This window comes from Notechis scutatus, chromosome 3, assembly GCF_049901735.1.
Source record: "Notechis scutatus isolate UNSWTSFEM ecotype Mainland chromosome 3, rNotScu1.2, whole genome shotgun sequence".
Classification (NCBI taxonomy): Eukaryota; Metazoa; Chordata; class Lepidosauria; order Squamata; family Elapidae; genus Notechis; species Notechis scutatus.
In genome coordinates, this window is record NC_142011.1 from 18,701,583 (window position 1) to 18,845,761 (window position 144,179).

At 37.1% G+C, this 144,179-nt stretch overlaps 1 long non-coding RNA gene across 1 annotated transcript; it reads right to left on the bottom strand.

Annotated features, from left to right (window-relative positions):
- Positions 1–52,737: 52,737 nt before the first annotated feature.
- Positions 52,738–104,726, bottom strand: LOC148131090 (uncharacterized). Its single transcript, XR_015748316.1, has 4 exons — positions 104,626–104,726; positions 54,089–54,160; positions 53,289–53,345; positions 52,738–53,206 (listed from the first exon to the last, which is right to left on the bottom strand). It is a non-coding gene; the product is annotated as an uncharacterized LOC148131090 (long non-coding RNA).
- Between the last annotated feature and the right edge of the window lie 39,453 nt (positions 104,727–144,179).

Below are 144,179 nucleotides of genomic sequence, written 5' to 3' on the forward strand. Positions count from 1 at the left end.
TAACTGTATTTTGGCTTCCTCCCAACTGTGGTTGCTCCGTTATCTGGTAGAAGCCTGCAATTAATCATCCTTGCCTGCCATAGTAATTCCTTCAGTGTGGTTTGTATTTTTTTTTTAATTAACTTTACTTTGGGTGCAGACTGCATTTACTCCCTCCGTAAATTGTTGTTTTTTTTTAAGAGTTTGATATCCAGCTGAGGATAATTGGACATTGGGGCCAAGTTGGAGGCATTAAAGGGACGTTCTTCTATTTTTGTGACTTGGTTATTTTTGTGTCACACCCCAGGTCATCACAAGTGCCCTCGCTAGTACTGACCTAAAGCAATGTCTCTGAAACAATGTTCAATTATCAGGCAAATGCTAATCAGCTTCTTAGTGTATGAAACATTGCTATAACACTGATTCTTAATAAAATATCTGTATTCAGCATGTTCAGGCTGTTAGTCTCATGGTAATCTATTAATCTATTTGAGGCCTATGGAAACTTTTTTTGGCATCCATGGCAAAAATTACATTGACCAACTGGAAAAGTACCCCCAATACCTAAGCTTATATGTATATGAAATTATTTTTTCCAGCATCAGACTGTTCTTTTATTGCAGGAATATGCTATTAGGTAGTCCTCAAGTGATGACTGGTTGCTTAGCAACTATTCTAAGTTATGACACACACACACACACACACACACACACACACACCCCAAACATTACCTACAACCTACTTTTAAAGTTGTGATGTCAAAGACACACACAGACTCACATGGCTGCATTTGGGGAGCTTTAGCAAGTGGCTCACATTTACAGTTATTTGCAGCGACTTGCAGTCATGTCACTGTGATTTACAACAGTTTTACCAATTTTACTTTACTTTTATAAAAACTGCTCAGGAAGATGGTTTAGTGGTTTTATTAATATTCTCGAGCAAGTCCCTTCACCCCAAACTCAGAACTGTCCCAATTACATCTGGCCAAAAGCAACTTAATGCTTGTCCACAGAGCAATGGCCAATAAGTCCACGAGGCACTTGAAATTTTTCCAAATGAGATAAGTCCACCAGGCAAAATTAAATCTTCAATGCAAGAGGATTCACAAAGTAAGAAAAGCCCAGAGCTCACAAGGCATGTTCCAAAGTCAAGGCACAGCATCAGTTTAAAGCAAGGCAGAAATCACAATGACCAAGAAACACCCAGCTAGGAAATGAACACATTGTTCCCAGCATTGTCTCCATCTGTCTGCTGTGCTAAATAGCCAGCCCATCAAGAGGGATGAGGCTGCCACCTCACAAGCAGTCAGGTTGATCTTCATTGTTCCTGCCTTTTCTCTTGCCTGCATGTTCTTGGATCAGGTGCAGCAGGCAGCTCCTCTTACTCATCAGTGATGGCTGAAGTTACGTGCTTTCCCCATCTGAGTACCTCAGTTGAATCACTCTCAGGTGGCTGCTCATCCAGTTGCTCTCCAATCAACTGCTCCCCCTCACTTGGACTTGCAGCTATTTCCTCAGAGTCATTAACCAGCTCTCCTCCTGATGTGTGACTGGCTCATCCTCCTCTGAACTAATATCTGGAGAGACATCTGGGAAAGTATAATGTAATGAGGTGAGCCTGGGAAAATCATGAAATATATGTCATTACGTAAGAGGAATTTTTTTAAAAAAAATATTGTACATTAAATTCTATCTGCAATAATTATATTAATTCAATTTAGTTCAATTGGTGTTCTCTCTCATTCCAGAGTGCTGCGTAGAAACAAAGACTTTAACTTAACAAGAGTGTAGATATCAAATAAACATTAGAAAATATTTGTGAACAGGAAGAGCATTTGACAACACCACCATAACTCAAAAGGGATGAAGGGCACCCATTTACCACAGAGGCTAGATAACTATTTGAATATCTACACTGAGCAGGAGACAATGGCCTACATAGTCTTGTGTAAAGTCTATAATTCCACATAAATTTGATTTTAAAGCAATTCAATTTATCTAATTCAATAAATAATTGTATAAATTGAAATTAAGTAATAAATAACTAGTATATATCATATATAATATATATACCTACACACACAAATACCACAACGGAGAAAGGAATTGTTTTTTAAGTGGACTGTTTACCACATTCTTTTTTCTTGAACAAATGACTTAGATTTTGTCTATTCTTTCAAAACGTTTTCTTTTCCTGTTCCTACTGTCTCAGTCATACAAAAAAAGTAACAGCTCTTTATGTAACCAAGCTGCAGGCTTCACAGACGTGCAATGACCTTCAGATCTCCACAGATATTATATTTATATTTTTTCATCCTAGATCTTTTCCCAAACTAGTTTTGTGTTCTCATATGATTCTTTCATGTTCACAGCATGGCCATACAGAGAGTGTTTTATTTCTTTCTTTCATGTTCACAACATGGCCATACAGAGAGTGTTTTATTTGGATTATGAAGAAGGACAGCTTTCAAGTTCACTTCTGAGGCATCAACAAGCAAGTGCCACTCATTTACATGTTGTTTATGCCCAAGAATCTCCGTAATCAAAAAAGCACCTATACTATAAGCTCTGGCACCAGACTGACAAAGAATTGTTCTCCACATGTCCAGACTTGATTTAAACTGCCCCTGTTCTTTTGTGATGACTTCTATCTTTACTCTTTATTTTTCTAGAAAACAATATCAATGAGATTTTACTCAATTATTCTAACAACTACACTACCATTTTTAAAATATAATATGGACTGAAATTTTTAATCGATCCTTGATACAATGCGTGGTTCCTGTTTGTCTCAAGGCTTCCACCATCGTTCCACTGCCTAAAAAGATGCCCACAAATGGTCCGAGCGACTATAGGCGGTGGCACTAACTTCTATCTTAATGAAGTGCTTTGAGCAGCTAGTTCAAAATTATATTATCTCATGCCTTCCCGATTCCTTTGATGGGCTTCAGTTTGCTTACAAAGAAAACAGATCAACCGAGGATGCAATTATTACTGTGCTTCACATGGCCTTATCCCATTTGGAACACCGGGGAATTATGTAAGAATGTTGTTCGCAGATTTTAGTTCTGCCTTCAATACCATCATACTGCACAGTTTAATAGCCAAGCTCAAAGATCTAGATCTTCCAGATTCTATTTGTTTATGGATATTGGATTTTTAACAAATCATCCACAAAGAGTTAAACTAAATGATTATATTTCTACTGTCAAGACACTTAGCATTGGCACTCCACAAGGTTGTGTCCTTAGTCCACTACTGTTCTCCATCTATTCATCTGATTGCACAAATACACATCCCGACAATAGGATAATGAAATTTGCAGACGATACTACGCTTGTAGGACTTATTTCTGGGGATGATGAGTCTGCATATTGGGATGAGGTACTACAGCTATCCGCTGGTGCAAGAATAATAATCTTCTATTTAATATTAAGAAGACCAAGGAGGTTATAGTGGACTATAGGAAAAAGCAGACATCCAGCCACTGTATATAGAGGGAGTTCGTGTGGAACAGGTGGTTGAATGTAAGTTTCTCAGGACCATCATTACAAATGACCTGACTTGGAGCGCAAACACCGCTGCTTTAATTAAGAAGGCACAACAACGGTTGTATTTACTAAGGATTCTTAGGAAACAACAACTGGCTGAGAGTCTACTGACTACCTTCTATCGGAGTTCAATTGAGAGTATATTATCCTACTGTCTCTGTGTATGGTTTTCGAGCTGCACAGTGGCAGAGAAAAGGCAATTCAGAGGGTGATCAAGACGGCCCAAAACATCATTGGCTACTCACTCCCCTCTTTGGAAGAACTGTATAGGAATAGATGTAAGAGGAAGATACTTAATATATTGAATGACTCCTCTCATCCGGGACATCAGCTCTTTGAACTATTACCATCGAGAAGGAGATTTAGGGTATTAAGAACAGGGACGACCAGATTTAAGAACAGTTTTTATCCAAGTGCAGTTTTGAGTTTGAATGCAGGGTCATAAGATTTTTGTGGAATTTAAATGGCTGAGAGTAATGGGGTATTTACATTTTTTAAATTGCATAGAGATTATTGCATGGTTGGCTGTGTTTAGTTCAATTTTTTTCTTTTAGTGGTGTTTGTCCAGTTTTACTTTGTGGAAGAGCACCTCATTTCGTTGCACCCGCTTGCGAGTGTAATGACAAATAAATTCTTATGTCTTATGTCTTAATGTCATTAATTCAACAAAATGAAGAAGATGGGGTCACAAGAAAACTAGAGAGCCAATTTAATCTAGTAATTAAAGTACCAGGCTAGAAACTACGAGGTGGTAAATTTTAATCTCACCAGACATGAAAAACTATTTTTATGCAATCTCTGCCAATGTCTTTGTCCTGGCTTTACCTGCTTTGGAGTATAACCCTCCAGGATTCTTTTCAAAGATGAAGTAGCCTACAGCCTAAACATTGGTATGTCCTTGCTGTGGTTGTCTATGGAGCTCAGTCCTCCAGGTCATGGTTGTCCTAAAAGTGCTTTTTAAAGAGGCAACTGGACTTTCTGGTTTTTTCTTTGACAATGTTTTGATTCTCATCCAAGAAGCTTCTTCAGCTCCTTGCTGTGGTTGAATTGAATGCATTAGTATTCAATCAATCTACAAATGCTCCAAAGAGATGGCGTCATGGAGGAAAGCTGCCTCCTGCCCATCCTGTTCTCCATTAGACTTTCACTGATCACATGTAATAATAGAACCTTATTATATGATGACCTCTAATGAAAGGAAACAATGATGCAGATGGATATAGACTAAAAAAGAGTGGAAAAGTAAAAGAACAGTGAAGAATTGAGGATTCATATTTGATTTTTCCAGCGAGATATGCTTCATTTCCACCTCATAAACTTCAGTCATTATTCTTTTCATTATTGTTATTGCATTACTATTATGGAATTCATTTTTATGCTTATGCCAATTAATGCTTACTTATGCAAACACTGCCAAATTAAATGAATCCTGAAGATTCAATAAAGGCTGTATTTTGAGTAGAGCAATTTGAATTGACAGAGCGGGGAGCATATTAGCATGACTTTACATTTCTAATAGATATACAGGAGGTAAATTAGTAGCTTCTGAGATGATGCCAAATAAATACTAGGTTGTCCAAAACAATAGCAAAAATAATATGCAGTTCCATAATACATTCAATCAAATATATAACATGCGGCATTCATGTATTTAGCTGTGGGAATTATTATTTGTGAATTGTTGCTTTCTCAGTGATGTATGGAAAGAGACAGGCCTGAGCATTGGGATGATGAAGCACAACTTGCAGGTTGCACAATTTTGGAATTCTTTCTTTTGTTTTCCCCTTACATGCACAATTAGCCTTACAAATGGAAAAGTCATTAGCGAGATTTTTATATATGGCTTTCATTTTGAACTAAAAGCAAAACTAGAATGAGATCTATATATTTTGGCAATCTAGTTGTTTTAAATGTAAAAAGATAAATATTGTAAAGTTTTTCATGCCAAAGAAGATTATGATATGCAAACTGACCAAATATACCAGGGGTGTCCAACCTTGGCAACTTTAAGACTTGTGGACTTCAACTCCCAGAATTCCTCAGCCAGCTTTGAAGTCCACAAGTCTTAAAGTTGCCAAGGTTGGACACCCCTGAAATATACCATTAGGTCACAAAACATATAAATAAATGAGAGAGAAAGAGAAAGAGAAAGAGAGAGAGAAAGAGAGAGAGAGAGATTTGTCCTCTTCCCTACAGTAAAACATTATCAGATTTTTTTTTCAATGTTCATCATAAAATCTATTTAAACCAAACAGCCCTTCATATAGACTCTTTGGGAAATATGCAGTTACATTAATGAAGGCAGAAACTTATGGTGACTGGAAGAAGTATGCAATAGATTCAGTTTTTTAAGATGATTAGGCCAACTCTATACATTTTCCCATAGTACACAAGGGAGGATATAATTAGGTTGCCTAGGGAACATTGAGTGCCTCAGTACACAAGGGAGTAGTAGTAGTGCCTTGAAGATAATAGTAATGCAACATTTCTTGGAAAACCCTTCCCTGGTTTCGGATACCTATCTGTTGCGAAAATTCCCTTCTCAGGCATCACGATAGAAAAGATGGTAGCCATCAGCTGTAAGCTTGTTTATAAGAAGTAACTTATCTAGATTCCTTTCAGCGTGACTTAAGATCAGATATAACACAGAAACTGACTAGATTGCCATTTCTAATAAAATTATAGGGACTGTTCATACATTGACTCTCCTGTATCTCTTAGTAGCTTTGATATTATTATATTGTATCACCTGCTGTCCGATCTAAGCATAGTTCACAAAATTGTCTGTTACAATGTCAATGACTTTTTCAGCCTCAATCACAATAATACACAGGCAAACAACGATACAAACTCAAAGTAAACTGCTCCAGACTCAATTGCAGAAAATATAACTTCAGCAACAGAGTGGTCAACGCCTGGAATGCCCTACCCAACTCCATTGTTACAGCTTCAAACCCTCACAGCTTCAATCTCAAACTGTCTGCCGTGGACCTCACCCCATTCCTAAGAGGTCCTTAAAGGGGGCATGTATAAGCACACCAGCATGTCTGCCGTCCCTGTCTTACTGTCCCCATTTATCTGTATTTACTCCCTTGTTCTTGTTTATGTTCATACTTATACTTGTTATCTTGTACATGTTTGACAAACAAATAAATATTGCTAGAAGAGCACAAGGCATTGGGAATTGGTCCCATGGTATCTCAGCTTGGAATCTCACAGAATTATTTTTTATTTTTTATTTTCCTGATCAATATCTATAGGAAACCATTTAGGAGAATGAACAGAAAATTGTTGGTTTCATGCTGAGCCTTGTCTGATTTTCCAGCTATAAGACCACAGTCATATCTGCTCCATTAATTTAGCAGTTTCACTATTGTAATGCGCTTTGTATGCAGCTACAATCCATGCATAAAATATTTGCTTTATATTTTCTGGGGCATGATTAAATAGGACCATGTGTTATTGACCTTGAAACAGAGGTGGTATTCAGCAGGTTCTGACCAGTTCTGGAGAACTGGTAGCGGAAATTTTGAGTAGTTCGGAGAACCAGCAAATACCACCTTTGACTGGCCCCACCCCCATCTATTCTCTGCCTCCTGAGTCCCAGCTGTATGGCTGGGTCTTCTTTTGTTGCCCTGCACAGGAGAATGGATCTGGAAAGTAGGTTAGTGGGGTGGGGAGGGAATGGAGATTTCTCAGTAACCTTCCTGTGGAGTGGGGTGGGAATGGAGATTTTACAGTATTCTCCCCTGCCACGTCCACCAAGCCATGCCCACAGAACCAGTAGTTAAAAAAATTGAATCCCACCACTGCCTTGAAAGTATAGCATTGGTTGCCTGTGAGACACCAGGCTAAATATAAGATGTTGGCATTAATTTGGAACTTGGTACTTAAAAAAAAAAGACTTCCACTAATATTGTTCAATGTGTGCATTAAGATGCTTATGCTCTCCTCGGTAAAGGCCAGGAGTACTGTAGTATCTACTCTGTGGTAATACTCCATTATGAATGTCTGTAGAGATTTTCAGTCATCTAAGTCATAATTGTCTCTAAGGTGCTTTTGCAAAAAGGAACTGGTCTGATATTTTTTCCTTAAGGAAGAAGAAGAAAATGTTTTGCTTTTCCATCCAAACTTTTTCAAAAGTTTATTTTTGAAAAAAACACCTTTGAGACTCCATTATGAAAACTTTACAAATGACCCACACATTCCTTACTTTCAGAAGACAACAGGTTTCTGGTTGTTGTTGTTTTTTTCAATTACCAATTTGTGTGTGTGTGTGTGTGTGTGTGTTTATTTTTAAGCATTGTTGGTTTCATTTGGATGGTTTTACATTGAAGCATTTTATGTAAAATATCCTGTAAGTGCCAGACTTCTCTGAGAAGAGAGTAATATTGTTTCTTTGTGAAAGTAGTTGCCCATCTCAGATTTTCTGAATTCAGAAAATATTGTGGGGAAAAACCGTGGAACTGAAGAACATAAATAAATAACAGCAGATATGTGCTGCTGCTCCTGCTTCTTCCCTTCTCCTATTTTATAATAACTGCAATGATAGAGATTAACAGAACATAATAGATAACATCTTCCTTAAAATGTGTGATTAGCCCAAAGCATGGATTATATCCTTTTTCTGAAAAAAGTACTTTGATTTAGTTCCACTGACTTTAGTTGAGTTAAAGGCAGAAATGTTGAGTCTGCCCAGGGAGATTCCAGATCAGGACCATCGCCTGGTCAATGAGCCATGAGATTCCCACCAGCCCATCTCACCCCAGCATATTAATAAATACAGTAATTATTCACATTCTATGCCTTCTCATACATGCTTTCAACATTATGGCTATACAACGTCACAGACATTGCAGCTAGTAAATGCTGCATGCACTCAGTCTTTGGAGTGCATTAAAAAGGCAATTCATGTTTCTGTGAACAAGCTGTAGTTTTGAAGAATCAAAAGCACATATGCAACTGCATCCAAAAGAGAAGGGTACAAAGTGAACCATTTCCACTTTGCTTTATTTTATGTACACTGAGAGCATTTGTACCAAGACAAATTCCTTGTGTATCCAATCACACTTGGCCGATAAAGAATTCTATTCTATTCTATGTATAAATCATGAAACTGAGGTGGCATCTGCCTTCCTAACATGGGGCAATGTTCAATAAGAGGAATTATTTGACAAGATGCTTTCGAATGGAGCAATGTAGGCCATTCCATGATTTTCTGCACCAGACTTATTTGCTCTTCTATCTATTCTCTATACCTATAGTTATTTTGTTTTTGTTTTCCAAGATGAAATATTATGTTATCCTTGTCTCCTGTTAAAGATGCGAATGTATATCCCTTCTCCTTAAAACAGCAACAGATTTTGGCATTCTTTCCTTGTAACATGGAAGAAAGGCTCTATTCCAGTCAAATCCTCTTTTGGGGGTATTATATCATTATCATTATAACTAGTAAAAGCAGGGATTAAGGCATTTCCTGATGGCTGTGTGTAGCTTATTTTGACATATAGATGGAAAAGATGTCCTTGTGACTGTATTCACATATTGCTAAAATGATAGGACGGGTGGGAATACAAATATCCCCACCCGTTGTGTGCATCTTTTCCCCCAAAGTAAACATAGGCTTAGAAAATCATTTAATACGTGCCTGTGCAAGACAGGCACAATTCATGTACTGTAACTCAGTGTGTATGATAGTATGCCAGTGTTAATGCAATTGTGTCTTTCCAGAAGAGCAGTCCTGCATAAAATGTTACATTGTATTAGTCTGATTTATAAAAGATTTCTGAAAAGAGTTACTTTAAGAGTCAGTTGCCTTTTGATATAGTTAGTTCCATATTAAGGATAAGGAAAGTGATAGGGGAAAAAAAAATCTAATGCTAGCCTGCAGTCTTGTGCAGATATGTTAAAGAATGGGCTAGCCAGCGTGGCAGAATTCTTTTGATGTGCATGCATCAACATTAGATTCAGATGTAACACTTGGATTTTCAAAGCAATGCTCCCTATTCTGGAGAAGGCTGGTCAAAACATGAAATAATCAATCTGAGTTCTAGAAATCAAAGGATGTTTTTATGAAACCATTACTTCTAAAGAAATGTTAAAATGAGCTTAAATCTAAGTTAAGTATGTGTAGTTTGTAAAAGGAGACAAGCTTTATCCCTTCGAGACATATTCTAATCCACGCAAGAATGGCTTCCCACATATCTTTTTTTCCCCTTGTACATTCACAATATTATCCTTTTAGGACGCCTCATTGTTTTGTAGCTTAAAGCCACTCAAGGTGTGTTTCTGTCTTTGTTTTCTATACTGCTAGTTCTACCACTGCAACTTGCCAAGACCAGCAACATAGCATTCACCTATCTACTCTGTTTCAGCTACTGTTTTCAAGCTCCAGAAACCAAGAAAGATATAGAATTACTTCTAAGCAGTTTCCTCTATTGTTTCTCACCTACAGACAGAATCTTACCAAACTAAAGCAATAATACTTAAACTTATATACCACTCCATACTGCTTTACAGCACTCTCTGGGTGGTTTATAAATTCAGCATATTGTCCCCAACATTCTGGGTCCTTATTTTACCCATCTTGGAAGAAGGTAGGGAATGCTGAATCAACCTTGAGATAGTCAGGATCGAACTCCTGTCTGTAGGTAAAGTTAGCTTGCAATACTGCATTCCAACCACCATGCCTCCATAGCTCCTAAGCAAAGTACTTGCCTTATTAAAAACATATTCTGAGAACTTCTAGAGAAGAGCTGACTTGATCCTCTTTCTCCCCACCAAACTATCTGAACTATGCTGACTAATGTCCCCTGGAATGCACTCCCTCCCTCCTGGGAATCAGGACTATCTGCCACATCCCTATATTCTTAGACAAAGCAAGGGAATCTTTCAGAGCCACAAATCATTCTTTGTTTCCCAATTTTTTATTTCTGTGAAAGAAAGAAAAAAGGGAGGGGGGTTGTGATGGTTTAGTTGACATGTTGTCCACCTGTCTTTGAATCATCAGAAAATTATACCAACATAAATTCTGCTGTTCCCATTGACAATTCCCCTCTTATTGCATATAATTACTTGACTGCCCTTCAAGGGCAAAACCTAATAGATTTTACACACCTTAAGGTTGTTGTTGGATGCTGCTGGAATAAAGTGGAAAATTGGATTTTTAACATCTGTAAAGCTAAGGAAGACATGAATCTGCCTCATTTGTAAACTGTTTATGTCAGGGTTCCAAGCAATAGATCCATAGCAAGAAAAACTCTGAGGCTGGTGAATTCCTCAAAGAATAGCTTTATTGGAAATATCATATTGGCAAAGATCTGGTGAAAACCGACTCTGAAGGTTCCCAAGGTTTCCACCTAATTAAAAGTTTGTTACTTTCTTAAAACAATCAGTCACTTTGTCCAATCAAGGCAGTGTCCATTGGTCTGATGACATCACTCCTTCTTCCTCCGGCCAGGTGTGAGAATGTCCTTAGTTCCCAAGAAAAAGTATTTTATTTTGACTATACAATATGTCTAATTCCCCCCTCCCTACCCCTCAGCACTGAAGCTCCAAGATGGCTTCAGCCAGCCCAGCTTCAAGGTTGATAGTTTTTTTGTATGGTTGTTTATTTACTTAACAAACCTCTATGTTGCTGCAGTCAAAATGACTCTTGGTGGTTTACAGTATATATAAAACAAGAATGAAAACTCCCATAGTCAAGGGAAAACAATCTCAATCACCATAATGATAACCACATACAGAGAGCAAAAAGAAAACAAGTCAGTATTTTGCATAAACTTAAGAAAAGGGTCTACAAAATAGAGTGACTCAGTTTTCAATTTTTTTTCTGGGAAGCCAATAAGAAGTAGCCCAGCATGATCTCTGTCAGGAGGCTGTTCTAAACCACTGGTGTTGCCACAGAAAAGGGATACCATCTTCGGTTTATCACCGAAGAGGCTGAAAATGTGGAACATTAACTAGTTTGTCCCTAGATATTCTAACGGTCAGGGTGATCCTAGTTGGTGCAGGAAGTTGTGTAGGCATGAAGAGATGAAGTCATGAGGATATAGCGAAAAAGAGAGATGTTGCCAGGCAATAGGTACAATAGATACAAAATTGGATTTAAAAAAACAAAACAAAACATTTGTTTGCTGTTTTTGCTATTCCCCAAAGAAATTACATGACTACTTCAATTATTCAAGTTTGGTGTGTATTAATAATTTTAAAAAGCCTTTTAATTGTGTGAGATTATTGAATATGGGAGTACCCTTCATAAAATGTACTTTGGCTACTGTTTTAAGATCTTTTACTGAGTATTCATTTAATATTTATTTATTTACTGCAATCCCAAAAGATCTCTGAGTGGTTTAAAAATGCTTTTACAACAAAAAGGCTAAAAAACAATCATGCCACATAATTATAACTAAATTGTAAATATGCATTAGGAGGTGATTTAAAATTTGAAGCATGTTTCTGAAACATATCTGTTAATAACAGCAAAACTTGGCAACATGATATTAGAAACAGGATTTCTGGTAAAAATGTTTATTCTTTTTCAAAGCTAGCATATTCATACCATTTAAAATTTAAAATGCTACCAGGATGGGGTGGGAAATCCAAATCATTTTGAAAATATGGTGACTTACATCTTTTTTTCTTTTCTTACTAAAATGTAGAATCATTTCCCACATGGTCATTCCATGAAGTGCTGCAAAGGAAAGGCAATGTCTGTAAATATGACATTTATCAATAGCAATAGCTGTCAACTCATAAAGTTTGGCTTGAGGCTCATGATTTGATTAGGGCTTTTGTCGGAACCCTGACAGCAGCATTTAGACTTGTATACAGCTCTCTAGTGTTTTATAGCCCTCTCTAAAGCAGTTTACAGAATCAGCGTATTGCCTCCAACAATCTGGATCCTCATTTTACTGACCTTGGAAGGATGGAAGGCTGATTCAACCTTGAATCGGGTGGATCGAACTCCAGGCTGTGTACAGAGTTAGCCTGAAATACTGCATTCTAACCACTGCACCACCTCAGCTCTTTACAGGCCCATCACTTGAACTGGACTTACTCAGATTAAGATGAAATATTATCTTCAAATTTAAGAATTAGATTATTTCCAAGTCAATCTATAAAGATTCCTGGTCCTTCAGCTCACCCTTTTAGCAAGTAGATACATTTGTACACATGTTGGTTAGAAAAGCAGTGGGTAATTTGAAGTCCCTTCTGAGGAATAAAAATTTATGGAATGAAACAAAAATGTCTGAGTAGAACAGTATGCTTCTCTTCACTCTGTTGTGTGGGAGTGAATTGGTTGGGTATGTGAGGGGAAATATTTTTTAAAAGTTGAATGTGGTCAGAATGGGATATTTTAAAAGTATCTGTGATCAAACAAAAAGAGACAGAGACAAAAATGAATATGGTTTGAATATAAAAGTGAGTGTTCAAGATGAAGTTTGTTAAGATGGTCACACAAAGGCAATGAATCAGACTGAAACACAAAACAATAAATGAAGAGTGAATGGATTGAGAGGAAGGAAGACTGAAAAGTCATAGTTGGATGGAACTGAAAAGAGATGGGTATGAAGCTTGAAGAACAAAAGACTTTGTCTGAGGTAGTATATAGGCATGATAGAAACAAGTTTAGTTTACAACTGTTTCTTTTTTCAAACTGCAACTTCTAGATGTATAGATTTCAACTCCCAAAATATTCCAGCAGAGTTTAGAATCTAAGAAACAGGAAATAAGAGTTTAGTTCAATGTATCTGTGTGAACTTGCTGAGTATGGAATGGAATGGCATTTTCCCAACGAGACTAAAATTTGAAATACCTATAGGCTGAATCCAGATTGGCCTATGGAGTCTTACGGGCTTGAAATAGAATGAAAATTTTGATAGGATTTAAAGCAATGTACCTTTAAAACAAAGGCATTCCTCATAGCTCAATCCTACCATCTTTCAAACCCAGTTCTTCAAACTTATAATAGAAAAAAAAAAAAAAAAACAAGAGAAAGGATAATAGAAAACATAGAAAATCTACTATCTTTGGTAACTATTAAATATGCCATCTCATACCACTCACTTTCCCTTCCTTTGACATTCCTTTATTTTGTGCATTCAATCATTCTAGTCCCCAGTAAAAGAGATATCAATGTAATTTACCGATACAGTAGTTTATACTTGCAGTTAAAAAGTACCAGACAACCTTGTGAGCCATTGGGTCACCCTTTGAGACAAAAGTAGTACAATCTGATGTGACCAGAATGAACACTAAATTTTAGACTGATCATATTTTTCTACCCAGTGCAAGATGGCCCCTGATCTTCCAAGAAGAATGTATATCATAAATAAAAAAATAATTATAGTGGCATATGAACTTCAGTAAGATATTTACTTACCTAAATTGATAAATAGAATGACCACAGGTGGGCAAAAAAACAGTGGGAGTGGAAGAAACTTCCAACTTTCTGGAAGTTTTTCTGACACAGTAGTTAGAATGCAGTATTGCAGGCCAACTCTGCTGACGGCCAGCAGTTCGATCCTGACTGGCTGAAGTTTGACTCAGCCGTCCATCTTTCCAAAGTCAGTAAAATGAGGACCCAGATTGTTGGGGGCAATATGCTGACTCTGTAAACCACTCAGAGAGGACTGGAAAACACTGTGAAGCGGTATATAAGTTTAAGTGCTTTGCTTGTGGGAAAGTTGTCAGGATTGTCAGAAATTATGATCATATGACTGTGGAGTTGCTGCAAAGGCTTCAACTTTATAAATAAAACTAGTCTGAATATCATGGAAATTTCAATTCCATGGGAGTAATGGGTCCCATATTTTTATGCATTCTTTAAGTTAGAGGATTTTAGTGCTTTAATTCAAAACCTGTTGATCTACAATGCACAGTTTGGGCTAGCTTTGAGGGTGCAAACAGACAGAAGGATAAATACAACCAGAGTTTTAGTAGTATATTCCATAGGTTAAAGCAATTACAAAAAGCGTGTTAAGCTATTTCACAAACAGAATGCACAATACAAACAAAATCTGGAAAAGAAATTATTAATAGAAAGTAAAAGAAGAAATATTTAACAATCACATCAAAATTAATCCCATAGAAAAGGTATAAATATATCAATTCCCTGGCTCTGAAAAGGCAATAAGGATTGTGTCAATCATACCACAATGAAGAAAGCATTTCAAACTTGAGAAACTACGGCTGGGATGGATAAACTATGCACTAGCAGTCAGGGATGGGATCCGACCAGTATAACTACCAGTTCTGTTGCTCTGTGTCACGCGCACATGTGCGAGTCGCGCAAGTCATGCAAGTGCAATTTACGACCTGCTGAGCTGCCCAGACAGCTGAGCAGCACTGCTTGCGAGTACGCAACTGTTGGAAAAGCCCTTTTTTCCTGCTTCTTCAACAGCAGCTGTGTTGCGAAAAGCAGCTGTGGTGGAAAAAGCAGGAAATAAAGGACAGGTAAGAGGCTGGGCAGGTGGGTGAGCTAAAACAGTAGCAGACACAGTTCTGTGTCTGCTGCTCTTCAGAGCTACCGGTTCTGTAGAGCTGGGCAGAACCGGTAGAATCCCACCCCTGCTAGCAGTGCTTCTGTCTTGTCCAGATTGATATTTTGTTTTTTTTAAACCCTCATTCAATCCCTCAACTGAATCAGATGCTATACCTTGCTGGGGAAAGGAACATTAACCATCAGACAGCACATATTTAGATCACCAAGTCCATTTTGTTGTTGTGGTGGTGGTTGTTTCTGGGGTGGACTTGCTGAAGCTTCCTTAAATGAGACTAAAACCACTTCTCAAAATAAGGAATTATCTTAAATCTTGCTGAACTCCTGCTTCCTATGTATAAAATGAGTCATAAAGGTTTGGGAAGCCCCCACCCCACCTCAGAAGAATGAAATATTTTGGGAAATATTAAAAAGGCAGAATATTATATTTCCCTAAAGGAGAAATGGAGAAACATGCTCTTAAAGACAGAAAGCAGTCCCCCACAAGTCTTCCTTAAGATGTCAGCACTTAAGAGATAAATACCTTATTGAAAGAGGAAGACAAGTATCTCGGTAGCTCTGTTCATAAGCAAAACAAACACTACAGGCAGAAATCCATTTAAGACAGGATATTTTGAAACTCCTTGGAAGAATGCTAGGATTAGAAAGCAGCCCCTCACCCAAGATCCAACACAGGGAAAAGCCATTAGCCACAATAGGAATTGCCCAATACCCTTTCAGAACACAAGCCCCTTCATTGCAACACCCCCAGAATAGTTAAAGTTGAAAGCCACAAAAACGTATAAAGATCCATCCACTCATTCAACCATTTGTTCAGCTGACCCAGAATTGCATACTGTCTTTGTAGTTCTGTTCAAAAAATCAACTTTCCAATCAGCCTCCATGTTGTTTCCAGCTTCTTTCCCCCAGCTTGGAGCTGAACCAGATGGATTTTCCTTCCAACAAGGTATAAAGGGCTAGCAATTAAGTGGTTGGGAAAATTCAGCCAAGCATCAAGTCTTAAATTTAGAAGTCATCTGAAAATCAGACTAGACCAGGTCCTGCAGACTCCTTCAGATTGAACTAACAAAACAGTAAAGTAAGTGGTTATGAATTTGATCAATGTGGCCTTCAGAATGTTTAGCCACATGCTTCAATGAGCTATTAAATGTAATATATGATTTCTAGCCAAGGAAGATCCCAGAAGGCCACTCGGCAAAACTCCACTGGTTGATGAGAGCAGAGGCAATGATAGAAGTGAAAAAAAATATTTTTGCCTCCATCACCTTCACAAACTAAGCTTATTAAAAAAACTCTCAGTAGACTTCAATCAAAGTTGAAATGAAACATCCCTCATCTGCATTCCAGTAATCTCTCAACTTGCTTCATAGCCTTTAACTGAATTGTCTATGAAAGATGTGCCAGTAATATTCACGAGAAAAGGCTGAGAAGCTCATTCAAAGCCATACCACAAATGGTTTGATTTGCCAGCCATTTACAACCCACTGTAAAACTGACCTTCCTTTCCTCCACTTTATCTTCTTTTAATTGAATTTGCAAACACTTTTCAAGAGTTTGGTACTGCTGGCTGGCTGAGTATGAAATGACAGCTGGAAGGTGATGGGGTATAACGGGTCTCTCCAATGCAACACAAAGCTCCAGTGAAACATACTGGACTGCCTTTTCCACCTGATACAGAGGCAGAGGAAAGCAGAAAAATTCTGGTCCACCAAATGCAGAGCAATAATTTTGGGGTCCTTGCATGACATCAATGATGTTTTGCATCTGCTGCCATAGAATTGATTTTCTAAATTCAATTTTATTATGCAAACTAATAAAGCAATATAATTTCAGCTGATGGAATTATATCCTGCAGCAAACATGAATTACAACCTTATGTAGTAGACTTCAGCATGAAACCCTGAGGAATTCTATCTATGTTTGCAGGGAAAGTTGCAATAGTAGCTCTTAGTAAGACAGGCTTCACATGAAAAAGAATGTCACATTCTACCCCAAGAAGAAGAAAAATCTTGGTAGACTGTAATACTGTAACAAGGCTTGCAAAGATCTCCTTGAGTTTCCAGAAATCTATTGTCTATAAGAGTAGAAACTAAAAATACTCAAGAAATCAATTGTCTGACTCAATGTAAGGTAGCTTAACGTAGGTAACTTGTACATCAGCAATCTCTCACATTAAATATGTGCTTTCCATAGCTACCAATTTCATGACCATCAAGAAGTTGGATGCTTTGGCCAAGCATTTGTGTTTTGATATTTCTAAAATGAAATTCCATTTCTGTCTCTGCAGGAATGTTTGCTGCAGTTCATTATCTTGAAGATTAACTCAGTCACTGAAATCTTAACTCACAAACACTTATTGTTACTTCAATAGCACTTAACTATCTACCTTTAGAAAAAAGTATAGAATATCTACAATTAGAATCTCTAATTGGGCAATTGTGTATTTATAAAAGTTGCCACTGGTAATACATAAACTACATTTTTGAGAAAAGCTGAACTATTTTCAGGATGAATACACTCAGCACACAATTGAATTCTTAGCACTATGTTTCCAACACACCTGTAAAAAATATCCATAAAATGTTAAACAAATGTTAATAGAAGGTCAAGGTTTTCTTAAGGCAATTGGTTATTCTCTGTGATTAATATTCCTCAAAGTAACCATCTGTGTCCATTCTGAAGAGCAGTTATCATGCTAATCTGATTTGTAATGGTCCACAGGCCTGATAACTTCATTATGATCAAAAAATAAATCATAGTCATTGCTACCAATTGAGACATATTCACCTAATAGTTCAAATCTTTTGAAGTACAAAAACCGTAAAGCTTTATTTTGGATAAAGATTTGCAATAGATTTACAAGTTCTTGCCATGCCCTCGGAGTCTGACACTATTGCAATGCAGGTTGCTCCAGGCATTCATTTGGGCCTCCAGCAATTTCTCCTGGGACCTCTGCACCTCACTGAAGTGTGTGACTCATGAGAAAGTAGCAAGCAATAATGTTTCACTCCAGCTGTGCATACTCAACACAGAGAGAGAATACTAGTCTCACAGGAAGATGGCTTCTGTGCTAAAAGCAATTCCAGCATTTGCCTTGTGATGCTTGGTGTCTAGTTATTTACAGTCCTGGATTGTGACAAACTATGACTTGTTTGGCATCATAAATCTTTGGTTTGTCTTTGGACTGCTTGACTTCAAAATTTGCCTTGTCCAGCTAAATTCTTTTCTACAATTAATTATTGTTTCCTGCTGCTTTGCAGAAGAAGAAAGGAATAGGATATGGCTAGTTTAGTGAAAAGAAGGACTGGGGTGACATGATAGCAGTGTTCCATATTTGAGGGTTTTATATTTGACCTTTAACTTTTCATTAACAGATTAACAGAGTTGGAAGGAGCCTTGCATCTAGTCCAACCACCTGCCCAAGCGGAGACCCTACATTATCTTTGACAAATGGCAGTCCAATTTCTTCTTGAAAGCTTCCATGAGGAAGCTCTCACAACTTCTGAGGGCAAGCTGTTCCATTGGTTGATTGTTCTCACTGTCAGAAAATTTCTCATTTCCAGGTTGAATCTCTCCTTATTCAGTTTCCATCTATTATTCCTTGTCTGGCCTACAGGCATTTTAGAAAATAGCTTGACCCCTTCCTCTCTGTGGCAGCCCCTCAAATATTAGAACACTGCTATCATGTCTCCCCTGGTCCTTTTCTTCACTAGACCAGCCATGCCCTGTTCCTGTAATTGTTCTTCGTATGTTTTAGCCTCGAGTCCCCTAATCATCGTGCTTGCTCTTCTCTGCACTTTTTCTAGAGTCTCAACATCTTTTTTATAGTGTGGTGACCAAAACTGGATGCAATATTCTAGGATGCAGTCTTACCAAGGCTTTATAGAGTGGTATTAGTTCCTCACTTGATCTTGATTTATTTGCAGAAAAGTGGGCAGGTAAATTAGTATCCACTAAACTCGTGGCACAGTAGCTACACTTTGCCTTCAAGCATCACCTTATCAGACTACCATATCAGGAACTGGTCTGGATATGACCTCTGCCATGGAAAATTAAGTCTTGCTAGAAAGCCCTTTTGCACATGTACAGAAGCTCCTTTCACTGCCTGGATCACAGTAGGGCAGCCCTTCTAATTCAGCACTTCAAAGGCAAACACTCCTTCAGTTTCAGGTGGCTATTCAGGAAAAGTGTTGCCAAAACTGTTGTGCTCCTTTGAAGCTCTGCATGATCCCTATATCTGCTCTGAATATATATGCAGCAATCAGCAAATATGTGTATCTTCACACTCCTTGAGAAATGCCACCACCCCCACACACACACACATGTAAAAGTCTTCAGAGCTTCAGCATTTGGCGTGATCTACCTAGGTGCTTCACAGAAAGTGCTAGAGACAATAGACTCTTCCTTGTGAAAACATCAAGGCATGGCAAGTGGTTTAAGTACATACACCGTGCCTACCCACAGATCACTGAAGCACAGAGAAGTAGCTGAAGCAAAGCAGCAAGACACTTGAGATATGCCATGTAAATACCCTGTGGTGCTTTTCCATGGGGTGATGCAATGAATCATCTCCAAATTAAATCGCCCCAGGAAAGCTTTGCACAGACCTCCTCCACAGGACATTTTTAACATTCTATTTGGAGGTTTCAAAGTCAAAAGCCTGTGCATATTGGAGCAGAGTGAAGGAGGAGAGGTGCACAAAAGCTTCTTTTAAAGCTGGGTGAGCTAGCAATGGGATTGAAAAATTGTGCAAACAATGTTCTTTCAGGTAGCTACTGAAATAGTACGAAGGCAATAGTAATTCAGGAACAATAGGTGTGAACAGACACTATTTTTTAAAATCTTATGCATCAGCTGAAAGCACCGAGTGTGACATTCTCCTCTATTGCACATATAAGCAAACATCACAAACATTTGGGAGTGAATATCAGTTAGCTTTTAGCTATTGTTGACAAAGTAACGCTTCCCAGAAATGTGATCCCAAATTCCCACATGCCAAAGGTAATTTTGGCTTGACATCATATATATTTTGGGAAAAAGAAAGAAACCAGTGGCCAAAAACCTTAATAGCAAACTTTGAGCCTTTCCTCAGGCATATGGTGCTATCAGCCATTCTCAAGTTGGCAAAAAGAAACAAAAAAAAACACACAACCTCTTCTTGCAAGATGTTTGTTCCCTGTTGACAGTCTATTACTCTGCACACACTGTTGCCTCTGTTTCAATGAGAAGGTCAACCTTTTCTTCAAAGCACCTGAAGGCAGTTCAGAAAGCAATGGATGGAAACTAATCAAGGCAAGAACTAACCTAGGACTTAAGAGAAATTTTCTGAAAGTTAGAACAATTAATCAGTAGAACAATTGCCTCCAGATGTTGTGGATGCTGCTCCATCACTGGAGACATTTAAGAAGACACTGGACAGCCACCTGTGAGAAATGGTATAGGGTATCCTGCTTGAGCACGGGGTTGGACTAGAAGAACTCCAAGGTCCCTTCCAGATCTTGTTTCTTTATGACTGTAACTTTGTTGCTTGTATCTTATGATTTATATTGACTGTTTCCTAGTATGATTTGAATGCTTATTTGTACCCTGTGACTATTATTAAGTGATGTACCTTATGATTCTTGATGAATGTATCTTTTCTTTTTGTGTACACTGAGAGCATATGCACCAAAACAACATTCCTTGTGTATCTAACCCAACCCAACTTGGCAAATTTAAGACATGTGAACTTCAACTCCCAGAATTAACATGACTGGAGGAGGAATTCTGGGAGTTGAAGTCCACAAGTCTTAAAACTGTTAATTTTGAAGAGCCCGAGTCTAATCACACTTGGCCAATAAAGAATTCATTCATTCATTCATTCATTCATTCATTCTGTTCTGTTAACTTGCTTTGCTATTCTTAAACAGTGTCAAGTGAAAAAAAAAGTACTTAAATTCCAGGATTTTCAATTATAATGTAAGGCTCTCATACTTGATGACTGAGGATGAGTTGAAAGCAATATCATAGGGCATGCTTGTGTTGTGGTTTGATTTGTTTAGTAAGCCTAAGTCTGTCAAAGAGTATGTTAAACTGAGTACAACCTTTCTCTTTCTTTTTATTTTCTCTCAATGAGCAAATCTAGTCTACTGTACAGAAGTACTTTCTATCAGTCTAGGAACTGGTTCGGGAGGGTGCTACCTATATTTCCAATTGCTATTTTGCTAGGCAATGAAGAAAAATAAGGGCTGGGTTTGCAAGAGAAGCAGAAGAAGGAGAGCTGGGCAGAAAATACATTTTTTTTGAGTAAGTGACCTGCAGCTCTTCTGCGATCAGCTCTCTGGCCCTTCATTTAATAGGGTACAGATCTATTGGGGGATGTGGCAGCTCAGAATAAGTTTCTTTTTCCTGTGGAAAAGGAAGTGTGGTGGGGAGAATTGTTTTCCCCCCCCCCCCCCCCCCCCCCCCCCCCCCCCCCCCCCCCCCCCCCCCCCCCCCCCCCCCCCCCCCCCCCCCCCCCCCCCCCCCCCCCCCCCCCCCCCCCCCCCCCCCCCCCCCCCCCCCGATGACCAAAAAGCACACAGCTAGAAAACAAACATGTTGTTCCCAGCAACCCCTCTGTCTGTTGTGATAGATAGATAGCTCTCTGGTGCAGCCCTTCAAGATGGGTGGGGCCTTCTCCTCTCAGGTAGTCTGGCTGACCTCCTTTGCCCCTGCCTTTTTTCTGCCCTATTGTTTTCAGAATAGATACAGAAATTCCTCCTCCTCTTTGTTGGCCGTCTGTCACTGCAAGCTTTCCCCAGCTAAAGCCGCCTCCAAATCTCTTCCGGCTGGGCATTCAGAGCCATCAATCAACTTAGTTCCTGATTTGTCAGGAATGGGTTCATCCTCCCCTGAGCTGACATCTGAGGAATCTGGGGAGTCCTCCAAGGGAGACATCACAGTATGTGAGATGGGCATTTATATAAGTCAAATCAATATCTAAAAGAGATGTGGTGTTGAATGGCTTCTTTGACACCATGTCTTCAATTTCATGGAGTGAGCACTTAGTAGGGTAATCAAAAGATTGATTTTAAAGGAGCTGCTTCCTGGTTCTCTTCCCTCCTGCCGCTTTGTCCACATCACCAGCAAAAAAGAGAACAAAAGAAAAAAAATAGAAAAAGGGGATCAGAGCAGTGGTCCCCAACCTTTTTTGTACCAGGGACCAGTTTCATGCAGGAACACTTTTTCAAGGACCGGTTAGGGTTTTTTATTCATTTATTTATTTATTTATTTATTTATTTATTTTTTATTTATTTATTTTTTATTTATTTATTTTTTATTTATTTTTTATTTATTTATTTTTATTTTTTATTTTATTTACTATTACACTATCAACTCACCAAAATTAACCAATGTTGGAGGATTACTAAAAATGTGTATAAATGCAAGACTAAACTCCAATAAAGTCATCATGATTCAGTTGATCATGATCAAACAAAAATATATGTTTGGCAAAAATATGTTTTCTCCAAAAGCGTTTTGTAAGGTAATAATCCGCAATTCAGATTTTACATTTAGGATGGGTTTGATCTCCCATATGGTCTTCAGCTTTCCGCAATCTCAACAATTGTAAGGTGTGTGGGGAATTCAGAGAGTCCAAGTCCACACATTTTAAAGTTGTTGAGGTTCAGAAATCCAGGCATTTAAGGAATTCCGGGGATTCATTCCAAATACCTGGAGAGCCCACTTCTTTCCGGATCTCTCTCGCCCCATTTCGCTGCAACCCCTTTGCAAGCAGAGCATTGTCTAGAATTCTTCCAGCTGAAATAAGACTTTCAATTACCTGGGAATAAATCAATATTAAACCAGTCAAACTTTTAGTAGATATTCACTGTGTAGCTTGGCTAAAGCAACATTCTGCCCTGTGTGTTTTAGGATTCTCGTCTCTTTCGCTCTCGTCTCTTCTCCTCTCCCGGTTGTTTCAGGCGGCGACTGCCTTCGCCTCCACCTGGCACCTTTCGTCGCGCACCCACGTCCTCCCCCGGCTGACAGCTCTGCCGCCGCCGCCGCCGCTGCCGAGCCATGGCCCTGGCGCCCCTCCGGCACCCCGGACAAGCGCAGGGCTGCTTTCGGTGGCTCCCGCAAGGGTCTAGATCGGGATCTGAGCCCCTTCATTCCACCCCACTCCAGCTTTCGGCTCACTCACATGCCTCGCTCTCCTCCCTTTCCCCAGGCGGAAAGAGGCACTTTGTGGCGGAGCCGCTGAGGCGAGCTTTCTCCCCACCCCACGTTCCTTTCTCCCTCAGGTCGCCGACTGATGCTGCTGAGGGCAGACTTCCCTCGCCCATTTTTTTCACAGCCAAACAGATAGAAATATGGCCAAATTTCTCGTATTTGGCCGGAAAAACGGCCAGATGGCAACCCTGTTCAACATCCCCTTTTTCTCCAGCCACGCACAGTGTGTAGCTGACATTTTGGTCGAGGCTGAGGGACGGCGTCAAAACCAGCACTTGATCCAGCACGTCGAAACAAGATGGCACCCAAGCAAAGTAGGCGGCCCGGTCCAAAATGATCCACGGACCTGTACTGGTCTGGGGACCAGCGGTTGGGGGCCCCTGGATTAGAGAACTGAACAGGCAAAACTTCTTCCCCCTTTTTTGCTCTGATTCGCATCAGATGCTGAACCTGGCAGGTAAGAATACTTGACATATGCTTAGTCATTTTCCAAGTTGATCAATGAATTGGGTTGTAATCGTTCCACTGGGGCTACCTGGGCAGATTTATTATGAATGGTGGCAGCTAAGAGCCACTCCCCCTTATTTCTTCTCCCCCAACAGTACCTATGGGATAGGAAAACTAGTAGCAGAAAATTGCTTCCATTAACACTACACAAACACACATTTCTTGTCATCCCACTAGCAGCTCAGGAATCTCCTATCAGAACATCTTGATTTTTGCTCCACTGAAATACAGTCAACTGAAATGGTCGAACTGAAAAAAAAAATATTTGAAACTTTTTTTTTTTAGCTCACTCAGAGAAAATGTATTTCTTCTTTCATACACATTCTACTTTTTAGGGGCAATTATGGATTTAGGCTCCATTTTGTATGATGTGGAACATAGAATATAAGAGTTGGAAGGGACCTTGAAGGTCTTCCAGTCCAACCCCCTTTTCCAGTAGGAGACCCTATACCATTTCAGCTAAATGGTTGTCCTGTCTTTTTTTTTGAAAGCCTCCAGTGATGGAGCACCCACAACTTCTAAGGCAAGTAATTCCATTGGTTGTTTGCTCGCACTGTTAGGAAATTTGTCCTTAGTTCTAGGTTGCTTCTCTCCTTGGTTAGTTTCCATTCATTGTTTTCTCATCTTGCCTATTGGTGCTTTGGAAAATATTTTGATCCCCCACATCTTTTTGAAGCTCCTCAGATATTTGAACACTGGTATCAGTGGTTGATGTCTGTCACCTGTATGTAGATTTTTTGTTCACTTCTAAATAGTTAAAAAGACTACTTTTTTTTCCATGTTCAAATTATGGTTGGAAGGTTTTTCTACATAATGCTTCCACAGCACTTAATATTTGAGGAATTAGAAAATAAATTAAATGGGGAGTTATGCTGAACTGCTCTCTATTGTGTGCTCAGGCTGCAAGGTCATTTCTTCACAGTCACAGAGTAAGAACAAAATATTTGAAAGCAGGGAAAATGTCCAGCAATTTTTTTCACCCTGACTCTTAATTCTACATTTAAAAATAAATCTGGAAGCAAAGAATGAGGAAAGACATAATCCTGATTTTGGAAAAGATGCTCAACTTTTCAGTAATCTAAAAAGCTAAAACACATGATTATTTACTGTACACATGAACCTGACTGGAATTTTTTTTCAATGAATGAAAATGAAAGACATAATAAATAAAAAATATTTGCAGAAGGAGACCTGATTATGTAAGGAGAGACTTATAACAAGGTAGATTTTCTAGGATAAAATTTACTCCAGAGCAGATTGCCTTTATGGATTATTCAATACTTATATTCTCATCATATTATTGTTTTAAGTCTTTGCTGTTTTTTAACAGTTTGTTTTTATTGATTTTTGTACTGCACTGTGAGAAAAACAGCAGTAGGAAGGAGAAAGGGGTGAGAGAAAGGTGAAGGTGAAGGTGAAGGCTTTAAAATAAATTCAAGTAGAAATAATGCATTTAAGCAATCAACACTTAGATTGTCCCTGAAATAGAATACACAGAAACTATTGTTGACTAGATACAAGTAGAGACGTTAGACCACAAAAAATTTCCAGAACTCATCATCTAATTACATTCCCCCCTAAAACAAGTCATTTGCATTTATATCAAGGAGAATTAGTGGTTGTTGCAGTTGTCAAAACAACTGAAAAAAATGAGGGTTATTTGCTATCACAACATTTTGCTTGAGACTATATAGATATGATAGAGATGTATGAATAATCCTTAAACTTTGGGATACAGAATAAATTGATCCTAAATTATCACCATTTGTTCATCATCATCATCATCATCATTAATTAATTAATAATCTTAATGGGAACCCTGGGGAGCTGGTGAATTATTGAGATGGCTCCTCTATTATTAGCATCTCTTTTACTATTTTTCTTTTGTTTCAGTTTGGTCTTTTATAGCTTTTTCAATGTTTTAGAATGATAATTGATACTATTTATTAATTTAATTGTTTGCAGCTTTGCTGTATGCCACTCAGAATCACTTTTTTTTGTGGATATATACAAAAGCACATTGCTTTTCAGCACTGAAACACTTCCTTAATCCTGATTAAAATATGACATGATTTAACATTTGGAAATTTTGTTAGCCAGTAGCATCACATTAGAAATTGTTTCTGACATTCACTTCTGCTTAGTTAATTTAAGTTTCGTGATTAAAAACCATTTATTTTCCTCAAACATTTTCTTTTGATGTTTTTGATACATTTTTTTATTTTTAATTGGTTCCAAAGTTTTCACCTGTGGAAACAAAATTATTAATTGTTCATAGCCTCATCTATTTTTATGAGTGATAGTTCTGGTTGATTTTTTTTTAGTGTGTTTAAAGTGTTAAATATTGTTCAGTTCACACCGAAGTTATTTCCTAGTGTTAGAAGTTATTTTTGAACTGAGAATAGAACCATATTCTATTTATTGTAAATTAAAAATATCTATCTAACACCATGCGGAACTCAGAACAACAGAAATGGGATTTATGTTTTAAGGGATTTATGTTTAAATTAGTAATTGTAAAACTTTATTCAATTTTGTTAATTTTTTAAATTATCCATTGATTTTTTTATAAGCAGAGAAGGCATTATAAAAATTGCTCACCCATTGTTCAACATAGCATTGCAATGAAATTGAGTTGGTTGAATAACATATCCGAAGACATAAAAACAGCAGAGATTTTGTACATGTCATCTAAGGATTATAAATTCAGTACAAAAACTGGGTAGATGTGGATATGGACTTTTGTGCACAAGAAAACAATGATGAGAATAGAAGTCCTAAATTGAATGCATCTATAATATTAATTTGGAGATTCCTTCTTTCAATCAAAACCTGCCTTCCATAACCTAACTCCATTATTCTGTAGCCTGAACTTTAGGAAGCTTGATAGCATTTAGATATTTCTTTTGTGTTATAAGACTCAGTCAAGTAATATTAAGACTTTTGTGCTTTGAGATGAAAGAAACAATTTAACCCTAACAAAAAGGTAATTACTTCTTTGAAAGTTATTTTTTTTTAATATGAATCTTTTGAAAGCCTCTTGTGTCAATATACTGCATATACCTCCTAATTATTAAGATGGAGACAAAAAAGTGTATTTAGATTTTAGATCTAAATTCACTTAGAGTAGTATGAGTGATGTTGTTGTGGTTCTCTGGCAGCCTGTGCAGATGACAGTGGAATCGGACAGTGGGGAAGAAAGGGGACCAGTCTGGGAATCTGGAGAGGACTCGGATGAGGGTCCTGTGTCTGATGCAGAGATGGAGCCAGGACCATCTGGAAGTAGGGCGCTGACTCCGGAGCTTCCAGAGTCTGGCAGCAGCGAGGCAGAGAAACAAGGGGAGCCTGTTCCCAGTGGTGCGTATGCACAGATCTGCTAGAAGGCAAGAGCAGCTAAAACAAACAAAGTATAAAGGACAGGCAAAGGTAAAGAAAACTCTGTAGGAAGCAAAGTTGTTTGTTCTGTTCAGATTAATCCTTGAAGCTCTGGGGACTTTGTACTTTGGTTAGTTTTTTTATAGTTCATTTTGCACTTGAGTTGTTGGCAGCAATTCAAAGGAGAGAAAGGTGGGTGCTTATCTCGAGGGACTGTTTGGGACTCATTACAGGCTGGGAATGAACATAATTCCTAGCATTGAAATAAAACAAGAATTGTTTTAACTAAGTGTGTGCTTAATTATGGTCTCGGAAGCCTTGGTCAGAACAGATGTGACTTGTTTATATTTCTGCCCATTATTGGATTACATTTTAGCAGTATTTGGTTTTTTTTTTCTATTACTTCCATTTCTATTACTTTATTTCTATTAATATTTTTAATCAAGGAGAGAAGCAACCTAGAATTAATTAATCAATGGACTGACTTGCCTCCAGAAGTTTTGGGTGTTCCAATGATGGAGTTTTTAATTAAAAGATTGGACAACAATTTGTCTGAGATGGTATAGGATTTCCTATGGTGGTTGGACTAAAAGACCTCCAAGGTCCTTCCAACTCTGTTATTCTGTTCTGTTAAAATGTGCCCTTCTATTATTACCCAGTTATTTTTATTACTGGGCATTGTTTTACCCTAGGATTGATTCATGACTGAGAAATGAATAAATGAAATCAACCAAGAGTAAAAAAAAAAAATACTTTTATTGTGTTTCTGGCATACTGGCCATAGTGCCATATTTACTGTTAGCAGGGAATAGTGCATGATACGTACATGCTATGAAACCTTATATTTCACTTTGCTCTTCATCTAACTTGCCAAGAAGTATTTTGTGAAACACAAAACTGACCACAACTGTAATGATTGGAGAGGTCAATATGTATGGGAACGTATGCTGATGACCATGCCCTATAGATTGAAGATTGAATTTAAGAGCGTAAGTATACTGTGCAAATCTGATCTTTGCTCTTTAGCAAGTCATTGAGAAATCTATGAACACTGTATGAGAATTGAGGTTCATTGCATACTTGTTGAATTACAGAAAGAAGAATTTGAATTTTCCCCAAAAAGAAAATACTGGAAATAAAACTGCATATCATTCCAATGAGAAGAAAAAAAAAGTGAAGTGCAGCTTAGGAGACCACAAGGGGCTTTTGACTGAACTAAGAGTTAAAAGAGACACTCTTAAGAAACGGAAGATAAGTGTAATCCCCTGGGAAGCATATGAGGAAGTAGCTGATGTCTGCAGAAAAACAATCAGAAAAGCTAACTTACAAAAGGAAGTCAGGCTTGCAATTAAAGCTAAAAACAGCAAAAATATCATTCCTAAGAGAAAATAAAAGAATGAGCCTGCTGCTTAGAGAATATGGTAGGGTGGTACTAAATGATGAGAAAAGGACAGTACTTAAGTCCTCCTTTGCTGTAGATTTCAGTTGTATCCAAATAACCAAAGGTTTGGGATTCCATGAACTGTACCAGATTTGAAATCAATTCAATTTCATTAAACAAAGAAGTAGAGATATTGATAGTGTGGTGGCTCATGTGGTTTAGATGCTAGACTGACAATCTGCAAGTTTGCATTTGAAACCCAGTTGCCCAGTTGCATGAGATCCTGTCATTCGCTGTACCAGTAGCATGAAAGCAGGCAACCACAAATAGATAGAAGGGTACAACTTCAGTGGGCAACTTAATAGGGACATGAAAGGAGCCCCCAACTCATCTCCTGGGCAATGGTGATGTCACTGGCTAATCTTCTTAAAACAGAAGTGCTTAGTTGCTCCCAACACGAATGTATTTGTACAATGCCACATTAATAACACTTAAAAAACATTAGAAGATGTTTGGATCAAAAGTTAGCACATAATATGAGCTTTTAAGTGAAAATACATTAATGGTCTTGATATGCTTCCTTTGACTTGTCCTTGTGCAAATGGATTTTCAGCACTCATTACTACAAAGACTAAATATTGAAACAGGCTGAATATTATGCTGACTTTAAGATTTATTTAACAAATTTTAGTCCGGACATTGATGAAATATGAAAGCTCATACATCCCATTAAGATTTATAATCAATATATTAGTTGTAGAGGAAAATACAGGGTAATATTAAGAATTGCTTTACTTCAATATTCTTTTTCCCCCTTCTTTTTTTAAATTCCATCCAACCTCACAAAATGCTAGAAATAAATTATGTACAAGGAATGGAGTCTTTGTCCATCAGTGATACAACTCTCCAAACAACAGAGTAAGACCAAATGTGATTTGTGAAGGTTGAAAGCAGAAAAAAAACACGAGTTCAAAAATGGACAAATCTTGGCTTGGGGTGTAGAAGAAAGAATCCATAAAATTTTATCCCACTGAAATCTTACAAAAAAGAGAGCTGGGAAGCCATTTGGAATTTTTTCCAGTTGTTCCATTTAAAGCCCTCATTTTCTTTACAAATTACATGATCCAGAGCTACCTAGAAGCACGAAACCTGTTTCATCAAGTACTTCCCACTACATAAATGCACACCCATGCACACCCAGATACATCAGGGAAAGGGGAAAAGCAGAAACACATTTAAAGAAGAATATTTGTAGCTCAGGGTTGGAGTGAGGGGTCTTTGGTGCTCTCTGAGCTTGCTTGTTTTCTTGCAGATGTTTCATTATCCAAACTAGATAACATCATCAGTTTTACTTCATTTTAAGAAATATTCACTACAAGCAGAAACTTCTAATGTCTTGCCCTGTCAGTGTTGGTGATAGGACAGGACACTGGAATATAAACTGAGAGCAATCCCACTCCTTACTAGCACTGATGGTGTTACTTGGTTTGGATAATGAAAGGTCTGCAAGAAAACAGGCAAACTCAGAGAGCACCAAGGACACACCAGAAACTCACTGAGACACAACATAGGTACTACTTTGTTGCACTGAAGAAAATACCAACCAATATCTTCTGTTGCGGTTAGGACTGGAAAGAATTCCACAAACCAAGCCTGCATCGTCTCCCTAAATTGTTTAAAAAGAAATAGACATAGATATGTATGATTTCTGTGATCCTAGAAAGTTTGAGGAATTCTCATATTTCTCATATGAATGGGTTTTTTTTCCCCACTCCTGAATCTGACTCCTCTGTTACAAAACTTGATAATTGTTTTGTTTACGCTTCAGTAATATTCAAACTATTTTTACATAGAAAATATACACTCATTTTTGCTTCTTCAAGCCTGGATACCCTCCATAGCAAGGTAAGATGAACAAACAATATTTTTAGATTATTTTGTAATGTTCCTCTCTTCTAAAAAGAAAAGAAATCCTCCATACTTGGTCTGAATCAAGTACATGGAAGAATTATTCAGTCATGGTGCTTCTCCTGATTATATAGGTCAATTAAACCTAATGGAGGCCAAAATCAATTTATTGTCAGAACGATCTCAATGTTTTTCCTGAATTTTATCACCAAATGTGAGAATCCTGCGTGCTCTCTCTTGCAGGGTATTTTATACCCTCTAACCCTGAAGATATTACTTTTTTTTTGTAGAGCTGGCTTGAATGTTTTCCTTTCCATTCTTTTGGTGAATAGATTTTGTGAGACTCCTTTTATGAGACTTTGCCCTTGTGGTTCTAGCAATCTGTTAAAAAAGTGAAGTTTGCAGATAACACAACAGTGATTGGTCTCATTCGAGATGACGAATCCTCATACAGACAGGAGGTTGTACAACTTGCCTCATGGTATAACTGGAACAATCTAGAACTGAACACACTCAAAACCATAGAAATGGTGGTAGATTTTAGAAGAAACCCTCCCATATTACCACCTCTTACAATACTAGACAACACAGTATCAACAGTACAGACCTTCAAATTTCTAGGTTCTATCATATCACAAGACCCAAAATGGACACCTAACATCAAAAACAACATCAAAAAAGCACAACAAAGAATATTCTTTCTGGGCCAACTTAGAAAGCTCAAACTGCCCAACGAGCTGCTGATACAGTTCTACAGAGGAATTATTGAGTCTATCCTCTATAACTGTCTGTTTTGGTTCTGCAACCCAACAGGACAGACAGACTTCAGAAGATAATTAGGACTGCAGAAAAAACAATTACTACCAACCTGCCTTCTGTCGAGGACCTGTATACTGCACGAGTCAAAAAGAAGGCTGTGAAAATATTTACAGACCCCCTCAAATCCCAGACATAAACTGTTTCAACTCCTTCCCTCAAAATGACACTATAGAGCACTGCATATCAGAACAACTAGACATGACAGTTTTTTCCCGAATGCCATCATTCTGCTAAACAAATAATTCCCCCAACATTGTCCAACTATTTACAAAGTCTGCATTACTATTACTATTAATCTTCTCATCACTCCTTATCACCCATTCCCTCCCACTTGTGACTGTATGACTGTAACTTTCTCGCTTGTATCCTTACAATCTATATCGACTGTTTCCTAGTATGATATGGTTGCTTATTGTACCCTTTGACTATCATTAAGTGTTGTACCTTTTGATTCTTGATGAATGTATCTTTTCTTTTATGTATACTGAGAACATTTGCACCAAGACAAATTCCTTGTGTGTCCAATCACACTTGGCCAATAAAAGAATTCTAATTCTAATTCTAGCAAATAGGAACTCTTGTTCACTTCTTTTGATGGCAAGTCTTATATGATATCCCAACCAGTGGCAGATTAAGGCTCACTGGTGCCCTAAGCACTGGCAAATCTTGGTGCCCTTCTTCTTTGTACATACTGTACAAATGAAGCCATATTCTCAACTTTATGGTGCCCCCTTTGGGCCTGGTGCCCTAAGCATGTGCTTAGTTTGCTTAATGGTTAATACACCACTGATCCCAATTCACTCTTTGCTGTCCTAATTATTTACATAATTATACAATTATACAGATTATTCATTATTTTTAAACAATGTTAACTCCTCCCTCACAACCCAATTGCTAAACACTTTACTAAGCCATATAATGGAGGAAAATGTTGACTCTTCTTTTGTTCTTCTTCTTTTGTTGTTTTTCTTTTGTTTTATGATAATTTCTCGATAATTGGTTTGATGCAAGATTCTACTTTCTTCCTTTTATTTGTAATGTTGGTCAAAGACGGTAACACAGAAATGTTACTTCATTTAAAAAAATATTCACTATATTAAGGAAATTAATCTATCAGAAAAAAAAGCTTATAATTTAGACCACAAGCCTGTTCTACCTTTTAGAGAGAACCTCCATCCTATAATACCAAGATTTTAAATGCATTATTTTTAAAAGTGTTCTGAGTTTTCTTCTTTTGTGTTGGGTTTGGCTTATGGCAATAATATAGCAAATGAAGGAGTTTTTACAGCCATTTCATATCTCTCTGTCTGCCCTTGAAATTTGTCCAAGTCCCGGAGCATTTATTACCTTAACCATTTTTTTTTTTTTTGGCAGAGAAAATATCTGGCAGATTTATCAACAGCCTGTAAAACAAACAGCAAACTTGCCTCATTGGTCCACTTGAAACTTTACTCCTGTGATTTGTGACCACACTGTCTTTTCTCACTTAGGTAGCTGTAAGCTACATAAACAATTATACTGGAGGTAGATGGAAATGTTTTATCTTCCATCAAAAAAGAGTGACTCTGTTGATCTTAAGCCATAAAGCGGTCATTAGGTAATGTTAGATAAGTAATATAGAAAAGAGATTCCAGGATTCAAGACAGGACTTTCTGAGTTACCTCATGGATATATTAGTTCTGGGTTTGATTGTGAACACAGAGGAAAAAGAGTCAGAGGAACATTTCAGTTTTTTTTGTGGGGTGTTCAGGAAATTTAAAGATTAAACACTGCAGTTCAAGAATATGTTGTGTCTGTGGGGAGAGCAGAAAAAGGCTGTGCCATGTTTGTATTTGCAATATCAAAATAATGAATAACCCTTAAGGAAGTAAGTATGTGAATGTAAATAGACTAAAGGTGAAAATGAAGAGGCTTAAGAGAAATTAGACAGTGTGTGTGTATGTGGGTGCTCACCACAGAAATCCTGTGGTGTAGAATAACAAAGTAACAGTTGGAAGGGACCTTGGAGGTCTTCTAGTCCAACCTCCTGCACAATCAGGAGACTCTATACCATTTCATGCAAATGCTTGTCCAATCTCTTCTTAAAAACCTCCAGTATTGGAGCACCCACAGCTTCTGGAGTCCAGTCATTCCATCGATTAATTGTTCTGTCAGGACATTCCTTCTTAATTCTAGGTTGCTTCTCTCCTTGATTGGTTTCCATCCATCTGTACACTGGCGTTGTTAAAGAAAATAAGTAATCAAAATAAAAGAAAATACACAATCAAAAAGCTTAGTACATTAAGTACAGGTACTTGCTGACTGAAGCTAAAGAGGAGATAGATGACAGACATATATTGTTATTAAGTGTTGTACCTTATGACTCTTAACTCTTGATGAATGTATCTTTTCTTTTATGTACACTGAGAGCATTTGCACCAAGACAAATTCCTTGTGTGTCCAATCACACTTAGCCAATAAAGAATTCTATTCTATTCTAACCTACTTTGGCCTATAGTAAATGCCTTCACTTTACAAAAATATAACATCTTACTTATTCAAGCTGAATTTTAAAATCAATAATGTACAAACAAACTATTACAATGGGAAGTGGGCCAAGGGCTATAGAAGTTTTGACACTCTTGGAATCTAAAAATAGTCCAAGTGAAAGCTGAAGATTGGAAAACATGTATCAATGAAAGGATTTAAAATATAGGTGGTCAAATATACCATAATAAGCTACATTTCACTTTTTACAGTCATATTTCCTATGGAGATTTTAGATTCTGTGACTCCTTTCTTGCCCTTGGTATCAGATTTGCAGCTATGAAAAGCTCAGCCTGATAAAGTACAGTTGAAAAAAAGTATTCAGCAAAAATTATCAGCTCATTTTAGCTGAGAATTTTACTCAAATGCACAAATGCTTTTCCTTGCTTCTTCTCTGAAGAGACATCATTTTAGGGTCAATTTAGAGTTTCTGAAGACATATGAATAAATCCTGATGGATAAAATGTCCAGTCCCTTGGAAATATGAGGGAAACAACCATTTTCAGCTGTTAGACATATGGGTCTTCGTATTTCAGCCAATGCAGAATCAGATATTTTTCACGTTCTTAAGATTGTATTTTTGAGCTCTATTTTTTTAAAAATAAACCCTAAAATAATGAAATGAAATATAAATTGGCTGCTTCACACTAACATTATAAATGGATTCCAGAGTTAAACATGATTCCAAAGTTTGGTATCTGTTCTAGGATGCATTTGAGTCGTTTGTTGGTTTAATATGCTATGGAAACATTGCCATTATTCTACTCTGCTGGTTATATTTAAACTCATACAATATTATAGTTATTTGGTTTGGCCACTGTTATGTAAACATAATAGATTAGTCTAGATAACCTGTACTCAGGGTTGCCATTTTGTAGGAATCCAGCTACTGGCTCTTAAATATGAAAGGGGAAGGGCTTTCTTAATTTTACACTACTGCAGACATTATGTTCTGTGAAACTCCATCACAAATCTACACCTTCTCAATTTTGCCCAGGAATGGCAAAGATCATACTCTAGCTAGCAAATGGAAATTGGATGCGTAACAAGATTTGGAAAATCATGTAATAGATAGACAATTGCTGAAAGCAATAAATAAATAAATAAATAGGTGAATGACAATACATTTAGAAAACTATATTTTTTCTACAATCATGTAATGTATTGTGAATGCATGTTCTTTTTCTGACAAATATACTATTTATATTGGCAATTTATACTAACACTCACCATTTTGATAGAAATCTATATCTACAGGATTCTGTTGCCATAGTAATAAATAGAAAGTTCCAGTACCGGTAATTAATGTGGATCTGTTGCTTATTAACATTTTAGTTAATTTTTTAAATTTTTCATTGATTCATATCAGCCATTTTTTGTGTGCTTCACAACCATTTTTTTTGTGTGTGTGTGCTTCATGGTAGGAGATTCCAGACTTCAAAGTAGATTTCAAATTACTGTAGATTTTGTGGCTTGTCTGCTTTCCTTGTCTTTTCAGTTCCCCTAGGCTATTTATTACAAAAGCAGGTTGATTTTTTTTTGTGTAGTGAATAATTTATTTGACAAATTTTCCTTTTCATCTGTCTAGAACAGAAGAATAAACAGATTTTGCTTTTTGTGAATTGGATCATGATTCTAGAGTCTCCACTGCCTACAAAATCTTGAGCTCTATGTAAGAAAACATCCACTAATCATTTCAACAACTCTTTCCTCACTGATTCTTCTGTGAAAAAATATTGGCTTGTCAAAGGCTGACAGGATGTTTAAGATTTTGATAAGTAAGATTTATTTGTATATTATTTGTTTGCTTGTTGGATTTATAGGGCTACCCATTTCACAAAAGGCAACTCTGGGCAACTTTACAATTTGTCAGGGTATAAAAACAAGGAATATACAGTACAATAAATAGACCAGATAACAACAGAATAACAGGTGACAAATTCAAATGCTTCATTCTTTGTGACCACATCCTGCTTGTTGGCCTAAAACCAAGAGGAAGGACCAAGCTTTCCAAGGCTTTATGGAAGAACAGAAAGGGGGGGGGGGCATTGATTCATGCAGCTCACATAAGATTAAAAAACAAAACAAAATAACTAATGAACATAAAATCCACAGAAGCACAATATAATCAAGAATAAATCACAGCACATTCATTTTCAAAACCCATTTGCCAAATGGGCTCCTAACCCAATGCCCATGGGAATAACCAGGTGCTCCAGACCTGAAGGTGTTGGAGGCATGTGACTGTGTGGCTAAGTACAAAGAGTGAAGTCCTCCAGTCCAGGGGTCTCCAATCTTGGCAACTTTAAGACTTCTGGACTTCAACTCCCAGAGTTCTGGGAGTTGAAGTCCACAAGTTTTAAAGTTGCCAAGATTGGAACCCCCTGCTCCAGTCTACCTTAGCTCAGGTGTAAGGCCCAGAGCCACCAAGATATGATACAGCTGTTCCCATGCTAGAGCTCACTATTATGTAAACATATCTCAGCCACCCACAACAATCAAGCATCCATTAATTCAAGAAGAAAGAGGAACTTGAATTTGAACATACTGCAGATATACACAGACTCTGAATTATTTCCTTTGTAGTAGGCAGTCGACTGCTTTAATGTTTCTTTCTGGTCTGCAATAAAGATTCTAATCTAGCTGAATCATATCTCAGTCTTCTGCTAAGCCAACCCAAGTGCTGAATAAGGACTTAAATACATGAAGAGCTGTGATTTACTATCATGTCCTATTTAGAAGCCACCTCCTAGATATAATTCCCAGTATAAATCTAGGTTAATGGCGATATATGGATATCAATTGATAGTTCAAGTGGAACAGATGCTTTAATAAAGCAAAAAGGAATGATTTTATCATGCTTCCTGTTGACATTTAAGATAGATCTGGCAATGATAATATTTGATTTGAAGTAGTTATCTTCCAATTACTGTTACCTGTTCCCTTGGTCTGTAATAGAATTCTTCTGGTTCTGGTAATGAGGTGTTATTTATAAAACATTTGTCTACTGTTTCACAAGTTCCACATTTCTAGGTTTTCATTACATTTCTTGGCAGTTAACCTTGATATGATCTCCACTGGCAGCAGCTGTAATTTTTAATGCATTATTTTATGAATGTTCCTGTGTTATAGGTTATGTATGTCTTTTTCTTGATGTTGTGTGCAAAACTTATACATAAGGCTTCATCCTGCTTCATCGCAAGCAGATGCTGGGCGTTGAAGTCATTTCCATGAGCAATTAAATAGCACCAGGTCCAGAACAATTTAAGCAAATTGCTTGTGTTAGCGAATCCAAAATGGTAACTCATATGTGAAAACAGCCACTACTCTTAAGCAAAAACATGATCATCATTCCAGGAAATGAAAACCTTCATGCATATTCAGCTATCTTTCATTGTACAGTATGCTGAATAGCTGAGAGCTATACCCAATAAATTAACATGTGACATATCTACTGCCAAGTAATACCACTTTAAAATTTGGCAATAGCTGCATCTCCCTGCTGCAGAATAAATCAATCCAACAAATAAAAGGCTTCCTCAGGAGAGAAAACATTGGAATGTTGTCCATCACTTATTGTTTTTTAATTGAAATTCAGCCTTCTCTGAGCTGTTTTGTGTTTTGGATATGCCATGCTTCAGATGCATCATCAGCAAGGCTGGCATATATGATTATTTGGATTGTAAAAATTTTAACATCAGGAGGAATCTGATCCAGGGAGGGCTTGTGTCAACAGGTTTTTAAGCTCTCCTCTGAATTTTAGAATGGATCTATCCAGCAACAGATGCCCAAATCAGAGGCTTTGGCTTTCTTGCTTAATACTTAAATATTGAACTATGGAGTGAACTTATACATGTGTAATGTGTGTATTAATTTGTGACCTCTCTGGCTGTGTTTACACAAAATACTTAACCATGATTAGCTGTATGATGGGTGATGCAACAATGTTTTGGATTCACATGGCACATTTGAACCAAGAATGAACCACATGGGCTATACTTGAACTTAGCCAAAAGGCTGAGAAGAAAGGAGCTAATTTATCTCAATACATGGCCAAAATAATTTGCTAGTTGTTCCCAGTGCATGGTGATCTGTGATTCAGACCCTAACTTTTCTTAAATGTAAAGAATAATACTCAAAAATATACCTATCTTGTACAAACTCAGCTTTTCAAGATGTCATTTCTGCTAATGAACACTATATGTCTTGTGGCAATGAATTCCATATATTAATTATATTAATTATGCAGGAAGTACTTTGTTTTGTCAATATTGAAGATCCATTTAGATAATAGCTCCTGGGATCAAGCAATCAGCTGAATTTTTAATACTTAGTCAGTAAAATAAGCTAAGTGAATGTCTATCATGCAAAATCAGCCTTTTAAGAAAAGAGAAGAGAATGTTTGACAGATTCACATTATATTTAAAACACTGATATTAAATATTTGAGATTGCCAATACTTAGCATGTAGACAACAGCAAGGACAAAAGCTGATACCGTAGATTCAGCTTGGTCTATGTCATATTTCACAATTGAAAAACAAAGTCTCTTGGGGAGTTTGCAATAGTCTATGGAGATTTCCAGTCACAATAAAGAATATAAGTAGCTCAGTGTTGAAATTAGAGGTCCTTGGTGTTCCCTGAGCTTGCTTGTTTTCTTGCAGATGTTTCATTACCCAAACTAGGTAATATCATCAGTGTACTGTGGACTGATGATTTACAACATAGTCATTTCAGCAGTTCCAAGAAGGTTCCATGTGCAATATTACAGAAAGGGGAAAATATAACATTGCCATTAAATTAATTTGTGCATAATATACATAGTAATTTTTCTGAATGGGTCAATCATTCCTCAGACCACGGCTTTTCAAACTTTTTCAGGCCTGCAATTCTGTTAGCTGAGAAGAAATGTCCAAGAGCCCCTGATCAAGAAGTAAAACTCTAGTGATGTTGTAGAAAGTTAGCACCCACCCCTCTCCTAGAAGAACGGAATATTTTGAGAAATATTAAAAAGGCAGAACATTATATTTCCCTGGATGAGAAATGGAGAAATATGCCCTTGGAAAGCAGCTCCCACCTTTCTTAATAGCCTTCAACAGATTTCAGCATTTAAGGGATAAAGAGATAGCTAGCTATATTCATAAGCAAACACCCTCATCCAAGATCCAACAAAAGTAGGATTAGCCCTCAGCCACAATGGGAATTGCCCAACACAATAGCAATAGCACTTAGACTTATATACTGCTTCACAGTGCTCTACAGCCCTCCCTAAGCAGTTTACAGAGTCAGCATATTGCCCACAAGCAATCTGGATCCTCATTTTACCAACCTTGGAATGATGGAAGGCTGAATCAGCCTTGAGCTAGTGAGACTCAAACTGCTGAAGTAGCCTGCATTGCATCACCCTTAGAAACAAGCCTTCATTATATCACTCTTAGAAACTTCAACCAAACTTAACTCAGACAAACTCCTAGGCCCCATGGGAGTCTGACAACAGCCAATAGAATACATGTTCAGGAACAGGAAGTTCAAGTGCAAAACCCAAGAGAAGATATACATACACCCCACACACTTAACTCCATGTGGTCAGCTGCCCAGAACCTATGTAGTTCTGTTTCATCATTAAACCATCTTTCCAATCAGCCTCCATGTTTCCAGTGTCTTTTTCCTGGCTTGGAACTGAACCAGATGGATATTTCTCCCAACAATACAACATTGGCTATACTTGAATTAACTCTTTTGCCCTTAGTCACTCACAGAGCTGCATCAATTTCTTGTGGAGCCTTGACTTAAAGTTTAATTTCTGTTCTTGACATCGAGTGACCACTGACATGGCCCTATTGAATGGATAATGCAATGTGTCTTTCAAATTCTTCCCCTTAGGTTTTAAATCCTAATTCCACTTTGAACTTTATTATGATGCACGTTTTGCTGCTATAAACTGTAGCTGAGATGCTTTTTGGTCAAAGTAAAAAAAAAAGTAGATATGAATGCACATTCTTATGCACTTTATCTTTTTTCTCTATTTCTTTAAAGCAATTGTCATAATTATTTCCTCAGTGATTGTAAGGAATCTAAAAACTGTTATGTTGATGTAGCTTTGATGTAGTATATGAAAGTCTATTAAAACCTTGACTGGTTAACTAGATGTTAATGACTTCAGGTTGTTAAAAGTAAACTTCACTTGTTAAGTAAATGAAGCAAAGTAATTTCCCCTTATGTCCTGCATATGCTGTTATTGATATTATGATGGTTTGCTTAATCATTAGTTTCATCATTTATCTCTAGGCCATTGGGACAGATAAGTAAAGATCTGTTCTTGTTATGAGTCAGTGAATTTATGCCTCCCTCTATAAAATATTGCCTCCAATTAAGCGTCTGTGTAACCTGTCCTTCAAAACAACTCCCAAGGAGTGAATTTGAAGCACATTTCGAGGTTGGCCAAAGCCTAACTGAAATAAAAGGATTTAATCTGAACTTTCAAGTACGATTAGGAAGGTTTTGATATGACATTCAGGATCAGTTACTCAGTTTTGACAACAGTTCACTAGTAATGGTTATCTTTGATAAATTGCCTTGACTAATGGGTGTAGCAGGGAAAAATATTATTTGGTGTGAATTTGATAGAAAGTCATGATGACTGAAATAATCTGTTTTTCATCAAGAAACAGGTTCAATTCACCAGGATATAGTTTCCTAAGAGGTCAGAAATGCATCAGGAATGTTTAAGGTTATTTTGGACTCATCATTTGGAGGGTGATAGCAGCTGAAAGTTAAGTTAAGCAAACATCAATTTATTTTTATTTTATTTTATTTATTTATTTTATTTGTCGAGCATGTATTAGATAACATATATAAGTATAAATATGATTATTAATACATGAAATGGATAAGAATAAAATAAGAATAGAATTAGGGCATAGATGGTAGGTACTTTGGTGCACTTATGCACACCCCTTAAAGACCTCTTAGGAAGGGGGTGAGGTCAACAGTAGACAGTCTAAGGTTAAAGTTTTTGGGGTTTAGGAAGAAACCACAGTCAGGTAGAATGTTCCAGGCATTAACCATTCTGTTGCTGAAGTCTATTTCCTACAGTTGAGTTTGGTGCAGTTTACCTTGAGTTTGTATCTATTATGTGCTCGTGTATTGTTGTGGTTGAAGTTGAAGTAGTCATTGATGGGTAGGACATTGCAATGGATAATTTTATGTACTACACTTAGGTCAGACCAAAGTTGACATAGTTCTAAGTTGTCTAAACCTAAAATTTCAAATCTGGTGGCATAAGGTATCCTGTTACAAGTAGAGGAGTGGAGGACTGTTCTCACGAAATATATCTGGACTCTCTTGATTGTGTTAATGTCCAATATGCAATGTGGGTTCCAGACAGATGAGCTGTATTCAAGATTTGATCTAGCAAATGTTTTGTATGCTCTAGTACAATATTACTGGAGAAAAAGCTACACAGGATTAGGTTTACAACTCTTACTGCCTTTTTGGCTATATTATTACAGTGAGCTCTAGCACTTAGATCATTAGAAATGAGTACTCCAAGGTCCTTGACAGAGTGGGGGTCATCTACAAGGTCATGTCCATTCAGCTTGTATTTTATTTTGTGATCTTTTTTGCCAATATGTAAGGCAGAGCATGTTTTTTGAGATTTGAAGTTGTGACTTGTTTGACTTTTTATTTATTGATTTCTCCTTCCCCAAGCTAATTATGGCAGTTCCAAGAGACTAGAGGAAAATATTGAAAATTAGTATAGAGGAAGCAAAGAAAAGAGTGTTGTTTTTTTTCCAGATGTGATTGCAGGAAAAGTTGGAGAAGCATTATTTCAATAATGTTGTTCATCTTCAGATTTAATCCGGCAAGATTCTGTCTGTTAAGTGTAAGCAAATAAAGAACTTAATTTTGATTAATTGCTCTATATTGTTCTTGGGCTTAGCTGACATGAATCTTGACAGACTAAACCCTAACAACTCTTACCATAATAGATATACCATGAGATATTCTATGAAGTAATTATCCTTGCCCTCTTCTCCTATCCTGCTTCCTCATCTTTCCCACTTTCTGCAATGTGCTCCTTCCTTCCCGGGAAACTACTGTAGTCCATCAGACCAGCATCCTCTTCATGGGCATAATCTCTCACAAGCATCTTTTCCCATATTATTCTTGTAGCCTATGATTTTAAAATTTACTTTCAGATCAATTTCAGTCTTATTTGGAAAAACTTCTTCCTCTGCCATAACATATTTTAGACACAGTTTATCTATAGAGAGAGACACTCTTAAAATTAACATCTAGGTCCATTGTTCAGAAATATCCTTCAATATATCCAGTGTTAAAATATTTTGCTTTATTAGTTAATCTTCATTAATTGTAATCTTTAATTCCTTCTAGTTCCATCTAGTGTCCAAATTTCATAGTCCCATCCTATCCTTTTCTTCTTAAGAATTCAAAACAAAAGTAATTTCCATTGGGAAGGATTCTTATATAAAAAAAATCAAAATCTTATTTCAAATTCCTCTGGATCCTTAATCCTTTATAACTATCCAGATCAAAGTTTTAATTGTCCTTTGGTTGTTCATTAACAATCTCTTTGTATTTATATTTAAAACTTCTATCCTAAGGGAGGAAGGAAATTTATCTTGTCACCTGGGCTGTAAAACTTACTGATCCAAATGTTCCTAACAGTTAACAAGCAATTTCTGAAGATAATTAAAAAAAAACTCAATGAATTTTTAAATGCATTGCCTTCAGGTTGAGTAATCTCATCTCCCAGAGGTCTAAACCTAACAGAGATTGTTGTCTTGTTGTCACCTCATGAGGAACAACTGCCTGAAACATTTGTGGGCAGTCACAAATGCTCTCCTTGTCCAGAGAGTAATTACAAAGACCTGGTCTATTCTCTGGCTTTCCATTCCACTGCAGTTGTTGGCTCCACTTTTCGCAGAACTATTTTCAGTATGCAATTTCTTTTCCAGAAGTTCAAGAGGAGGAGAATGGTCAGGGATATTAAAAAAAAAAAAAAGATAGACAGGCGTGAGGCTTGGACTGAAATTAATAGAATTTAAATTTTGTGTTCAGATAGGAGAAAATTGACATGAGAAAGAAAGACCAACTTTGGCAGTAATGTAAGTAAAAAGGATTTTTGTGCCCTTGTTGTCTGCAAGTTAATAAGAGCCAAAAGTGTGATGAAGCTGATTATAGCCACTTTATAGGTGAGATGGGTGGCGTACAAATTTAGTAAATAAATAAAAAGCAAGGCTATCTTGTGGTCTGTTAATAGATTTCAGACTATTGGAAGTAATTGTTCTAATCTATTCTTCCCTGGTAAGACTCATTTGGAGAAATGTATCCCGTTCTGAGCACCACAGATCAACAACTTAGGAGACTTAGAATAATTGTGTCACTTTGAATGTACACTAATTAGCTTAAAATGAAATTTTGTTGTATTCGGCTCTCAAAGGGTCACCATGCAATATACACTATATAAACATGACAAAACACATAAATAAATACAAAATTATGCATATACCCACATATATTATATGACACAGAGAAACAACACCATCTAGTTTGGATGTATGCATGTACATGGCAATAAAAATAAATCTTGCAAGTTTGCCAACAGATGGCATAGGGAACAAAGCTGTTACAGAATCTGGTAGTCCTGCTAGAAATACTCTGAAACCTCCTCTCAGAGGGAGAAACAAAAACAGACTGTAAAGTGGGTGTGTGGGGTGTCTAACAATGCTTTGAGGTCTAAGTATATAGGGCTTATAAGCAGTATCCTGAATAACAGAAAGTAAGCTTCCTATAATCTTCTTAGTTGTCTTTACCACTTCCTGTATGGACTATTTATCTGAGGTGTTGCTGCCACTAAACCAAACAGTGATGCAGTTTATTAAAACACTCTCAATTGTGCCTCTGTAAAAAGTGGCCAGGACAGAAAAGAAAGATGTGCTCTCCTCATCCGATGCAGGAAATGAAAATGGTGGTTTGCACACTTTATTGACGTGTGGAGAGACCAGTTCAGATTGTTAGTTATTTGCACCTCCAGATACTTAATGTTGTTGACCACTTGAACAAGTTCAGAGAAAGCTATCAAGATGGTCAAGGGATTGGACACCAAGTCTACAAAAAATATTTAAATTGTTTAGTCTACTGAAGAGACAGCCTTGAGGAGACATAAACAATAACAGTCTTCAATTATCTGAAGGACTGTCACATTATGTAGGGAGTGAACTTAATTTGCATTGCTCATAAGGGTGGACCAGAACCATTCACTTAAAACTATAAGGAAGGAAGTTTAAATTCAAGATCAAAAGTGACTTCTGAACTGTATGGGCTGTGACCAGGGAAATAGGTTGCCATATACAGTGGTGAATTCTTCATTAAAAGTCTTCATATTGAAGCTGGATAATAATCTGTCAAAAATGTTCTAATGGATATTGCATTGAGCAGGGTGTTGGATTAGATGATCATTGCAATAACTTCCAATTCTATAATTCTAACTCTTCATTAAGTGATGAGCAATCTCTTAACTTTGTTTTTTCCAGTAACTATCCAATAGTTCATAATTTTAGCTTTTGACAGATATCTGGTGTTTCATGTTTTCCTCTCATATATAATAAGGTTGCAATTGACTGTTAAGAATCAGTGCATTTCTTATTCATAAATTCATCAAGTAATTATAGTCTTTATTGGTTTAACAGTGACCAAGACTGAATAGGTATATTGAAATTTGCTGGTTTAAATAATCTACCAATCTAGACCAAGACTGAAAAAACACAGTTTTCAATTCACCCTTGGGAATGGCCTGGGTGATTTTGGGCCAGTCACTCTCAGTCAATTAATCTACTTTATAGGTTTTTTTTGTTACAGAGAATAAAGACAGTGTTTTGTATAGCACCTTGCAATTCTGGAAGAAATGTGAGATACAAATCTAGCAAACAGAATATCACCATAAAGTAGTCCTCATATTTTTAAGGCTCCATCTTCTTTTTCTTCCCCTTCCCTCTTGTGTTTTTAAGGCTTTGTACAGATCTCATGTAATTAAAAAAAGGAATAGAGAAACTTGAATTAATCCAAATGTAGCCTGAAAGGAAACATGGATTTTATACAAAGAACAGTTAAGGTTCTGTAGTTCAATTACAGCAACTACCTTAGTTATGTTTTGCCTTATGTTCAACTAGACAGAATTAGCATTTTTTGCATGATATTAAAGAAGGGCCATTGAAGCTTTCAGCATTGCTTCATGTTATATACGACTTCTGTTCAGCTTCCTGGAATTTTTTTGAGCCATTGAAATATACAGTAGAACCTCTGGTCACGAATGCTTCTGACCACGACCAAATCGGGTTCTGATGCCATGGACAATTTCCCCTTCCATGCCATTTTTTTTGTAAGTGCCAAACTTCCAAAATTAGGTTTGGGTCATGACCAAATCAGGTTGTGACCAAAGTTATAGAATGAATTATGGTCGTAACTAGAGGTTCTACTGTAATGAGAATTATAGAGATTCTGCTCCTATGAAGAGTATTAAGATTTCAGTGCCTGCTTTCTATTAATACAGAAGCTATAAAAACTCAACACTGAAAGCAGTCACAGACACATCATAACCTGGATTGCATAACCCACAATAACCTCATGATTCTAAGGCTTAAAATATATATTTACAGATGCTTACACAGTTTTCCCATTTCTCTTCCAAGCGTGAGGTTCCAAACACCAAGATGTTTTTCTCCTTTTTTGTCATTTACATTTATGATGTATTTGCTATATTTTTACTCATGTTTGTTGTCTTCCATTCCTCCCCTCTCACAGTAGTGTTTCTCAAACTTGTCAACTTTTATATATGTGGACGTAAACTCCCAGATTTCCTCACCAGGACACATCTTAAAATTGCCAGAGAACTTTAGAAAGCTTCAAATGCTCAAAAGTAATGTGATGCTTGTTATTACACCTTTAATAAATAAATACAATTGCTCATTTTATTGGATGTTCACTGGTAGAAGTAGGACTCAAGAGTTAATCAGCTAGTTTACAGTTGTTTATTTGCTGACATGCTAACTTGCTTGGCTACACTTTCTGATTCAAGGGCCTCTAGGCCAACATCCAAACACAAGATCAGAGCAGGTTGCCTGGGAGAAAATGTAACAGTCACCCCAGGAAAGAAAGAATGTAACAGACACCCCAGGGAAGAGAAAGCCTTTTACCTCTTGCTCCTTCAGAATTTATGCTAACTGGGAACCTGAGAGAAAATTGGCACAGGTGGGTGCTGAAGTTAAAGCTTTACCTGACTGTGACCAAAGCATCCAAGAAGCCTGCAGACAGGACGATCACCGCATCAGAGGAGATGGTGGTGTAGAAATTGTTAATTTTATGCAAATGTATATTCAGAGGGAACAAGGAGCATTCTGAGGGAGACCCTGCTGGCATTATTAACTTACTATGAACCAAAGAAAATCCCACTGTTTGAAAAGCAGTAGTTCAGAATGAGAAAGATGTTTCTAAGAGACTGTGAATGTCAGGATAGAGACATTTGATGTTGAGTGGTAAAACTATGTCTCACATCAAGGACAGAAGTTTGAAGAGGACACTTCTTGAAAATCCCAAGCTTACATTCAACCAAGCCATGAACATCTACTCAACCAAAACCATAACAATGGTTCCATTGCAACATATTAGGAGACCAGTTTGATCTTCCCATATATGCCATAGGAAAAGTTAAATATTTTGAGGCTACAGCTAAACTGATGAACTGTTTCCAGCAATATGTGTTTAATATATTCAATATGTGTGTGCATTAAATAAAAACAGATGTAGGTGTTGGAGGTTACTGCACCATCTTAGAACATAACTGGAGTGTTATATGTAGGAAAGTTCTAAATCACTTAATGAAAAAATGCAGGGCATAGACAAACTGCAAACAATTCAAGATCTATAGATTTGAATGTACAGCAGTAATTACGCTTGAAAGTGTAGGGCAGTGATGCAATGAAGGCATTAAAATTAGAGACGAACCAGATTCAAAAGAAACCATTCATAAATAACTTCTGGAAATATTTTTTGACATGATTTAACTTCTCCAGTGCCAAAATCAAGGTTCAATCATGCCATGTGAGGTTTAAATTGACTTTATTTATTTGCCACCCACCTCATGGTACAAAGTGATTCTGTTTGTTTAACAGTTCTTGTATTCCTTCTTCAAGTTTATCTCTGAACCCGTCTGCACAGGATAAACTCCCTGTATTATAACACTTACAACCCATGTACTTGGAAAGGATGTCTTATACGTTTGAGAATTATAAGTACTGTGGCATGGGTTAATAGATTAAGTGTTAGTAGCATCTGATTATAAGCTTTCAGAATCACTTCTGAATCAAGAAAGGGTCTTGAGTTAATCAGAATGCAAAGCTAAAAAGGTGAAATATGTATATTATAGCTAGTAATTCTATGTGATGTTCTGCCTTGTAGTAGGTCTCAGAGTTAAGCAGACCAGTTACAGTTATTGTTTGGTGTTAATAAAATCATTAGGTGTTTATCTCCCAGCAGTTGAGAGTGCCTGAAGGTTAACACCTCACCATAATTACAAAGCAGCCTGTTTCAGATAAAACGTGAGAAATGCATATTAATTTAAAAGCTGCACACAAAAAAGGATATTGATTCAGCTGCAACCACATCCACATTCCCATGAGTATATGTGCCTTGGTTTATAAACAAGAGAAGAAAAGATGCAAACTGAAAATAGGAATAAATTACAAATGATGCTATTCCAATTTAATTTAGAAATTCTCAAAGTTAAAACAAGAGATAGGCAACACAGAATATTTAGCAAAGTCAGTAATTAAATGGAAGAGGATTTAATACTAGCATTGGCTAAGAAAACAGTAGGGGCAACAGCATGACATTAGTTCTTAATCAACTGCTTAGGAAAGAAAATGAGAATATAAACAGGGCTGCAAAAAGAAAAGGAAATGAACATCAAAGTTGTTCAACATATATTTGTAGCATTATAGTTAGTTCCAATTCAAATTCTCATGGCCTTAATTTAAGTTTGTTGGTAACTACGTACTAAGATAATGTGTTAGATGTTGGATAAAATTAAAATATGGTAATTGATGGGAGAAAATATCTATTTGTTTCCACTGATTTCAGTAGCAAAACAAAAAACAGCAAACTATTATCATCAAAGCTCCTTATCCAAGTTATATAATTAAATATGTGTAATTATGATATAAAATATAGTTGAATGAAAGTGTGAAAAAATTCAAGAGAATTCTTCTCCACAGAATTAGTGATAGCTAAGCCAGTAATATTTGGTCTACTTCAATTCATGGGAATACTCAGGAGTGATACAGCCACTCTTGTTCGAGGGGACAAACAAGATAATCACCTGATTCAGTAATCTCCTACATTTCTTCAAAAGATCACAGCAAATCTAACTACATGATATCAAAGCCCAGGTTTCTTTGCTTTCTTCCCACTCTTAGCTTCTACTTTCTAATTGTCACTCCCTTTATGCAGGTGTTTGGTCTCTCTATAGCTTTGAAGGAGTGCTTTTCTTCAATACACTGCTTTGTGAAACCACAGTGGCCCCTTTGCTTTGAAGACTGACACAAAAGGTCCATTTTGCTTTGCTTCAATGTCATTCAGAGTTCCTATCAGCATGGTTCTTTACAGTTTGCACAACAGTTGATGCTGAGAGGAGCTTCTCTTAAAGGTTTGACCAAGAGTGTCTCCCAAACTTGGTGATTCCAATCATCATCATCTTCTTTCTTCTTTCTTCTTCTTTCCTCTTTCTTCTTCTTCTTCTTCTTCTTCTTCTTCTTCTTCTTCTTCTTCTTCTTCTTCTTCTTCTTCTTCTTCTTCTTCTTCTTCTTCCTTCTTCCTTCTTCCTTCTTCCTTCTTCCTTCTTCCTTCTTCCTTCTTCCTTCTTCCTTCTTCCTTCTTCTTTCCTCCTTCTTCTTCCTTCTTTTTATAGAGCACACCTGATTTGTGTGGCAGAGCTGTTTGCCATGCCTTCGCTGTTTTCTTCAGCTGCAGTTGAAGGTAAATATTAGTTTTTTAAAATGCGGAGCACGCATGAAGTGCACTCTCACCCAACCGGTTGTTATAGTGGTTGAATCGCACCCCTGTTCACTCAGAGAACATACCAAGAACTCCCCAGATAAGAAAAGACATTTTATTTCATATTGCTGAGTTCTCCATGCCTCTTCCCACCTGAACATGCAGGCCAATACGCTTCAGTGGCATTCACTCAGCTCTTCCAGGCTGACCAGTTCCAGAAATGATCCTGAAAGCACTTTGGCTGGTCCTGGGGGAGATAACTGAAAGAAACCTCCTTCCAGACCAGGGGTGTCAAACTGGCGGCTGTGGGCCGGATACATTATGTGAAGGCCATGCCCACCCCAGTTCTGTGAAGGGGAAAAAAACATTGCAAAACATTACATGATGGCAACGTGACACCACGAGTTTGACACCCGTGCTCCAGACCTTGTACCAAAATGATAATTTTGCATTGTCAAGGAAAATCCGATGCCTCGCCACTTCAGCAAAAAGACTCTTTCCCCTCTTCTTCAATTTTGTATTTCTAAAAGACTTGTCAGAATAGGGAAAAAGTTATTTAAAGGATATAAAATCATTTATTTAAATCAACCTTGATTTTCCAGGTTTTCTTTGCCAAATATACATATACAAGTATAACATGGGAACTGACTGCTTTGTATTTCCATAAATGAATTATCTTGACTGATGAAGAAAAAAAAGAAGAAATGTAGCTTTCATTCTGCATCAAAGTGTTCTGTTAAGTCACTTGTTCACGAAAAAGGATTATCTGAAATAGTTATCTCTCCCCAAAAGAATCCAGGCTATTATAACAGAATAAGGAGCTTTAGGTGGAATCTGATAAGAAGGCTTGCATGTTTTAGTGATTTTACAAGAACAAAATCCATGAGCACACTTTCAAGACTGCTTTCCTTCATGGCTTCCAGTAATTTAATGCTCTTGGTCCAATGATTCGAACAAGGATTCCTCTTAAGATTGCTTGGTACATTTATTTTTCCCACATAAGCATATTATCTCTGGGCTTATTTTTTTTCCCCATGGTGATACTTTCCATAATATTTCATAGTAATTTCAGCTGAGGTGCTACAATTCTGATAGATCTTTGATAATATCCCTGGATTGTTTATGAATTTAGCAACATTTTTTCTTTGAATGTTTTTTGTTTGTTTCCTTGCTTGTTTTTTTTTTTAAAGTCTAGAATTATTTTTATGAAGTTCACAGAGTTTGCAATATGCCATGATACACATAGTTTCTCCTCTGTACCTGACACCCAGTAATCTAAATAACCTAATGCAAAGTTGGGATGACGTTGAGTCAACCCAAGCTTTAAACTCTTTCAGACGTAGCTGTTAAACAAAAATATGATTATGGTAAAAAAGATAGGTTGTGGAAATTCACATATGAAATGCTATCAGCACATCTTTAAACAAGTTGTGATGCTGCAATTTAAAAATCAAAGTAGAAGATAACAAAAGAAAAAGGTTAAAAAATCAAAGATGTTTTACTAGGCTCATGATGGAAATGAAAGAAAACTAGAGAAGAAGATGCAAATAAATAATTAAAATTACAAAGGAAGTAATCAGTTAAGTCACAGAAACTTACTGTTTAAGTTTCATGAGAGATTCAAAGAGATCACCATATTATCAGGTGGTTAAAATATCTAAAAGTAAAGGTGACCATTTTTTGTCTCCACACTGATTCATTTTAGAGCTCGGCACAAATGACTTTTCAAAAATCTCTGTCAATAATGTGGGAAGAGAAATTGATCCTAATTTTTTTCCAGGAAAGAGCAATCTTTCAAAGAATTTATCAAGGGCAAGGCTTCTTTTACTAGCAACAGTAACATGATTATTGAAAACTCCCATGTCAGAAGTACCTGCAATAAGTCTTCCCTTGGGAGTTAGGGTTAGGAGTTGAGACACTGGAGAGGATTGTAGGAAACCAGAAAAGTTGCTAGTAGGTGGAGGTTGTACAATGAAAGAACAGGATATTCATAATGTGAAATATGTGAGGAAGTGACAGTATGATTCCTGTATGTGCTTCGGAGTAGCAGCAGCCAAGGTGAAATGCTTCCCACTCCACTTCCCCAAGGCGAAGCCCAGCTCATCCTTTCCTCCAAAAGGACATAAAAGTTTTCAGACTGAGAAATATGAGAAGACGGGGAGGGAGGAAGAGGAAGTATCCATATTGGCATCCCAGTTATCTGACTAATTGAGCCATCCCCCAGTGTTTTCAGAAACATGCTATTATCCATAGGCAACATCAACCTACTGTGCCATTAGTTGATAAAAGGAAAAGCTAACAGTGTGGCTATGTAGTAGAAAGGGAGAAGCAAACAGTCAAGGGTCAAGAAACAACAGTGAGAACTGGACAGGGAACCATTGATTGGTTCAAAATTGGGAAAGGAGTCCAGCAAGGCTGTATACTGCCTATTTAACTTAAATGCAGAGCACATCATGAAAAAGGCAGGGCTAATTGAATCAAAAGTTGGAATTAAGATTGCCGGGAGAAATATCAACAACCTCAGATATGCAGATGATACCATTCTAAAAGCAGAAAGTGAAGAGGAACTATAGAGCCTCTTGATGCGGGTGAAGGAGCAGAGTGCAAAAGTTGGCTTGAAACTCAACATTAAGAAAACTAAGATCATGGCATCTGGCCCTCTCAATTCCTGGCAAATAGATGGGAAGAAAGGGAGGTAGCGACATATTTTATTTTCCTATGCTCCAAGATCACCACAGATGGTGACTGCAGCCAAGAAATTTTTTTAAAAAAATGCTTGATCCTGTGGAGGAAAGCTATGGCAAATCTAGACAGCGTACTAAAAAGAGAGACATCATCCTGGCAACAAAAGTATGTATAGTCAAGTCTATGATTTTCTCAGTTGCAATGTATGACTGTGAAAGTTGGACCATAAGAAAGATTGAGTGCCAAAGAATGATCACCTTGGACTTCAAGATGATCAAACTGGTCAGTCCTAGAGGAGATCAACCTTGACTGCTTTTTAGAAAGCCAGATCTTGAAGATGAAGCTCAAATACTTTGGCCACCTAATGAGGAGGAAGGAGTCACTGGAGAAGAGCCTAATGCTGGGAAAGATTGAGGGCAATAGAAGAAGGGGATGACAGAGAATGAGGTGGCTGGATGGAATCACTGAAGCAGCATGGATGAGCTTAAATGGACTCCAGAAGATGGTAGAGGACAGGAAGGCCTGGAAAAACATTGTCCATGGGGTCGCGATGAGTTGGACAAGACTTCACAACCAACAACAGTCAAGGAAGCAGGGAGTGACATCTGGAGATTTACAACGACGACAAGCAAGCAGGTTGTCACTTAGCTATCAAGACCTCAAGCTAAAGTAACTATTGCATCCTGGTGTGATTCCTGTCCGAAACTTGATTTAGGAGCTTGGCTAGCAAGCTCAGTAGCTACACTGCTTAAGAGCAGATCTGGAGCTTGGCAGCAACCAAAAAATAAGCAATGTTTTTGAGGCAGCACTTAATGCCATCAGATGCAAGAAGTTCTGGAGGGACTAAAGGCTGTATGCCACTTTACACTCTGTAAGACTATTACTTCTTGTAAATACTAAGCATTAAAATGATTTGTGTAGCTACATCAAGTGGTAAAACCAGGAGAATGGAGTTAACCCAGGGCAACATCTTATTTTGGGAGGTGTATGCTACCAATAAATCACTGAATATAGTTATCTTCTGCCTTGTGGTGGATCCAATCTTAGAAAACAAGGAATCCTTACCTATGGACAAATCTTGGCCAGATTGTAATTAATAAAATGAGAATTTGCTAGATTTCTTCCAGGAAAATTCACCAACATTCTCTTCTATTTTAAAAGAAATTTCAAAAGCAAATTCTGTCATAATGAAATGAATGAGAACTGCATAAGAAAAAAAAAGAAGGAAAATGTCTTGGTTTAGCATTAATTTAATCAATCAATCAGAATAGAATTGGAAAGGACCTTGGAGGTCTTCTAGTCCAACTCACTGCTCAGGCAACAGATCCTATACTATTTCAGACAAGTGACTTTCCTCCTCTTTGTGTCAGCCTCTCAAACATTGGAATACAGATATCACGTCCCCCCAGTCCTTTTTTTCTCTAGAGTTTAGACTAGCCAAACCCAAATCCTGCAATCTTTCTTCATATCTTTCATTATTCATATCTTTCATTATTTTTGTTCTTCAGCCTTTCTCTGAGGAGTTAAATAGCCTACCTAAGTTTGTTCCTCACAATCACTTTATAAATTAATTAGATATGTTTTCAAGAAGAATATAGCTTCTTTGGGTGGTTGTTCCTTGTCTTTCCCGCCATATCATTCTACAGCGAGTAACTGGTGAAGCAGAGAGTAACTGGTGAAGTTGACTCCCTGTATATGAGCTTCTGAAAAAAAAAAAGTCATAGAATTACTGTAAGATTAGCATTTAGTGGTATCTCATTAAGCTTCCTCGCTCCCCTTTCTCACCTTCTTTTGCTTTAAATGGCAGTCAGTTTCAAAGTGCGAGATGTTCCCTTCCAGACACTATAACAGAAAGAGTCTATTATTACATTTCATGCCTACGAAACATCATGTCATCAATCAAACAACTGCAATATTATTAACATTAACTTTATACAGTTATTTCTGTTTCAACATCCCCTCTAAAATTAACATTTTAGAAAGGAGAGGAGAGCAGGGGAGAAGGAGGAAGGGAGAAGGGAGAAGGAAAAGGGAAAAGGGGAAAAAGGAAAAGTAGCTGGGTGACTTTGAACCAGTCACTCGTTCTCTCAGCCCAGGGAACAGCCCACCTCCAGGGTTGTTGTGGGGGAAATAGGAGAAAATAATATTATACAGTATATGTTTGCCACCTTCAGTTACATAAAGTAACAAAAGCAGGATAAAAACCAAACCAAACCAATCAATCAATAAATGGAGGAAACTGTTTTTATAAATCTACATGGAATTTGAATTTTTGCATATCTATTGAACAGTAATTAGCACTAAGCATGCATGAATATAGAAGTGGTCCTTAGTATTTTCTGAGCTTGCTTGTTTTCTTGCAGACATTTCATTACCCTAACTAGGTAACATCATCAGTGCTAGTAAGGAGCACAGTTTGCTGTCAGTTTATATTCTGGTGATTTGCCTGTCAGTGTTGGTAGGGGTAATCTTAGAGATTCTTTAGTTGGGCTGTTTGCTGTTTGCTTCCTTGACAGTATCTTGATTGGGGTTTTGTTTACTTGATTGTTGGTCTGATGTTAACCTTTGAATTCATCTATGCTAACCTGAGTGCTGATTGCTGATCGAGAGGTGCTTTGTTCCTTTTTTGGGCTGGGTGATAGTCTCTTTTAAGCCACCTGGGAAAACCAAGGGAAATCATCAAAACCATAAAAAAAGCAAAAGTTAGAACATTTTGGACATGTAATGCAATACCCGAAAAAATACAGCATATTTCACTTAATCCTCCAAGGAAAGATTGAAGGCAAACCAGGTCCAGGCAGAAGAAGAACATCATGGCTTCAAAATCTAAGGGACTGGTTTGGAGAAAACTCAACAGCACTTTGTTCTCGTTTGACAAATTCCATTAAATAAATAAACAAACAAATTATGGTCCTTTCTGACTATCTCATAAGTGGAAACATTGCTATCAATAGGTATATCTATTGTATTTTGATTTATTTTATATGCAAGGTTTTATAGGCATGTATTCTCTTTAAAATCCTGATAGGGAGGTGCATGTGATTATATCACAAGCAATCATAACTAACCCAAAATCTGAGAAATTGTTTTCTTCTATATATCTTCAACCTAAGTATCTATCAAGTGGAAGTTTTGAAGACTTTGTCCTCTTAAAAAAAATCTCAAGAAGTAGCTATGATTCATTGTGGGCAAAAAGAATTCATCCATAATGATTCAGTGAACGCAGAGAAGATATTTTATTTGAACCTCGTCTGTTTTGAGAATGACATCAGCTTGCTTTTCAGGAGTTATACAGAGAACTTTGTAGAATATGATACATATTCTTCTGCTTTGAGGAAGTTAGAAAATCATGAAACATTAGTTCAGGCTATACAACATAATTTTGATTCCTGCAGAGTGCCTCAGGCACCGAGGCGGTAAGTTAACATTAGAGAAGCGATCTGTCCAGAAACAGAGTAAAATATTTTTCTTCCAAATGTGTTCTGCAATAAAGAGATATTGTCAGAGATGGTATTTAGCAGGTTCTGATCAGTTATGGAGAACCAGTACTGGAAATTTTGAATTGTTCGGAGAATCTGCAAATACCACCTCTGACTAGAGATTTTACAGTATCCTTCCCCTGCCACGCCCACCAAGCCATGCCCACAGAACTGGTAGTAAAAAAAATTGAATCCCACCATTGGTTATCTATCTATCTATCTATCTATCTATCTATCTATCTATCTATCTATCCATCCACCCACCCACCCACCCACCCACCCACCCATCCATGCATCTAGCCACCCATTTAACCATCCATCTATTCATATTTATCATGAGTGAGCTAGAAAGAAAGATATGCCAAAACAAAATATATTAATGGGTTTTTTGTAATTATAATTATAATTGTTATTGCTAATAGAAAAACATATTAGCTCAAAATATGGGCATTTGTATAAGAGAGGATGCAGATAGTCCTTGACTTAAGACCACAATTCAGCCCAAAATTTCTGAAGCTAAGTGAGACATTTATTAAGTGAGTTTTGCCCCATTTTACAACCTGTCTTGCCACAATTATTAAGTGACTCACTGCAGTTGTTAAATTAGTAACATGGTTGTTAAGTGAATTTGGCTTCCGCATTGACTTAGCTTGTCAGAAGGTAACCAAAGGGGACCACATGACCCAGGGACACTGCAACCATCATGAGTCAGGTGACAAGAGTCTGAATTTTGATCACATGACCATGGGGATGATGCAATGGCCATAAGTGTGAAAAACAGTCAGGAGTCACTTTTTTAAAAAATAAAGTTTTATTTGGGTTTTCATACATACAAAATACAAGTAAAACATCTTTTTTGAAAATAGCATGGTCCCGGGTTATCACTTCTTTATACAGACACAAACTCAATTTCATGCTCATTTTTGTGTTCTATTCCATATCTTATACTATTCTACATTTTCTATATAGTTTTTCCCCTATTTTAATTTTCTCAATTTTATTTTGATTATCTCATCTCAATTCCAATCATTATATTTATACTTTTGTCTGTTCTGTTTCAATTTCATATTATCTTTTCTCATGAAACAAATTTTCTCCTGTAGTTACTAATTGGAGTATGACACCTTTATATCTTTTAATTATATCCATTCAACTCTTATTTAAACTTCAATATATACCTTAAGGTTATGACCTTCAATATAATACATAATACATAACTTCCAATCGAATTTTGCTTGGTACATTCTTATAATACACACTATATTCTTTTTTAAAAAAGGATTATAAATATATGTAATTATAAACCCTCATTCCATTCCAATTCAGTTCTATCATTAATAATCATTAAAATCTTAACATCTTTAACATTTCTTTTCAATTAAATATCATACTTCCTTAAAGACACATATAATCTCCATAGTTAATTTTTCCCTTATTCCTCTTCACATATGTTTTGTAAATCATTAAATATTCATTTTGTTATGTTTATTTATTGACAAGCATTCCACTGAATTACGATAGCTATTTTATCAAACATTTTAATGATGCATTATTTCATATTTTCTAAAATTATTTCTATTTCTAATATAACAAAACTATCTGATGTACCTTTGCAGAATCCCTTTTTTGCCATTAGATTTTCACCCATTATCTCTAAATAGGCCCTGTTCCTCTATATTTTGTTTCTGTCCTTTATAACTTCTTTTCCTTTCTTGCTTTCCTCTCATCTTCTCCCTCCCCTTTTTACCCCTTTGTCTCTCTACTTCTAATCCTCTCTTCTGCATTTCCCTCTTCTGTTGCTTTCTGATTTTATACTTATTTTTCACTCTAATCTTTTTTTGGGTTGTTTTTCCCAATCTTAAACTTTCCATTTTCTTTCACCCCTTTCCTTTTTCCCCCCCCACCTAAGATTACTTGATCATTAAAGATGGCTTCTTCTTTTTCGCAATCTTCTTGTTCTGCAGGCATTTCTTGTTGTTTCTCATAGTTCCAAATCTCCATTTCTAAGAACTGAAATACGAAGCCAAAAGAACCTCTCCCTTCTTGTTCATCTTCTTTGTACTTTTTAAGTTCCATTTTCAGTTCTTCTAAAAGTGGAGCCATTTTAAACAGTTTTAAACAACCACCCAATTGATTTTAGTCATTCAAATACAATAACCAAGAATCCAGAGATCACCAAGTAATCCAAACAGTCCCAAGTTGTTTCATCTTATTTCTTTTTCCACGTTCTCTTCCTGGGGTTTTACTATTTTGTTGCGATGTTTCAGTTAAGATGTATCTTTTGGAAGTCTTGTTGAGATTTTGCTGTAAGTTCTTTTTAATTCCAGGCAGTCTCCTCCCTTCCATATCCTGCCCTTTTATTCTTTTTCTCTCCTTTCCTGTTTTCAAAAGAAAAGAATCCAGAAATCTTTATTATCCCTTTGACTTTTTATTTTCAGCATTAAATGCCTATTAATGACAAAGTGGATTTTTTCCCAATTTCTTGCTTAAGTCTCTTAGCTGTCAGTATAGGAAAAGAAGAAGAAAAAAAAACCAAATCTTTTCCCTTTTCTCTCTCCTTCGCAGCTTAAAAATCTTCTAAGGGAACAACGTTATTGTTTTTTTTTTAATAGTTTCAATTCCAGGGTACCTTATTTGTTGCTTTTGCTGTTTGACCCAGTCAACCAAAACTTTCTCTTCTTATCTTCCTCCTGCACATTCTTTTCCGGTCGAGTTCTTCTTTGTGGTGGCCATTTCTGACCACCGCTACAACCGCCTTCGGGAAAGGGAGTAATGGCCAGCTGGGGAGGAGAGATGCAGCTCTCCTCAACCCTGCAGGCAGTCTCCCCCTTCTTCACCACCTCTACGGGGTGGCTTAGCCCTGAAACCAGCCGGCTCGGGGAGCTCCAGCGGCGAGTACGGATCGAAACCTCGCTGAGACAAGGTTTCGGTCTGTCGCTGAAGAAGCTCAAACCGGAAGTCCGGGAGTCTCTTTTTTTTCAGTACCATTGTAACTTTGAATGGTCACTAAATGAACTGTTGTAAGTCAAAGACTACCTGTATAAGAATTTCCAACCAAGTCCTGCAATCATTATCTTCTTTTAATGACCCCATAATCCCTTGTGGGGTGGAGTCTGGGCAACTGAATGGAGTTGAGAGTTTACTGGCCAGATACCCTTCCTGTCACCAATGTGGAGTTATATTCATCAGATATAATCTCAACATGCCCAGAGAGAGAAATATCTGCCTCTACCTAGGATCAAACTCACAGCCTCCTGATTGTGAAGCAAGAGCTACAGTTCCAGGCCACTGCACCAGCGAAGTCCTACAATGTTATGAGAATTTCATCTATGGCATTCTGAGATTAGCAGATTTAAGAGAGATGAAATAAAATACAGCTAGTTCTCAACTTACAACCACAATTGAGGTAAAATTTTCTGTCACGAACTGAGACATTTGTTAAGTGACATTTTACAATCTTTCTCACCACAGTTGTTAAGTGAATCAGTACAGTTTTTAAGCTAATAACACAGTTGTTAAGTGAATCTGGCTTGTCCATTGATTTTGCTTCTCAACAGGTTGCAGAAGGAAAGCCATTATAAATATGAGTCAGTTGCCAAACATTTGAATTTTGATCACATGACCATGGAGATACTACAATGGTTATAAGTGTGAAAAATGGTCATAAGTCACTTTTTGAGGGCCATTTTAACTGCAAATGGTCACTAAATGAATGTTGTAATGTTGTAAATCAAGGACTACCTTATTCCTTTATATACTACATGATTATTTTAGACAATTTACTCCCAGGAGATATTGTTAGTTTAGTCTAAAAAGAAATCTAGAAAAATGGCAAAGATATATGCCAGAATTCTGCTTCTTATAATGATTAGATTGCTTTCAAAGGCAACGTGTTTCTGATTAAAGACTTCACAGGGATATTTGATTAGAGACTGAAGGATGGATGGAGAGTGGATGGATGGATGGATGGATGGATGGATGTGCTCTTATCTGACCCAGCCAGGCTCTTTTTATGTTCTAATTAGGATTTTTTTTTGTTAGGTGAAACATCTGTGCAACCTTGAAGATAGAATATAAGATGGAGAGGGGAAAAGATACAGTATGGCCTGTAACTCTCAAAATTACCTTTAAAAATGTCAAGAAAAAATAGAATCCTTTCATTCAATACCAAGCATATTGTTAAATTTTCAAGAAAGTCAACCCAGATTTGGTTGATTCAATAAAGATAAAGATCTTGATTCAATAAAGCAGGTTTCAGAATATATTCACTAAAGTTCCAACACATGAACTGATTGATTCATTGCATCCATTTTCATGATTGAAAAGACTGAAGAAAATGTTTTCATTTCAAATTAGCTTGTAACTAACGATTGGAACTATTAAACTAAGGAAAACCACTGAGGTAAAGGAAACTATGGTTGAATGCAAATTGTCATAGGAGTCATTTATTTAAAACCTTATTCCCAGAGAAGGAGAATCTATCCTGTAATCTGCAACTCTTAACACTGCAAAAACATATGGACAACATAACTCGATCAGGGCAAAGCAATAGATGCAATCTACATAGACTTCTGTAAAACCTTTGATTCAGTGGTACATGATAAACTACTCCTAAAACTAAAATCTTACGGTATCTCTGGACACCTGCATAACTGGATAGAAGCATTCCTGTCAAACAGACAATAAATGGTCAAAATTGGGAGCGTCCTATCAAATTCTGTACCTGTCAACAGTGGTGTCCCCCAAAGCAGTGTTCTAGGACCAACTCTCTTCATACTCTACATAAATGACCTCTGTGATCATATTAAGAGCAACTGCGTTCTCTTTGCTGACGATCTAAAGCTATTCAACACCACAGACAATACTGCTACCCTTCAACTATGTGTCAGAATGGTCAAACAAAAGGCAACTTCAAATCTCAACAAATAAATGCTCTGTCTTACATATTGGCAAAAAAAAATCAGAAAATAAAATACAGGCTGAATAGTCAAAGACCTTGTTGATGATCCAAACTCTGTCAAGGATCTTGGAGTACTCATCTCTAATGATCTAAGTGCTAGAGCCCACTGTAACTACATAGCCAAAAAGGTGTTAAGAGTTGTTAAGCTAATCCTACGTAGCTTTCTCTCTGGCAATATTACACTACTAACTAGAGCATACAAAACATTTGCTAGACCAATACTCAAATACAGCTCATCAGTCTGGAACCCACATTACGTATCTGATATTAGCACAGTTGAGAAAGTCCAGAAATATTTCACAAGAAGAGTTCTCCACTCCTTTACTCGTTGCAGAACACCTTATGCCACCAGACTTGAAATTCTAGGCCTAGAAACCCTAGAACTATGCTGCCTTTGGTCCGATCTAAGTATAGTATATAAAATCATACATTGCAATGTCCTACCTGTCTATGAATACTTCAGTTTCAACCATAACAATACAAGAGCAAACAATAGATACAAACTCAAGGTTAATCACACCAAACTTGATTGCAGGAAATACAACTTCAGCAACAGAGTGGTCAATGTCTGGAATACTCTACCTGACTATGTTTTTTTCCCCAAACCCCAAAAACTTTAACCTTAGACTGTCTACTATTGACCTCACCCCTTTCCTAAGAGGTCTGTAGGGGGCATGCATAAGTGCACCAACATGCCTACCGTCCCTGACCTATTGTTTCTTTTATTTTTTTTATTTTTCTTATATGTATCCATGTATTCATAACTATGTTTTTACTTATACCTATTATCTTGTAAGCAATTGACAAACCAAATAAATAAATAAAATAAATCTTTCCTAGGTTCCAGAAGTGTGTGGGGCTTCCTACATTCAAGACAGAAGATGGCAATGTAACTTGGTTGGATGTTTTTCACCTGGAGAAAGAACTGAATCATGGTACCACTTGGTTGGGGGTATCATGATTCCAAATACATGAGGACTGCATTGGAAAGCAGTATCTCAGGAACACCTGGTTGGCAAAGTGACAAACAAAATGCCAGCCTCAAATGGCCCTTGGGCCGAGAATTGTTTTGATATTCAATGTATAGTTACATTTTATTTTATTTACCAGCCATCAGCCAATGAAATACCTGTAATTGTTGCTGTCTCTCTGTTGTTTTCTCTTGGTGTTTTGTATTTCACATCTTTGCTTTTAAAATAATGATTTAATTGTTAATATATAATTGCTGTGAATCAGCTAGAACTTACAGCTGGTTGGTGTATCATAAAAGGAAAGAAATGAAATGTTATTCTTATAACAGCAGGAAGGATAAATGAGATTCAAGTAACTTAATGAAAACAGCGGTTTCAGAGGCAGGGAAGTGGATTTAGGTTGTAAAATTAGTCTGAATATATAGCAAAGATGTTTGGCTATGCTATACCAGCTGCAAAATATATTTACAAAATAATTTATTGCATCATTATACAACCTTCCAGCATTGTTGAAGTAGTTGCTATTTCTATGAATGAACTCAATGGAAAATGCTGTGCAAAACATAAGGTTGTTTTTATGACTTGTATATCTGTTGTTTCTTTTTAATGAGAATTTGTAGAACTAGTTCATATGAATGAGGATTACACTATACGTTTCTCCTCCAGCTTTATTCATTGATGTGGGAATAAATTGCAATGAAGTTGGCAGAGCTTACCTCTGAATAGAAAAACAAATTACCCATAAAAATAAGGAAACTTCAATTTAAAAAAAGATCGCTATGGTGTAAAAACAAAACTAGCTACGTAGTAAACTTTAAAAACCAATACAACACCCTATGCTGACAGATGAAGGCAGAACGCACAAGATACCACCGCAAGCAAGAGAAAAACCTTCTACGTACAAAATCCACCTGCGCCTTCTACAATTTTGTTAACACCAAACTTAAAGACTCAAAAACCATCCCACCCCTAAAAGGACCAAATGGGAAAAACTGCAACAATGAAGCTGTTAAGGCCAATCTCTTCAACACATTCTTCAGTTCAGTCTTTGTAAACAGCAATGGTTCATGCCCCACATTTCCTAGTCGTACCACAACTAACTGTAATGACCTACTACATATTGACTTTACAGAAGATAATGTAGAAAACGCACTATGTAACCTAAAACCATCCCTATCTATTGGCCCTGATGGATTATTTGCATACTTCTTTAAAAAGTTCTCCTCTGCCATAGTGGAACCCCACATTATATAGAATTATATATGAGATATCATTCATAACCAGCTCCTTACCAAACCTATGCTCCTTAGCTATGGTCATCCCTATCTTCAAAAAAGGTGACCCCAGTCTGGTTGAAAACTACAGACCAATCTCACTGTGTTGTGTCACGTGCAAAGTCATGGAATCAATCATTAACCAATTCATCACTCTCCACTTAGAGTCAAACAACCTACTCTCCAAAAAAACAATTTGGTTTCAGGAAAAAATTGTCCTGCAATCTTCAACTCCTACACTGCAAAAACATACTCTACTTGATCAGGGTAAAGCTATAGACACAATTTACATAGACTTCTTCAAAGCCTTTGATTCAGTGGTACAGGACAAACTACTGTTAAAACTAAACTCTTATGGCATTTCCAGATCCCTTCATAAGTAGATTACTGTGTTCCTGTCAAACAGGCAACAAATGGTAAAAATAGGGAGCACTATATCAAACCCTGCTCCAGTTAAAAGCAGTGTCCCCCAAGTCAGTGTTCTAGGACCCACCCTCTATATAAATGAGCTTTGTGATCACCTTATAAGCAACTGTGTCCTCTTTGCAGATGACGTAAAACTATTCAACACCACTGACAATGCTACTATCCTTCAAAGCGACCTTGATTATGTGTCTGCATCGTCGAACATCTGGCAACTCCAAATCTCGACCAACAAATGCTCTGCCCTACACATTGGTAAAAAAAAAAATCAGTATACTAAATATAAACTAGGTGGATATGACTTCGTTGATGATCCTCACTGTGTCAAGAACCTTGGAGTTCTCATATCAAATGACCTAAGTGCCAGAGCTCACTGTAACAGCATTGCCAAAAAAGTATTAAGAGTTGTAAATCTAATCTTACAAAGCTTCTCCTCCGGAAATATTGAATTGTTAACTAGAGCATACAAAACTTTTGCCAGACCAATACTTGAATACAGCTCATCAGCCTGGAATCTGCACTGCATATCAGACATTAATACAATCAAGCAAGTCCAGAAGTATTTTACGAGAAGAGTACTACACTCCTCTGCTCGCAACAGAATACCCTATATCACCAGGCTTGAGATTTTGGGCTTGGACAACCTTGATCTACACTGCCTACAGTTAGACTTAAGCGTAGCACACAAAATTATCTACTACAATGTCCTACCAGTCAATGACTACTTCAGCTTCAACCACAACAATACAAGAGCACATAATAGATACAAACTCAATGTAAACTGCTTCAAATTCGATTTCAAAAAGTACAATTTCAGTAACAGAGTGGTCAATGCCTGGAATGCACTACCTGACTCTGTTGTTACATCCTCTAACCTTCACTCTTTTAACCTCAAACTATCCACTATTGACCTCACCCCATTCCTAAGAGGTCTGTAAAGGGGTGTGCATAAGTGCACCATCGTGCCTACTGTCCCTGTCCTATTGCCCCAGTCCTATTGTCCCCATTTATTTGTATTCTTACTCATGTTTATACTTATACCTATTATCTTGTAAGCTATTGACAAATCAAATAAATAAATAAAATAAATCATGGTTTGGAACTTCTAGAAATTCTTAGCTTGAAATTTTCAGGAAGATATTTGAATGTCAAAAAACCATAAAATGTTTAAATTAACTCTGCTCTCTCTCCTTACCTCTCTTTCTCTCTCTCCCTCTCTCTCCCCCTCTCCTTATTGAGTCCTGGGCCTTGACTTCAGCCATCACTGCCATTCCAAAAGGCTGCCTTGTGCCATTCCCCAAGGCATTTAGAAAATAAGTTCCACATTCATTCCAGAATGATGTGGTGGACATGATTCAGAAATCTTATCTGAGCAAACCCTCATATTAACTGTCTATGTATGGCTTTCAGACTTAGATACAAATTTCAGTGGTTCTGCAATGATGATTTTGGAACATGGCAGTGTCATTTTGTGCCTCAAAACTACATATATAAAAAAACCTTTTTTAGTATATGATTTTAAGTTAAAATATGTTTAGAAATGTGTACATTGAAAAAAATGTTTTTGATATTTTTTACACTGTAATACTTAAAATACAAATAATATAAAGTTGGGTTAGTGATAGTACTGACAAGTATAAATTGATTTATGCATGCCTAGAAATTCCCAAAAGCTCTCAGTGTTTTACATTGAGATGAGGAGGAACAGGAAGGAAAGTTCCTACAGGTTAAAATATAATAGCTGTTGATGCTGGATCAGCTGCTATTTGGGATGCTAAGGATTTGAGAAATTGCTGCCTCCTTTGATTTTGCACATGCTTAATACTTTTTAAAATATGATTTCAGAACCAGGAGCCCCTATTACAAGGTTACTCTTGATCTCCACAAATTTATTAAAAGTGCAGGAAAGACTCCCAAGAACCAATAAGTCAAGGATCCTTGAAAATGAATTTTTCTCTTTCAGAATCCTTATTCTGAAGCCATTTCCAAATAAATCAGGCTAACAATGTAATCAGATGGTACCCAAGTTTAAAAGGCTTTTATGATGCTCAGCTGAAAGGATGTTGAAAATTCAAATTTTATCTTGGCACCATGCTAAAATGTCTAAATGGAGCACAAAAGCTTTTTACCAGATTACGTTCGTCACGCAAATTGTTTTTAAATGAATAAACATAAGAGCTCAAGAGAACTGGAAGAACCATCCATTATTCATTAAAGACATTTAGTGCTTCATTAATTTGAATTCAACAATCCATTTTTGATTAGCTGGGTTGTTAAGCAGACATTGTCAAATGCCACTAAGGTGTGAGGTGTAACGAATGTGCTTCACAGCATCTGTGTGTTCCCCCTGAAGACAGCACCATTTCAGCTGATATTAATGTCTGAGCCCCCACCCCACCCCGTATCAAATAGCCATAATTTCCTGAGCACTTTCTGAACATTACTTTTGTAATGTTACTTTCATATAAATTTCCATTCCTGTAAAAGTAGACAAATAAGGAGACAAATTGTTTCCACATTAGATGGAAGAACAAACACTAGAGAGAGAATGGGCCAGCCTTGAAATTGCTAGAATTTTATTCCAAATATCAGTGAATGAAGAAATGCCATCTTTGAATTCAGGGGAGGATAGGATGAATACAAAAACAGAATGGAAAATGATTCTACAACATTGTCAGCATATCCATTCACATTTGCCTCCAGTTGTGATTTTAGATAGTCTGATTTTAAATTGTTCTGGTCAGAAGTAAAGCACACTTAATTCATTGTGATTTATTTTTCAGTAATCAAGCTTAATGTTGTTCATACCTCCTACAAATTTTAACACCAGTTACATGATTTGGTCATTCAGTATTCCAATTTTCTCTTTCAATACAGAATGGAAAAGAGAAAGATTGTAAAAATTCCCAGATGAGTTAGAGGACTTAATTGAAATTTGTGTGTGATCAGATAAATATAATGCCCTGGATTTAGTTGACTGAGTCAGTTGACTTGATTTTATATATACATCTTCCACCATCTGTCAGGATTCTGGCAGTTACCCCCAATTAAATCGTGAGTCTTGAGCCATACTTCCAAAACTTCAAAAGGATTTATTGGGAGTTAACATGTCCAGCACTGCCTGGGTGTAGCGGAATCTGAGGCATGTAATTCATTGTTATCCTTGACCCTGGTTTTTACCCACCCCCTGGGTGTATCATAATTCATATTTTCCAAGGAGACACATCCATAGCCAAGAGTCATCGATCATGTTCTCTAGTTAGAATTTTGCACGGCAGAAATTTCAGTCACCTAGTTACTATCTTTGAAAAACTATTTATGGAAGCACTTTCGATTTCCAAGATGCTGCACTGCTCTTTCAAACCCCTTTCCCTACTCCCTTTCGGTTGGCAACTCTAAAAAGACCATAAAAATATTTTATGAGTTGACACCACCATTGTACCCATCATAGGATTCAGGCATTCACATATATTTTCTTTTCTTTCCATTCACTCTTTCTGGATTCATATTGGACCTTATTAACAAACCAAGATCTTGTAACAGCACAAGCTAGCCTCTTTTCTGTGGGTCCATATTGTTACACTCTTTATGCTCTTCATATTCTTTGAGAATGGGTTACATGTAACAGCAGTGAGGATTGTATTTGCACAACATTGGAAAAATGAAGAAACACCGTGAGATGAAGAGATAATTAAGAAGATACTAAATTGTGCAGAAATGGATAGATTGACATTGAAAATTAAGCAGAAATAAGACACAGAATACTATCAAACATGGCATTTATTCTACCAGTGGTTGGGGGTGGAAAGGGGTGGAAATTAAGAATATAATTAGTATTGTTAAGCAAATTAAATACCCAGACAACACAATGTTTACTAAGCACTAAGAAATGTAATTAATAAAAAAAATCAATATATTTTTTTAAAAAATAAAATGGGATAAGTTTTATTTGGTTCTCTCCTTCCTTAGATTAAAAAAAACAAACAAAACGGAACATCTTTGGTTCAATATCCTAATCTAAGGTTACAGGGGCAAAAGAGTAAAAATGAAAATGAGTGAAAATCCTTCAGACTTTTCTGGGAGATACAAGTTGTGCTCTGATATTAAGTGCTCACTTTCTATTGCAAAGCCATTAGGAGGAAGTTCCATTCCATTGCAGAATCAGGAGGAAAGGGGATTATTGGGCAGATAATGGAATCAATAGGCTTGTTTATTCCAGGAGGCAAAATGTTTTCTTCCTCCTTGTTTCATGGATGTTTGTGCAAATTTCTTTGAAAGCAGAAATGAATGCTTCTTATATTTAAGTAGTTCTCAATTTATAGTCATAATTGAACCTGGAATGGTGGTTGTAAATCATTGTGGTCATATGTCAGGATATCACTTGACCAGACCTGATTTTTCAACATTTTTGACAGCTATTGATAAACAAACACACAGGAAACAGCCAAAAAATAAATAAATCACAAAACATGGTTACTTCGCCATTGGAAACTGCTATAAATGGCTGTAAAGGTAAGCCAGTTGTCCAGTGCCCAAAATACAATCACACAACTGTCAGGTGCCTTGTGTACATGCTGCCATTATAACTTCAAAAACAGATCGTAAGTAGCTCTGGTGAAGTCTGTCATAATATTGAATGGCCATTAAACAACTGGTTGTAAGTTGAGGATGACCTGTATATCCTTTCACATCAGTTAAATACATTGTAGGAACAGGGCCATTGTGTCCTGCTAACTCTTTAAAGTAGTTCTGACTGATTTCTAACTGATTCTGGAAGAAGAGTTCCATTGTTAGATATTTTAAATATTATGTGACACAAGGTTTTTATTTTTGCTTCACACATATAAACATACAGACATCCACACACACACTTCCAAAATCTTGCCAAGGAAACTGCAGGGACTAGTGCAGGCAGTCACAAAGAGTTAAAAGTTAGAAAAAAAATATTTAATGTTTTATTCATAAAATAAGTTTATAATTTTGTCAATTATGGTTTTTTTTTAATATTTTAACTTTTCTAATTCATAGTTTAGTAGTCTGAACTATCTTATTTGCTTTTATTAATCTTCTAGAAAATGTTTGTGCATTTTAATTTTGAGCCTTATAACCTTTTACAAAAACTATAAAATGCTGGTCGGTGAAAATAATAAAGATAGTACTACTCAATAGGTTTATAGCTAAATTCCCTCCCTTATCCACAAACCTTTTGTTAACTACCTTGTTATTACATTTTAAAAATAATGAAATGAACGATAGAAGACACCATACTTCTCAGAATTTTAATCTGGAGACCTGAAATATCTTTAAGGAAGGAACAATCAGCTTGTTGTCTGAACAAAAAAACACCAAAATATGTCTCTGTTGTCCAACTTAAAGCACAAAATTAGTCATTCCTAATTCCCGAGATAGCTAAATCTTTAATTCAAATGTAAAATTGGTTTTTGTGCAACAAACACTGTTTATGGTTTTAAGAATGCATTATCTTATATTTGGAGTTGTATGAAATGAATTCTAAAAGCTCTGAATTCTTAAAAGCTTGAGAGCCTCTTGAATCTCAGATGAGGCTAAATTTTATGGGAATTCATTTTTTTCCTGTTATATCTGCAGTTATAACAGTTAGTCACTGATGGGAAAAACTATGGATTCATGTTTAAGGCTTTTGCTGTTGAATCTCTGAACATAAGTGCACCATCGTGCCTCCCATTCCTGTCCTATTGTCCCCATTTATTTGTACCTATTTCCTGTATTCTTACTTATGTTTATACTTATACCTATTATCTTGTAAGTGACTGACAAATCAAATAAATAATAAATAAAATAATAATAATATAGAACAATCTAGAGATGAGAGCCCAGCAATACCTCAGGCTCTTCACAGAGAGTTTGATGGGCCAAATGAGGACATGTTTCTCAATTAGAATTCATCAAGCTTAAGCAGCCTTCTTTCATAATTCTACAAGTCCTCTCACTTGTCCAGGTAACTGATATTAATTTAATGAAAAGGATTAGGAGAAAGATATGATAGCAGTGTCTCAATATTTGAGGGCCTGCCACAAAAAAGTGGGAGTCAACCTATTCTCCAAAACACCTAAAGGCAAGACAAGAAGCATTGGATGGAAACTAATCAAGGAGAGAAGCAACCTAGAACTAAGGAGAAATTTATGAACAGTGAGAATAATTAATCAATGCAACAACTTGCCTTCAGAAGTTGTGGGTGCTCCATCACTGGAAGTTTCTAAGAAGAGATTGGACAGCCATTTGTCTGAAATGGTACAGGTTCCCTACCTGAGCAGGGGGTTAGATTGGGAGATCCTCAAAGTCTCTTCCAACTCTATAGTTCTGTTCTGTTATGTTAATACCACCACAATCTAACTACAGTACTATCATTTGTGATGTACCTATTTATTTTTTCACATTTTTGAACCATCTCTAGATATATGACTTACTGAGAATACTAGAGTGTTGTGGCCCGCCAGCGGCTGACAGAGCTAGCAGCAGAATCAGACAGCGAGAAGGTTGTGGATGAACCTGGGCCAGTCTTGGAGGCTGAGGAAGATCGGACAAGGGCTCTGCATCAGAGGCAGAGATGGGGCCAGGGCAGGCTGGCAGTCATCAGCTGCATTCAGGCTCAGACAGAAGTGAGGTGGGAGAGCTTCTGGAACTGGATCCCAGCCTGTGTATGCACAGAGCTGCCAAAAGGAAGGAACAATTAAGAACTCAGGGTTGATGTGGGAGTAAGGCAACAGGTGGATGATGAACGGCCCCTCCCATCAAGATTAAAAGAAGAGCAAAAGGGGAGGGGGCTTTTGCAGGAAACCATTCATTCCAGCCTCATGAACATTTGTCTCTGAGACTCTGTGCCAAGCCCTTCTCTGTCAGCAGTGTGTGTGGAATTTACCAGGCAGCTTTCCAAGAGAGATAAGGTCTGAGCTACTCTGGAAATCCTCATCCCCAATTTTGTGAATGCAATAAATTCACATTTAATAAAAGAGGTTTTCCCGGGACTCAGAGTTTGCTTAGGGATTTTGGGGGAAGCCTAGGACAGAACATAGAGATACCTTAATAGCTTTTATGTTCTTCAGTAGTTTTTGTATTCTTCTTTTTATTCATTAGCTATAGTCAAGAATGTCGAAGGACTAGGGAATCCTTTTATTTTCTCAGTCCAGGAATTTCTTGTATTGTATTGTATTGTATTTTGAAAAATAATTCAGTCTACATAATTCCAGCAATCCTTCAGATCTCCCCCCCCCCTTCATATTTTTTGGTATCTATACTGCAGATAAAATTCACAGAGACAACTGAAATACACAGATATGTGAATATACGTACAACCACTCACACACAGTACACAAAAGGACTGAGATGTTATTTTCAAGTATAACTCTTGTTATAAACCAATGTTTGGAATGTGTTTATGTATTTCCTGGTGGATGATTTGTCAAAATGCCAAGGAATTTCTGTTGCCATTGCCATCTAAATCAAATTCTGGTTACTTGTTGACATCATGTTGGAGTTCCTGGCCTCTTCATCCCTTTGTTCAGTGAGGAATCTGACATTCTCTTCAGATAGTAGTAAGACAATAGAATTCATAAAATAATCGATGAAAAAGGGGGAAAAAGGAGAATAAATATATCAATATGATGAACAAAAAGATGGGTAGAGACCAGAGAGGAAAAGTGGTGGGAGAGCTGAAGGGTGGAACTCTCCCATTTAGTCCCTAGGCTAACTGGAAAATCCAGGACTTCAGGGTCTTGAGGGAAGATAGGAGGGTGAGAGCAGATCTTAGCTTAGAGATAAATAATGTCATGATTATGTAGTGTATTTTGGAAGTGGTCACCCTTTGAGAATTGTATGCAATGAAATTTCATTTTAATGCATTCCAATTGATGTACATTCAAAGTGAAAATAAAGTTTCTACTCTATTCTAATCTCTTCAGTAGTCTTTAGATATCTTTTTATTTTGGACCAAAAAATTCATATCATTTCTATTGCTTGTTTTATTATTTTTAAGAATACTACAAGGGTAGAAATCCAGTGAATGATTTCCTCTGTCACATCAGGCAAGTAGAAAGAATTGCTGGGGTGAGATAAAATTTCTTGAGACATTTTTTAAAGCTAGAGTTGATGCTGGAACATCAAGTGAAGACAGGTTACTTCCCCCAGATTGGATCTCACTTTGGGAAATAGCACCTGTTATCAACTGCCACAGACTGCAGTGGGAATGACACCTGAAAGGAAGTAACACAGGAGAACTTCAAAATTGGCTCTCCATTATTCCAGAATGTAGGACAAGGAAATAATGGGTTTAACTTACAAGAATCAGATTTTGATTTAGCATGGGATGGGGAGAGAGGAAACAGAGCAATTTGCCAATGGAATCAACTACTAATCAACTAATGTTCTCATTCTATACTGGATATGTTCAAGTGAATGACAAATATTGACCATGCTTGAATTTAGATTCCTGAAATAATGGCTGCTTTCCACTCTGAGTTTCAGTAATACCTTTTTCTCTGTCAACTTTTACTAAAAATTTTCTTCACATAAACATACACCATCACTCCTTATCATGGCTTAACCTCATCCCGGAACTTACATCTGCAAACAGTACAGAAACAACTAACTTTCACTTTGACCTGAGTTGCTAGGTAATAAGTTAGCAATGAATACATCTCTGACAAATTCTGATTGGCTACTGTTCTGCAAATGCTACATATTGGAAGAGTAGTCAGAATTGGCTGCTCCATTTCAAATCTCAGATTAGAAAGCCTGGTTATCTAGAAGTGAAAGGGAGGGAGGGGAGGAGAGAAGGAAGGAAAAAAGGAAGGAAGGAAGGACACTAAGATCTTCAGAACAGATCTTGCAAGTTGTAGTACAATCTAAATGTTAGCAGACTAAAAGATTTCCAAGGTCTCTTTCAACTCTGTTATTCTGTCATTTGGGAGTTTCACATTTATAGGTTTCTTGATGGTGCTAACAATACTTTAGAATGTTTTCTTCCTACTGTTTTGGAAGTGCTGTATTCTTTTTCAGATGAATGCTGTAGATTTATCTCTTAATTGAAAGCTTCCCTGTTTGGCTACTGCTTTTATGTTATATTTTGGGGATTTTTTAAATCTGTATAACAGCCTTAAAATCTGAATACAAACATGTAAAAATTGAAGGCTTAAAGCTTGTAATTATCTAACTGTAACGCATATGTTGAGTTGTCAGGAAATGATGCAAACATTGATTAAACTAATAAATAATGAATGCATAAAACTGCACACCTAGTGACCTTCCTATTTCTGCCCATCACCTCTCTTAATTACAAATCTGAGTGACAATTTGAAGAAGAGATTTAATTCTTCTTTGGTAAACAAATCTTAGAGAGAGAAAAAAAGCTTCCATCACCATAAATAGATGTAGCCCTCATTTGGTGTCTATAGATCAGACAGTGTTGTGCAGTCAATCCTTCTATCATCTTATTTATAAACACTCAAATAATACAATAAACTGTGCAAGTGTTTTTAATAATTGGTTCCATGAGTGTGGAGGAAGCCACTTTTAGTTCCAGTTGATATTTCTTCACCTTTTAAAAAAGTATGTGAGAAATAACCAAGTGGCAATGTTTAATTTCATTCAAAACAAAAGGTTTAAGTCCCGAAGCAGTTTGCAAAAGCCCCTGGAACTCCTCCAAACATGGTTGCCAAATGGTAATCTTGAGTGAGACAGATGGGCAAATTATTAAATGCATGAGGTCTAATCATATTCACTGTAATTAATCAATTAATCAAAAGCAAAATTTAATTAAACTAGGTTTTGGTCTTGGCCTGTTGTCTGAACCTTATCTATCCTCTGGATTCCATCTGTAGCCACACAAAGAACAAGTGCTGCCCAAAAAGCCAGAGTTGGACAGCATAAAACTTCAATAAATTATTTAAATTATTTTTAGAAGAATTGGGTTAAATATTTCTTATAAATGCATGTATAAAGGGACAAATCCAGGTCAAGTTGCTGCCTACTTATTTTAGACTACAAGAATAGGATATGACTGACTGACTGATTGATTGATTATGAACCACCAAGTTGGTCTTGAACCTAGCAATCTTATAGATTAACTTTCTCCAAGATAATATCTCTTCAACTTGGTCTTTCATGTCTTCCAATATTTTGTTCATTGCTATGGTAATTAAGTCCATCTATCTTGCTACTGGTCATTCTACAGAATGCAGAATAATAGAGATGGAATGGACCCCACAGGTCCCTTCTCTTTTCTCTTCTCTTTCCTTCCATCATCATCACTATTACTATGAGAACATGTTTCACCCTATATATTTAAGATAATCACTGTGATTTACAGATCTGGACTCATTCTCTGTGATAGAAAATAAACCTTTCCAACAAATTCACAATTGGTCTTCTAATAAGTTTAATCATGTGTTTTTAATTAGAACATGAAGTGCAGCAAAACAGAGGATATAACCCTACTAAGGTGTACGCTGAACACACTTGGAGTTATACATGAGGTTTCCTCTTTTGTTTGAAAATTTGGAGGAAAAACTAATTGAATTCCTTTGTGTGTGTATAGGAGACAAGTTCTAATATTTATTGTCCTTTTAGACAAAATGTTATGTCCAAAAGACAGATTGGTAATAGGCAGTACAACTGCTGTGTGTTCAAAGTGCTACATGCTCAGAATAGGCAATCAGAAAAAAATCAAACCACATCAATTGACAATGATTTCTTTTTTTGAAAGAGAGTTGAAAAGGAGTCAACTGTGTCCCTTACTGAGTCTGAAACAAATAAAGCAAAACTTTGCCCAGTGTACTTGAAAAGAACAACTCAAATGTTATTGCTTTTATTGTCGCATTTGTAGTCAATTCATTTCTTTTCTCCCAAACTTTCTTGCCATAAAAACTAAGTGACACCAAGAATGTAACCTCTTTCTGAATAACTTTCAAGTAAAAAATAAATTGGATTTTCCTTTCCCTTGCTTGTTTTTTTCAACCATATCAAATTTGCATCCCTAATCCAAAAAGGTCTATAAAATGTTAATTATAACAATGAACTTTCTATCAAATGCTTCAATTAAGCAACTAATATTTCATGCCCACTATCAAAGTTTCCCCTGTTGGGCTACCACAGGTTTATCATTTGTTTTATCAGCAGAGCTAGATCACAGTTGGTTAAATATCAAACCCAATTACTCCCACTATGGATATTAAACATGGGAGGTAAGATTTAGATCAAGTTTTCATTCAGCTGCATCAATGATTGTTGTGAAAAGAAAATGGGAAATATCTTGGAGAAAGACTTGACAAGAATCAAACCAGCTAAATTCCTTTCTGGTTTTCTGCTGTCATCCTCTATTTGTTGTTCCCATGCTTCTAACTGAAAGAGGAAACTTGTTAGAAAGGAAGGTTTATAACTACAGGGATTTCATTACTAAACTATTGGCACTAACAAATACTTCCAAGTATAATTAAGAGGTGTTTTTCTTTCTGGAAAGTCTAGGGATTGTGGTTTTCAGTTGCAGTTGACATGACCTTCCAATTTTAATAACTGCTTTATTTTGTCTTTGTACATTCTTCTATATCTGAAGGATTCATTTAAGTAAATAATAATAATAACTTAAACAGAGTATTCTTAATTTTATGTGTCTCTGTGTGTGTCTACTCATGTGCCATGTACCTCTTTAAGAATCTGGTGAAACCTATAGAAAACTCTTAGAAAAATGTATTAAAATACCTAAAATAAATTACACAGATACATATGTAATACCGAGAAAATGAATTATGCTTGAATACACTTATCAAAATATTGTAAACATACTTAATATATATGCTTCTTTATTAGTCCATTCAACCAATAAAAATTCCAGCAAAAATTTAGTTAATGGATAGCGAAAATTGCATTTTATCCTTTTTAAATTCTATCTATCCACAGATCCAAAGAACCTATATTCTAATATATAAAGGCTTATTTAAGAAATACCATGAAGACACTCTCCCTCCTCCATCAATGTCTTTCTCTCTTCTCTGCCACCTAGGTGGCAAGGTTATCCACACATAGATTAAAAATCACCAAAAGTTTATTAAGAGTCTTCAGGATCAGACAAGCAGGGAGATATTAAGAAAAGTTCCTAGTCTAAAGACCCTCAAATAAACATATAAGCTTACATAGTCAGCTTCACACATGGCATTTTAAATAATGGAATTGCCCTAGCTAATCCACATTTGGTCCTTACAACTGCTAAGCTAACTACACAAGACGCTACACACACGCTACACGCTACACGCTAACTACACACACGCTACACGCTAACTACACACACGCCGCTGCCGCTGCTGCCGCTTCGCTCCGGTCCCCACTAAAGCTGCCGTCTCCGACTCTTGTGTCCGCCGCTGCAACTCGCCGAGAGCTCCCGGGGACTGGAGAGAGAAGGAAGAAAATCCAAGAAGCGCCGGCCGGGAGGATCGCTGGGTGAGAGCACTCCAACTTTCTCTCCCAATTCGGTCTCCTGTTGTGGGTCGCTCCGGAGAGGTTTCCTTCTGGTTCTAAGTCCCGTGTGAATCCAGAGAAAGGACGATTCGGTAGCCACGTTCTCCATCCCTTGAAAAAATTGAAGAGCTCCGAGGACGGTAATCCCTTCCTCACGATCTAAAAGCCCTTAAATAAGAGTGGAGGGGGTACGCCATTTTAACTAGGACGAGCCCCGCAGACCTTTAAAGAAGACTCCTAATACTACCTCATCACCTCAAAACTTACAACTTTTCTACCTCATCACCTATATCAACGATTAGATAATCAATTTCTATAAAATATTTTATTAATGGTTTAATTGATTTATTGTTTTTTAATTGATTAGTGTGATTAGAGTGTTTAGTACAAATAGTATGATTACTGACTAGTTTAAAAGACCATAATTCATGTAACTTAATTGAATAGTAAAATCTTTGATTTAGTGGATTTAAATGAACAGTGTGAGTAATGATTAGTGTAAATAATTGACTAGTGATTAGAGTAATTAATTGACCAGGCTGATTGTTGCTTAGGAATATTATCTGACTTGAGAGATTACTACAATAGATTGTTTGATATTGTTTGATGTAATATTGACTATATAGATTACCCTAAATTGTTCATTTAATTAATTCAATCAACGTACTATTTTACCAATATTACCATGCCAAAAAGAAAATCCTACCTCAAACCACAACTCAATGAGAAGACAATCCCCACCAATGAACTACAAGACTCCTGCACCAATGAACTTCAAGACTCCTGCACATGCCTTATATGCTGCAAAAATCTAAAGGATAATAAATACTCCATCAAATGTTCTCTGTGTAAAAAATACACTCACCATGACTGCTTGGGATTACCTGAGCAAATGATTCGATACCTAGAATCATCCAATGAGTTTCCATATTTCTGCAAATTATGCATATCCAAACTAGATCTGTCTAAAAGAGATGATACCGCGAAACCATCAAAACATCCCCAAACATTGAAACCATTGAAACATCCTCAACCATCGAAACCATTAAAACATCCCTCAACACCATATTAGCATCCCTGGACGCCGTAAAAGAAAAGAATAACCAACCTTGAAAAAAAGACACAACACAAAAACCTGAACATCAAATAGCCACAAACCACATCTCCACCCAACAACCACAATCCAATCCAAAACCCAATCCACAAATAAACGCAACCCAGACAAATATTGATATCCCAATCCTCATCAGAGAAGCTGTTGAGCGTGAGCGGAAACGTCCAAACGCCATCTTATTTGGACTAGAAGACAGCATTGTCAATGATGACATCACAACTGTCCGAAACATCATCAGAGATTACCAAGCATCAACCATCTCCGGTGATGAAATACTTGACATTTCCCGCATTGACCGAGAGCTCAAAAATAGAGATGGCTCTGTGGCCCCACACTTGTGCAGGATCATTTGCAAAAATGAATCAAGCAAACGTAAACTCATTTACACTATAAACTCACTCGCCAAAACCAACACCAACCACAAAAACCTCCGTTGCCGCCCTGACTTAACCATACAGCAACATGCCCGCTCCCGTGCACTCCGCATCGAACTCAAAACCCGTCTAGACAATGGAGAGAAGGACCTGTACATTGACTACCATGCTGACTGTATCAAAAGTAAGACACGTAACCCAATACCCAACTTTTACCCTCAACCACCACCCTACCTCAACCACCTACCACCACCCACCATCACCCAAAACTACCCACCACCCACCATCACCCAAAACTAGGCACGCACGCCCCCAACTACCTCAATCCCAACTGCTGCCGGACTTAAATGCAAACTACTCAATGCAAGAAGCCTCGTGAATAAAATACCTGAATTTCTCATCCTCTTAAATATGGCTAACTTCGACATTATATTTGTCTGTGAAACATGGCTCAATACATCTCTCCCCGACTCCATTACCACAGTAAGAGACTATCATGTTTACCGATCAGATCGTGAAAATCGTCGAGGAGGTGGTGTTGCTATATTCTATAAAAATCCTTACATCTAAAAAATATCCAAGTTACCCAGGAGCTTGCCCTTCCTGAAACCATCATCTGTGAACTATCCTTAAATATCACAATTCGATTCTTACTATGTTACAGAGCACCTGATTATGACATCGAACATGTAAACAAGCTAAATACACTACTAACATGGGCTTCATCCTGCCCATACCCTTTTATCTTTCTTGGAGATTTCAATCTACCTCATATCGACTGGACCCTAAATAATTGTACAACTGAAATCATACACACAACCTTCTACAATGCTATTACAAATCTAGGTCTTGAACAACTAGTAACCAACAACACTAGACTGAACAACTGCCTCGATCTCATCTTCTGCAATAGTTTGAATTTAATTTACGGAATACAAACCAAAGAACCCTTTTCCAGTAGCGACCACAATATGATTGACTTTTGCCTCAACATACGTCCACACAAAAATCACCACAATGATGTCATCCCTAATTGTAACTTCAAAAAAGGCAACTATGATCTTATAGATAACGATCTCTCATCCCTCGATTGGCAATCTCTATTCACTGGATGCAATACTGTTGAAGACCATTACAACATTTTTTTACTTGAAGTCAAAAGAGTCATCAAACTATATGTTCCAACAACAACTCCAAAACTTCAATCCAAAAAGAGATCACTCTGGCGGAAAAACAAATCTGGTCACGTTGCTAATTTCAAAAACCGATACAAAAATTTATGCCACCAGATAAAGACCGAATGCACCAATTATCACATTAAACAAGAGGAAAACCTTCTAAGCACCAATTCCACCCGTGCTTTTTACAATTTCGTAAACAACAAACTAAAAGACTCAAGGTCCATCCCTCCCTTGATAGGACCCGATGGTAAAGACTGCAGCGACGACACCATTAAAGCCAACATCTTTAACACATTCTTCGCTCAGTGTTTGTAAACAGTAATGGATCATGCCCAATGTTTCCTAGCCGTACCACAGATAACAACAATGATCTAATACATATCGATTTTACAGTAGACAACATTGAAAAAGCACTACGCAACCTAAAACCATCTCTATCTATTGGACCGGATGGAATATGTGCCTACTTCTTAAGAAAGCTATCCACTGCCATAGCCAAACCTCTAAGCATAATCTTTGAAAAATCTTTCAGGACCAGCTCCTTGCCTAACCTATGGTTACAAGCCACAGTCATCCCTATCTTCAAAAAGGGAGACCCAAGCCTAGTTGAAAATTACAGACCAATCTCCTTATGCTGCGTCACCTGTAAAGTCATGGAATCAATTATTAACCAATCCATCATCCTCCATTTAGAGACAAACAACCTACTCTCCAATAAACAATTTGGTTTCAGAAAAAAACTATCCTGTAATCTAGTAATCTGTAATCTAGTTGAAAATTACAGACCAATCTCCTTATGCTGCGTCACCTGTAAAGTCATGGAATCAATTATTAACCAATCCATCATCCTCCATTTAGAGACAAACAACCTACTCTCCAATAAACAATTTGGTTTCAGAAAAAAACTATCCTGTAATCTGCAACTCTTACACTGCAAAAACATATGGACTACACAACTCGACCAGGGCAAAGCAATAGACACAATCTACATAGACTTCTGCAAAGCCTTTGATTCAGTGGTACACGACAAACTACTCCTAAAAATAAAATCTTATGGTATACCTGGACAACTGAATAACTGGATAGAAGCATTCCTGTCAAACAGACAACAAATGGTCAAAATCGGGAACGCCCTATCAAATCCAGTACCTGCCAATAGTGGTGTTCCCCAAGGCAGTGTTCTAGGACCAACTCTCTTCATAATTTACATAAACGACCTTTGTGATCATATCAAGAGCAATTGCGTTCTCTTCGCTGATGATGTAAAGCTGTTCAATACCACAGACAATACTACTACCCTACAAAAAGACCTAGACTATGTATCTGAATGGTCTAACATATGGCAACTTCAAATCTCAACAAATAAATGCTCTGTCTTACATATTGGTAAAAAAATCAGAAAATAAAATACAAGCTGAATAGTCAAGATCTTGTTGATGACCCAAGCTCTGTAAAGGACCTGGGAATACTCACCTCTAATGATCTAAGTGCTAGAGCCCACTGCAACTACATAGCCAAAAAGGCATTAAGAGTTGTTAACCTAATCCTACGTTGCTTTTTCTCTGGTAATATCTCACTACTAACCAGAGCATACAAAACATTTGCTAGACCAATACTCGAATACAGTTCATCAGTCTGGAATCCTTATTACGTATGTGATATTAACACAATTGAGAAAGTCCAGAAGTATTTCACAAGAAGAGTTCTCCACTCTTCTACCCGTTGTAGAATACCTTATGCCACCAGACTCGAAATTCTAAAACTAGAAAACCTCGAATTACGCCGTCTTCGGTCCGACTTAAGCATGGTATATAAAATCATACATTGCAATGTCCTACCTGTCAATGAATACTTCAGCTTTAACCATAACAACACAAGAGCACACAACAGATACAAACTCAAAGTAAACCGCACCAAACTTGATTGCAGGAAATACGACTTCAGCAATAGAGTGGTCAATGTCTGGAATACTCTACCCGACTCTGTAGTCTCTTCCCCAAACCCCAAAAACTTTAACCTTAGACTGTCTACTATTGACCTCACCCCTTTCCTAAGAGGTCTGTAGGGGCGTGCATAAGCGCACCAACGTGCCTACCGTCCCTGTCCTATTGTTTCTCTTATTCTTTTATTTTTCTTATATGTACCCATTTCATATATTCACAACTATGTATACACTTGTACTTATTATCTTGTAAACAATTGACAAATCAATCAAATAAATAAATAAATAAATAAATAAATAAATAAATAAGATAACTCAGATATGTATCTGTGATGAAATAAATTTTTGAGCCAGAATAATCTTGCTGTTGAGAGTGGCTGGGGAGCTAACATCTTTTCTTTGACAGAAAAGTAAATAAATATGTCAATAATGGTATGATGAGGACTGGCGCTATCTTGGGACCACAGATCCAGTCATTATTCCCTAAATCCATCTCAGAACAGGGATAGAAAGAAGATAGCAATGTCCAACACTGCATACTGTTAGTGATACCATCATTTGTCATAAAATACCATTTTCTCTATACTGTTGTAGCGTTCAATTTCAGTCTTCTGTCCCACTCTCCCATCTTTTACTGATGGATAAAGTCATCACCATGGAAATCTTCAAAGACTGAATCTAAAACAATAGCCTGCCTGCTTATTTCTAAATCCTGGTTGGTGATTATATTAAAAACTTCAAATCATTTGAGAGTCAGAATAATAGAACTTATCAACCTCAGCCTCAGTATTTACTTTCAGTCTGATGGACAAATAAGTCCCTTTGTAGAATCCCATAATCCCTTTATTCAGAGTAGAGTCAGGATGGATGGAGTTGAACATTTACTGGTCAGATGCCTTTCCTAATGCCACAGAGAGTTTACAACATATTTTTTTCTTTGGGCCCTAGGAGAGAAATATCTGCTGTTATCTAGCATTGAACTCTCAACCTTCTGAGTGGGAGGCAAGCATCTTCACCACTAGGCCACCGTGCCACTCAAATGGCAAATATACCAACAAATCAGAAGGTACCACCTATGAGATCTCTACTTTCCCAGACTCATGGCAGAAACTGTAATGCAATCTATAGAAATTATAGAACTCCCAACCCAAAGTATGAATCCTGTATGCATATGACACCTTTGTCATAATAAAAAAGGAACAGCTAAAGAAGATATGTAAAACAATCAACAATACCTTCAAAAGAATAAAATTCACAAAAGAAAAATAAAACAAACCATTACCCTTCCAGGCAGAGGAAATGGTGGCAAATTATAAACACAATTTTATAGAAAATCCACCCACACTAACCAAGTGCTCCACTATTAAAGTAACAACACATTTTCACAAAAGAAGTAAGAACATTATTCAGATGAGTACAAATATACTGCAGTCACCCCAACACCAGAAAAAAATGAAAGAGATTGCTCATATAACATCCTTCAACAAAATGGATAGCCATGCAACTGTATCAGCCTAACCACTTAACCAAATAGAGCAGGGGTGACAAACTCAAGGCCCGTGGGCTGGACCTGGTCCATGGGTACTTAGATCTGGCCTATGGGGCTGCCTTGGAAACAGTAAAGGACTGGCCCATGGTGCCTCTGCCAGCAAAAATGGAGCTTGGGAGGGCCACCTGCAGCCCTCCTGACCTCTATTTTCACTGGCAGAGGATTGCAGGAGGCTGCTGCAGCCAAGAATGCAGCTCAGGAGCCCAATTTCGCTGGCAGAGCACTTGGGCCACCATAAGTGCCCGCAACATGAGTGATGCTGAGCTGGCCAAGCTCATCCTGGCCATGCTCCCCCACCTCCAAGGTCAAACATAATCCTGATGTGGCCCGCAATGAAATCGAGTTTGACACCACTGCACTAGAGAATAACCAACACACACTATGAAAAGAATAACAGTACTATTATCAATATATATATTAATCTGTTGTTTGTTTGTTACAAACAGAAAGCATCAATGCAGCACACAAATGAAGTAAAACCTTCCAAAACATCTTAAATAAACCAAAAGATCCAGGAGCCCAAAAAGAAAAAAAACACACATCTACAATATACATTATCATGACTGTATATGGAGTTATATGTAGAAAAGATGGGCAGAAGAGAACATCCATGAATACAACTAGCAAACAGAAGATATGATGAAAATGACTTAATTTCACAACAGATATCCACATTTAACCATTGTTCCAGCTAGGAAACTGTGAGCATCCTAGACCAAGCTAAATCTCAAAAATGGAAATCCAAGTTTTTGTAGGAATTAAGAAAGTACAACATGAATCCATCCAGTGGAGGAATTCAGCCAGTTCGCACCAGTTTGGGAGAACCAGTTGTTAACTTTCTGAGCAGTTTGGTGAACTGGTTGTTGGAAGAAATCATTAGGATAGAGAACCGGTTGTTAAATTATTTGAATTCCATCACTGAATCCATTTCTTCGTTTACATCTATTTTTCATAAAGCATAAAAGTTGATGGAGTATAAGAAATGTATTCTATCCCTGTTACAAAGTACAGGTTTGTTATCCCATGTACTGGAAAACTAAAGTACCTACTTTGTTTTCTTGCTATGTTTTTTTTAAAAATGTGATAATGTGCTTCAGGTAAAAATTATCATATTACTGTTTACTGTGAAAATGTAACCTAAGCATAAACCCCAAATATAGATATTTAGAATACTTTTATTTCACCTTAGGATTGAATAAAAATATCCAAAAATCTGTTTTATTTTTTCTTTAGATAGCTTTTTAACATTACCTTTGTGAAAAAAGATTTAGCCAAAACTCTCTCTCTCTCTCTCTCTCTCTCTCTCTCTCTCTCTCTCTCTCTCTCTCTCACACACACACACACACACACACACACACACACACACACTTAACAAGTACAGCAAAAACTATCCTTTGTCAAGAACAAAGAAAATGAAGAGAGAGAAACAGAGGGGGAAAAATAGTGCAAAGAATGCCTGTTGACATTTCATTAAGCCTTTTCCCATCTAATGTATATCCCTTTTCTGTCTTTAACTTGGGCACTTCATTTCTTATAGAAAGCCATTGGTAAGCATATCAAAGGAGTTATTTAATTCTGTGACAAGATCATGACAACAAAAATGAGATAGGATTCTTTGGAGGCCAGCATTTTCTCTCCCCCTTCTCCCACTCCATCTAATACTAGAATCTGAGTGTATATTTTTCTTTCAAGTAAAGTACTTTTACTTCAATTGAAAAAAAAATGTTCTTATTGAAGAATGGAAAGAAACAAATTCCTGCCAGAAGACCATATATATCTCCCAGAATCACTGTCTGGACTGAGTAAACAAATGCAGAACAAGCATATGAATTAATTGCGTAGATCATTTTTTTTTAATTTGGATTAGACCAAAATCTTGCCTTCTCTAGATATCTAATGATATTAGTCTTTTGACATAGTCCAAACAAGAAGCATAACAAGAAGTACTAACTGTATATTCTAGGGGCCAGTTGTCTGGTCTGTAGGCTCCTTTTCCTGTCTCCCAAAGTTGTTCCCATGTACCATTAATCTGTCTAAAGCAGTATTTTTCAGAGTTGGCAACTGACTGAGGAATTCTGGGAGTTGAAGTCCACACATCTTAAACCTGCTGTGTTTGAAAAGCTCTAGAGTGACCATGTTTAAATCCAAAGTGGTTTTTCTTGAAATCACACTATAATTGGAAGGGGCAACTGCATGTTCCTAGGGAAAAATACAACTGTTCTAAGGACTTGTCAATGGGTGCTACATTAGCACTTCTGGAACATCTTTTTCCAGTTCAAATCCAAAGCCCTGCCTAGCATTGATCAAATAATACCTTCACCACATTCAGAACAAATATGTCAGGAAGAATCAAAGCATTTTGATGAGAGTTGGCAGATCTTTGAGCCTTCTGTCAATAATGAGAATCTTCTCAGATCTGTTCTGGATCTTTGAGCTACACTGAGGAAGCCTGGATGGAATGTCCTTATTTATTGCACATTTCTTGGAAGAGTTTTGCACATTTCTTGGAGGAGTTTTCCATTTCTCTTGTGTGTTCAGGGCTTGTCCTTCTTTATTCAACTCATGTATATAATGTTTCTTCCATAACCCAGTGAGATGGAAGCAGTGGTGGGACTTTTTTTTAACTACCAGTACTGTGGGAGTGGCTTGGTGGGAGTGGTGTAGCTTGGTGGGCTTGGTGGCTTGGTGGGCGTGGCTTGATGGGCGTGGCAGGGGAAGGATATTGCAAAATCTCCATTCCCTCCTCACTCCTGGAGGAAGGTTACTGCAAAATCCCATTCCCTCCCCCCCCACTAACCTGCTTTCCAGCTCCATTCTCCTGTGCAGGACAACAAAAGAAGACCCAGCCAATCAGCTGGGACTTGGTAGGAAGAGAATAGATGGGGGCAGGGGCAGTTAGAGGTGGTATTTGCCAGTTCTCCGAACTACTCAAAATTTCCACTGTTGGTTTTCCAGAACCTGCTGAATACCACCTCTGAATGGGAACATGATCTGTAGACATTCTCCATTCTACACTTTAAAATAGTTTTCCTCAAGCCAATATTACATTCCCGCAATCTGGAATTCTCAAAGGCCAGATTGTGGGAAAGGAGGAATTCAAGAGAGTGCCAGACTTAAATGACTGCTTTAGCACATTTAAGAAGAAAGGATGGTAAGATTCACATTCATTGTCAATTAGAAGAAGAATTCTTTAAGTGATTTTTTTTCCCCATTGCATATTTAACTTTATGCCAGAGAAACAACAAAACACCTCTCTCTATTCCTGGATATCCTTCAAAATGATCTCATTAGCAGATACATTTCTTTCCAGAAATAACCTGTGACTATATGAAACGCTAAATAGAGGTTTTGTTAATGAAGAGAACACCATGATTTGCTCTTGCTGTCTGCCTTGCCATGTGAAACTTATAATAGTGCCTCTCTTTCAATCTAATATTCCTGGTGTTCAAAAAAAATATTAACTTGGTGGGCAAGTTTCATTCTAAATTTTTAGCTGATAAATGTAGCATAGAAGCTGGAAAATGTCTTTACTGATCACATTTCTCAAAAATAAAACCCCACAAGATATAATTTATAGAAAATACTCAATTTATGATTCATTGCTTAATGACTGTTTCAAATTTGTGATGAGCTTCCTGTGACTTGTTTTCAGAGTTACAATGGCCCACACATCCCATGGTCATGTGATCACATTTGAGAAGCTTGGCAACTGATTCACTTTTATACTTTAGCAGCATCCCATGATCATGTGATCATGATTTGCAATTATTTCCTGAATACAATTGGAAAATACAAAGACGGGAATTAAAATTGGGGAAATTTTAAGATAATATTTCATATTTACTTGAAGCACAAGACATACACAGATAGTCTATATAAAATATTTGAGCCAGGGAAGACATTAAAAATTGTCTTAGTTTCTAATGGAAAGAAGTCAGAGGAACATTTTTAAAATTATGGGGTTTTCTGAAATCTTTGCATGTCCAAACCCAACCCTGATCAAATTTGCTGCAAGTGGAAATTAATACTAGAATAGAATAGAATAGAATAGAATAGAATAGAATAGAATAGAATAGAATAGAATAGAATAGAATAGAATAGAATTCTTTATTGGCCAAGTGTGGTGGGACACACAAGGAATTTGTCTTGGTGCAAATACTCTCAGTATACATAAAAGAAAAGATACATTCGTCAAGAGTCAAGAATCATAAGGTACAACACTTAATGATAGTCATAGGGTACAATAAGCAATGAATTCTAATTACAAGTGCCACAACAATTTGAGGAGAGACATAGTTTTTGCTGAATGCAATATGCTCTAACAAGACATTTTGTGTGAGTAAGTGCCAAAAAGTGGCTCATGGCTGAATCCAAGCTTTATATCATATATATAGAGCTTCACAGAAGAGTTTGGACTGAGAAAAGGGCAAATTAAAGTCACCTGTCCCATCTTGCTTGAGTTGCAAACTATCCTGAATTATGCAATCCTCTTTAGATTCAGAGATATGCCATGCTGGAACACACTTTTCATGCAAAATTGAATACCACATTTATCTGTGGTATTTACCTCAGTGGTGGTTTTAACTACTGTAGGCATGGACCAGGAGAAGGAAAATTAAACAGAAGAAATTGTTTATTTAAAGTGGGGATATTGCTCTAGAAATGATGGATGGAAAATGGTGACTGCAGAGAACTCTATTGTGAGATGGTCATGAGATTCAATGAAGTATATTTACAGAAAATAATTGGCACAGCTCAATTCTTTTTAATGCCAAGAGACCATTCTGCAATCTTAGTTCAACTTTAAATGTTAAAGAACAAAAAAGCTTAGGGAAAATAAAATATTTATTTGTCTCATATTCAACATTCTCCAGTGCCATAATTAAGGCTGGGGAAGGCTGCATTCTGTTCAATCATTTATTGACTTAATTAAAAGGATAGCCTTAATCCTCCTTCCTTGGAGCTATGCTTTGAGTACAAATCACATTTAAAAACCATGAAATTGATAATAAACCCAAGACTCTGGTAAGATCATTTAAAGAGAAGTAGAAATTCATGCTTCTATCCTTCTACTGCATGATAATTGAATCAAGTTACAGTTCTTGAAGAATAGTACCTAAGGCTTTTAAGAGCTCTGAATTTACTATCAAAAAAGCCAATGAAAATATATATTTGATAGTCAGAAGCCCACCAGATATATAGATATATGTGTATATGTGGAGTAGACTTCTGTTCACCTATGGTGGTAAAAATGGCCTATAATTTTCCTCTGCTTCCTACTTTTTCACCACACTCTCTATTTTCAAGACTCCTACTGTTTCCTTCCAGGAACAGCTTTTGTCTACAATTTCCTTTATTTTAAAATCTACCTCCCACTTATGTTCAAAGTTTGCAAACTGGATGATGAAGAACATAAGGCTATGAAACCAGACCTGTAATTTGTACAGCAAAAGCAAGGTGTTGAGTCAATCTCCTTTGTAACATCTTACTTTGTCTATTACACAATAAAAGTCAATTTAGAAAAGTAGAAAGAACTGTGTCATCTTCCCAGAGTTGGAGAAAATTGAGCTTTCCATGCATCTCTGTGAAATAGAAATAACTTATTGAAAGGAAACTTTTCTTGGTAGCAAGCAATCTCACTATGTGTTACTCATAGAGAGAAAAGAAGACATGGATTTGCATAATTTTTTATTATCCTGATTTATTTGGGTCTTGAAGACTCCATAGATGAAATGCCCATAGAATTCATTGTAAGTTTTAGTGTCCTCTTGACATACTTACTTAAATATATGCATCCCATTCATGGAACATACTACCAACTTCATAGCTTCCTCGAGTTTGCAAGATTGCAGGACTGTCTTCAAATGGCCATGCTTCACTTTTCCTTGACTTTTCAGGAAAAGTGAGATGTCAGCAAAGCCAACTAAGTAATCTCTCTCCGAGATATTTAAAACACTTTGAAGCTACAGTTCAAAGACTTTGCTTATCTCCAACAGAAAAGGTAAGGAAAGAGCTAATTCACTTTAAATATGGGTGTTCTTAAGCCACTGCTATTCCTTGCTGACAAAGGGCCTTTTAGGGTTCAACTTTTCTAAAAAGCTTTATTCTTGAGAGCAAGGAGACATCAGAGAAAATCCCCAGGAAAGGTCTTCATGGGCTGGTTGGAGGAGCTGAATTTAACTGTATAAGCCCGTGATGGTGAACCTATGGCACGAATGCCGGAAGTGGTACAGAGAGCCATTTCTGCCGGCATGCGAGCTGTCGGCCCAGATCAGGTGCACTGCGCATGTGTGCATGTCTCCCACCAGCCAGCTGATTGTCAGGTATCTGCTACGCATGCGCAGAAGCATGTGGTGTGGCATGTGCAGAAGCAGGGGGTGCATGTCTGTCATGTGTGCATGTGCAGGGGGCGGGGGGTTGCTTGTGAAAGTGCATTATGAGTGCAGGCATGCATGCACGCACATGCGTGTGCATGTGCGTACTTTCAGCAGGCGAAGACGAAAAGGTTAGCCATCATTGGTAGAGGCCAAGTTGTAATTTTTACAGGTTATGTCTAAAGAGTCAATTCAGTTTTCTCTAAAAGAATACTTCATAAATAGTCTCTTCAGTGAGAAACAAGAGGGCAGGATAGCAAAGATGAATGGTACAGATGACAACTCATAAAAAGCTGTAAAAAAAGTTTCTTTTTAACTTCCTTTAACCATTGAAGAAAGAAAAGCAAAGTTAAAAGTGTGCCACACATTGTCAAATACACACAAAATGCCACCAGACTTGAAATTCTAGACCTAGAAAACCTAGAACTACGCCACTTTCAGTCCGATCTAAGTGTATAAAATCATACATTGCAATGTCCTACCTGTCAATGAAGTCTGAAAGAGACCATGAATCAGGGAGAACTTATGGAAGTCCTCATCCATGCCACTAGACACTTGTGGGCATGACACTTCATAAAAGCCAATCTCACAACAAAGTCAGAATTTCAGACTTAAAAGAATGGATTCTTAAAGATACGTAAATAATTTATGCTTCCTGTCACTACTACATGTCACTTGGTCTTCTTTCATCTGGAAGAATATTTAACAGAGTAACAGAGGTGGGAGAGACCCTGGAGATCTCTCTAGTTAAACCCTTCTGCTCAAACAGAAGACTCTATACCAGGGGTATCAAACCCAATTGCATCGTGAGCCATATCGCGACATATCAGTATGTTTTTGCCAGGGTGGATGTGGCCTGCATGGGCTTGGGCCTACCCTATACCATGCCAGATATATGGTTGTCAAATCTCTTTTTAAAAACTTGCAATGATGGAGCTCCCACAACTGCTGGGGGCAAGCTTTTCTACTGATTAATTGTTCTAACTGTCAGGAAATTTTCCTTATGTTTAAATTGCTTCTCTCCTTGATTAGTTTCCATCAATTGCTTCTTGTCCTACCCTCAGGTGCTTTGGAGAATAGGTTGACCCCCACTTCTTTGTGGCAGCCCCTGAGATATTGGAACACTGCTATCATGTCACCCCCAGCCCTCAGAATAAAATATATATTATTCCATTTCTTAATACCATCACCACTTTGGATGATTCCTGGTGGGCTTATTTAATGCAGCTGATATCCAGTTTCAACACAAGCAGGACCTAGTTAATATACAAATTTTACAACATGCAGATTTAATAGGAACTGGAATGGAAGTATAGCCTAAATATAAGGTAAAACAGCTTGGCTCAGAAAACCAATTCCACACAAAGGGAATTCAAGTTAGCAAGAGTTAGTGATGGGCTCAGATACTGAATGCACAGGTCTGTTTTTTTCACTTTCAGGAACAAAAGAGAGAAAGAAAGAGAACAAGAGCCTCAGAACTGAAGACAAATAATTTGTATTCATATTTGTTGAACAAAGCTAGACAATGATTAAGCAGATATATTTGTATAACATATGGCTAGTATTAACCATTACCTGTTGTTTTATAGCTTAGCATATAGCATGACTGCAATCATTTGGTTAGTTTATGGATTAGTATTTTGTATCCATTCTGTATTTTATATTAGTATTTTGCATTAAACCAGAAAAATGGGTTAATTCAATAAGATTTTAGATATGCTGCATAGTCACAGTGATGATGTCCCACAGCAAACAATAGAGGGTTCTGAAAATCTCATCTGCCAGAGCGTTCAAAAAGATATTGAGTTAGATTCACAATGTTAAGCAAATAATAACAATAATAAAAAAGAATTGCCTTTTCCTCAATCAGACTTTGGTTTCTGAACAGATATTTTCCTACTTTTCCTTGAAGTTTCATGCTAGAGATTCAGATAAAGTCAAGCACTGTCAACCCTGAAGAAGGCCTGACTGTAATCATTTTCTTTGCTGTAGCTGTTTCTATAGGGATTTTCTTCACATGGCTTAAGGCTTGACAGAGGCTGGAGTTTAGGGGCAGGGAGGGTGTGTGTGTAGAGATAACTGGGGTGCTGTAGCCAAAATAAAACCTTTTCCCATGGGAACCAAGGATGTTGCCACAGGTGTTTGGAAGGTGGATACTGAAGACAACCAACCATGTGACTGATGACTCTGTGGGAAAGTTTCTTACTTTTACTTTTAATTGGGTGTAAAACTGTAGGGAAAGTAGAGCTATTTTCCACCAAGACTGTGCCAATATAATATGTCCCAATAAAATGCTCTTTGAGGAATATGCCTGCCGAGGAGTTCTTTTTATTGGGGATGTGTTACTTGGAACCTTGACAGTATCTCTATCGTTGAGCTCCAGGAGTAGGGTTCAAAATTTTTAGCAACTGATTCTCTGCCCGGTTGATGGGTGGGTGTGGCCATGGTGGGCGTGGCCTACTCCACCTCCTGCACCGGGGAGACTGTTTTTTTTCTCCCTCCCCAGGCTCCAGAGGCTTTCATTGAGCCTCTGGGAGGGTGAAAAAGGTATTCCCGGCCTCCGGAGGCCCTCTTCCAGAGCCTCCAGGAAGCCTGTTTTTTGGCCTCCACAAGCCTCCATGCAGGCCCTGTACTTACCTGGCATCTAAAACAGGCTGTGTGGAGACTCCTGGGAGAGGAGGGGTAGGTGGGGCCAGCCAGCGGTGGGATTTACCAGTTTGCCAAACTGGCAATTAAAAATGATAAAATTAGCTACTGGATCACCCAAACTGGTACCAGTCCACCCCTGTTGAGTTCTATGACATAGTGAATTTAGATTGAACTAAAGCCCTTTCAACCAATCCTGAAACTCAGATTTTTTTTTAAAAAAGTAACTATTAAAAGGGTTGCTCAAATTTAGTGAAATCATGTTGAATGTGATGTTGGCCTTTTGTTTTATTTCTCCCCTTGCCTGATAATTTCCAAACAGCAAGTGATCAATATAAGTGGCTGCTGTACCCATGGGCGAGTTAAAAATGAAGTTTTATTAACTGAATTCCACAGAGCACATGGCTGGTTATTTGTTTTGCTTAGGCTGATTTTTGGCTTTGTTGTTATGATTTTTTTTTTTTTAAAGATGATCCAGAAAAGGACAATCATTGTTATTTCAATAAATGATTCTGCATCACAAGTAAATACTGTTCATTCTTAGACTTTGGCATCCCTACATAAATGCTAGCAGACTCCATCAGGAAATGCTTCAAGGTTGGTGGGGGTGGAAATGTTGGGCAGTGCAGTTGATCAATGTCAACAGTGGTGTCAAGAGATGGTCATTATTGCCTAGTAGATTTATAGCTGAGGTCCGAGTAAATTACTTTTGCTTTTTACAAAATCGTGTTTCTGCTTTTTGCCTCTCCACCCTTTTGTTTGTGCTATTCCTTTTTCTGGTGTGAACGGAACACCAGCTGCCTTTGCCGAAATGCAACTTCTCAGATACTATCCTTTACATTTTTAATAGTAATTTTAAACAAAGTGTAGGAGAAAAAAGAGGCAGAGTCTAGGGATGGAGTCAAGAGAGGAATCAGCTTGGAGTCCTTATATTCCCACAAGCGACCCAAGTCCAACCCTTCTTCAATTTCATTAATTATTATCTAGTGCCAATTTAGTGCTGACCCATTAGTTGATAGGTTCTTGATCTATAGGTGTGAGCAAAATCAGCTTAACTGCAACTTAATGTGTAATTCTGATTCTTTGTGCCTGACACATAGTAATATTCCCAAATTAAAAACAACAACAAGAATCTTCAATTCTGATAAATATTAACCTTCATCATCTTCAGTGTCAGCATCTTCAATTCTGATAAATATTAACCTTAACAACAATGTAACATTTTTGTCCCTTTCATGGCAATGAGTCTACATATGAGAACACTAAAATTTATTGAAGCATAAAAATCAAATGCTAATCCCAAATTCATATGAAAATTGTTGTGAGTGTATAAATTCAGTGCATGCTAATGTATCATATACTAATGAATTGTCTCCCCACCCCACATATTTATAAGAAAGAGATGTTCCTTTGTTTTGTAGACACACCCTCTATTCAAAGAAAATGAAAAATTGAAAGCAAGGAAAAAAAGTTCTGTACCCTGGGTAGGAGAAAGAAGGAACCAACATTCTCCTGAACTTTAGATTAAAATATGGAATACACAAGAAGCTGAAAAAGTTCAGGAATGTAAAAAGTAGATTTTTGTTTCAAGATTCCATTTATCTCTAAGAATGAGTAAAATATATCTAGCCAGACAACTGCATTTGTGATTTTGATATCCCCCCTCCCCAGTATGGTGCTTATTCTTTTTACTTCTCTGTACAATTTCTGAAAATTGAGAATTCAGCTTGCATCTTTCATTATTTAATTTTTAAAAAAAATATATTTTCCTCTGGCATGTTTTTATAATAATTAATACCAGTTTGTAATGTGAACCCCTTTCCTATTTGTAGCAAATATCCACCATCTTGTGACCTTGAGATCTTAGTGAACTTCTCACCCTTATGAGTGGTATGTGTCTTCTTCAATCTTGGGTCCTCTATCACTAACCTTGGAGTTTGTGGGTCTTAGATATTCTAAGCACTTCACTCTTCTAGACAGAAAGCTATGTTGTTGTTCCTAGGATCTGCTGGAACTATGCCTCCAGCTTAGGAGTCATAGCCCCAAGTGCTCCTACCTGTACTGAAATCACTTTGGCCTTTACTTTCTACATTCTCCTAGTACCTCCTTTAGACTATTGTAATTCTCCAACTTCTCATACTCCTTCCTATTTTGCTATCACTTGGCTCTACTACATCTATCACTACCCTTGACAACTACCACAGTGTCTGGGTCATTGGCCAGTACTGCTGGTCTATGTGGATCTGAAAGTCCCACAGAATCTTAGTTTTCTTATTCTCCATGACCTTCTATGAAATCTCCTATCTGGACTTGAGAGATCTAGCCCATATTCTGTGCAGATGTTCCTGTACAAACGCCACTTATTTGGTTCAAAGTATGCTGTTCCTGCTTGCATCTTACACCTTCCTACTATGTGTTGGACTGCCTATGAGGCCTCTCTGCATAGTCTGCACCTTGAGTTCTGTCTTGTGTGGTGTTGGAAGGAAAATCCATCTGGTTCAGTTCCAAGCTGGGAGAAAGAAGCTGGAAACAACACGGAGAGCTGATTGGAAAGCTGGTTTATTGAACAGAACCACAAAGACAGCATGCAGTTCTGGGTCAGCTGAACAAATGGTTGAATGAGTGGGTGGATCTTTATAGGTTTCAGTGACTTCGAAGTTTTAACTGTTCTGGGTGTGGTGCAGTGAAGGGGCTTGTGTTCCAAAAGGGTGTTGGGCTATTCCTATTGTGGCTAATGGCTTTCGTCCTGTTTTGGATATTGGGTGAGGGTCTGCTTTCTAATCCTATTCTGCCTTTGTTCAGACTTTGCTGCAAGGAGTTTCAAAATATCCTGTCTTGAATGGATTACCAAATCAGCATTTCTAAAAGCTGGCCTCCTCAGTTTCTGCTTCGGGGCAGGGAGATTGGTGCTGGTTTCTGCCTCCCTTAATATTTTTCCCCCATTTCTCCTTTAGGGGAAATATTCTATCCTCACTTTTTTAATATTTCCCAAAATATTTCATTCTTCTGGTGGGGGGCTTCCCACAGTGGTATACCTCAATTTCTATGAATTGAGTGCTTAGTGACTGTTCTTCTGGCACTATGATCAATTCTTCAGTGCTGTCTTTCAGTCCAGCCCTTTCCAGTAGTACTTCCCCATGTCAGTTGCCTCCATTATTTCTCGGTATAAAATATAAGGATGGGAAGTTCTAAAATTCAGATACTGGGCTCAGTGAAACAGATAGATTTCTTCAATTTATTGCAGGCTTTGAGTCTTTAGTCTGGTTGGAATCTCTATCTACTCAGTCCTGTTTGTGGTATTAAATTTAGTTTGCCCTTACTTTCTTTGGACAGTCTCCTTATCTTGAATAGCCACATGGCAAGCCATTACACCATCGTCCTTTTTATACTGGGAATTCATATCTATTAAAATTGACTGCTGCAAATGTATGAGAATTTCATTTTGTTTGAGATATGTGTTTGATAAATCACTCTATTTTATTGCATTTTCTTTCCCTTTAAAAAAAAAATACTGTCGGGGAACAAAGAAAACAAATGCCTTAAAAATAAAAAGAATGGTTTTCTAATAAGAATATTACAAACAGCACTATGTTTACTTGCACCATAAATATTTCTTTTGCTAAGTTAATAATTTGTCAATTGTCATGACGTAGGCCACAAAATATTACCAGATCAGAGGAAAATCTTTTTGAGATGATTCAACAGAAATCACCTGTTGAGCATTTAGTCTCAGTAACAAAAAGACTAGTTCAAGTTTTATATTATTTTGTAATAATAAAGTTCTTTATGTATAATGTATATATGTACATGTCTATGATAGATAGATAGATAGATAGATAGATAGATAGATAGATAGATAGATAGATAGACAGACAGATAGACAGACGAGAGTCAGAGCTATAAATTCCTTGGATAGAAAAGCTTAATATGTCAATAGGCACAATATGCTAATTACAACTATTATTTTAACAATATTTCTATTATATCTGTAATTTAATGGCTATGAAGAAAAGACAAAAACAAGCAAAAGGAAAAGAAACTTTGTATCTTTTGTATGAATGGGGTTTTCTGCAAAACTTGGACATTAATATACAATAGATATTTGTAATACATCACTTCCAAGATCAAGTAATTTTAAAGTTCAAAAAGAAATTCAGATGAGGATAATTTCCAGAACTCTTTAAGGTTGCCAGTAAATCCCAATTTGAGATAATTTAGAAGTTTTTTGCTTAGGCAAAATGTCAAAGGATATTACAACAAAAGTTTAAAAAAGTTTAAGTAAGAGAAAAATCCTTCAGTGGAAGGAGCTGTAAATCAGTGGAAAAGCCAAATAAGTAATACTAGAAATATATGTCTCCATTTTTTGGGGGGGAAAAATGTTGTTAGAATAAGCAATACTGATCTAACAAGTCTGATTCAGTAATATAGCATCTTAGAACTTTCTATTTAGAACAAAACAACAAAATTAAAGTTAGATAATTAAGGTAAAAGTAAAGGTTCCCCTCGCACATACATGCTAATTGTTTCTGGTTCTACGGAGCAGTGCTCATCTCCATTACAAAGCCAAAGAGCCAGTGCTGTCTGAAGACCTCTCAGTGATCATGTGACCAGAATGACTAAATGCCGAAGGTACACGGAACGCTGTTACCTTCCCACCAAAATGGTCCCTATTTTTTGACTTGTGTTTTTACATGTTTTCTAACTGCTAGGTTGGCAGAAGTTGGGATAAATAATGGGAGCTCACTCCATTACACAGTGCTAGGGATTCAAATTGCTGAACAGCCAACCTTTCTGATCCACAAGCTCAGCATCTTAGCCACTGAGCCGCCACGTCTCAATTATCAATTACCCAGGGTTTAAAGTAGATGATCATTTTAAGAATGCTAACTATAGAAGATCAATCAAACTTCAATCCCTTAAACAGAGCATGAGTTTTCTAACATGATTGATAGATAGCAATCTAACTTTGGGGACAGCTATTCTGTTGTGCAGGTTTTGGTCATCCTTCCTCCCAGCATCTGCCATTTGAGCTATCTATATTATACTGCATTGCTCTGGCCAGCAATCTCTATGTAGTAGTTCTACCTTAAATATTAGGAAGAAAGTTCTAAAAGATTGGATCACAAAAGATTGTGTCCCAGCAAATAACAGATTGGTGATTGGTGGTGATGGGAGTTATTAAGATTCCAGAATTTACGGAATACAAACCAAAGAACCCTTTTCCAGTAGTGACCACAATATGATTGACTTTTGCCTCAACATACGTCCACACAAAAATCACCACAATGATGTCATCCCTATTTGTAACTTCAAAAAGGCAACTATGATCTTATAGATAACGATCTCTCATCCCTCGATTGGCAATCTCTATTCACTGGATGCAATACTGTTGAAGACCATTACAACATTTTCTTACTTGAAGTCAAAAGAGTCATCAAACTATATGTTCCAACAACAACTCCAAAAACAAAACAAAAAGCAGATTACCCATATCAATAAGGAAACTTCAATCCAAAAGAGATCACTCTGGCGGAAAAACAAATCTGGTCACGTTGCTAATTTCAAAAACCGATACAAAAATTTATGCCACCAGATAAAGACCGAATGCACCAATTATCACATTAAACAAGAGGAAAACCTTCTAAGCACCAATTCCACCCATGCTTTTTACAATTTTGTAAACAACAAACTAAAAGACTCAAGGTCCATCCCTCCTTGATAGGACCCGATGGTAAAGACTGCAGCGACGACACCATTAAAGCCAACATCTTTAACACATTCTTCGGCTCAGTGTTTGTAAACAGTAATGGATCATGCCCAATGTTTCCTAGCCGTACCACAGATAACAACAATGATCTAATACATATCGATTTTACAGTAAACAACGTTGAAAAGCACTACGCAACCTAAAACCATCTCTATCTATTGGACCGGATGGAATATGTGCCTACTTCTTAAGAAAGCTATCCACTGCCATAGCCAAACCTCTAAGCATAATCTTTGAAAAATCTTTCAGGACCAGCTCCTTGCCTAACCTATGGTTACAAGCCACAGTCATCCCTATCTTCAAAAAGGGAGACCCAAGCCTAGTTGAAAATTACAGACCAATCTCCTTATGCTGCGTCACCTGTAAAGTCATGGAATCAATTATTAACCAATCCATCATCCTCCATTTAGAGACAAACAACCTACTCTCCAATAAACAATTTGGTTTCAGAAAAAAACTATCCTGTAATCTGCAACTCTTACACTGCAAAAATATATGGACTACACAACTCGACCAGGGCAAAGCAATAGACGCAATCTACATAGACTTCTGTAAAGCCTTTGATTCAGTGGTACACGACAAACTACTCCTAAAAATAAAATCTTATGGTATCTCTGGACAACTGAATAACTGGATAGAAGCATTCCTGTCAAACAGACAACAAATGGTCAAAATCGGAACGCCTATCAAATCCAGTACCTGTCAATAGTGGTGTTCCCCAAGGCAGTGTTCTAGGACCAACTCTCTTCATAATCTACATAAACGACCTTTGTGATCATATCAAGAGCAATTGCGTTCTCTTCGCTGATGATGTAAAGCTGTTCAATACCACAGACAATACTACTACCCTACAAAAAGACCTAGACTATGTATCTGAATGGTCTAACATATGGCAACTTCAAATCTCAACAAATAAATGCTCTGTATTACATATTGGTAAAAAAATCAGAAAATAAAATACAAGCTGAATAGTCAAGATCTTGTTGATGACCCAAGCTCTGTAAAGGACCTGGGAATACTCACCTCTAATGATCTAAGTGCTAGAGCCCACTGCAACTACATAGCCAAAAAGGCATTAAGAGTTGTTAACCTAATCCTACATTGCTTTTTCTCTGGTAATATCTCACTACTAACCAGAGCATACAAAACATTTGCTAGACCAATACTCGAATACAGTTCATCAGTCTGGAATCCTTATTACGTATGTGATATTAGCACAATTGAGAAAGTCCAGAAGTATTTCACAAGAAGAGTTCTCCACTCTTCTACTCGTTGTAGAATACCTTATGCCACCAGACTCGAAATTCTAAAACTAGAAAACCTTGAATTACGCCGTCTTCGGTCCGACTTAAGCATGGTATATAAAATCATACATTGCAATGTCCTACCTGTCAATGAATACTTCAGCTTTAACCATAACAACACAAGAGCACACAACAGATACAAACTCAAAGTAAACCGCACCAAACTTGATTGCAGGAAATACGACTTCAGCAATAGAGTGGTCAATGTCTGGAATACTCTACCCGACTCTGTAGTCTCTTCCCTAACCCCAAAAACTTTAACCTTAGACTGTCTACTATTGACCTCACCCCTTTCCTAAGAGGTCTGTAGGGGGCGTGCATAAAGCGCACCAACGTGCCTACCGTCCCTGTCCTATTGTTTCTCTTATTCTTTTATTTTTCTTATATGTACCCATTTCATATATTCACAACTATGTATACACTTGTACTTATTATCTTGTAAACAATTGACAAATCAAATAAATAAATAAAATAAATAAAATAAATAGAACAAGAAGCTAGATTTGATCAGCTAAGTTACTTCAAACTAACAATAAAGAGGTTAAGCTTGAACATCTAAATGACATCCCAATGGAAGAAATAGCATGTGGTGAGTCCCATCAGCCAAGGACTTTCTTCTGGTAGGAAAGAGACTTGGGGCAGCATTGCCCTGTGGTGAGATTGGCCCCAACTTTTCCAGCCATCCAAAAGGCCCTCAAAACTTGGATATGCTGTTGGGCTTGGAGATCCTAGGAGCCCATTAAATGGTTATATTCTACATAGTTAGAGTGTACTTTAATCTTTTTATTAACATTCTTTTAAATGTGGTTTTTAATTGTTCAATTGTTTTTAATGGTAGAAGACTATGATTTTATTTGTGTTTAACTATACATGTGGCTAAAAATCACATGCAAATGAGATGATCATCCATATAAATTTAATAAATAAAATAAAGTAAAAATTTGTGATCCTATTCAACTGAAGAGAGTTTATTGTAATTTCTTTATTTCCTTTATTGTAATTTCCCTAAACAGAGAAAATGATCCTTTCCAGAACCTTGAGGTTAAACTTCTAATTTAAATCATATTGCATAGGCAAGGAAAGTGTGACTTTAAGATTCCACTTTTCTACAATGTTAGCCAAGTTCCAGATGAAAGCACAAAAATTAGATCCATTTCTAATATGAGCAAAAAGTAAACTGCCATGAAATGGGCCTGTCAGTTTAACAATAAGCATCTGGGATTAGAAAATCACCATGCATTTGATAATAATGTTATTCATATTCTATGGGAAAGCTGGAATTCTGATGCTAAATACAAAAAGAGTTAATATTCAAGCATTTATATATTGGCAATTACACAGACATAAAAAAACCCTCCACAGTTGGACTTTCCAGTTAGTCTCAGGGAAGGGAAAAAAGATTATTGAAATGTCACACAAAATATAAAGCAATAAATGAGAAGGCATTTTGATTGGATAATAAGATAAATCAAAAGTTGAAGTTGATGGATGGATGGATGGATGGATGGATGGATGGATGGATGGATGGATAGTAGAAAGAAATATAACTGTCTCTAGAACAACATTATTCAAGCTCTATTACTTATTAAATTTGCTTCTTTTTTAAGCAAGTGATTTCTGTGTGGGTATCTAATTCAGCATAGGAGCCTTTAATCATGACTCAGCTTGGGCTTCAGAACTGTGCAGAAGCAAAAATATTTACAAAGATCAGACATACATATTTTCTTTGTTATGTTCTAGCATCGTATTCAAAGTTCATGCATGTGACCCACATTAATCTTCTATAATTAGATTTAAGATTCAGTGAGATTCTCAGATTTATGTGTCTTATAGCAAGGTATACTGTCTTAGAAGCTACAAATAAAATATTGTAACTTTATGAGCTATCCATTCAGTCTTCATGGATGGAATTCAAAAGATGAAAGTAGAGGTAAATTACCTTTTCAGTTTTGGAATCAATGCCCATTATATCATAATATTTGTTAGGAACTAAATGCTTCTTTTGACTTCCATGTTCTGGGACTACCTTCCCCATGATGTTGCTGCAACCACCAGTTTTTTCCTTGTATTTCAACCATGTCTATTCTCAGAGACTACCTAAATAAGTCCCAACAGTTTTCTTGGCAAGGCTTTTCAGAAGTTGTTTTCCTTTAGTTGTTTCTTAGGCCTGCGAAAGTAACTGATTCAAAGTCACCCAAATGACTTTGTGACTAAGATGGGACAAGAACTCATGGTCTCTCAGTTTCTACACTGATGCCTTTAACCAGGGGTGGGATTCAAATTTTTTTAACAACTGATTCTGTGGGTGTGGCTTAGTTGGTGACCATGGCTTGGTGGTCATGTTATTGGCTGGGCATGGCCAACTCAATATCACTCACATCGAGGCACGCATCTCCTTGCCTGGCATCTCATGACTGTGAGGATGCTGCAACAGTCGTAAGTGTGAAAAATGGTCATAAGTCACTTTTTTCAGTGCCATTGTAACGTTGAATGGTCACTCCACACAAGCAAAGTACCACCAAAGGAGGGGAAAAAAACTCCAGAGAGGTTCCTGAGACAGGAAGTCTAGTCCTGCCAAGAATGTAATAAGGGTTAACGGAGAGGCAGTTTCTGTAAGCAACACCAGAATGTTTCCTTCCTGCCTTCCTTACAGGATTAGGCCTGTAATTTCTTCTAACAACCAGTTCTCCGAACTGCTTAGAATGTTAACAACCAGTTCTAGCAAATAGGTGCGAACTGGTAGAATCCCACTCCTGCCTTTAACCACTACACCAATCTCCCTCCCTCTCTCCCTCTCCCATTTTTGCCTCCACCACCCTCTCCCTCTCTCCCTCTCTCTCTGCCGTTCTACAAATCTATTATGCTCTCTTTGTTTTGTTGTTTACCCTTTCTGAAACTCCCCTAAAATACCAGAAAGAGCTCAAACAGAACTTTAGATCAGCTTGCCACAATCTTCAGTGCTAGATCATGAATTTAAAATAATTGCTGGGAAAACTTCTTGCCCATTTCTCTATTTTATGTAGAACAGAAGAATTTCCATCCTGAGTTGGGCAGGGCAAATCAAGCAGTGCTTGACCTATGTACCTGTTCATCTTAAAGATATACAGAGGAAGGATTTCATTGTTTCCAAGCCAGGTCCTACAGGTAGGTAGATTTAGACAGAATGAGAACATTGGGACTTAAAACCCATCACAGGGGTGCCTGTGAATTGATGTGTGGAGAAATAGAGAAACAACCTCTGTTCCCAAAGATATCTCAGGTATTTATCATTTGTTTTCCTTACTCTATAGAATATGCTTCCTGTTTACAGAGTTAGAACATTTCAAAAAACTGTCAGGATAGAGTTATTCCATGGGGTCTTTGAAAACTGATGTTGGCTAAGCCCGGGTGATCCTATTTGATGGTTGAAAGGATGTTTTAATCTGATATTTTTACTGTATATATTTTTTCTTTTTCCCTGTGTTGTTTACAGTTTTATGAGTGAGAGCCAGTTTGGTGCAGCAGTTATGGCACTAGGTTAGAAACCTGGAGACTGAGAATTCTAGTTCTACCTTAGGTATGAAGCTAACTGAACTAGTCCCTCTCTAGGGAAAGAGGCAATGACAATTTATTAAATGAATATGCCACCCAACTTACAATAGCTCTTCCAAAAACTTAGCAGGAAAAGTGCAAGGACTGGTTCAGGCAGTTGCCAAAGGCATCAAAAACAAAACAGAAAGATCCCTGGAGGGTAAGGGTAATATGAGAGAGAAGTAAGGAATGGGAGAATGTGGTGTGTGTGTGTGTGTGTGTGTGTGTGTGTGTGTGTGTGTGGATTAAGTTATATGTTAAGTTTTGATCAAGAACCAAGGTTTTAATCTTAGGCCTTTACTTTCTGCATTTCAAACTAATAGACATTAAACCACTCCTTTCCTTGAGTGACCAGGTAATATGTTCTATGTTTAGATAGATATTCTATTTTGCTTGAGGTTGTTAGTTCCTATTTCTCCAACCTAGTGGTTAAATTAACCTATTTGGCTCCTTTAAAACATTACCCTCCATTCTCCCGAAAAGGTTAGAAACAGATTCTTCCTTCACCCAAAGCTCCTGTCAAGTTGAATGCTTTTCCAGTTATGAAATTACAATTATAATGGATATTTCATTACTCATCTGCTTAATATGAGAGCATTTAATGCATTTCTTAATCTATATATTATAAAGGAAGGTACATATGCATACAAACCCCTAAAAACACTTTAGCATCCAAGTTTGTGTCTCTTCCCAGTCCATTAATCACCTTCTTAGGTCAGGAGGTTCAGCAAGACTATAACTTTAGAAAAAGCTTAATGAAAAATAAGACCGCTTTCTTCTTTAAATGCATAGATGTGCCTTCAGCGGTACTTCTGAATTGGTTTGGAATTCATTTCTAAGGCTCAAACAGTAACAATACCTCTTATTATTAAATGTGGTTCTACTGCCAAAATAAATCTTCCCATACCATTGAATGCTCCAGGACTTTCTCTTCAATTTGATTTCAGAGACTTTCCATTTCAAGCAACCACAGGCCTTATACCAAAAGTACCTTGCTTTCCCCCAACCAACACCTCTCTTTGTTTTCATTCCATCAACTGTCATTTGGTAAATCATTTTTGTCAAGATAAGTGGGGTGTCTAGGGCTTGATATAGAGGTTGAAGTTAAAGGCACATATTTTTCTTTCAGTTTCAATGAACAAATTAATTCCTTCTCCTTCCCAAAGTGTCATTCTGTGTACTGTGTGCATGCACTTTTTCCTATGTATTTTCTCTTTGAGCAAACACCGATAAGTACATCTTGCCTTTGATCTGTTGCTAAATATTAGAAGCACCAGAGAATAAATGTAATGAAGGAACTAAGAGTCTTGATGGATCTTTCCCTGTTTTGCTCTGCAATATTGTGTCTGTTGGGAGGTTTTGTTCAGATTTCTATCCTTTCTAAGCTTCTGATCTGGTCGGTTTTATATTTGAGTTTTCATTCTAAGCCACCCAGAATTTTTTTGAGAGTCAGGAAGATGAAGTAATAAATAGATAAACTAACAAATAAATAAATTCACTCACATGGGTAGGATCTACTTTACAAGCTATTTTGTATGATTTGATTGCTTATTGTACCCTAGACTATTATTAAGTGTTGTATCTTATGATTCTTGATGAATGTATTGCTTCTTTTATGTACACTGAGAGCATATGCACCAAGACAAATTCCTTGTGTGTCCAATTACACTTGGCCAATAAAGAATTCTATTCTATTCTATTCTATTCTATTCTATTCTATTCTATTCTATTCTATTCTATTCTATTCTATTCTTTACAGTGCAATGAAGTGCATTGGCAGTATTTGGAGCTTTGTAATTGCAGCTTGACAAAAGTATGATAGGGGACACACCTGGATATCCTAGTATCTGTATGGTACAATATTGTGATCTTTATCCAAGGAGATGTATTCATAGAACGTCTAGTTTGCAACTTTTATTTTATTTCATTCACTTTATATAGCTACCCATCTCACTCTTGTATAAAAACAAGTAGAACAAATAAAATTAGGAAGTATTACCACCATACATCATAAGCATGGTGGCAATCTGGACTTTGATCACTGCTGTTGGATTTGTTGTTGTGGTTTGACATTGGTTAATTTCATTGCTGCACTTTGATTGTTTTTACTCTCTGGTTTTACAGGGAATTGTTTTCTTGATGTTTTCCTAAATTGTACCTCAAATCCTTGTGACCTCATGAACTGATGCAGTTCTGCTATAAACAGAAGTGTGGACGTGATTTGCCATTCATTTTTTTAGTTTTTTTTTTAAACTTCTCATTCTAGTTTATAACCTTGGGGTTTCTTGATGGCTTTACATTCAAACACTAATAAGATCTGAGCCAGCTAAGCTTTTTCAAGGTCAGTCAAGGTCAGCCAGTGCTGCTAGGTATTTTGAAGGAGCCTTCATTTTACTTTATCTATGGCAGATTGTTTTATTTATTTTTTTTCTCTCTCTCTCTTTCAGCTCTCTCTGCCCCTTAAAGGCAAAGATTAGTATCAAAGTATAATGGCACAATTAAGAAACAAATAATCTGCATACATATGCATCAGTGAAGCGATGCGGTTAAGGACATTATTTACTTGCTCACATTGTTCTAAGAACTTGGTAGCACTGTGGGGAATAGCTGTGATTTTGTGTGTGTTTTTAATAACTCCACCAATTTTCTTTCCTTAAAAATATCTTGTTCCCAGTGCAGCTCAGAGCGCAGTGCATGACTTCTTAGCATCTTTTCTTTTAAGCATTTAACATTTGCTGGCCCAGACCATGCTGAGTTAATAGATTTTTTTTTCTCTCTCTCTGTCTCTGTTTCCATGTCTCCTCTTAACTACATTTCATACCTTCTGGGCACCCAAGGATGCATGAGTGTTCCAACCCAACCTGTACAAAAGCAGGCAGAATCTGTCCCTCAGCTGGATTATGAAACCACTCTTACATCTAAACGTAAATAAATAAATGAAGTACTACAACATTGGAACCTGTTCTTAACAATTCATAGAACTCAAAATAACTCATCATAAAAGCAGCCAGGCAATATTGAATTTTGAAGGAAAACCTTGACAGGAAAACATGTGTATCAGGTGTTTTATGAAGCAGACTTCAGAGTTGTGAGGTAATACCTTCTTGTAAAATTGTCCCAGATCAGCTTTTAATGAGTCAGAGCCAAAGAACGGTCAGCCAAAAAAAAAACAGTCTATAGGTGCTGTTGCACTCCCCCCCCCCCACAATATGTAGTCTGGAACATAAAATGAAACTCTTTTCTGTTAGTGCATAAAGTTTGCATATATTTGTACACGGCGTTGCAAACGTGCAAAACTTTCTGCATATGTGCAAATCTTTAATTCACTTCTGCAGAATGTTGAGAGATGGTATGCACATAGTAACAACATAACTGCTATGGGGAGGACAGCCCTGTTTACATAAGAGGGTGTTCGTGTTGGAATTAAACACTGCCCACACCTGCTTCCTGCACCTATTAAAACCTATTGATCACTAATAGTAGTAGAAGTAAAGATAGCTGGTAAAGAGTTCCTGCTAGATCTTTTCCTTATCTAAGAGACTTAACAGAATAACAGAGTTGGAAGTGACTTTAAAGGTCTTTTAGTCCAATCCTCTGCTCAAGCAGGAGCCCCTATACTGATAAATGTCTATCCAATCTCTTCTTAAAAACCTCCAGTGTTGGAGCACCCACAACTTCTGGGGGCAAGTTGTTAGGTATTAGCATACTCACCTCTGGTTGGTTGGTCCGCGGCAGTGGGAATTTGAACAGCCATCACTGGTTGTAGCGCGAGCAGCTCTGCTGTAAAAGGAGCTGCCACAGCTGCCGAGTTCAGTTCTATACAGCGAAATAAAGAAGTTAGAAGATCGGAGCGTCCCGCGTCTTCTCTTGCCCACAATCTAACACAAGTCATTTCACTAGTTAATAGTTCTCACTGTCAGGAAATTTCTCCTTATTTTTTAGGTTGGATCACTCTTTAATAGGTTTCCATCTTTACTTCTTGTCCTTCCTTCAGGTGCTTTTATGTAATAGTTCTATGATTAGTTAGACGGATTAGCTATACAGCTTTCAATATTTCTTTCCTTCCTGGGTTCACTTCTCTTTGTCTTCTCTTTGTCCTCTTTCTCTCTCTCTCTCTCCCCTCCCTCTCTCTCTCTCTCTCACTCTCTCTCTTTCTTTCTTTCTTTCTTTCTTTCTTTCTTTCTTTCTTTCTTTCTTTCTTTCTTTCTTTCTTTCTTTCTTTCTTTCTTTCTTTCTTTCTTTCTTTCTTTTTCTCTCCCCCTCCCTCCCTCTCGCTCCCCCCGCCCCCACCAAATAAAGGCTTTTGGCTATAAATCGACTTAGACATTCTGGTTTACTATGCTATTTCCTGAGTAAAACTTCTCTTCTTTTTTTTATTCATGCAACAATCTTTAGACTAGTTCCTTACAAAAGTTATGCTAATATTAGTGTTTCTCTTAACACTCATTCTTTCCACTATTTAAAGCTATGTATCTATTTCTTCTGGATACAGCCAACACACCCTTATTTGCCAAAAGACAACCTTGTCATATTCTTTAGCCCTCCTCCCCCAGTTTCCCTGCCCACAACATTTGCAATCAGCTAAAATCAGTCATAATAATAATACTAGATGATGGTGCTTTGTTTGATATTATTAACTTTTGATTTAATTTAATTGATTTAGGAAGAGCTGCCAAGGTGCAGTGGTTAGAATCCAGTATTGCAGGCTGACTCTGCTCATTGATAAAAGTTCAATCCTGATTGGCTCAAGATTGACTCAGCTTTTCATTCTTTCAAGGTCAGTAAATGAGGACCCAGATTGTTCGGCACAATATGCTGACACTGTAAAGTACTTAGAGAAGGCTGTAAAGCACTATGAAGCAGTATATAATCTAAGAGCTATTGCTATTTATTTTTAAATAAAGGAACTTAGTACCAAGTCAGGGTTCTGTAAGTATATTAGTGCTCAGGGAAAACATACCACCTTTCATTTTTCCATTATGTGGCACAGAAAATAGCAGTGGGTACAAGGATATCAACAACATGGGAGCTCAGAGCTCTTTTTTTTTCAAATCTCTTCAATTCAGCTTAAATTTTGTTCTTCTGAGGACACCTTTTTAAGTGCAGAGAGAAGTATGCACATAAGCCATAGGGATGTTTTGAGAAAAGAAATAGAAAGATTTATTGAGAGCAAAAATTGGTTTGCTAGAGAACAGGGAAAAGAGAGCTTTCAGGAAGTGTTAATATAAGGAACTAGAACCAAGTAAAACTGTAATTGTGAGTTATGAGTAAGGAAAGGAATATGGGCTTGTGAGTGACCATCAGTACATCTGGTAAAATCAAATGAAGCCTTATTTTGCAATCTAAATCCTACATTTGATTGAGAACTTCTGATTACCTGGGGATTCAAAGCAGTTTCATCTCAGTGTGCAGAGATTCCTCCCAATCAGATCTTCCAGTTCCACCTATAAAGCTAAGCAAGAAGAGATAGAGGATTGCTGGTATGAGTAGCGACATTGTCTTTGAAAGTGTGAGGAATAATTTCTGAAAGGCAAATACATCGTCCCCTTTAATTTCTTTTTATTTTTTACTCTACATCATTTGGAATTTTAAAAAGTGCCTTTAATCTAAATGCTAAACCTATTGATGAACTTGCAACTATTTAGAAGACATATGGCTACTACGTGGGGTGACTGTGGTTCTCAAAAGCCTCTTATGTTATCCCTGAATATGTCTGTATTGATAATAATTCCCTGAATCCCATTTACATTATGTGGCATTGCTCATAATCATTGTCCTTTTTAGAATCCAAGAAAAAGCTGGAGAGACAGCCATCAAGAATTTTTGGGGAAATATTCAGTAATAATCAAACTCCTTCTGAAGAGCTTTCTGGAGGGTTGAAAGAACAGATTCAATTAAATAAATAAGACAGTGAAACATTCACAGTTTGAATTCCTCAGTTTCTTCCCAGAGGATATCTCAGCATACAGTGAACAGAGAGATTTAATTTTTCATTCTTTGTGTACAGAGAATGAAAAATGCCATGCATGGAACTGCACTAATGTGTACAAATATGTCCATTGGTTGGAAGCCCCCAACCTTGAATATATTCCGTCATATGCCATCAAAACTTGGATATTTAAGCCCTCAGCTGAACTCTGTCTATCTATCTATCTATCTATCTATCTATCTATCTATCTATCTATCTATCTATCTATCTGCCATCTATTCATTAATTCATGCAATTTATTTGTCACCCTTCTTGTACCCAACATAAAACATTGAAAAATGTTTAAATCATCCATTATAAACGTAGGAAATAAAATTATTAACAGATTAAAATCAAGGAGACAAGATGGCAAAGAAAGGAGCTGGATACAAGGAGCTATGGATGGGTGGGGAAGGTGGCACTTATGTCAGGAGGGCAGGACCCAATCTCTCCCTCAATAGCAACATATTTTAATGCTTGCTGGATAATAACAGTATTTTCTTTTTATATAGTTTTTCCCCCTTTCACTCATCATTCTTCAGTTTTCTCTTCATGCCTAGGGCACCATAACTCAGAAGGATGGAGAAGTGAAAATTAGTTGTCAAACTGAATCCAAACTAAAAAGAACAACTGCTACTACATGATGAATTTCTGCATCTAAGTTAACTTGGAAGAGGAAAATAACTTCCATCAAAGAAAGCTGGATACAGAGGGCAGCAAAACATTTCTGCTGATACCTGGCAGAAAGCAGAATTATCTTGAGTATTAAGGAAAAGCCAAATTGCAATTTTCTCACCTCCTCTAATTTCCATACACATGCACACAAACAGTATAGGTATTAATATCATTTAACATAAGGGTTCTCAAATTATAAGTTGTAACCTCTTGGGGCATTGGAGAAATCAAGAAAAAGCCACATTTTTCTTTAACTTGATCAAGCTTCACAAAGAATAAACACTGTTAAAACATGTTCTGGGTTTTATTTCCTTAACCTGGCTTGTGCAAACTCTCAAAGTTTAAAAACTCCTGTAATAAGCAAATTAAAATACAATTATTAAAAGGAAATCCTGTATTTATTACTTCCCCAACACTAAACCGAAACGAATCATTAATTTCTTTTATAGGGGGCACACACATTTTGCATTATTACAGGGGGTTGCAGTAGTGCAAAGTTTTTGAAAAACACTAAGTATCTATCTTTTCATCAGAGTTTTAGAATATTTAAATTTGAAATAAAATTTATATGTCAAATGTATATAAATTATCTACAATATTATTTTAATACACTGCATATTTTCTATAATTTCTCTTTTTGCCTCAAACCAAATATTGTTGAAGTTACACAGTGTTCTAAAATTTTAGAGTTTTTAAAGTTCTAGCTTTTGACTCTAAATTGTTATGAAATGTTACCTAGTACTTTAAGATGTTAATGATATATTAGAATATATTGTTCATTTTATATATATTAGAATTTTTTGGTTATCAGAGATTTGTTGGCTATTTGTCCTTAGTTTGATGATGATGATGATGATGATGATGATAACGACCTCTACTATCTAATTTTCTGCTAAGCGTATTAGTATTATACCTTTTCTTTTCTCCTTGAAATTTGTAATACAGGTTTTTAAGAATGAATAAATGAAATTTAAAGGAAAGAAACTTCTGAAGATGAATCTTTAGGGCAGTGTTTCTCAACCTTGGCCACGATAAGATGAGTGGACTTCAACCCCCAAGATTCCCTAGCCATCAGGGTTGACTGGAGAATTCTGGGAGTTGAAGTCCACCCATCTTAAAGTAGCCAAGGTTGAGAAACATTGCTCTAGGGCCTCACTTATCTAATGGGTAAGAAGAAACTCTAAAGGCAGATGAACCAGCCCAATTTGCTCAACAGTATATAGGATGTGGAAGGAGTTATGACCTTGCCAAATCTTTCAATCCCATGGTTAACCTTGAATCAAAGCAGACCCTCTTGAGACCCATGGTTATCAACAAGAAGGAATTACTGAAAGAAGATAGAGATCAATCTGCCCTTGATTTGGTGAATAAATGAACTTTGATTTAGATTTGATCTAAACTTGACAAGCATTTTAACCCTTGAACATCTACTGGTACTCACTTAGAATCCAATGCATAATGGTGATTATCAGTGTTGCCCCCAAGCCTGTAAATGTCTATTTAAAAGTCAAGATCTGCTGAATTGAATGAGCAGCAAATCCTTGATTAAGCTGAAATATTAAAGCTAAACATTGTTTGAAGAACTAGATCTTCCTGCTTGATCCTGTCTGTTTATTGAGAGCATGTGTGCATTTGGGGGTTAGAGGTGTTCTTCTCTTGGAGCATAAATAGTCTTGAAACAGAGTTAAAGACAGAGCTAATGAAGATGTATGGATAGGACCTTCTGCATTGTAGCATCCAGGGTGTGGAATTGCTTGTTCTATAAAATCAGATTTGCATCTTCCTTTGTAGCTGCAATACCATAATGTTTTCTTATTCTTTTAAATTTCATCAAACCTACAGTTTTAAGTAGTTCTTAAACCTTATTGCCAACCATTTTCTGTATTATATGATTTGTTTTATTCTCATAGGCTTCCCATTATACAATTATGCCATTTTGGCTGTCTTCCTTGAAAAAGGGAGAAATAAATATTGTTCATATAAAAAGAGTGAGCATGCTGGATTGAATCACATGCATCTATTGTGGTCTGTGTATTTTTATTTAATCTTATTATGAATGACTGTTTCTGGTCATTTTCTTATTCTTCTTACTACTGAAGGGCACAGTTCTGATTCAGCAGAACTGCCAAAATAGATTTCTTTCTGCAACAAATAGGGCTGTTCTTGCACTGCAGTATTAAAAGGTAAGTTTTCTTTGCCAATGCTTCATTTTTATGACAGTTTGTCCCTTGCGAGGAATTTGTGTCTGAAAACATCTGCCCTCTCTTGGCTGCTCAAAATCAAGTGGTGCAGGAAATTCATTATTCACTGTAAGACAAAAGAACAATCTCCTCAATTCTTTCTCTCCCAAATGTTTTCTCTATTTAGATGTGGATAGAGATACTTCCACACTGGATATATCTTTGAAATCTTATTGACTTGCATTTTAGCAAGTTCACTGAAGACTGGATGTTCATCAGGTTCAGTCACACTAATAAGGAGGTGCAAAATTAGTACTTAGTGTATTAGTATTAGCATCCTTAGAAGATTTCCATCTGTATCTAGTCATTAATTGTTGCAAAGAACCATGTTAGGTGGATTCTCTCATTCTGGCATAAAAGAATCCTGAAACATTTCTAGAGCTGACGTAAAATGGTAACTAAAACCTTTTCTGATATCTGGTTTTTGTGTTCTATTCCCTACCAGTTAGAACTGAGTAAGCTTCTTGATGAAAAATTAAACATTTTCAAAGAAAAAAAAAAGAAGGTTGCCTTTATGGGGAAAACACTTTGGGACAACCATGACCTGGATGACTGAGAATCTCCATAGACATTCTGGTTAGAGGATGTGACCAGTGACATCATAAACTTATTGAGATGAATGAGACCGCTATTTCTGGCCCTCACAGAGCCTTAATGCGCTTTTTGAGCCTCCCTCATCAAAAAAAGAATTTGCAAATATTGAAGGCTTTTAGGGGGCAAAAAAGATACCATAATCTACCTCAGCTGCTCTGACTCAAAAGTATACTTGAAGTGCTCTGTAAGTCTATTTCCTAGCAATCAAAGGAGAATGTTCCTCTAGAAAGATAGAGATGGGTAAAACCCTATTTTATTGATCATAAAGTCATTGTTGCAAATCTACATTAATTTGCATTAGATCATCTTTGCATTGTACTCTGAAAACCAGCATCCTATTGAAATGCACATGGAAAAATAAAGTATCCTTCAAGGTGAGCTTGATTCTGATTACTTCATGGATATAGTCCACTTATGCATATTTTTAAGTTGTTGGCCACCAAGATGTTTATTTGATTTCTTAGTCTAACCAAAGATTCCCCAGAGATCATCCATCCAAGTACTAACCAGATCAAACTCTGCTTAGCTTCAGAATCAACATTTGCTAGATACTGCCACCTAGGGACTTATTTTATTTTTTTATTTTATTTGATTTGCCAATTGTTTACAAGATAATAAGTATAAATGTATACATAGTTGTGAATACATGAAATGGGTACATATAAGAAAAGTAAAGAATAAGAGAAACAATAGGACAGGGATGGTAGGCACGTTGAACTTCTGTATATGTGATAGTTTCCTCCCCTTGTTCTCTCTTTTTCCATTTTCTTATTTCATAACTTGCATTTCTGTTCTATTTTTCTGCCAATACCTGGCACTACTTCAATAGTCATTTGTTTTATCTGGTTACCTAGGCAATCATTTTAGACCTCTCACTTCCATGAACTAGAGGTTTATAATCAACAAATATCAAAGAAGCAATATTGCAATCCAATTTAATCTGTCATAATATTGTTATTTTATCATCAGAACCAATGCACCATCACAAAACACTAAGGTCTTCAATATTTTTGTGATGATCAGGAGATTGGTACCGTTTCCTCTTTCAGGAAGTCAAGAATTTCAGAGTATAATGACATTGAAAAGGATCATTTAGTCTCCACTCCACTTATCTCCTACAGTGTGAGAACTCTTAACATAATCTTTCTCAGAGACCAGAGAGATTATCTTCCAAGGCAGCTTGATTTATAACATGTAGCAGTAGTATTAGTACTTCTAGTAGTAGCAAGATGACAAAGAGGAGTCGTTCTTGCCAGAGCCTTATGATCCAAGAAAACCTGAGCTTGGATACATCAGCCATTGTTTCTATTTGCTATTTTAATAGGAGCTGTGGATCCAGGGATTCTCTCAAATCATGTTGTTTCTTTGCAGGAATGTGACCTACTCTAGAGTCATAAATAGAATAGGATCAGGCCAGGTCTTTTACTAAAAAACTCCATCTTTCAGAGTTGAAATCCAAATTTGTTGTCAGCATTCCAGAAAACAAACTCCAATTCCAAAAACCCGGAGACAGGCATTTTATCAAAGTTCCATTTTATTAGAGTCGTCATACTGGCACACCTGGGAAAACCCAAATCTGAAAGTTCTGGGTTTTCCCTCAGTAATTGAAAATCAAAACCCATCCCCTGCACCCCTCAGTCCATCACATGGCCCAATCACCATACGTCCCAACTGGAGACATTCCTCTAACTACTCCTTGACTAGGTGCAGAATGACATGATCTTGACTGAAAAGAAGAATGCTATTATGTCTAACTACATACATTCCATGAAATCCCTCCTCCCAATTTCCCAGGCACAGGAATGTGGCAGCGTAGAAGCTTCTGCTGCTAATATGGCTTCCAAGGCTGACATTTTGTTTTGAGTCATCCAGGTATGATGGCCAGGTTTTAATCTGGGCTAGGAATGTACAGCTTGCATATAGATGATCTCGCCCATTGGTTTTATGTTGCTGTTTAAAAAGAGAGACAACTGAGTCCTATGAGACTACATATTGGAGGAACTACCACCATGACCATTCTGCTGCCATGTTTTCATTTGCATAGAAAAAAAATTAACCTCCAATCTCCAGCTGTGGTAGGTGATTTAGTGGAACAATATTATCAAAGGTTATCAAGATGTCTAGTGGGACCAATAAAGGCATATTGTCATCCCCAACAAAGATAATCCATCAAGTTGTCCACTGCCATCTCTGGTGGTCATTATGGGATCCTGTCTGTAAATGGTCTATAAAATCCATGTTCTTAAAGGTCTTTCTTAATTAGGGAGCAATTTCTCTAAAATATATCAAAGGTGGAAGAAGTCTTATTGTCCTGTATGTGGATCTGGTATTTATGAGTTGTATCCTAAGGTCATGGCATCCAGCAATTCTATGCATCAGCGTGGAGGTTGGGTCTGAAGAACATGAAGTAGGGGCTGTTTATTCTTCACTTATATCTCAGGCAACACTTTTATCATAATTTCTATGGAAATAAACACCCTTCTTTCTTGTACACTTGTTCCATTCCTCTCTCTTGCTTTCAATTCTTCACCATGGAGAAGCAGTCCTGCAACCACATTAATATTATTGTAAACCATCCAACTATAAGTGAGAGAGTGGCTTATAAAAGAAGGAAGGAAGGAAGGAAGGAAGGAAGGAAGGAAGGAAGGAAGGAAGGAAGGAAGGAAGGAAGGAAGGAAGGAAGGAAGGAAGGAAGGAAGGAAATCTACCTTTCTAACAACTCATTCTCCAGCAGCCCATTTTCCTCCCAGACCTTTCTCCTATAAGGCCCTAGGACATACAAGATATTATACCTTCCACACACCATATATTCTCCCATGACTCAAAGCTAATTTTCAGCTCTCCCTTTCCAATTCAAGGCTGCCAACCACCTTAAAAACATTTAGTGGTTTTTTTTAAAAAACAATTAAAATCTTCCACTCAGCTCCACAAATATTCTCTGTGTGTGCGTGCACACACATGTAGGATATTCCTCCATATTATTTTCTTTTTAGGCTTTTACTTTTGTGTAAGAAAATCTAACACTATTTGCTTTTTATTTCTTTTCCTAGAGCTTTTGAGAGAGAAAAAAACATTGGAGAACAGCTTAAGTATCGCATTTTAGCAGACTAGGAAGAGTTGGGTTCTTCATCTTGGCTGAAGTCAACCTACCATAATTTTTTGGGAGGGGGGGAGAAGTACTGGAAAGACACAATCTGTCAGGAGGAAAAGTGATTCCCTTCCCAGACATGTAGAGTTTTCCATCAGGATACTATCAGCATGAGTCAGCCTTCCAGATTTTTCTTGGGAGGCTTCTTTGCTCTAAATTATGTCAACATTATTCATTTCACTTGGTGAGCTATTGCTGCTGTACAATTGCACCTCCATTTCAAGAACTCTGAAGAAAGGCCCATAGATTAGATAAACCTGGGATGACAGTTGAAGAAATATATCCAAAACATTGGGGTAACTTATGGTGGAAAAAATAGTTTTCAACAGTATTACAAAGTAATAACTCAAAACAGTCTAGAAGCTCTTATAGCAATAAAAGGGAGAATAGAAGCTTCTTAGCCATTTTTCAGTCAGCCATGAGTGGAGAACCAGCTCTGCATGAGAGACCAATAGCTAGCCAGCAAAAGTTGGCACATCTAAATGCCTTCCTGCAGTTTCTTCTTTCTAGATGCCACCATGTCTTCCCCAGTGATTTCTAGTTGAAATAATAGGATTGGTAGAAGGGCACAATCCTTTCAGGGAGTAAATCAAAGGGGGGTGGAATTGTGGTATTTTCTCACAGGATATATTTTTACACGCTGTACACAAACAATATTGCACTTCCTAAACTGGTCTGTTGCTTCCCGAAAGAGTAGAGATAACAAGCATTAACTAATATTCAACTTCGAGCATAGCTTATTTCTATACATGGAATATAAGATGGGATCCATGCTATTTTGATAAACAGACTCTTGTCACACTTGGCTAAATAAAGTATTCAGTTCAATTAAATTCAGAATTGAGTTAAGTAGACTCCAGAGATCCATCCAATTTGTACAACTGGGATGAAATGGTGTCTCTCTCTCTGTCCAACCAGTACCCTACATACATTAATGATGTCCATTTGGTCCAAAGAGAGAGGAGAATCTAATGGATAAAGGTTATATTTGTCCTGGCCAAGAGTGAGATTAACAAGTATATTTAACAATCAGCTTATTTTCTCAACATATAAAACTTCTGCTTTCTGCTGCTAATTCAGCTCAGTGGGACATTGAAAGTAAAAAGATAACAATGCAGAGAAAGTGGAATAGAACAATAAAACCCTATTTTATGAATATTGACCATCATCATCTGAACAAGTTAACCAAATAACTCAGAAACCCAATGTTACAATTCTCCTTATTAGGCTGTTTAATGAAGCTACGTACAGTTCACATTTTAAGATTGTGCTAATAAATAATGCCATAATTAACATTGTGATAAATATATTCCAATATAATGTTGCATAAAAATATTTACACAAAGGAGCTGCATATAGCAAACTTTCTAGAGTATTATATGTCCTGATTTATTAAAAGGTGAACTTTAACTAATAATGATAATAACTACTGGTATTATTTTTATCGGAAATAATAATTAGTAGTCTTTCAGTTGATTCATACAAAGCCATTATCATCTATGGGACTTCAGAAGTAGCAATGGCATCAGGACAAAATCATGAAAACAAATCTTGAAACTGAATAAACTGCCAAGATGTAGTCTTAGACAAATCAAAGTCTTCTACAATAGTTCTGCAATAGTTTTAATTACTCTAATAAGTCATTTTTTTCATTTCCAAAGTTTTATTAAGTTTATCAAATAATATTATTATTAAACCTGATAAATTTACTTTAATAAGTCTTGACCAGCTCTAAACTGAAGGGCAAGAACATAAACCATGAGCTCATAAAAGTAATCCTAAAACATCAGTCAGCCATCACCCACTCCCATATTAATTTTAAATGCAACTAAATCCAAACTAAGTCGATCCAAAGTAAAGCTATTGTGAAATGTACACATACCTTACTGAAGAATATATTTACCAGATATTTTAAAATTATGATTACTCCAGAGGTGGTATTCAGCAGGTTCTGACCAGTTCTGGAGAACTGGTAGCGGAAATTTTGAGTAGTTCAGAGAACTGGCAAATACCACCTCTGACTGGAGATTTTACAGTATCTTTCCTCTGCCACGCCCACCAAGCCACACCCACAGAACCGGTAGTAAAAAAAATTGAATCTCACCACTGGATTATTCCCATAATCATAATCATTCACTGAACCATGGTTGTACAGTGGTTAGAATGCAGTATTTCAGGCTATCTCACAATTCATTGCTCACTGCCAGGAGTTTGGTCCTTACCAGCTCAAGGTTGATTCAACCTCTTTCCAAGGTCACTAAAATGAGAAGCCAGATTGTTTGAGGGCAATATGCTGACTCTGTAAACCGCTTAGATATGGCTATAAAAGCACTATGAAGTGGCATATAAGTCTAAGTTCTATTGTGATAAAGTTCTAGGGATTTTTAAAAAATCAATGTAACATTGGTAATTTACTGTTTTCCATTTCTATTTTGCTGCATTAAATCTAGGTTTTGAAAATGCTGCAAAATACACATGAAAATATTATATATGGACCTCACTACTTGTCATTACTTTTGTCCGGTCATAAAATAGCTTTCAAGTTGAGTCTAAATAAGAGTATTTGCACCAAGACAAATTCTTTGTGTGTCCAATCACACTTGGCCAATAAAGAATTCTATTAATTAATCTATCTATTAATTGACATTCTAACTCTAGATTTATTTTTATTTATTTTTTTACTATCAATAAACAATTGATATGTGAAAAATGAAAATGAAATCCACATTTCCTAACAAGAAATAGTAATTTGCACAATGAAAACATTCAATGATGCCCCTGCCAGAGAAAGTTATTCGACATCTTTTAAATTCATTTGAAATATGGGATATAAACAGAAAGACCTCTTCAAAGATAAATTCTACAGGAGCTAAACTGGTCACATTTAGCTTACATATTATAAATAAATAATTTAGATAAAGAAAATATTATACCATCTGTCTATATCTTCACTTTCTGTAAAACATCACTTGTGACCTGTTGGGACTTTTTTCCCCTTCGCTAAACCAGGCATGGGCGTGGCCAACAGGTGATGCATCCAGCCCACAAGCCAGGAGTTTGACAGCCCTGTACGATCTCTTTAATGTGTTCACAGGTTATAATAGCTTAAGCAATAAGTAAACTCTAATTTAATTTTTTTTAAAGGATCTAAGATAGCATAATTTGACCCACGTGGTAATATTCCACTTGTAATCACATTAATGTAGGATTCAAACCAAAAATGTCAATCTAGGCTATAAAATTTTGAGAAAACCCCCGAAACAATCAATAGCTGGTTCAGATATTGTGGAAGAATCATATTAAAAATTACTTCAGTGTCCAATAGTAGCTGAATTAAATCAATTATCAATTAAAATGTTACATTTTCAGAATTTTGATGAGACTGTATACATCCAACTAGAGATGGTGCACAACAGTTGGAAGAACAGGGCATAATCTAAGGGTTAAGAAAGCTGTTAAAATTATAGCATCCACAAGGATAAATATAGCTCTATAATTATAACAGATAACAAGATCCTTATGCTGCTTTCAGGCTGTCTCGTTAAAACTAAGAGGTTGGAGACTGGAAATGTTTGATGCCTTCAGTACCTCCAATGGAATAAAAGTGAAAAACTCAGTGTAATTTTTCTATCAGCTAAAAATCATCACAAAAGAAAGAGATGGATTAAATCTAAGTGTGTGTGTGTGTGTGTGTGTGTGTGTGTGTGATAAATCACTTTTTCCAATGCCGTTGTAACTTTGAACAGTCACTAAATGAACTGTTGTAAGTTAGGACTACCTGTATAAGTTGATTTTTCCTTTTTCCTTTTTTTCTTTTACTAGGCCCTTGCTTACTTTCACTCTAGAACCAGATCTAATTCAGTTTAGTGATAGTGGACTTTGAGAACTCTATCCATTAAATCATTTGGCAAACAGAATTGAATTAAAATTAGAATCCCACTTCTACTTCCAATTTCTTCTTTAAGGTAAAGTTCATAGTTCATTCCCCGCCTCTTCTGTTTTTATTAATATCATTTCCCAATTTATGCAGAAGGGAAATAATTATGATGTGTCTATCATGTGGAAAAAGACAAATGCCGCCTTCACATAATAACTGCTCCATGTGCTCAACTATTTGTGGCTATGTGCAACTTTAGTTTCAAATTTTGGTAGCCAAATATTCTCTAACAATAAATTTCATTGGGCTTCAGAATAAAAAATTTATAGCAAAATGTCAAGATTCAGACTAACTGACCCAATTAAAGCAAGCATGAACAAGACAATCCAATCTCTTTATGCAAAATGTTATTGAGTACATCATTTTGGCGCTATCGAGGGCAAAACCAGTTCTAGTTCTTTCCCGCGCTAACTCCTATAGTTAAAGTTCAAATTCTTCCACCCCACCCCCACTCCCCAATTAGTTCAGGTCACACTGTCCAATATGGTCTCTGGATTTTGTTGTGGGAAAGTCTTTTCAGTATCTGTAAACACCTGCTGAAATGTTCTTGGTTCACATACTGATATCTGCATGCCTGTCCCGTGTTCTACCTCCCTCTTCCTCCCTCCATAGTTTATTGGCAAGCTGAGATGCAATAATGGTATCAATATGAAAAATGACTTTTGAAGCTTGACACAAAATCTTTATCACACGAGGCTTAAGTCCATGGGATAGATTTCTCCAACTCATAGAATCAAATTTCTAATGTAATTCAACTCACTTTCATGGGGTAAATGTAAGAAATGGTAGTAAGAAATCTATCTACACTTAGAAGGCAGTAGAGAACCTTCAAGACACTTAGGTTGCATGGTTGCATACATTGTCGTTTGTGAGCCCCAAGTGAGTCTTCAAACTCTTTTGAAAGACCAAGAGGGAGGGGCCTGCTTTACCTCTGGGGAGAAAGTTTTCCATAGGGTGGTAGCAACAGCAGAGAAGGCTCTTTTCCTGGGCCCACCACTTGAAATTACTTAACTAATAGGATCAGTATGCTGGATGCAACCAACTGATGTACTGTGGATAATTAGCAACTCAGAGTTGCTTTGAAAGGAGAGATAGGAAGCATATAACTCAACCATAAATAGATAAATAATCATATAAAACAATATTGCAGTATGGGCAGAGCAAGATGGAAAAAAACTGTGCAATTTTGACATTTCTATTTTGTTTCCTAGTATGTGAAATCCAGCATCCTCAACCAAAGCTCTATTGTTATACTTGGTACCACTTCATAGACAACTTTACCCTTCCCCCACAAAAAAAATCAACAACAAAAGAGCATCAGAAGAACAAACAGTGAAAGTACAAAGGCATCTGAAGTACAAACAGTGCATGCAAGATAAACACTGCAAAATGTCACCCATGACTTCAACATTCCACAGAATGTGTGACTAATGATAATATCCACAGGCACACAAGATGCATGACATTTGATATAATATGGAAGCTTGATCTTAAGGGGGAAAAACCCTTTCTTGTGAATATATTTGAAAAAGTGTTTTGTACAACACATATATGCCCCCCTCTCCAAGCACTAAGGTAGCCACCTTTGCTGGAAGTCTTGGTGTGTCTGCTTTAAAACTATCCCAGCTTGTTTCCACATTGTACAGACATTAAGAACCACGGTGGCAAAGTGGTTAGAGTGCAGTACTGCAGGCTACTTTTGCTGACTGCTGGCTGCCTCCAATTTGGCAGTTTGAATTTCACCAGGTTCAAAGTTGACTCAGCCTTCCATCCTTCTGAGGTGTGTAAAATGAGGACCCAGACTGTTGGGAGCAATATATTGACTCTGTAAACTGATTATAGAGGGCTGTAAGTGCTATTGCTATTGTTAGTACTATTTATTTCACTTCACTGGCCATCTCATAAGGCATTTTCAGTCCCTGCAGATGCTCATTCAGAGAAGCTAGGAAGGCCTACAACTTTACAGATCCTTCTATAAGACATTACAGCTTCAGCCCTTGAAAGAATGATGACTTTGTTCTCATCAGCACAGTTTGCAAAGCATCATCTCTTAAAGTGTGCTGAGATAGCACAGTGATAAAAAAAAAAAAGATTCTCAGTTATACAAGAGCATTTTTAATCAGCTAACTCCCTTTTGTAGAGAGTGAATGTTTTGGTCACAATGGATAATTATATAAGTAGAGTGTGTATTCTAAAAACAAGGACAATGTGAGTTTGTTAGAAAATAGAATAATGAGCAAAGAGACCCCCTTTAGGCCTAGAGGAGAATGACTGGGCAGATCTGCTTCTTCAAAGTTTTGGATGTTCAGGTCTTGAGGAAGCTTCCACTTCAGATACTTTTTAGGCACATTTCATAGCCCACTGTCAACAAGAGGAAGATGTAATCTTTGCCAAAGAGGGTGCTTTTTGGGAAATGGGGCAGTATTGTTCAAAAATTTGTTCAGCCTGACACAGAAGCCAATCAGAGCCAGACACAAAAAGCAGATTTTTGCAAAACTTTTATTGAAGTGCTTCAGCAAAATGGTCCCATACAGTTTGGGAGCTAAGACCATGAACAACAGCATAGCATGATCTTTTCTACAGTTGAGTTCCAGAAATAGGGAAGTAACATTTCACAAAGCTATTACCTTTTTTGGAGTTCTAACTTGCTTTTAATTTATATGTTTGTCTATGGAGTCGTGCCTTGTTTGAGCATATGTGTTATTTTGCCCCTCTAGAATTATGTCTTGGTTAAGCTCTGTGTCCTTTTGTCCCTACTTGTGGTTTCTGCTGCTTATTTTCTTCTTGCCAGTCTTGTAAATTCCTATCTAATTCTGAATACATGTGGTTACATTTCCTTCATTTCTAATTGACACATTTGCATAAACATTCTTCTAAAGTTTTTTTTTCCTTCCTAGGATGGGGTTGTATTGCTTCTTAATGGATGATCCATCAGCAGCTTGGGCAAAAGAGAAAATAAGAGAAAACCAGAACACTTTGTTGCCAGCAATCAACATCCAGATAAATAGGGATTGAAACTGGATTAATAACAGCCCAAGGATCAGCAGTAAACAATATCCTAATTAAATAACTGCCAACTCAGACTAACAATCAAACAGTAGCTTAATCAATGATCAAGGAACTATCCCCCTCTCACCTGTCATCACAAACCTCTACATGGAACACTTTGAAACACAAGCTCTAGAAAAATATGATCACAAACCCAAACTCTGGCTCAGATACGTAGATGACACCTTCATAATCTGGCCACACGGGAAAGAAAACTGAACACACCTCAACAGCCTACACCCCAAAATACAATTCACCATGGAAACAGAAGCTAACAATCAACTTCCCTTCCTAGATGTCTTGGTATACAAAAAATCCAATGGCTCCCTAGGACACACCATCTACCAGAAGAAAACACATACAAACCGCTATCTACACGCACTCTCACACCACCACCCAGCACAGATCAATTCCGTAGCCAAGACACTCATCTCCAGAACAAAATGCTTAGACCAACAACACCTAAAAACCGAACTACACTCTCACCAACGTACTAACAGCCAATGGATTCCAAAGAAAGAAGATTACCCACCTAATCCAAAAAGAAACCCCAACCAAAATCCAAGACAGAGAACAAGAGAATGGCAAAGCCCTCCTCCCATATATAAAAGGCACTACAGACAAAATCAGCAAGATCCTCCAAAAACATAACATTAAAACAGCATTCTGCACAAACAGAAAAATATCCACCACCCTAAGAAACCCTAAAGACAAAATCGAGTTAGAAAACCAAGGAGTATACGAAATTCCGTGGACCGCCTGCCCCACCACAAACATTGGACAAACTAACAGATGAATAAGTGCACGCATTGAAGAACATAAGAACTCAATCAAAAAGAAGAACCGACCTCTTCCCTGGTCCAACACCTCAAAGCCACAGGACATGAGATTGACTTTAAAAATACCAGAACTATCGCCAAAACCGAACACTTCAACAACAGAATAATCAGAGAAGCCATAGAGATAGAAAAACGCCCACACAGCATGAATAAAAGAGATGACACCTCCCGCCTACCAGCCATTTGGAAACCTGCCCTCATGAACAGACGAGTACCTAACATGAAGAATGACACCAGACCCACACCCACCAGAGCCACACAAGATGCCACCACCACACTTCCATGTAAAAAGCAGACTCACACCCACACAGAAGATGAGACACGACCACGGACGAGAAGCCGCACTTCAGCTGCATCACTACCCACTTCAAACCCCTCCGAGCCATACATGAAGCGAACTGACCCCCACCATGAAGATGCAGCACCCACGAACTCGAAGCCAAACAGCAAGATCACAGCTCACCAGCTCAAATCCCCCAGCAACTAAGACTAACCTGAGCACAACCAAGCCCCCACCTGAACAGAACACACCTCCAGCCAATCAGAACACAGCCAACCCCCAACCAATCAGAACACATCCAACCCCCAACCAATGAGAACACACCCCACCCAATCAGAACACAGCCAAGCCCCCACCCAATCAAGTAACACTCCCACTAGCAGTTACAAGGAAGAAGCAGCTGCAAGCTCACATCACTCTGAGAAGCACAGAGCGGAAGACACAAGCCTGAAGATGATGAATGAGACTTCATCGAAACGTTGCCTAGATACTTCCAATCTTACGCAGGAGAAAACCCGAATAACATATATATATATATATATATATATATATATATATATATATATATATATATATATATATATATATATATATATATATATATCTTACTCCCTTCTAGCACTGAAGATGTTACTTAGTTGGGTAATGAAACATCTGCAAGAAAACAACCAAGTTCAGAGAGCACCAAGGACTCCACAGTTTAACCCTAAGCTAGAAACATTTTCTTCTATTAAAAGGGCTTTCATTATTGTGCTGATGCATACAGATTTCAAAGAAAACCCAAAATTTTATAAAAATCCATTTTAGCCCTTAAAACAAGATATTTTTGTGTTCCAGCAGCAATCATTGGTTTCCTAGCTTCCAGAAATGAAGTTGAGTGGCAGTTGCCTAGCAATTCTAAGCAGGAAAATGTTTTAAAAGCCTTGGTATGAAAAATCTAATTTTGGGGTACTGCAAAGGTAGCTGGGGATATTTACAAAAATAAGGAGAGCAGCTTCTTTTTGTGAAAGTATCTTTCTCCAAAAACTATGCTGAAAATGATGTAGAATGAATCCTTGAGCTCTGATATTTTTCCTGTGATGTCTGAAAGCAGGTTAAAAGTTTCCCAACCTCCCTTCTATTATATTATCTCTTATTATATGACTTTTGGATTTTTAATGAATGGAATGGAATGACTTTTGCACAGAATGACTGTGATAGAATGCAATAGGCAGTGCTTAGCAGATGTGAAGAATGGCTCTCTTGCATATTGGATCAGCCAAATATTGATAAATGTATGCTGAGCTTATATGTGACTGGTGGAGTGTGTAGTTATTTAAATTTTATAAGGTGGGTAACAAGTTGACTTCTTGTGCATATTCTGGAAAAGATTAGTTGATGGCTTTAATATTTCAGCAGGATAATCTATTAATCAGAATACTGGTTCTAAGGTCTGACTGTCAACCTACTGTCCTTGTGCTGTTTGGAAAGTTAATCAAGGATTATTTTTTTGAAACATTTCCATTTATATCAGAATGCTCTTTATTTACACTTTGCCTTCCATTTTGACATACAAGATTAGATTCAAATTTGCTCACACTTAAACCAATACCATTGAACTCTGTGAGAATTTAACTATGATTAACTTCAACTCCATTGATTTCTATGGGTCTACTTTATGCAGAACCTGGGGACATACTTTGTTTAAATAGGCTGAAGGAACATAGGATATTCAGTCTGGACAAAAGATAATGTCCATCATGTTTTCCTAAGCTAAACAAACCAAGTACCCTGCCTGACAGAGTTGATAGCATAGAATCACTCATGCACTCAGTAGAAAAATGCTTAGCAACACGTTTTGAAACAATTATACAAGAAAGCCTAATTTCTCTTGGGGGAAAAAATACAGCACTGATAAGCAACTATCTATCAGCTCAAAATCAAATCCCAACCCAACAACCGCTACCACAACTACTACCTCAACTACAATCACAACTACAACCAAAAATAACCACCAAACCACAACCACAAATAATTACTATCCCATCAAATAATTCCACAAATGATATCTCCTTACTCATCAGAGACACCATAGAACATGATCAGAAATGTCCAAATGCCATCTTATTTGGTCTTGAAGACACCAACGAATCAGATGACATCATCAAAGTTCGTAATATCATAAGCAACTCCAATATAACAAACATCTCTCCTGAAGATATTATTGAAATAACCAGAGATGGCCATGGGTACAAATACAATGACGGCTCTGTGGCCCCAAAATTTTGTAGAGTTGTTTGCAAAAATGAGTCCAGCAAGCACATATTCATTCATACAATAAATGCCATTGAAAAACCAATCCCAACCACACAAAAAATTCGCTCAACACTAGACTTATCCATACTGTAAAGAATCCGCTCCTGTGAACTCCGCAATGAACTCAAAAGACGTCTAGACAATGGAAAGAAGGATCTCTACATTGACTACCATGCAGATTGTATCAAAAGTAAGTCACACAACCCACAACTCCACATCCAACCCTACATCATCCAACCCACCATCACTCAAAACTAGACATGCATGCACATCCCTAACAACCTCAATTCCAACTACAACTGGCCTTAAATGCAAGCTACTCAATGCAAGAAGCCTTCTGAATAAAATACCTGAATTTCTCCTCTTACTAAATATGGCTAAATTCGACATCATATTTGTCTGTGAAACATGGTTCAATGCATCTCTCCCTGACTCCATTACCACAGTAAGAGACTATCATGTTTACCGATCAGATTGTGAAATCCGTAGAGGAGGTGGTGTTGCTATCTTCTATAAAAAGTCCTTACATCTAAAAAACATCCAAGTTAACCAAGAGCTTGCTCTTCCTGAGACTATCATCTGTGAACTGTTCTTAAATATCACATTTCACTTCTTACTATGTTACAGAGCCCCTGATTATGACAGGGCAAAACAATAGACGCAATCTACATAGACTTCTGTAAAGCCTTTGATTCAGTGGTACACGACAAACTACTCCTAAAACTAAAATCTTATAGTATCTCTGGACACCTGCATAACTAGATAGAAGCATTCCTGTCAAACAGACAACAAATGGTCAAAATTGGGAGCGTCCTATCAAATTCTGTACCTGTCAATAGTGGTGTCCCCCAAGGCAGTGTTCTAGGACCAACTCTTTTCATACTCTACATAAATGACCTCTGTGATCATGTTAAGAGCAACTGTGTCCTCTTCGCTGATGATGTAAAGCTATTCAACACCACAGACAATACTGCTACCCTTCAAAAAGACTTTGACTCTAAAAGAGAAAGACTCTCCCTAAATCTTTTTTTTTTAAAATGGTAGATGAAATAAACTTAAAAGATACATGGAGAGAAAGAAATCCTAAAACTAAACAATGCACCTTCTATTCAAATAGACACTTATCATGTCCAGAATAGATATGATATGGATGTCAACAGAATTAATAACTAATATTCAAGAAATAAATATTGAAACAAGTACTTGGGCAGATCACAATCCAATGACAATTAAATGGAAAAGACAAAAAAGAAGATCTAGATTAAATAATACTATTTTAAAGGAAAAAGACTTCACACAGTGGATGGAGAAAGAATTGGCTTTTTTCTTTAGAGAAAACAAAAAAGAAGATACATCAATTCAGAATGTATGGGCTACAATGAAGGCATATGTTAGAGGCTTGATAATAGACTATACAAGGAAAAAGAATACTATGAAAAGGCTAGCCTCTAAGGCCTTAGAGGATGAGCATAAAAGACTTGAAAAAGAGCTACGGAAAATGCCACAAAAAAAGGACATCAAGAATTTTATAAAACATTACAAGAATCGTTGAATCTTCCATTGCTAGAAGTTATGAATGAAGCTATGTTAAAGAAGAAGATACCTAAATCATGGTCAGAAGCCTATGTTACACTTACTCCAAAAGAGGAGGCTGACCCATTACAAATTAAGAACTATAGACCCATTTCTCTACTAAATGCAGATTATAAAATTTTTGCTTCAATATTGGCAAAAAGACTTAAAAAATATTTAAATAATTTTATCCATCCTGATCAAAATGGATTTCTGCCAAAGAGACAAATTAAAGACAATATGAGAGTAATCCTGGACACCTTGGAATACTACGAGGCATATCCTGAAAAACAAATGGCTCTGATATTTCTAGATGCACAGAAGGCATTTGATAATGTGAATTGGCGATTTATGTTATTACTGTTGGAACAGAAAATGGGTTTTGCTAGAAAATTTATTCAAGCAATAGAAGCTATATACTATAAGCAAACGACAAAGGTAATGATAGAGGGAGAACTGACAGACTCTATCAATATAAGAAAAGGAATAAGACAAGGGTGCCCACTATCACCTTTGTTGTTTGTGTTAACTTTGGAAGTGCTAAACAGAAATCTTAGAGATGAAAAGAATATAAAAGGAATGAAAATCAAAAAGGAAGAATTTAAGCTGCAAGCATTTGCGGATTATCTGGTTTTCATTTTAGAAGACCCTTTAGAAAGAGCATCAAAATTGATAGAAAAGATAGAGACATATGGAAAGGTGGCTGGTTTGAAAAGATAAGACAAAGATCTTGACAAAGAATATGCTATTAAGACAAAAGGAAGAACTGGCAGACCTATTGAAAATTCAGGTCACAAATAAGATTAAGTACTTGGGGATATATTTGACAGCAAGATGTAGTACATTAAAAGAGAATAATTATATCAAACTTAAACAGCAGATAGCGCTAGATCTGGCGAAATGGGAAAATTTACAACTGTCACTAATAGGGAGAATTTCAACAATCAAGATGAATATATTTCCCAGAATTTTATATTTGTTTCAAACAATTCCAATTAGGCTTGGAAAATATTACTTTGAAGATCTAAATAAAATTGTGTTGAAATATATATGGCAAGGTAAGAAAGCGAGAATAAAGTTAAAACTTTTGCAAGATGCTAGAATTAGAGGAAGATTTGGTTTGCCTAATTGGGAGTTGTACTATCAAGCTGTAAATCTGATGTGGGTTAAGGAATGGATAACACTAAGAAACACTAGATTGTTGACATTAGAAGGACATGATTTGTTGTTGGGGTGGCATGCTTTTTTATGGTATAAAGGAACTAAAACACAGGGGTATTTTAGAAGACATTATATATGGGAGTCTCTGTGGTTAAACTGGGAGAATATTAAAAGACAATGTTATTTGAAAATTCCAGTCTGGTTATCGACCATTGAAGCATTTTCTTATCCTATAATATACAAAAAGGAACAAACAGTTAGATATGGTGAAATATTGAATGAAAAGGTTGAACTCAAATCTGTACAAAAACTAGAGGAACAAGGTATAAAGATAAATTGGTTTTCATATGCACAAATACATTCAAGGTATGATAAAGATTCTAAAATGGAAGGTTTCTATGATAAATTGACTGATTTAGATAAGATTTTGACAGCTACTGATGAAAAGGTGATTAAAAAACTGTATGGATATTTATTAGAAATTAAATTAGAAGAAGAACAAGTTAAAGAAACTATGACTGCTTGGGGGAAGAATTTTGGATATGGGATTGATTTAGAGAAATGGCAAAAATTGTGGTCTCAAAATTATAAAATGACAATGTCAACAGCATATAAAGAAAATTTGTATAAGATGTTTTACAGGTGGCATTTTTCCCTGACAAGAATAGCAAGAATGCTCAAGAATAAATCTGAAAAATGTTGGAAATGTCATCAGATACCTGGCCCATATTACCATATGTGGTGGATTTGTGCGGATGCTGAAAAATACTGGACTAAAATCCACATGTGGTTGGAAAAAATGACAAAAAAAAAAACATATAGATTTGGTTTAATGGGTTTTTTCTGTATATTGCAAAATGTTGGATTAGATTATTCTTCTGGTCCCTTTCAGGTCCACTTGTTCTTTAATTCTATAGGTCATGGACTCAATTTTCTCTCTGTGATAGAACAACAGCCAAAGACAATGGCCAGATAAGAGAAATCTGAGTCCAAAGCAAATATGTAACTTGAGAAAACAACTCAGACTTGACCCTCCCTAATTCTCTTCCCCTAGGATAAAAGCAGGTGGTGGTAGGGGAGATTCATTCAGTAGTGTAAGCTTATGTATCTTTGGGTTCCTTGTCCGGTCTACCTTAAAGGACTGACAAAGCCTTACTATAGAGTTCATCTTCTTCACTCAAAAGTACAATCTATTGTACACATGTGAGTCATATTTCCCCTTTCTTTTGGGGGGCCTGGGAGTCTTGTAAGATCACACAGTCAAAATTAAGTAATATATCAGCAAATAAATACTACTGGAATAATTTTCCCAATTTTCATTGGGATTTGAAGAAGAAACAAGTGTTTAAGCCTCCAACTGGTTTAATGGACTTATTACCACAAAACTAAAATAAATAACCCAAATTACTCCAAATGAGGGGGGAAATTCAAAAACTATTGCCCTATGCTTCCTGTTGATATCACTCTGACATTGCCACAGCCCTGTATCCTTCTTCACTTCCCATCACAAAAACCTTCAAAAATACTCCTTTCTCCCCTCTCTATCCTGATTCATTGAATGAAAGTATGTTTCAACAGTTCCATCCTTAATACAGGGGCATTAGGGACGGTACTAATGAAATCTATAGGATCTGTTTTACCTTTCTACTGCTTTCTAGTACAGTGGCCCAGTCTACCCTCTATAATTAAAGCACTGTTCTTCAAACAAGCAACATAGTAAAGTTGCTATGATATAAAGAGCCAGTTTGATAGTGGTTAAGGAAACAGGTTGGAAACCAGGAGATTGTGGGTTCTTAGACCCATTGCAGGAATGAAATCCAGCTCTGTAATTTTGGGCCAGTCATTCTCTTTCTCAGTCCAATTCACCTGGTTTATTGTGGGGAAAATAAGAGGAGGAGTTAGTATTATGTTTTTGCCACTTTGAGTTATTTATAAAGTAATAAAAGCGAGCTAAAAATCTAATAAATAAATAAAAACAAGAGTACAAAATTGTCTCTCTTCCGTTGGGGTGCAGAGTTTATACTTCTTTACAAAGCCAATTGCAAAACCGACCTGCCTGCCTTATCTTTAGTGGCATCATTCTCCAAACACTCTTCAAGGACATCCCATCACAAAACACTCTTAATAGGTGCTGATTAGTCCACTGCAGTCAGGTCTTCTCTATCCAACTTAAGCTAAGAAACCCACACCTGATTATGCTCAATCCAATAGCATCCCTAAATTGATCCTTCAGAGGAAAAATTCAGGAGAGGTTGTGGCATCCCAAGTTTTGTTGTCACATAGACAAGAATGACAGAGATGATTCACACATCCCTGCCTATAATTTAATGATGGCAATCTCAAGCAGTACCCTGCTACTACCTTATCCCTAAGCTATGTTTTCACAGGAAACTGTTTATGCTTTCTGTCACAAATCACCAAGAGCAGAAGAATCAAACTATCAGACATAAGCTATGTGTCTGCCACTTTGGATTGTCACAAAAAGACCTCCACTTCTTTGAAATTAAAAAGAAAAGGATTTCAAAAGCAGAAAAGAAAGTATGTTTTTGTGAATAGCTAGCCACAAAAGCTTCAACACTGTCACCTACCAGAGGATCTGTGGAGACTAAAGAAAGGAAGCCTTATTTAGAAGAACAAATGCTAAACAAAACCACTTGAGCTGCTGTTAATAAACCAAACCAAGAATAATACCTATGTTGATGATAAATCTCCCACAGTTGAGACAGCAGATTTTACTAGCATTTTCATACCACACAGCAACATCTTTTCAACTGTCACTTCCTAGCCAACTTCCATAACTTGGCTACTATGGAAAATATCACTAAGTTTTTTTTTTTCTCCTTTGAAATATTAAAAAAAAAATCACTCAAATTGAATAACCTCCAGTATAACATGATATGGAACAGGGGTCTCCAACCTTGGCAACTTTAAGACTTGTGGACTTCAACTCCCAGAATTACTCAGCCAGAAGACCAAAGATGGAAGGGATAACAGAATAACAGAGTTGGAAAAAACCTTGGAGGTCTTCTGGTTTAACCTCCTGCTTAAACAGGATACTCTATATCACGGGTATCAAACTGGCAGCCTGCGGGCCAGATGCATCATGCGCCGGCCATCCCCATCCCAGATCCACAAAGATAAAAGGAGTGATGATACCTCACAATATATCATATGATGTGATCAAGTTTGACACCCAAGGCCTATACCACTACAGAGGAATGATTGTCAAACCTCTTCATAAAACCTTCAGTGATGAAGCATCCATAACTTCTGAAGGCAAGCCATTCCACTGGCTAATTGTTCTGTAGGAAATTTTTCTTCAGTTCTAAGTTGGTTCTCTCCTTGATTAGTTTCCATCCATTGCTTCTTGCTCTGCCTTCAGGTGCTTTGGAGAAGAGGTTGACCCCTCCTCTTCTTTGTGGCAGCTCCTCAAATATTGGAACTCTGCTGTCATGTCATCCAGTCCTTTTCATTAAACTAGATATATCAAATTCATGTAACCAGTCTTCATATGTTTTAGCCTGAAGTCCACAGTTATCTTTGTTGCTTTCTCTGCACTCTTTCTATCTTTTTTGTACTGTACTGACTCAAACTGGGTACAATATTCCAAATGTTGTTTTACCAAAGCATTATAACATGAGTAGCACTTTAATTTTTTTCCATGATTAGATTTTTCCTTAATTCTACTGATATCAGCCAAAGTCTGACTTACATCATTTTTTAAAAAAATTAGTAAGCTCTTTTAATGATATTGTTCCTTTCACCCAGTTGATGTTTTCATCCAACACTGGAGGTTTTAAAGAAGAGATTGGACAACCATTTGTCTGAAATGGTACAGGGTCTCCTGCCTGAGCAGAGAGCTGGACTAAAAGACCTCCAAGGTCCCTTGCAATTCTGTTATTATAAACCACTATAAAAAGGACGTACAAAACTATTCTCCGTCCTTGATTTACATTTAGTGACTGTTCAAAATTACAATGGCACTGATAAAAGTGACCATTTTTCACACTTGCATCCTCCATATAATCCCATGATCAAAATTTGGACACTTGGCAACTGGTTCATATTTATATCATTGAAGGATCATGTGATCACCTTTTGCGACCTTCTGACAACAAAGTTAATGGAGAAGCCAGATTCACTTTAATGTGCCAGTGACAGGTTACTAACACTGCAGTTGTTAGTAACTTAAGAGCTGCAGTAATTCATTTAACCACTGTGACAAGAAAGATCATAAAATGGGGCACAGCTCACTTAACAATTGTCTCGCTTAGCAACAGAAATTTTGGACTCAGTTATCATCGTAAGTTGAACCTTGGGAAACAGGAGGAAAAACTTCAGCCAGAGCAACAATAAGAAAACTAAAGGGTTCCTGCACTGTCCTAGCAATTGAACAACAATCCCCTACTCTTTGTTAATGTAATTTACAACATAAAGCCAGTTAAGGTAAAAATAAATTGCTATGTGGTTGTGAAGAGGTGTCAAAGTAAGAAAAGGTGAGGGAAGTCACCCCCTCCTAGAAGAATGAAATATTTTGAGAAATATTTTTTAAAAAGGCAGGATAAAATATTTCCCCTAAAAGAGGAATAAAAATATTAAGGGAGACAGAAATGCAGTGTTAGCTCCCTGCCCTCAAGCAGATACTGCCCTCAAGGCCAGATTTTAGAAATGCATATTTGGTAATCCATTACTCCCTGCAGCCAGTTCTGAACAAAGGTAGGGTTAGCCCTCAGCCACAATAGGAATTGCCCAACAAGCCCCTTCATTGCATCATCTCAGTTGCATCACTCCCAGAAAACTTCAACCAAACTTATCTCAGAATAACTCCTAGGATTTGTACATGGTTCCATTGGGAGTCTGACAACAGCCAATAGGATACATGTTCTTGCACAGGAACAGGAAGCTCAAGTGCAAAGCCCAAGAGAAAGTATAAAAGCCTCACACACTCAACTCCATGTGGTCAGCTGCCCAAGACCTCAAACCCATGTGGTTCTACTTCATCATTAAACCATATTTCTAATCAGCCTCCATGTTTCCCAGCTTGGAACTGAACCAGATGGATATTTCTCCCAACAAGGGTAAATAGGAAAATGACCAAGCAGTATATGGTATCATCTCCATAAAGCTAAGCTGAAGTGGACCAAAATGCATGGTCCTAAATGGTGAAGAAGGTTTTGAAATTAAACACTCCATCTAGGTTGTAGTATAATTCTGGAAGAAGCAGGCAGACAAAGTATCAGATCAACTCCAGCCAAAATTAAGAAAATAACATGTCAGGTTTTGTACTACATGAATTAGATATTTAAATTCAAGAGGAATCACCATTTGATATGTCTGTAATACCGTCATTTAATTTATCACTTTGGTATGTGCAAAAAAGATTTGGAAGCATTGATGTCATTTTCTTTAAATCCTTCCCAAGATGAGCAGGAATAATTAGTGTTGACAGTAAGTGCAAATGAAATGTCAACTCCACACTGCACTCATTTTTCCATATGCATCACAGTCTCTTTTTGTACTAGCCACAAGAGCTCATGAGTACATTCACACCATGTGTATTGTATGAATGTGGCTATATAAACAGTTGATCTATGATCCAGTGTGATAAATAGATTATGCCTGAAAAGATTTAGGGTCAGATCTATTTTCAAGCAGTGGCAGTTCAATGGAAACTCTGAGGGGTGATTTTAATCATTCTCCTCACTAGATTTTTGCTGTGGGGAAAATGGATGGAGGGAACATTATGTATGGTGTTTTGATTTTTTGATCAAAACCCAAAATATCAGGCTAACAATTAAACAAAATCTACACATTTAGCAATCTTGTCAACCCTAACATTCATCATTCAACTGTCAGGCATGTCATGAGAACACAAGATATTGTGTTCTTATGACATGCCTAAGCAGAACAGGTCAAAACAGAACCCAAATACAAAGCTTAGGGTTATTTCTGTTCATGTTTTATTGCCTAGTATGTTATGAGAACCCTGAGTACATTTAGGCAAGAAAAGCAAACGGCACAGGTACAATATAGGGGGTACCTCTTTTATTATTACCTTTATTGTCAGAGTATAACATGTGTACAATGAGATTGGCTGAGCCTCCCTTCGTGCAGCCCCCTCCCACACACACAACTCACAGTGAGGACAGAAGTCCCTAACCCAGACCCAATTTTATTACACTACGTGACCTTGTTGCACAACACTCCAGCCCCGCAAGTCTGTCATACTATGTTGACGTCAAGTTATTTTCCATTCAGAAGTCTGACAGCCCACGGGTAGAAACTGTTCTTCAGCCTGTTGGTGTGCTTCTATATCTCCTACCCGATGGTAGGAGAGTGAAGAAATGTTAATCAGGGTGTGAGTCATCCCAGATAATTTTCCTCACTCTTCTAAGGCAGGGAGACCTAGCAATGTCATCTAGTGGTATCAGGAAACAGGTCACAATATTTTGTGCTGTGCTCACCACCCTCTATAGTGTCTTTCTATTCGTGGCTGTCAAGCCAGCGTATCACACCATAATGAAATATGTGAGGACTCTTTGTATTGTGGACCGGTAAAAGGAGGTCATCAGTTGTTGTTCCAGTTTATTCTTTCACAAAACCCTAAGGAAATGGAGTCTCTGTTGGGCCTTTCTGGCTACCTTGCTCAATAGTAGTAACTGTGAGAGGGATCTTGGAATCCTAGTGGACAATCACTTAAATATGAGCCAGCAGTGTGCTGCAGCTGCCAAAAAAAAACCCAACCCGATACAGTTCTAGGCTGCATTAACAGACTCAAGATCACATGATATGTTAATACCATTTTATAATGCCTTGGTAAGGCCACACTTGGAATACTGCATCCAGTTTAGGTCACCACGCTATAAAAAAGATTTTGAGATTCTAGAAAGAGGGAAGAGAAAAGCAACAAAGATGATTAGGGGACTAGAGGCTAAAACATATAAAGAATGGTTACTGGAATTGGGTATGTCCAGTTTAATGAAAAGGACTAGGGGTGACATTATAGCAGTGTTCCAATATTTCAGGGGCTGCCACAAAGAAGAGGGAGTCAAGGCTATTCTCCAAAGCACCTGAGGGCAGGACAAGAAACAATGGATGTAAACTAATCAAGGGGAGAAGCAACCTGGAACTAAGAAGAAATTTCCTGAAAGTTAGAACAATTAATCAGTGGAACAACTTGCCTTCAGAAGTTGTGAATGCTCCAACACTGGAAGTTTTAAAGAAGAGATTGGAGAACCATTTGTCTGAAATAGTGTAGGATTTCCTGCCTAGGCAGTGGGTTGGACTAGAAGACCTCCAAGATCCCTTCCAATTATTCTCTTCTCTTCCTAATTCTATTCCTATTACTTCTATTCTATTACATGGCTACAGTTAGCCCTTGACTTATAACTGATTGCACACTTCATGTGCTTAGCAATTGGCCTATATTTACTGACTATAAATATGCTTGCAGCATCCTAAGGTCATGTAACCATGATTCACCTTTTTGCTGAAATGGATCCACTTCATGACTGTAATGATTCACTTAATGATTGCTGCAAAACAAAAAAAGTTGTAAAATCACGTTGGTCATCCACTGTATGACCGTCACAACTTACCAACAACTGGGCAGGCTCTATTACGGTCATAAGCTGAGAACCACCTGTAGTTTTTGCTTCAGTATACAGTACAAGCCCAGAAGATAAGGCAACTCATTAATTAGCTTAAGCATGTTCTAAAATGACTGTCAGATTTTTTATTGTCCTCTTTAGCTATTGAGCATCGCAAGCAAATATCATAAATAAATTAGTGATGTATGACTGTTTCCAGGCTCTGGGCCTCTTCACATTTCAATGTCATGTAAACAATCCCACTTCCAAAAAGTCAGGCAAAAAATTAATAGGATCAAAATAAAAACCAAAAAGACTCAAAATGTAATTAAAGTTTAATTCAGTTAAGATTAAATAAATTACATGGAGCTAATATGTTTATTCCTCTTGACTTCTTTTCTCATATAAAAATAATTAATAGGTGATAAATTATAGAAGCCTCAGTTAATATGTTGGTGATACTGTGTGGCCCTAGAGCCTTAAACTGTACACACCTGTGCAATATGCAGCTTTGAGGAGTACAACAGAAGTACACAGAAACCTTTAAACATTTCGCATCTTCCATTCCACAAAAGTCTATAGCCTATATTGGTTGAACATAAGCATTATTTGTTAGAATATAAAATTAAGAACACTGTGCAATAGTTTACATATTCTGTTAACAGACTCCTTTCTTGATATCAATATAAAGACTGGCCTTTTCCAATCAATTGGTTGTATTTTCCTTCCCCAGATTTACTGACATAGTTGAATTAGATCCTTGACTGATTCTCTCTCTCTCTCTCTCTCTCTCTCTCTCTCTCTCTCTCTCTCTCTCTCTCTCTCTCTCTCTCTCTCTCTCTCTCTCTTTCTCTCCATATTTCTGTAGATGTTCATCAATTTCCATGGCCTTCAATTTCAGCTACAGTACCAGAGTTTCTTGTAAATAAGGAATATATTCTAAGTTATAAGGCTGGTTGATATTCCTTCTGAACAGAATTTCAGTATCCATCTTTGTTTGATTTTTAAATCAGATTCTATCTATCCTTTAGCATAACAAGGTCGAAATTCCTGAGTTCAGAAATCTTTTGGAAGGTTTTCCTGTTTTTCTGTGTCTGATTTCTTTTTCAGTGTCTTTGTGGATTTTTTTTTATTTGTCAATTGCTTACAAGATAATAGGTATAAGTAAAAACATAGTTATGAATACATGGATATATATAAGAAAAATAAAAAATATATAAAAGAAACAATAGGACAGGGACGTTAGGCACATTGATGCGCTTATGCACGTCCCCTACAGACCTCTTAGGAAAGGGGTGAGGTCTATAGTAGACAGTCTAAGGTTAAAGTTTTTGGGGTTTCGGGTAAAAACCACAGAGTCAGGTAAAGTATTCCAGATATTGACCATTCTGTTCAGCTTCAACCATAACAACACAAGAGCAAACAATAGATACAAACTCAAGGTTAATCGCACCAAATTTGATTGCAGGAAATATGACTTCACCAAAACTGGGGACGCTAGGGAGGAGTCCCATGGAGGAGGAGGAGCGTCCTCTCAATTAAAGCCCAGCCTATCAAACGAGTGACAGAAGCATCATCCCAAACAATGGATGCTCTTCACAGCTCACAGAGAAAGGGTGTGTCAGGTTAGTACCAATGCCCCTTCCATCCATGATTTAGGCATGTTAGCATTTTTCAAGGCTTCATTGTATAAGTCCACCAATATCTCCTCTATTGTTTCTTGGAATTCCTTATAGAATTCCAAAGGAATTCCATCTGGGCAGGGGTCTTATTTGCTTTTTGAGTTCCAATTGCCTTCCTAATTTTTTCTATAGATATTTTATTATTAAAATTTTGTTTCTCTTAATCAGTAATTTTGGGCAAGTTCTTTTCATTCAAGTATTGATCAATAGATTCTTCTGGTATTTCTTCCTGTTTATACAATTTAATAAAAAACTCCTTAGCAATTTCTTTCTTTTTTTGGGTCTGCGTGCATAATTTGCCTTCCTGATCTTAGAGAGCTATAATCGTTCTCTTTTCTTGTTCTTTTTTAATTTTATGGGCTAACCACCTCCCCGGCTTTTTTGTGTTTTCAAAATAATTTTGTTTTGCTAATTTAATTTTTTGGGCCAGATCTTCCTGTACGTTCATCCTTCATTCTATCAATGAGGCCTATAGCTTCAAAGTGGTTGTAAGGATCTCCTGGCCACAGCTTTGCTGTTATAACTAGTCCCTGCCACCACCTGATATCAATAATATAGTCAGTTTGATTTCTGTGTACTCTGGTGGGAATATATATCAGCTGTTCTGGTTGTTTGAAGGCTATATTAGCAATGAAGAAAAAAATGGACTGGCAAGAACAGGTGAGTTGTTCTTCCTGTTTCATTACTCTGAAATTATACATCCTACAATGTACATTGTGCCTCTTTCAATTTCCAATTTCTGCATTCCAGACTCTAATCTCATCTTGCTCTCTCTGTCTCTCTCTCTGTCTCTGTCTCTCTCTCTCCTTATCTATCTATCTATCTATCTATCTATCTATCTATCTATCTATCTATCTATCTATCTATCTATCCATCATCTATCTGCATACACACACACTTGAGATACACTTCTAGTATTCTTTGCTCCTCCTTTCCAAAAGTATTTCTCAGCCATGATGAGGCAGCATAGCTGGACTTAACGGTTTCTAATGGAGGGGTCTCAGTTACGATAGCATATATCAACCTACAGCCCAAGCATTTGAGAGTGAACATATTGCAGCTAAACTAAAGGAAGGCGTAATTATTCTCAGTAGTTTCCACATTTATAAATATACTTGTTTTTTCATAGAATTCTGTTATTTTGATTTAATAATAATAATAGGGGCAGAAGTCAATTTCTCAGCCAATGCCCTATTAGGTTTGATTCTACTGTATTTGGGGCTGCCCTTGAAGAGCATTTGGAAATTTCAATTGATGCACCATGTGGTTGCACTGCCCCGAGTCAGTGTATCAGTGAGTTGGACAGCATAGAAATTTAAATATATAAATAGTAAAGGGTGTCAGATATTGGGCACATCTGACAGTTTGCCACTGCTTTGTGAGCTGCATTGGTTCCCAGTGTGTTTCTGGGTGCAAGTCAAAGTTATAATTATCACCTATAAAGCCTTTAGGGGCTTGGGGATGGGATACCTAAGGGACCATCTTCTCCCAGTTATGTCTACCTAATCTAATCTATCTGGTCAAGCAGATTCAGCATGTTATAGGTCCTGTCAGCCAAGGAATGTTGGTTGGATCCAGGAGACATGCCTTATCTGCCTTAAATCACGCCCTCTGGAATATTCTCCATTCAAATATTGTGATGACTCCTCCAAATACTTCCCCTAATATCCCTACAGATATCAGGAGTTTTTGGTGAAGGGAATTGCTGGGGATTATTAATAAACCCACTAAACCACCATTATGGGTGTGTTTGTATGAGTGGGAAAGCACAGATATGAGGATAATCCCTGTTGGGCTTTTATAAGGCTGTGAAAACTTGGTTGTGTGCCCAGCCTGAAGTGTGTTAAGAGCTGCATTCAATAGCTTTACTTGGTACCATAGATACTCATTTTATACTGTTTTAACTGTTTTTTTTCTTATGATGTATGCATGCCGCCTAGAGTCACTTGAGATGAGTACTGTAGAAATCAAATCAAATCAAATTTCAAAGAAAGCAAGAGCTGTGTCATTTCTTCCAGCCCCTCTGTGTTTATTATAGAAAAAGCTTTTAATTATTTTCTTGGTTATGGACATAGTAAGGAGGATAAACTGCCACAGTAATTAACTGCAGTTTCTTGGCTTCTGCCAATTGATGAAGCCTGCAGGTGTCAGCAGATATTTGATCATTATTCCTGATGGCAGACTGCATGACTTTCCAACCTTTGCTCCTGACAATGCAAACGTAAAGACTAGCCCTGAAGTCCAGAAAAAGGGGACCTCAAAGACTCCTAAGCTTTGAAGTGAACTTCTCCTGCATTGCTCTGGGTTTTTCCATGAACTTACTCTTTTAAAATTCCACACCACCAACCAATATTAAGAGTTGTAACCCCAAGAATTTCTTAACGTTATTTGGTTCTCATATCTTGGGAAGAGGGTTATAGTTGATCTGAACTTTGCCTCATTTAAGGAGTGATTCCACTCTTAAATGAATGAGGACAAGAGATTTCCTAAAGGCATGCAAATTGGATCCTATCTGGTACATTGTGGCATTAAGTGGAGCTATGTTCCTGCAGAAATGCAGAGATGAAGACATAGCAATAGCACTTACACTTATATACTACTCCATAGTGCTTTACAGCACTCTCTAAATCAGGGGTGTCAAACCCCGGGAGTTTGTCAGCCCTGCTTTAAAAGGTTTACACTCAACTTATTGCCCCCAACAATATGGGTCCTAATTTTACCAACTTCAGAAGGATGGAAGACTGTTAACCTCAAGTCCTGTCAGGATCAAATTCCAGGCTGTGGGCAGAGGTAGCCTGCTGTACTGCATTCTAAGCACTGCGCTACCAGGTCTTATATAAGTTTTTGATTTTTGTTGAAGTTCAACTTGTTTAGAAATACCCTTTCTGTTAAATGACTGGTAGAAAAAAAATAGCACGTGAACAATGCAGGCTGGAGTGAACAACTTTTTTTTAGCTACCTAAGGGTTTCCATGACATGCTAAAAGTGGATTCTAAAAGTAGGCAAATATCCCTTTCTTAACTTTAATCTTTTTAACATCCCTTTTTATTTTATTAATTTTATATGTAAATATACATGAATGAATGAATGAATGAATTCTTTATTGGCCAAGTGTGATTAGACACACAAGGAATTTGTCTTGGTGCATATGCTACATTAGTTATGCATAAAATTACATAACTAAAGAGCCTGCTTTTGCTTATTATATTCATTGCATAATATTTATGGGAAGTTCTGATTGATATGAAAAAGACAAAAATAAATTTAAAAAGTTAGCATGGCTTCACACATTTGAAATACTTTATCTTTTTCTTTTATCCATTCACAGACCGGTTGGCTTTGAATTTAGATGAAGATAACCTTGCTACCAGCTATAAATACTTCTTAAAAAGAATGTCTTTGAGAAGGAAAAAAAATCTTGCCACCTGTTTTTACTCCTACACTTTTAAATGCATGAAAAAATAGCTTGAAATGTATTCCATGCTAAATACGGTTAAGTGATCAATTAAGGTTTCCTGTTTTTAAAAAGCTAAGCTAAAAGTGTGCTGTAAAAACATGATACAATGAACCCACTTATTCAATTCGTGTGAATTACTTCTTTCCCAGCAATTATTGGTCAAGGCATAGCCAGGGAAATGTCTGATGTGATGACCAAATGTTCTACTATCATTAATATTTCATAGAGCTATTATTAATAACTCAGAACAGATTTGTGAAAAATGTTTATTAAATATCTAATGCTCAGTTAAATGTACCCTCCAGTGAAATGCTTCACAGATCAAAGGCTGCAGTGTTTCCTCTTGGGAAAACAGATAGTTAACTTATTTCTGGAAATGTATATGAATTTTCAGGGGGCTTTTCCCCCTACCAAGCATCCCTGCTTAATTATTTTGGGAATAAATCTTTTCTACCAGCCACCATGTCATGAGCTGTTCTTTTTTTTCCCCCAAGTAGAATGTTTTTTTTTTTCTCTTTAAAGCAACAATAAAATGAAGGCACTTCAAAATTTCAACAGTTGATTTTAACATAAATATTATTAATGGTGAGAGTAAGTTTCAAGTAAAGTCTGTTTAAGAAGACCATACATGTGGACTAAAGTTACACAAATGGGAAATCTCATTATGGAATAGAAATCCCAATATTTTTTAGGCAGATCAAGGCTAAAATATATTGTCATGTGTTAGAAAAGAAATAAAGATGGCAAATGGATTGCAAGGAACATCCTTCAGATCAGAGGTGGTGTTCAGCAGGTTCTGACCAGTTCTGGAGAACCAGTAGCAGAAATTTTGAGTAGTTCGGAGAACTGGCAAATATCACCTCTGACTGGAGATTTTACAGTATTCTTCCCCTGCCATGCCCACCAAGCCTCGCCCACAGAACAGCAGTAAAAGAAAATTAATCCCGCCACTGCTTCAGATCATCATTCAAAACTGTGAGTAGTGTCTTTGTATTTTTTTCTACTGTCTGAGAATTAAATGCAAATAACACCATTAAGTTGCATATATATATATCAGAGTGAGAAGCACAGAGCTGAAGACAGAAGCCTGAAGATGATGAATGAGACTTCATCGAAACGTTCCCTAGATACTTCCAATCTTACGCGGGAGAAAACCCGAATAACCAAAGATCCATATATATATATACATACATACATACATACATACATACATATACATATACATATACATATATACATACACATATACATATACATATACATATACATATACATATACATATACATATACATATACATATACATATATATATATATATTGCATTCAGGTTTGTTTGGGTATTTTCCGACGTCATTGTAGTTGTGCTTTTAAAGTTGTAGCAACGTTTCGGCAGAATCTCATCAGGCTTCCAGAAGCCTGATGATGGCAGATGAGATTCTGCCGAAACGTTGCTACAACTTTAAAAGCACAACTACAATGACGTCGGAAAATACCCAAACAAACCTGAATGCCATACATGTAAGTACCCGCGAAAACTTAAGAAAATAGATAGATAGATAGATAGATAGATAGATAGATAGATAGATAGATGATAGATAGATAGATAGATAGATAGATAGATAGATAGATAGATAGATAGATAGATAGATCTTTGGTTATTCAGGTTTTATCCCGCGTAAGATTGGAAGTATCTAGGCAACGTTTCGATGAAGTCACATTCATCATCTTCAGGCTTCTGTCTTCAGCTCTGTGCTTCTCAGAGTGATGTGAGCTTTCAGCTGCTTCTTCCTTTTAACTGCTAGTGGGGGTGTGACTTGATTGGGTGGGGGCTTGGCTGTGTTCTGATTGGGTGGGGGTGTGTTCTCATTGGTTGGGGGTTTGGCTGTGTTCTGATTGGTTGGGGGTTGGCCGTGTTCTGATTGGCTGGAGGTGTGTTCTGTGCAGGTGGGGGCTTGGTTGTGCTTAGGTTGGTCTTAGTTACTGGGGGATTTGAGCTGGTGAGCTGTGATCTTGCTGTTTGGCTTCGAGTTCGTGGTCGTGCTGCATCTTCATGGTGGGGGTCAGTTCACTTAATGTATGGCTCAGAGGGGTTTGAAGTGGGTAGTGATGCAGCTGCAGTGCGGCTTCTGGTCTGTGGTCGTGTCTCATCTTCTGTGTGGGTGTGAGTCTGCTTTTTACGTGGAAGTGTGGTGGTGGCATCTCGTGTGGCCCTCGTGGGTGTGGGTCTGGTGTCATTCATCATGTTAGGTACTCGTCTGTTCATGAGGGCGGGTTTCCAAATGGCTGGTAAGCGGGAGGTGTCATCTCTTTTATTCATGCTGTGTGGGCGTTTTTCTATCTCTATGGCTTCTCTGATTATTCTGTTGTTGAAGTGTTCGGTTTTGGCAATAGTTCTGGTATTTTTAAAGTCAATCTCATGTCCTGTGGCTTTGAGGTGTTGGACCAGGGAAGAGGTCGGTTCTTCTTTTTTGATTGAGTTCTTATGTTCTTCAACGCGTGCACTTATTCTTCTGTTAGTTTGTCCAATGTATGTGGTGGGGCAGGCGGTGCAAGGGATTTCATATACTCCTTGGCTTTCTAACTCGATTTTGTCTTTAGGGTTTCTTAGGATGGTGGATATTTTTCTGTTTGTGCAGAATGCTGTTTTAATGTTGTGTTTTTGGAGGATCTTGCTGATTTTGTCTGTAGTGCCTTTTATATATGGGAGGAGGGCTTTGCCGTTCTCGGGAGAAAACCCGAATAACCAAAGATCCACATACAAATACCCGTGAGAACCTCAGAAAACAAATATATATATTTCTTAAGTTTTTTCGGGTACTTACATGTATGGTATTCAGCTTTGTTCGGGTATTCTCCCACGTCATTATAGTTGTGCTTTTAAAGTTGTAGCAATGTTTCGGCAGAATCTCATCTGCCATCATCAGGCTTCTGTATTGTGTTCGTCTGTCAGACACAATTGTGTTCGTCTGAATCAGACACAAGTTAGTGACTGAACAACAAAAAACAACACCTTACTAGAGGCAGTTTACTTCAAAAATCTCCCAAAATTTGTGACATACTTTTCCTTGCAAGACCATATTTTCAAAACATTGTACCCATATGTTTGGTCTTCCCTCCCTCTTTCTGTCCCCCAATGAAATAAGAGAGTTATTTTGTCTAAAGAGAACTTTTGTCCATACTTGTCAAGTTGCATTACCTATTATGCCCCCTGCCATTGTCTGTAACCAGTGGAGAGAAACATCAGCTCATACGCCCAAGTAGCTTTGACATTCTATCCAATATTTGCTATGTATACATAAAGGTATCACAGAAGAAACTCTAAATTGAAACTGGCACACAAGGCAGCAAAACCATAAAACTAAAAGCTGCTTAACTGTAAGGAATAAGTGGTATTTTCCACTTCACCACATAGGGAGAAATCTCTTTGTTTCTCTTACTTCTGCATTTAAATTTTTAATATCTCCAATTCTTTCCATGGTGTTTATAAAGTCCTTTGAGAACTTTGTCAGTTCTTATTCTAAAATCAATACATTTAGTTGGGAGAGAGGGTTAGTTCACAATTTAAAAAAATGTCCCCCAAGGGAAGCTCCAGGTTTTAGAAAGAAACTAAGTCATACTCCAATTAGTAACTACAGGAGAAAATTTGTTTAATGAGAAACGATAATATGAAATTGAAACAGAACAGACAAAAGTATAAATATAATGATTTGAATTGAGATGAGATAATCAAAATAAAATTGAGAAAATTAAAAGAGGGGGAAAACTATATAGAAAATGTAAAATAGTATAAGATATGGAATAGAATACAAAAAGGAGCATGAAATTGAGTTTTGTGTCTGTATAAAGAAGTTCAACCCGGGACCATGCTATTTTCAAAAAAGATGTTTTACTTGTATTTTGTGTGTGAAAACCCAAATAAAACTTTATTAAAAAAAAAAGAAACTAAGAAGGATTCTTCTTTTTAATACAGTAAAGCATTTTCCACTGATCTGCTACCAAGCAGGGGTGTCCAACCCCTGGCAACTTAACAATTATGGACTTCAACTCCCAGACATCCCCAGCCAGCATGGGGAAGGGGTACTTGCCTCTTGCAGTCCAGATTCAGTAAAAGCTTTTGTTACTTGTGAGATCCACAATTAAAAATGCTCTATTTTACTGTTTCACTGCATCAAAACAATACCCATATACTTCTACGAACATTAATTACATTGATTATATTATATCTAAGAATTTAGATACATACTTTTATAATAACTTTTGTAAATAATTTTATCCACAGTAGATATTGAACTCAGAATGATTTTCCAACCATCTCCATGCCTGAAGGGTTTATTCAAAAAATACACACACTTTCTCTGTCCCCACCTTCAATATGTAGGAAGGCTCTTTAAACAGGTAGTAGATTTTAAAACCACAGATTCCTGCAGGTTGGTTATTTCATTCCTATCTCCTATCACAATCCTGGTTGCCTAGCAAAAGTGCTGTTTTTTTGCCCATCATTGATGATAAACTTTCATGTCCAGTGTGCCCAATGGCTGATAAATTTATACACACAGGCTCTGCAAACTTCGATTAATCAGCAACTCAGCTACATGAATATTGCACAGATATATCATATAGAATGCATTTGAAGATATCCTTGTTGTGATTACAGAACCACTGGCAATCAAAACTTTTTTTCGTAAAGTCTTTTAGAAAGGAATAAGAGCAGTAGTGGGATTCAAATCTTTTTACTACCGGTTCTGTGGGCATGGCTTGGTGGCTGTGGTGTGGCTTGGT